This window comes from Pezoporus wallicus, unplaced genomic scaffold (assembly GCF_028554395.1).
Source record: "Pezoporus wallicus isolate ANWC-B61680 ecotype Strahan unplaced genomic scaffold, APGP_CSIRO_Pwel_v1 contig_4309, whole genome shotgun sequence".
In the NCBI taxonomy this organism is placed as follows: Eukaryota; Metazoa; Chordata; class Aves; order Psittaciformes; family Psittacidae; genus Pezoporus; species Pezoporus wallicus.
Window position 1 is genome coordinate 2,260,318 of NW_026638191.1, and position 135,643 is coordinate 2,395,960.

The 135,643-nt window shown below is 36.8% G+C and overlaps 1 protein-coding gene across 4 annotated transcripts; it reads left to right on the forward strand.

Annotated features, from left to right (window-relative positions):
- Window positions 1-49,780: 49,780 nt before the first annotated feature.
- GABRG2 (gamma-aminobutyric acid type A receptor subunit gamma2) lies at window positions 49,781-116,009 on the forward strand. 4 transcript variants are annotated; one of them, XM_057409870.1, is made up of 10 exons: window positions 49,781-49,912; window positions 73,162-73,310; window positions 74,904-74,971; window positions 75,934-76,154; window positions 78,726-78,808; window positions 79,507-79,644; window positions 108,402-108,554; window positions 110,546-110,751; window positions 112,440-112,463; window positions 114,020-116,009. In XM_057409870.1, exons 1-10 carry the CDS (start codon window positions 49,806-49,808, stop codon window positions 114,293-114,295), a joined length of 1,425 nt encoding a protein of 474 aa, XP_057265853.1. In that variant the 5' UTR covers window positions 49,781-49,805; the 3' UTR covers window positions 114,296-116,009. The 4 variants fall into 4 exon arrangements, with proteins under 4 accessions (XP_057265853.1, XP_057265854.1, XP_057265855.1 ...); XM_057409871.1 differs by lacking the exon at window positions 112,440-112,463; XM_057409872.1 differs by lacking the exon at window positions 112,440-112,463 and having other exon boundaries at window positions 110,546-110,639; window positions 114,020-114,211.
- The last annotated feature ends 19,634 nt before the right edge of the window (window positions 116,010-135,643 follow it).

The window sequence follows — 135,643 nt, forward strand, 5'->3', positions numbered from 1 at the left end:
GTATTAAATTCTTTACCTGTTTGAAAGTCGTTTTTGTTCTGACAGAAATCTCCCCAAACAGTTACAATATGCTACTTCATTTCAGAGAGAATCTTTGCAAGACTTAAGACTGCAGGTCTAGGTTTTTCCCATGGTAAGGTTTATCTCGTACATACTGTGTATTCTTATGCTTTCATTAAACTAAACAAACTTTTCATAGCAAGCAAAGCTGCACATTACTAGGTGCATAATGATGACCTGCTAAATTACAGAATTGCTTGGCAGGTAACTATATAATGTCTTGCCCTCTGGAGAACTGAATGAGCAGAGGCAAGTTGCAATGCAGTTATTTAGACTGTACATGTCTGTGAAACCCTCCCTGATTTTTATGCTAACTCTTTACTGTAGGCACAAAATACCACCTGAAGCACAGAAAAACAAAATAAGCAAATATCCAAGAGAGGGAGTGATGACAATTGATTAACTGTGGTCTTTTTGTTAACACAAAGTACTTTAACTGAATATTGGGCACAGTTACCTTATCAAACTGATGTGTCACTCTGCAGTCACTGACCTAAACCAGATTAATCTGATTTCTCTCACATTTTCAGCACATATATATGGACGTCTATTGATTTAGTATAGAAATAATAACTTAGCATTTATTCCTTATGTTGATCATGGGTTCAAGTATTTTTTTGATATTCATGACCAGGGTTACTGCAAAATACACTAAATAAATTGCATTTTCTCTGTAATATGACAGCCTTTTTGTCTAACTGGAACTGGCTGACACAGGGTCTAGAGGAAAGATGAAATACATCACCATTATGATATGAAAAGAAGTTGTCTTTCTGACAGATTTGCAAACATATCAACTCATTTTCAACTTCCTTGGATGTCTGATTGCAAACATGTCATTCAGCATTCCATTTGGCTTGTCTTTTTTTCTCTCTATTATAATATACAAATAAATCAACATCCAATAAACTAAACAAAAGCAGTTTTTATTCTCCTTGTACACAAGCTTTTTCTAAACTGTTTTCACTCCTGCTTACCTTTTGCATGTTAAACTTGAGTGCACTCATTTTGAAAAGAAATCGTTACTTTGGCTTACAAGAAAACACAATATGCAAAAACTTCTGGTCTAAATAATTTGAGTTGAATTATTTCAACAGACTTAGTGAAAATAAAAAAACCTGCTCAGACTAATGTAATAGTTGGTGAGAAAAAACCTTCCAGCATATTGCACAGCAAAAAGACAAGAAATTGGGAAGTTAGCAATGCATTAAAGTGACTATTTTTGTAGACATAGTCTGATTTATAGTTCAATTTCACTCTAGAAAATCCTCTTTCACACCAATACAAGCTGAATGCAAAGTTATTGTAAAAGACTATCAAATCAAAATTGATAGTGCTTTATGTTTACTTGTGCCTGGAATACGATTACAGAAAATACCAGACAAGAACGAACCAAAGCATGTTTCTCCTCTGCAGTCAACTTCTGAGTAGTGTAACTCACTTAAAATATTTTTCCTATAGAAAATAACTGGAGTTTTAGCTCTCATTCCTCACTGAAAGATTTACACAAGACAGATGCTCAGGTAATGCAGTCAGTGAGGCTAAAGAAGTCATTACACACATAGGTAAGGATTTTCAAAACAAAATTAGTTTGGAAAGATTATCTTGAATTTGTTGACATCATTAATAAAATATGATTTGGAATAAGCCTATTATTAACGTAATAGATAATGGGTGCAATTTGCACTGCAATATTAAAAAAAATAAATATTTTTCCCTCTTCAGTCTTGATTTCATTTAAGACAGTGAGATCTGCACAGGAAATGGCTTTAATTCTTTCCGGTATTACATAGGTCAAAGGAATAAAGAGTATCTAGATGCCTGTCCTGCAAACAACTGAGGTGAAAGTCATTAGAAAGGAATTGGAATTCCAAGAATTGAATTTCCAGGTTGGAAACCTGTTATGAGGCTCACTGACATCATCAGAAGGAACCTGCCTGCAAGTTCAAGAGCAGCTGGCTTGCTGGAACACGGAAGGCTGCTGGTAAAACCTGTAGCACAGCAAAGCACTGGCCTATGAAGGACAGAGGGCCAGGGGGCTTCTACTCCCCCAGCCCTTGTGTGGCTCCAAACTACCTTCTCCTGCTTTTTCCCAGTTATTCCAAACACTTCTGAATACTTCATTTGAATTTCCCATGCTTATTTAAAACAAAATTGGTGTAAAATACTAGGCAATTTGGTATAGCTGAAACAGAATGGAATAAAATAAAATAAAAGGATCAAAAGAAGAATCTTTGGAGAAAAGATTAACTGCTCTAGTAAGAAATGTTTCAGGGAAAGGCTGGTGTGGAAGAACTCATGGAAAGTTGGGGGAGGTAATATGAGAATCTGCTCACATATAACTTTTTTTTTAAGCTTTGGTGAATGTGAGTTTCTTTGTACCCATATACACTTGCACATGAGGGTCTTTTCACAGATTGGAGCTCAGATTTTGTGAAGAATGGGTTTAGCAAAAGAAACCATTCATGATGATACATCCCTCACTGATATTAGTCAGAGGTATCAGTAGTAGGCTCTCACAGTACATTTACAGCTCAGTTAAAAACCGAGTAGAACTTAAACTAGGGTAATAAGTGGTGTAGCAGTGTCAGTGCAGTGATAACATACTTTTTTAAATTCTTACAGCTTCCCTCAGCTAAAACTGGAGAGAGCCGAAAACCCAGGGATCATTTTAAAAACACTATTTCCTTCCCAAAACAACAATTTTAGGATGCCTAGCTATGAGCTTTTTCTGAATTTCTCCTCTTTCCAAAATTTGTTCTATCAAATTTTAAGGAACACAATCTTATCAGGCAAGTTGCATCGCAGGTCTGGTCATAACACTTTGAAAATCTATCCTTTGCTCCATTGGAAAAGGGGATACTGATGAAGGAAAGGAGATGTTTCAATCCAATTCATAAGTAACCTATCATCATCTGTTCTGCTCAAGCCTAAACAGTGTCACCATGTCCTTTTTATTGTGAACTTGCCACTTAGGGCAACCAGACAGATCATTGATCTCTTCATCAAGCATCTGTGTCAGGTTTGATTAATTGCTTATGTTTCTTTCCGGGAGTGAGGTTATGCCTGAACTAGAGCAAGGGATGAGATGAAGCTGTGAGACTGCTCCCAAACCCACAAGTGGGCAGACCCTTAGCGAGTCCCCAGCACCATGCTTCAGCACACTGGCTCATGTACCTCATTTGGAACACGAGCAACTACAAAAGCACTCAGCTCAATGTCAACTCAATGACAAAAATGTTAAGCTCTGAGAATCTTCATAAATCTCAAAAGAAAGTACAACTGAGGCAGAACTTCCCCTATCTCATTAATCACTCACTGAATTAAAACTAGAAAAGTCAAAAAACTTCCACCAAAACAAGGTTTTCAGAAAAATAATTCAGACAGCAAGCATGGAATTTCGTAGTTGCTGCTTCTGGTTTTAAAAAAGCTCTAGCTAATATACACAGGAACGTTCAGCAAGACTTTTGTCCAACAAAAGTAATTATTAGCCCTTTGGATGACCTGCAAAAACAACTAATTCTAAGTATTCTAAGTACCAATAGGGAAAATCCTCAGTCTTCCTTTTCTAGAACAGAACGACCTCCGCCTCCTAGGGCTATGCTATTAGATATTCTTTCTGGTTTGTTTTTTTTCTTCCTGTTTTTACATGGTTTTGCTTTATTTTAGGCAGTTGATTTTTTTCTGGGGAAAGAATTGCTTTTTTTTTCCCACTTTTACACAGCTGCAAGTTATGAAATTATCAGTGATAAGTAAATAAAAATTAATGCAGTGCTTCAGTCTGCACTTCACTAAGGCTTCTGTGCCTATGAGCCAACACTGTACCCACTGAACATTACATGACTCAAAAGGTTCACAAAACAATGGCAGGCTCAGAAACAGAAGAATAAGAGGTCTGAGGCCAAGTGGGTGGGAGCCACAGTAACAAAAAGGAAGAAACACTGATCAATATATGAAGCCTGCAGGGCTATCATATACATACACAGGAAAAAAATGAAGAAAAATTAATAACAGTAATACATCTATCAGCTTGGCCAGTATAAGCATCAGCATAAATGTATCTGTTAACCTGTTTTACTATTTGGATCTCAAAGAAATATTAGATATTATTTCAGTACTTCCGTCTTTGGAGAGGTGGGATAATCACAATTCAGAAAAACTAATTCAGTGGATTTGGAAAAGTTTGAGATACAATCAAGGCTCTCTTATGATCTTCCCCTGTCCAAAAGCCCCCAGATATGTAATTGATCCTCATAGTTCCACAAGTTTAATGTGTAATTTTTCTACCTGTAATCTGAAGTAGAATACATTAGACAGAGATGAGCAATCAGTGACCCTTTTCAAACTGCTGTTATTCTGTGCTGAAACTGGGCCTGCTCCCTGCAATCTCAGTGCAGAAGAAATACCATTGACTTGACAAGCTTTCTCAACCTTAGCTCCTGAATTGATATAGCTGAACTCTGATTTTTCAATGAAAGGAGCTTTTTGGATCCATGATTCACTATCAGCTGTATTCAGGATGGAGGGACCTTATTGTATTTAATTTCCAGCTTGCACAAGCACAGGAGCTTGCAAAGGTCATGCCAAACTTCACAATTACTACCCCTATGCTCTCCTCTGATGAGGAGGGGAAGAGAGTTTACACATGACGGGGACAGATGAACTAGAAAACAGTGGGAAACACTGAGAAGTTTAAGGAACTGTGAAAAAGCAGTACAGCACATCTTATAATTTGCACAAATATACTTAAGGCCAACTTACCTAACATCTTGATGCGTAACTTTTAAACTTGCCAACTATCTCCTTTGCAAAGAAATTGCTGAATTAAAAACAACCTTTCCAAACACCAGAAAGAGAAAACTCTCATTGGTTTCCTGATTTTAGCTGTTAGCAGTGTTGTCCATCCTGTCCCCCCATTACGAAAGGGTGATTTGTGGGTATTAAAGAAGAAAGGAAAAAAAAAAATTGACAAATATATTTTCTAATGGTTAATAAGTTACTTTGAATAGGTGACACTGTTAAATTTAACTCCCTCTCAGAAGCAGAGAAAAATCCTTTAAGATATCAGTGGATTTTGCTAGTTTTACCATTCTCCAAACAGATGTGGCCTCTCCCAGAATAGATCTTTTTAGCATTCAGATTTTATCTTGTGATACTAGACACGGAGCAGAAAGCAGATCACTGTTTTTTAATCCTAGTTCATCCTGCCATATCCCTTAAACAGCTGTATACTAGAGAAGAGATCCACCACTTCAGCATGGCAATTCTAAGAAATTCAACAGCTTATAAAAAAAACCAACAAAACCCACCAGCAGAATGCTTTTTCAGTTTTAATCATTTTGAAGAAATGCAGCTACTTCATCTTTTGGCAATTTGACATTACAAAAAGAGCAAAGCAACCAAGATCCTAAACCACGTTGGTTTGGTTTCTAATATTTAAGGTATTATTTAAATAATTTAGATCCTTTAGGAAAAAAATACCCACTTGGTACAGAATTGAGGTGGACTTTCCCCTAGTCTCCCCATTTCAGAGACTTTTTTCTACTAGAAAATTCAAAAAGTGGAGAAAATTGTGATTCTACTGAAGTTAGCTACAAATTATCATTGACTGTGAGAGGATTTCATGCTTTAAAGATGATTATATGTATACATGTGTAATGTTATTCCTCAATTTCCTGTATCGCTGTAGGAATAGGAAGGAAGTATAAACAGGTAGATACTCCACATCTTAGATGGCCCTTCTTCAAAGATTCTTGTATCTTTGAATTTTTAGCTTTGAAGTGCTTGGATTCAAGGGAGCAAGTGATTATTCTCTGGGAGACTTTAACCATCTTAAGATTTTTTCAGAAGTGTTCTACTTATAGCAGTAAACTAATTATATGCAATTAGAACACAGCAAAAGACTTGGGGAAAAAAAGAAGCTGCCAGAGATCCACAAAATCATGATAGAAAGAAAACATAACTATTTTTAAATAGACTCCCATCTTTCAGTCTTGATTTTTTAAACCCTGCATTGTATAGAATTATTGGCGATTTTAACTTTGTCAAATGAATATATACATATATACATGACTATTTTAAATGAATTACCTTACAACTTTGTTTTTCATGAATATTCTTGCAAATAGCCTATTAGGAGAAAAACTGCAGAAGCTGCAATGCCAATAGGAATGTCACAGATTATTAGTAAAAATGTGGTCCCGAACACTGTCATGTATATGAATATTTATTAAAATAAATTATCATATTTTCCCCATTCAAAGAGAATCACATCTTTATATAAGGATTTAGGGTTAGATCAGATTAGAAAATAAGTAGAGCTTTAGTGACTTCAGCATGTTTACATCATTTTTTAGAAAGCCACTATTCCTTTCTTTCTTTTAAAAGAAATTCTACTACTGTTTTATCTGAGCCCAATTGAGGTATTAGAAATGGGATACATACTGTGTGAGACCCATACAACCTAGCTAAGTTGCCACTACTAAAATCCTAAAAATCACAGAAGTGCGTTAATCCACAAGCCAAATTCCAACCATTCACTGAAGCCCCAAAGCCTCCTGTTTGCTGTGCAATCACATATACTGCCTGCCTCCCTCAAAAAAAGTATTTTAACACTCACATAGAGGAAAAAACCCTCAAAAATCCCATTTGTGTAGTTTCACAGATTTCAGGAAGCTAAACTCATTTATCCACTCAAGTCTCTACTCCACCGCTGCGTATCAAATAATGACAGAATTGGCACAAGCCATGAAAAAATGGCATGGTAGTGTTTGCTAGTTAGGCTGAACATAGCTGTTTTCAACTGGACTTTAAAGTTCCTATAACATTTATAATTATAGAAACATAACTTTTCTATTGCCATTAAGGAAGAACCTTGGGAAACAAAACAAAGATCCTGCTGTCAGCAGAGAAGGTCTCTTGCTCTTCACTCCTTAATGCAAAGGCTGGTATTGAAAAATGAAAACAGTAGCCCGGGGGCTGGGAACATCATCTGTCTTCATTAACCACCATCTCCAGTGTTATGGACTCAGAGATAGCCTGAGGGGAAATAAAATGCCACAGAAAAATCTCTTCCAAATAAATCACATTTTTAAAGAAACAAGTCAAGCACTCAAACAAATGGCAGCCAGCTGCTGGTGTTAAAAAAAGAAATCCAGCCTTTACTTTATGTGTGTTCTTCCCAAAGCTTTTCAACTTGTAATGGGAAATTATTGCCATCACAAGGAAAAAGCAACCAGCAGTAACAACCCTATTTGGCGCTATCATACATTATATCGCAAATCAGAGTTTCTGTGGACAGGCATACAGCTTACTGTTCTCATCCTGGACTAGCCAAAAAATTGCAGGCATAATCATATCTGTGCATGATGAAAGGATTTTAGTACTGTACAGGTCAGTGGCCGCTTTCTGTTGATCTGTGCTCCCAGAGAATTTAAATGATGATATTTGGTTAATAATTTCTCTTATAAATAACTCCTCTTAAAATTCCTTCATATTTCAAATATAGGAAAGTTAATGAATGGATCCTTCTAGATGATTTCACAAAGTACACTGGAACCACCGTAACCTTCAAGTTTGACTTAATATGAAATGTGAGAGGGTCTTACTGAGGTATTTTTGTCTCAAGCACATAACTTCTTTACCAACACTGATTTTTCTTCAGACTCTTCAGGTACTGATTTCCAATCAGAAGAAAAAGATCAGAAGCTGTTAGATATGGAGAATCACCTTGCCTTCCCAAATTAGGTTGTTCAGAGGTTAACCATCTCCCCTGTTAAAATACTGACCCTGATTTGAATCCTGTGTTTATGCAGTTACATTTTCCACATATTATAGGTCCTATGGGTCAGTCCCCCAAGTATTCATTTTTTATATATATATATATATACACACACTTACACTTAATGTTTCTAACATGAATATTTCAGTGCACCTTTTATTTTTCAGAAGTGACTAAAAGCTTTTCTAACTCCTTATAATCTTCTCATTAAAACAAAAAATAAAACCAATTGAGCTTTTTAGTGTATTAAAAAGAAAAAAACCCTCAAAATTGTAATAAAGTGTGTTAAAGAAGATTTAATAGAAGAATAAATACTGAAAATTTCAGGAGGCACTTTGTTGTGCATCTGTTTCCATGAGAAAATAACTTAAAACCATTGTTTGTCTTAGAATGTATTCTTTTTTTCCATTTTGTTTGGTGAAAACCTTTTCTACGTGATATAAACCTTGGTACAGTGACTATATTTTTGCCAGCTCAATATTAGCTATCTATCCCCATTTAGCTGCCAAATCAAACGCCAAACACTTCTGCCTACTCATGACATGAGCATCTCTGTAGGATTCCTTCACATCAGTTCACCCAGCTTCCAGCTTCAAGGGACTTTGCTGTTCTCTGACTTGGAAGTCACAGTAAAGACCAGAAAGGTCTCCGAGGTGGAGCTGCCCCATTTAGAGAGAGGTGTTGGCATGTTGCTCATGATTCTTAGAACATGTTCTTCGCTGGCATCCACCAGAAACATGATCTGTCTCTAATAACAAATGGCTGTTGCTGCATGGACTGAGAAAAGCGTGAGCTGTGCTGGGGGGAAAAGAAATGACTAATCCTTATTTTGTGGGTTTTAGCTGATGTGACAGTCACCTCCGTATGACTGTGTTTCAGTGCTCTGCACAGACACACCACCCGCTCCCACACCCAGCCTGTGGCTGTGGAGGTGGTTGCCTACTAGCTTAAACACTTCTTGTTACGGAATTGTCCCTCAACATTTTCAAGTCTTCAAAACAACTCCACTGCACTGCAGTTGGGCTAGTAACTATCAGCACCTTCAGACATTTAGTAAAGACACGCCAGCCTTGCTGTACTGCTAATTTGTCAGTTCAAAGTATGTGAAACACCAAAACCCAGCAGTTTGTTTTGCTGATGCAATCTTGAATTTAATTTTTAAAATAATACTGGCTAACCTCCCTTAATGAAATGGAAGCAGGCTCTCTGACGAAAATAGAGAATTTGGCAGGAAGATGGAGGTTTTACTTTTGCCAAAGAACAGATGAGCTTCTATATCACTAGTTCTTTTGGATCATATTCCCCAAACCCCCCAGGTTAAACCAGGAATCTTACAGATTAGATTAGAATACCTATAGAAGTAGGTATTTCTATAGTTTGCCAAAGACTTTTCTGAGACATGCTTCTTCTGTATGTATGCCTACATCTTTTGTAGCCTGTTGTTTCTAAAACCAAGGAAGCTGGTCTCAGAAGGGGTAAATTAATATCATTTGAACATAGCTTGAACAAACACAAGTTTCTGTTAAATCTGTTCTGTTCTGTTAAATGTATGAGCTGCTAACTGGCATCAGCATCAGAAACAAGTTTGCCCTGGCCCATGGAACTGCACAGAGCTGTTGGGAATGCCCAAGAATAGGGTAGAGACACAAGTGATATTCACTTACTTGAAAATGCCAGCATTTCATATCTTAATCTAAGGTTCAGCCATACTTCATTTAAAACCTTGCTTTGCAATTTATAGCTTTTCTTCCTACTTTGATATTTAAAAAATTATATTTCTTCTTAACATCTAAACAAACAGAATTTCGTATGGATTAGCCCCAGGCTTTATACGCGGCACTGAGGAGCCTACATCTTGTGTTACCTAGGCTCTGCTTGTTCTTCAATCACAAATTCCTGCTGCATTTATGAAAACCTGGCAGCATCATGATTTCTGTTCACAGCCAAGTTGTAGGATGGGTGCAGGACTGGCTTTATGCCAGCCAACTCCCCGGTGCTCCTTTGAGCTCTCAAGGCTTAGAAAAAAAAGCCCACAGTGTGCCACAAACAATACAGCAGACATGCAACCTGTCTTTAGAGGGTTATAATTTCCCTAGAAGATACTGACAGAACTTGCTTTAACCAAGAAATCCACTGACTGAGCAAGCTAAAAAAGACATTTAAAACACACGATGGATGGGTGTATGCAAAAAGACACGCCTTGTACGCATTATGTCTCACTCCAAGTTCTCTGTTTCCAGGAGTTTTATTCAGTACTCTGATAAAACTTGTTTTGAAGCCTACACGCCTTTTTGGTCATTACAGGTTGCTCACTGTAATGGATCAAGTCTAGGGACTCCCACTCAGACCTCTGCCCAAACTGAGGCTTAACACACGTTACCACTAAACCATGGAAGTCTTGTAAAATTTGACATTGATAGAACTTTGTGCTGTGGGATGAAATGCATGCCTGGAAATGTGACGACAGAGCACCTAATGAAAGCACACCAGAAACATTTAGAGAATAAATCAGCTCCTAAAAACTAAGGCAAACCAGAGCGATGATGTGCTACTTGCTAGACCACCACACACTTTCTGGTTTTAGCCTGTCTAAACAAGTTGAAGCAAAGGGTAGTGTGTGAATAGATAAACAGAAAACTTAGTGTATGGACAGGCCTCAGTAGATCAAGTGAAAATTGAGAATTCAGTGCAAAATACTTTTATGCCCATTCCCTGTGCTTTAAACTAGATTGCTTTTTACACTGTGGACAAAGACCAACAGTAAACCAAAGTCTGACAGGCTGACTTAAGCAACAAGTTCATCAGCTCTCCAGGATGCTGTCGCTTCTCTTTTCTGACACTACCTCCTATGGACAGAAACAGCTGACAGAGATGTAAAAAGTTTGTCCTGTACTTATTACATGTAGACACTTTGGGTGAAGCAGGAATCCTTTGAAGGGAAGTGGGGTGGGTGAGAGGAAGAGTTATCAGCAGAAGTGACAGAAGTAGAACAAAAATGACACAAAATAAAAGTGGAAATCTGATAGCAACAGGAATACATGGTAAACTGCAGACCTGGAGTCTTTAAAAGGTTCACTGCTTTTGTCAAGCTAATGACACAACCATTTTAAATAAAACTGTTTCTGTAGATATGAAACTTGCAATTTCATTAATCAACTTACACTTTTTGGAGATAATTTCATCTTTGTTCATATGTCTAAAACAGAGTGTATTGACTGCCCTTTGTAAGCCAAACCCACCTCATCTTATTCTTGCAGACATTTCAACTGAATTAAATGTGGAAGAAGTTGGGTAGAAACAAAGCTGCACAAAAGACTCTTTGGCAAAAGAGTTTTGTTCAAAATCCTTGGAGTCAAAGTTTGTAGCTTTATTTCTACCATACTGAAAACTAAAACAACAGCCAGCCTGATTTGGGCCTCTATTTATAAAATGATACAACAGTGACATTTAGACCTTAAATGTTGTTTACTGTCATCCACAAAGTGATTATACAGCAAATACCTTGTCTTGTGGGAATTGGAAGATTTTGCTTGTCTCAGCTGCCTTCCAATTGAATTCTGTTCTTTGTAGAACAGAAAAGCCTAAAGCCAGGTTTTCTGCAATCAGGATGCTAGGTGAGGAAAGACACGATTACCTACAAGGTACACTGGAGAGCATATTTTATTTACAGAATGTTAACGTGGTTGGAACAGTCATCAACAGCCACATGCTCGTGATTCTGCAGTTCTTAATGCAAAGTCTGGAGTGACATTTGTGAAATTAAAAGTTTCCCTTGAGCCATGCAGCAAGGTTCTAAGAATCAGTTGTACAAATGCTTTGAAAATGTGGAGAAATAACTGATGTGTGGTGAAGAGGAAGGCGACAAAATGAGAACAAACGATCAGGTCAGAAGGCCAGACTAGGGAAACATTCTTTGCTTAAATGGAGATGAAAGAGCACAAAAGAAACTGTCCTAATAAGGGGTAATTTTTTTTTAATATAACTTCTTGCTGCTCAGTAGAAGACATATTCTTGTAGCATGAACTAGCAACTGATAAGTACATGGAAATTAGGCATCTATGAACGTTCATGATTAGTAGGTCCTACTCGATAAGATTAGTTTTGAAATGAAAGTCAGTCATCTACTGCATTCTAGAATTGGTTGAAGTGACCCAATTCACTACTAGAACTGGACAAGTTAATTGTAGTAAATATTAGTTTAATTCATTCTTTTAAATTAATTTCATAGATGAATTAGTTGAACTTACATCTAAGCTTTACAAATTTGCTCATTTAAATTATTAGCAAATAGTTTATGTACCATAATTACACTGAATAAAAGGTAAATGTTTAAGTTCATCATCTAGACACCTTAGACATATTAACTGTGTAAACAGAATGACACAAATGTACTCTAATGCTGTTGGAAGTGGCCTTCTCCTAAAATGACTAGAAAGGAAGCTTATGTTCCTTTCTAACCGAGATGATTAAACAAATGAATTCTGCTTTAAGTCACTCCCTCCATGAATGAAGACAGAAAAAATGAGAGCCTTTCTCTTTGTGAGATCTAGCAAGTTATGAGGCCTAAAACTTTGTATGAATACACATTAAGGAAATGCATACAAGTTGTACCACACCCCTGTTCATTGCTAGAAAGATTATACCTCATTACTACCCTTTACTGCATTTCTGAGTCAGATCGTGAAGAACGAATCACCACTTCTCAAAGACCCAGAGCAACGGCTGCTGAAAAGCCACGTGCTGTTGGAATTGTGCAATCTGCCTACATTGAGTTTAGTCCTTCCTTCACCTTGTCCTCTGAATCATTTCTTTGCACATTAGACCATTACAGAGCCAACCAGATCCTCAATACACTGCTGTAGCTCACTAAATTCTCTGGATTTCAAAGACAAGTGAAAATAGAATCGGGCCTACTGCGCCTTAGCTGAAAATCACCAGCTGTCTTCAAACTCTGATGTTAGCAACATATGCCATTTTTATTTATCACAGCCACCGTTCTGGAATGCACAAGAACCAAACATATGTACACATTTTGGCCAGGGGGATAAAAACAGCCATGGAAAAAGTTAGCGAACAGATTTCTCTTGCGTTAAATCTGCTTCTTACCTTGCACAGCTCTCACTATGTAAATTAGACAGTGATTATCTAAATAATTATATACATCACAGGATTTCAAAAGGGGAGGAGAATCTCAATATAAGGCCATACACACTTCTTTTGACAGCCTTCAGCACAGAGCTATCAGGTATGAGCAGCTTTCTGCTGATGTCCATCTGCTAAAATAGCCCCTCAGAGATTATCACAGCTGGATGTGAAACAGCAGTCCCCAGGGAGCTCTTATTTACACCTATGATTGAAGTGCCCAGCAGTAACACTGCTATAGAAAACTGCTTTTGCCATAACTGCCACCTCTTTGCCAAGTTCAGTTGCATCGATGCAAACAACCCCTAAAACTTAACATACTCCTTTTCTACAAAATATTCAAGTCTTCAGTAACAGCTCATAGAAATCACTTAATGATAATGCATTAGATTAAAACAAATAGTCATTGTAACAAGCTGTGATTATTTCAAATTTGTTTCAAGGTGACTTTGCTCTATATTAGAAAGAAAACAAAGAAACAAAATAAAAGCCTAACAGTCTCTCCCTATCAACCTGCTACAGGCTGCTGTACCCCACCAGCCCATTCTTTTACTGGCAACAGCTCGAACTAAAACATGTTCATCTGTTTGTTGAGAGCATACTGTCAGCTTAGATTAAGATTCTGTTTTGTCATCCTTACCCAGACCAGTGAGTAGAGGCATGCGTTCAGCTGAAGAGGTGAATAAGGACTGGGACCTACAGGACTGGAATGTATAAGACTTTATTATAAGCCAAATATTGAATTCAGCCCAGCCATTTTTTCACTGTGTAAATGCTTACTGCATACAGATTTGACTTTCCCAAAAGAGTAGCTTTGCACTTAAGTTACTGCATACTAATGTAGTCAGAAAGAGGATGCATTTGTGATCAGCTTAGTATGTCACTACGAAACTGAGAAACCCACTCAAAGAAAAACTACACCAGCTTTTGCTCACCTGAAGAGCATTTGAACACTTTTTTCCAGGTATCCAAGTATGGATTTCACTCTAAAATAATTTGCAGAAAAATATCTGGATTTTTCTCTGAAATATTCCAAAGTTCTTTCAAATAAGTAGGTACCAAAGCTTTTCAGTTATGTGATGAGATCATTCAAAATCAGAAACACGGATTAACAAATGCAGGGAAATTTCCCTGTATCTCCCCTTCCCAATTTTTTTTTTTTTCCCCTTTTTTCTCTTTTTCTGTTAGCTCCATTAGGAGGAGCTCTTGCAGTATTTGGCCTAGATGTGACTGGTTTAACTAGTAACATTCAAACTAATCACACAGCTTTAAAAGTCAGAGTGAATACATTTCAAGAAGTGCGACTTCAACCATACAGCTTTCAGTAATATTGGCCACAGACAATAGTTTGACCACTAAAAAGAAAAAACCCACTATGACAAATAGTACTGCTAGTGATTTTGCATTTCAGGGCACATGCACAACTTCAGACATTCCCACAACCTGAAGAATGCCTTAAAGAAGTATCATATGCTGTGAACACAGAAAAATGCTAAATCATGAAATATAGGCAGGGTCACTCATATGCCATATCCTTATAGACTTCATCCAGCTCTTGCCAAAGAAATCACAGGAACATAAGTGCAAAGGCTAATACCTGCACACACTAACCATAGCACGTGGAGTCACTATGCAATGGATATAGTGACGAGAAAACATTCAGTACCACAACAGATAGTTTCAGTACTACTGACTTCAATAGACTTGAATTATTAATGGGTACTGTTTCCCAGCATATCTTCTACTTATTTGACTGACCAAAACCTGACACTTCATGAAGAAGGAAACCCCTCCCTCTCCCCAGCAAAAAAATATTCACCTGCTAAGTACTTACTGCAAGTTGCTTCAGACGCACAACTGTGTGTAAATCAAAAGACAAAAGCTGGAAGCCCAAGTTCCTTTTAACAGTCAACTGAGAGATATGTAGTAGTCAAAGCACATACTTTGGTGCTAAAAAACAGACTTTAAATACCTAAGGAAGGAAGCATGAACATCCTTTTGAGTCCAAACTACAAAATTTCTAGATGCAGCAAGAGTTACTTAAAGATAAATTTGATTCAATGTTTTTAAAATATTTTTCATAAATATTTCAGCCTTGGCAGTGGTTATGTTCAGTGACATACTTTTTTCCATAGTGATTCTTTTTATATAAACTCCACTTGATAGCCACGCACCATTAGCTTTTCAGTAAAACAACATTTACTATAGTGTTTGGAGAAAAATAGGACACAACATCTCATGAATCTGTCCAGTCTGATGAAAATGCCTAAGAAGGTGATATTTCAGCTAGTGCTTGAGTTTTCAAAGTTTCTTATTTGAAGAAGCTTACATTTTAGGTTTGTCAGAATAAGGATCAATAGTAAGGAAGAAGAGTGTGAAAAAACATTTTTTAGCACTTGAAGCTGTTATGTAAATTTAACTTCCTGAGGGTTTTTTCTTACTTTTTCTTTTTTTAAAAAACCTGATACTGCATCCAAGTCTGTAAAAAATTCTCAAGGCAATAGATAGTCTAGTTTCAGTCTCAGGATCAGGGTTCTCCTTTCACGTCATGAATACTGAAACACAAACCTGATTAGCAGAATGTAAAATAAGTGGAGAAAACTGCAGATGAAATTCAATTTAGCAGTTCAGTACCCTTGATGCGTGTGCTTTTCATAAGTAATATCTGATTCACCTGCACAACCTAGCTTTTTTTTTTTTTAATTTTAATTGTAGAGGAAAAGTTGCAAAGGTATAATTTCATAAAGAAAGAACTGAAAGGTTATGAATTGACAAATACCTAACAGGTTACACAGTCTAGGTGTATTCTTCCTAGAAATTACTGGTTTACACATTGTGCAATACCATCTTGGAACACAGAAATCCTTCTTGGAGTGCAATACAGCAAGGTCTACCGTCTGTTTTTCTTGCCAACAGCCCTTGCACAACACATCAAATGATGCCTCACACTGTTCCTGGGAAATATCTACAGGCCAAGATGGAGAAGTGAAAATTAGATCAAGTATCTGCTAGCACTTTTCACCCTCTTCAGCTCCTGCCATTTGCTGTATTTTACTAAACTGCAGAGATTTCACAGATTTCATTGATTTAATCAAAAAAGGAATGTGATGGAGGGCAAAATTCATAGAATCATGTCAACACCTTTTCCTGATCTCCGATTATGGTTTTTGTTTTTTTCCTGATCAATGTATGTAAATTAGTTGTGGATTTTTTTTTAAATATACATACTTTTTAAAAAGACATTTTCAACACATTTCTTCCTCTTCTACAGACTGAAGAGGAAGTGCCATTTACTGCGAGGAAATTCTAGAAAACAAAGTTTGCAACACTGCAAATTTCAATTTCAAAGGCAAGAATGATCATATTTTGTCTTACAAATACCTGTAAACAGTTCTGCAGAAAACATAGAAAATGTTTTGAAAACCATAAAACTAAATCCTTCTTAAAAAGTGTCAGTTATTTGCTATCAAGGACAAATAACTTCTAGCCCTTCTACTTAATTCATTTACTCTTATTGATTCATAGCAAATTTCTATTAAAATTTTAGCATAAGTTTTTGTTGTCTAGTATATAAAAATAACAACAACATATTCACTTTCAGATTTCCCATTCATTTTAAAAACTCCAAATGCATTGGCTAGACATAAATTACACATGTAATTCAATAATCTGAACATTTCTTGCATGACAAGTTATGAAGAATGGGAATTGCCTAGGTACTATTTTTCTCGACTCAGTACTATTCCTTTGAAAACCCAGGGTTAATTTATGCTTGATAATATTTTTCACCATTTTTGTTAATTAAATAACTGTTCCACAAAGGAAAGTTTAATGAGAGATTGTATCTTGTGAAGCAAGTTAAAAGAATAGCCCAGTCAGTTCTGTAATCAAGGCTCTTCTCTAATTAGATTTATATATATAGCATATGTAGGGCCACTGTCAAACATCAAGTACTATGGAAGTAAAAAGTCCAGTCATAGGATCATTAGAATAATTATTATATTTAGATTTATCAAAACACCTCCAAAATGAAGAGGACAGTGATACACTGATGCTTCTTGATAATTCAAAACTTTTGACAGAGAATGATGAAGTGTAATAGAACCTCCAAAGAGGCTTAGAAGAAAACAGTTTAGCAACTTACTGGAAGCAAAGGTGAAGACAGTTACAGATGATCTTTTAAAACTTAATTCAGAATAAGTTCACATAACAGTGCTTCATATTTCATAGGTTCTGAATCAGAGATGCTTGAAGACAAGCTAAGAGTGGGATAACATTACCCCACAAGTTCATCTGTAGTCACGTCAATTTAGGAAACAACCTCTGTACTCTTGTTCAGCATTTTGTGAAGTAAATCAAGGATATTTAGCCGCAACATTTTTCTTTACAGTATTTTTCATATTTTAGACTTGATTTGGTAAAATTTAGAAACGAACATTTGACAGATAAATCTGTCTCCCAGTGTGAAAGAATTTGAAAAATCATGGAAATATGAAAATGTGAGTTTAGACAGAGTTGTGAGATTCCCAAAACAGTCTGCCAGAAAAAGTAATTGTGCAAATAAGATCATACCCATATCCAACAAAATACCAGCAAGGTGGCAGGGGAAAGAAAGGTGTATGTTTTGTATTCAAATCATGGTATTTATTGCTGCAGGATTCTCCCCAAGGACAACGATAGAGTATAATTGAGCATCTGTTTGTCCAAACATGTAGATTAGAGGTTGACATCATGGCATAAATTGTGAAGACTGATCTCTTGGCTTTCACTGACAGATTATGAAAAAGGTGACTGTGAAGTGAACATTGAGACAAGTAGCTTGTGTTCAGTGAATCAGGGAAGTAAAAGCAGATCAAGAAAGGGACAAGATAACGAAAGCAATTTGTGAGGCAAATGACTTTACAGTGATGTTCTGGATAACTTAAGTGCTTTAGGCCAAACAAAAAATAGATTACAGCAACCAGGTAACAGAGTAAGAGAGTGAAGAGCGTTACTGATTGTGTAGATAAGAAAAGCCCGTCTTACAGATCTTTGCTCACAATAACCTACATATGAAGGCCTTGATACAAGTCTGAACAAAGAAGTGATGCACAGGAGCCAAACGAAAGAGCTGTAGTCTTTGAGAAAGGAGAGAACAAAAGGGAAAACAGGTATGTTTGCTTAAATCAGAGACAAAGTCATCTGTGAGGACAAGTCAGAAAAACATGTCATGATTTTACATTGCGCAAGTGGAATCATGTCACACTGTCATTCTAAAGGTGGGCTGAAACATTTGTACTTGCAAATAAGAACCTCCAGAAATATGGCGTGAAGCTAGAAAAACAAAATAGCAGAAGTCTTAGGAAATAGAAAAAGGGCGCTAAGTAAGTGAGTGACAGTAGATTAAAAGTCAAGAGAAGATAACAGTGACAAATAGCACGATAAAATCTTATTACAAGGAAACACAGAAGTAAATAAACAAAATGCTTTGCTCTGTCACATTCCTATACTACTCTACTAGCATGTTTACTTATTCTGACTGTAAGAGAAGTAGCTTCCTATCAACTGGCTTAATTTTTTCATGCTCTTTTTAATTATTACTGAATAATATTAATTCCCAACCAGATCATCTAATTTCTGCAAAAATCTATTTAAAGGCTTTGAATTACTTTTGTGATAGCAAACATGTTATGCTTTATAGCTAAGAGCAATGAAAAATATATTGTAAGTACCTGTATGTACATTGGCAGTATCAGAATTTATTCTAGCGATGTATGTATGAGCTACTTACATCTATGCAAGGTAAGCAGGCTTGCTCATGAAAACTTCAAATTTATTATTTCAAAATATTTCATTAATCCTAAAAATTCACAAGAAATATCTGCCTGATTATTCCATCAAGTGTTTAAGTGCAAGAGAAGAGATGTTGCCCAAGAGACTTTTAATTGCAAATGAAACAGTAAGGGCTTAAAGTGGTAGGCCAGGCTCCCAAGAATAAAACCAAATCTCTTCACCCAAATGGATATTCACAGAGGTTATTAACATATACTCATATAAACCTTTCCAAAACACTGTTAGTGCTGCAGGCCCAAAATATCCCAGATAAAATTTCCTTCATTAATTTAGCAGACGATTCCAGCAGGCCAAAATCACATTAGTGGAAAGAGATGATGAGTGAAATTAAATGAGAACTGAAGAACTTTGTGTCATGAATGTCCTTTGAACATTTGATCCGTTGAACAATATTTTGTTAAAATAAAAGAGAAACCAGTAACGCTCCAAGAACAGTTGATAAATGATTGAATCTCATTATACCAAAAACCTGGAAAGGCTTAGATATAAATATCTAAGACTATACAAAAACACAGAATCTCTTAGAAGTCCCATTTGTTATAATCTTAGAGCTGAACTCTCCCTTGAAAATAAATGTAGACTTCTTCAGACATTGAGATTTTTCTGTAAATGCAATGTTAACTTTCCTAACACCTAGATGTACTCCTTTATAAATCTAAAAGAGATAAATGGGATCGGATTGGATCCAGCTGATAAGTTGCTTTTTCAGTGGCCACTCTGATCCCTAAGTACAACTGATAGATCAGTATGTGACCCTGGCGGCAACATGTGAAGTTTTAGAAAGTGTAATTCATTGATGCTGGCTAGCTTGTACACACACTACATTTAAAACAGCATAATAGAAAATGGGCTGGTCTCTTATAGAAATCTTACTTCAGAGTACAGTAACGACCATATGCATACAGAGAAAGAAAATACAACATAAAGAACAATTGCAGGCACAAATTAAAGGAAAATAGGCACAGCTTTACACATTTTGAAGACGATCATGATCAAAACATATATGGGATCAAAGTACCTAACATTTATTTTTTTCCAAGCCTTCATATAGGGACATAATTTACAAGTTTCAGAAAAATAATATCTATTAATTAAAAGGTAGATTTTATAAGTTTTCTATTCCCCCCCCCCCCCAAATCAATAGCCAATTTAATATGTGACTTGGCAAGCCACTGGAATCCAGAATTTCCTTCACATTGAATATACTTAATTATTGTAACATGGCTGGGTAATGCTGGTGTTGTACAGCCTTATAACAATTTTAAAGATGTAAAGACTCTTTTTCATGAGGCCACAGAAAAACCTGGTAAGATGGATACTATCATGACCACTTTTCAAATGACTAAAGGTGAAGTAGTTCATTGTTTTATTAAAGCTAAGCAATGAGTTTAAATTGAAGCTAAACCTGACCTCAGTAACCTGAATCCCACACCTCCACTGCCAACCACCCTTCCAAGAAATACGTAACAGTAATGGAGTGCAGCATTTCTTGTAGTGCTGTTTCATACATTTGATTACAATCACATAAATTTCTTTCAAGCATCCTACTTAAGAGTTTGTGCAATGAAAACGTTAGACCTTTAAACGTACCTTGGTGAGATACCTACTCTCAATTAAGTTATACTTAAAAGTGACTGCAAAAATAGGAATGGGAACAGGAAGGGTGTTGATTTAAATAAAGTTTCATCCATGGTGTTTGTATCGAGAGTGACAGCAAAATTACTAAGCAACATCAACATTCATTCATTTGGACAGCTTCAGGGTAGTCAGTATAACAGAATCAGTGCTTGTGCTAGACGCTAGACAGTTTGTATACAGACATTGGAGTTCAAGTGATTCCTAAAGCAACAGCAGACCTGGGGTTTTTTTCTGTAATTATTTTTTATTTTAAGTAGAGGAAAATGGATTTGTGCTACAATACATTTTAGTCTGGAAAGGCTGATAAAACTACAAGTCACTGTTCTCTGGTCATAATATATTTCAAACAAACCACGGTAAATGAATCACAAAACTCAGAAGTAAAAATTCCCTCCACCCCCCCCCCCCCCCTTTTTTTTGTGTTCTGTTTTTTTTTTTTGTTAAATTGTACAGCTGAATCTTTGAAGCAATACAGACACCCTAGCATAGCCACATGATAAGCTGTTTGGTCACTGCATCATTTTTACTCGCTCTTTTTAAATTCTCTCAAAGAGTGTAAATTACTTTACTGGTCACAACAAGGAATGCTTTAACTATTACTGTAACTTAAACAAAGAGTGAGGCTTTTTAGTAGGTCTAAATAGTGCCACTTCCTTGCTATGGAGAACAGGAGTACTCTCATTTGGCCGGTATTTCACAAGAACCAGGAACACTGTGTGTCCTGATATTCTCTGCCTCTATATCATATCTAAGGAGCAAAAGAGAAAACTAAATTGATTAGAGACATTTGAAAGAGAGTAGGAAATTTTTCATGGCTCTTCAGTACATGAAGCACAGTTGTGTTAGCTTTCATATCTGATTAAGTTTCACCATAAAAACATATAAAACAAACCAAGGTAACAAGCACAGATTTAACACTGAAAATATGTAATGAAGTTATTTGATTTTTCACATGTGAGAATGTACTTATGGCTTCTATTTAATGAGGGGGTTTTTCCCCTTTAAAAACTTCAAAATAATTTTACCATAATTTAACATTGATCATACACTTTTACTATTCAAAATAGCCAGTATTAACTACTTTCTGCAGACTATGTAAATTTAAAAAAAAAAACAACAACTTTTTCCACAAATCATAGAGAGACAAAGCACTCATGAGACCAGTTTTAAGAGCTGCAGTCAAACCTCTCCTATACCATAGAACTGACTGGTTTAAACCACCTATATTAGGCTTTTCAAGTAATACCTGACCCAAAATGTCCATATGTCTTTCGAACATGTGTACTTTTTAACATGCAAATCTACTGCTCTTTGATAATGACTGTTTTTTTGTGCTCAACTGTCAGGCTGCTGTTCACATAAGTAGCCCTGGGTAGCCTCGAGTCCATAGAAATAGTGTTAACAGTGCTAGGTTCTCAGAATAGTTTGAAAAGCTACCAATACCATACTTCACAAACACCAAAGGAACGTTAATTCTGCTGACAGTTTTGTGAGAGATATGCTGCTACTGAGCCTTCTTTAATTAAGATTTCACAGTAAACTAGGTGATTATCTTTAGAAAAAAAAATAAAGACACATTTTTAAGAAGCAAGTGAAGATTAAAACATCACATCCTAAATAAGCCAATCAAGCTCAGAACTATTAGCTGCACTCTGTATGATGGGAGAGAACAGACCTGTATGCTACCTAAAGATTAACAAAATGTAAGTACTATATATCAACAAAAAACTTTGTACTGTAGGCTACTGTAGTTTTTCCATTAGGCTGCCACCAACAAATATCATAGAATGTCTACTGAAATTTGAACACTTGCCTCCTTTTAAGAGCCTCTAGACAAGTTCCCCAAAGTCCCACATTGCATTCATAGCACCTACCTCTCTCCTCTTAGCAGCACAACCCTGTTGTTCCTTTGCTAACCAGTTTGTTCTGGTACCAGTCTTACATGAACTCTGGTAGTTTACCAAAGCGTCTACACCTGAACATACTCTGCTTTTCACTGAGGATACCATCAACCAGCTGCAGATACGATCTCCTGATTAGAGACTGCTACTTAGAAGACAGACTCTGCATTTCCACAAGTATTTCTACAAACCATAACTCTACAGAAATTAGTTGCATTGCAAATGACAGGAGGCTGGATTTCAAAGGTGTTTTGGAATCTGAACATAGATATATATTTAGTTCACTTTCCAAAGTGCTTCCTGCCACCTGCTGCATTGTCAACCAAGTCATCAGCAAAATCAAGGACTGATGTGTAGCCAAATGCAAAAAACTAATACTAATGAAAGATCCTTTTCAAGAGCCTAGGAAAAAAAAAATCTTATATTTATTTCATACTGGCCTTATAATTCAATGAGAATGAGCTGATACTCTATGACCTGAGCAAATAAAATTCAAGAGACAATGAAAGTAAAGCAGCAGTTACTTTTAATGAATTCTATTCCTCTTCTTCATGTTGAATCTGAACATGCCTATCCCCTCTAGTGATTAAAAAGAATTTCAGTTGTTCAAATTCAGGACAGTCTTAAGTGTAGAAAAAAGAACTCTGCTGATTTCACCAGTTTCCTTTGCTTTTAGCACTTCAGCATTTGTCTCACAGTAACTTTTCAGGGTAAAAAGCACATGAAGAAAGGTCATATTACCATTGCCAAACTCAAAATCTCTTGTCTCTCTTTTAAGAGAGAATAAGATGAGATGTCTGCTATTAACTTTGTCAGCATCAGCAGATTTATGGCAAATGATTGTAAACTTTCAGAGCTAATCTAACAAGTTAAGCTTTGCATAGTTGATAGAACATAAGCAGCAATCTGAGGACAGAGTTTGTTCTGGTATTAACTGAATACCACCACTGATGTTTCTTTACTGTTTACACATTAGCACCAAATAAATCAATAAATAGCAACTGTAAATAGACTAAAACCTATGTACTTCTGAAGTGAATTAACAAACGGCTTCTTGGGAAATGTGATAAGGGCAAATCCTGATATAACTAAGAACAAATATTCCAACTTGCTTTGGCATAGAATCATTCATAAATTTTATTTCAGCAGGTGAGGGCAAATCAAAAGTGGAGGGCTTGAAAATTTATTCTCAGCACAACTGATCCAGTGTTGTGCCTCCTCATTTGTGGTATTTCTATTACAAGCCTTTCAATGAACTTAGGTGCAGAAGAGAGACCACTCTGAGAAGAAATCAATGCCCAACGTATCTGTGTCCAGAATAAGGTTTCTCTCTTCCATGTTGTCCTGGGTTCAGCAGTAGCAGTCATTTTTCTCCTTCTTAGTAGCTGGTGCGGTGCAGTGCAGTGCTGTGTTTTGACTTTCGGCCTGGGAACAGAGCTGATAACACCGATGTTTTAGTCTGACCAAGGACTTTGTGAGCCTCATGCTCTGCCAGGGTGGAGGGGAAGCCGTGAGGGAGCAGAGAAAGGACACCTGACCCAAACTGACCAAAGAGGTATTCCATACCACAGCACGTCATGCCCATGATGTACCCAGAAGGGCTAGGGACTGGGGGGTTGGACGAGGTATCGGTCGGTGCTTGGTCGGATGGGGTGGAGTGAATTATCGGTTGGCTGGTGCTGAGGTGTTGCATTCTCTTCCCCTGTTATTTCCCTTATCGTTATTATTGGAGGTAGCAGCAGTGATTTGTGTTATACCTTAGTTACTAAACTGTTCTTATCTCAACCCGTGGGAGTTGCATTCTTTTCGAGTCTCTTCTCTGTCCCTGCGGGAGTAGGGGGAGGGCAAGAAGGGGAGGAATGAGTAAACGAGCCACCTGACTGGTTTTAAACCATGACACATGTGACTAGTACAGAAATAATAGGTAAACAACGTATTTGCCCTCTGCTGTTCATGACTAGATCTGACCATGAATTGTAATTGAAGACTTCAAAAAAATAAATTTTCAAGACAAAATATGTTTTACTGCAATACTTGATCATTTACCCCTCCTTGAATTTCTTTATTAATAAGCATTATCTCTTGAATCAAATCCTTAACCATACAAACACATTTCTCAAATGCTTCTCAGCCTTATTATACTTTTTCAACCTTTGGATCATTTCCTTGATAAGTAGCAGATAAAAGTATTTTTCTTCCCAAGTCTTTTGATTAAGTTCAGTGAATAACTTTACCCAAAGTATCCTTGAGGAGCACTTAGACAAGTTATCTTATAAATATTCAATATTCAGTTACACATACTTGTAACTTTCAGTCTATGTATTAAAAGATTTATCTGGAAGAGATAAGAAAAATTCCAAAGCACAAGCAGTCACTGGACAAAAGCAATTCATCAGGAAGTGACCTTTAATATCTAGTGATAATCCCCTCCAAAGGAAGCTAAACTTCAATTTAAAAGTTAAAGAAAAATGGAAATGGATTAAAACTCAAAGAATTGCCTCATTGCATGCATGGCTTTAATCTACCAAGAACAAGTTTTGCCAAAAGAATGAATGAATCAGGCAGACACAGAAATCAAAATAATCTTTTGGATGTCTATTATTTAATAGTGTGAAATGCTCTCTTCTCAAGGTCACCTAACTGTTGTATATCATTGCTGAAGGAGAACACTAATTAAAATCACTGATGATGAATACTGCATCTTTAGATGTTATTAAACGAAACTAAATGCTTGTTAGATTTTCCAGAAGTCAATCAGAGCTTTAAATTAAATATCACACTGAATACCCCAAACTTGCACACAGTGCTTTACTAAGACAAGTACCAGAATAAAAATTCAACAGAATTGTAGCTTAATACATCATTCGGAGCAGAAATTTTTCACTCATTTTTCTCTCTTAACCTGGATAACTCTATTGCAATTTTTTTCCTTTTATATGATCAATTCCTCAGCATTATCAGTGTTTCCCATTAATCACATATCTAATGTATGGTATGTCCCTGTTACCCTTGGGCACAATGCTGACATGTGGGTGTGATATGGAACACCATACAGTTTCCAGTTATGCCCCTGCCCTTAGGAAAATAAATCTTAGAGCCAGAATATTTTTTTCCTCTTATCTCATTTTATTAGAGTCAAGGTTGCAGGATTCTTCTAGTTATTCGTATTTTTTTGCTAAGATATGAGACATTCAATGGAGTCATTTAATTCAACTATTCCACTTTTCATTCAGTACGATATTGTGATAGATGCAAGATTGAATTTTCTAGTGCATAAGCAGGTTTATTGCACTTACTGCCATATATGCAAGCCCAACAACACTACTAGGGAATGACAACTATGCTGAACTAAGCAACATGCTCTAACACAAAACCACCAGACACAAATCACCAGACACAAATACTACAAAGATTTAGAGGATGCGTCTGCTGCCACTAGTAAAATGTAGCATCTTTCTCTCATGCTAAGAGTGTTTTACTCCAGTTTTGCTGTTTAGACTTCAGCAGTTAGGTTATTAGTTTATGCCTTGAGGATCCTGGTTTCAATTACCTTCTCTGCCATTGATATCCTGGTGACTGAATGTAAAACATTGGCCCCAAATATGCAGTATTAGCCTGTTGTCTAGCTGCTATTGATTTCACCATATGAGCAGACTATTAGATGTTAGTGCCATTGTGAATATCAAGCTAAGCTTAAAAATATCCTGGTTTTCCTGTGACAGACAGTACATCCCATTTGCACCTAAAATTTATGACAGTATTGAAACCCCAGAGAATGTTGCAGGTAGCTACTTTTTCCCAGTTTTTTATTTTTCCTATGTTACATTATGTTAGTACCTGGGGGCTAGAGTAAAACCCTAATCTCAAATCCAAGGCAGTGAAAGAGCATAACAAAAGACAGATTCTGCCTTAAAAGGAAGATATCATGCCCTGAAATGTTTTTACTAAGCTTTAAGAGCTTTAAGTGCCTCAAGTTCTTAGATTTCCTAAGTAACTTCCACTACATCACTTTGTTCATTGAGGTTATTATGCAGTGAAATAAAATAGGGTCTATTTCTAATTTCCTTTCCTCCCCAGCCCTGAATGTTGACTGGCTCTCAATCACTCAGGCTCACCTTCATTAATGTGCCTTATCTCTTTGCTATTCATTCTCCCTTATTATATTGTTAGTTGTTATTTTTGTTTGTTTTATCCTGATTGTATAATTTTAGTCTTTTACTTTCTTCCTCCTCTCCTTCAATTTAATGAGTAAAAGAAATACCATTTACCTAGTGATATCAAAGAACAGTTAAGAGAAATTACCAACAATTTAAAGAACAGAGTAATTAATTATATAACTCTACATTTGCCTTCTTTATACATCACCTCCCAAGTTCAAGCAAGACTAAATGAGTGCAGTACAGCTAGGCAAGTATTCAGGCAAGAAGGATACCACTGAGAGACAGAACAGCTGTATAGGATATGATGAACTTACACTTTCTGTGGGCTGCACTTGTTTCAGAGCATTGTGAAAACCATTTCTTTTTCTGTTTCAAAACCCCTAGTTAAAGAAAATCTCAGCTAGAAAACCTCTGTAATCTTCATTATTGTAGAGTGGGATTTTTAAGAAACTCACTCTGAAGCAATCAAAGTTAATGACTTTTGCCAGTTCCTTCCACACCTGTGCTCAGTTCTTAGAAGTTTATCCCTAGTTCAGCGCTTCCATTTGCAGCTATATAAAATTTCCAAACTGCCACCTTTTATTACACCACTGTATTGGACCTCTCATGTCCTTGCCGATTAGAAGTGCTGGGCCCACACTTCTTAGAAATAATATTTTCAAGAACAAGAGTTGAGAAAGTAAAAAAAGAAAAAAGGGGGGAAGCTAGAGGTAGGCAAAAATAAGGTAAATTATCAAATAGGGTTTCTTGATTCCTCCCAGCCTTCACATAGTCACCTGAAGCAGTGTTAGGGATACTGTAACTGTCCTTGCACAGAAGCATGTTTACCCTGTTGAACTGCAAACTTCTCATGTTGCCAATGTCTGCTAAATGATACGCTACTGAATTTGCACCAGCTGGCCCCAGCTCAACTCTTTTCCTCAGCTAGAAGTCTCCTAATGACTCATAAATGGAAAACCATTATACATTCAACATATCCTCTCTTGCCATCTACCACAAGTTCAAAGTGCCCCCGTGACCTCCTGCTCAGGGACAGGGCAAAGCAACAAGGATATGTAAAATCTCTTCATTCGCTCACTCACTGCATAGGAAGAAAGACGGTAATACAGAAAGACCTCAAATTGTTCATAAATAGAAATTTGATAGAAACAAATGAGTGCAATCTTCGATAAATTATTTCAGCCCTAAGATAAGTCACTGACCATCTGGCACTTGGCAACATGATAATTCATTAAACTACTTTGGTAAAGCTGTGGATTGAAATATTGCATTCTCTCTTTCACTTTTAGCTGACACATAAAACTCAAAGTCTTACAAATTCCGTCAAAACAAATGTAATAATGCCATCTATCCTCTTCAACTACTTATATTCATTTTTTTAATGGTACTTCTCAGAAATCCATAGTGACATGTTTTAGGTGGGCTAGTAGCTCAGAATAACTTTTACATACCTTCTGATTTCATAAAGCATTTGAAATAGAAGCCTGTAGGAGGGAAAACCCTTTGCTGATACATTATTTGCAGGTCATGCTGTATATGCCCCTGTATAATTGCAAGATGACAATGTTAACAGCGCTAAAATTAGGGATAACATTTAGAAAAAATCTGCATAAGAGATTTAGCAGTTTAAGCTTTCCAGAATATCATGTGCTTGGCAGTTGATACCAAGAATACAGCAGATAATTTTAAACACAATCTAAAATTGAATTTGAGCTACAAAAAGAACAAAGTCATATATTGCTGTAGACATTTGAACAATAATACTATGTTCCCAGCCAACAGAATGGAATTTTAATATGTATAAATTTCTTTAATTTTTTAAAGAACTGATGAGTTTAGATACTGACTAGTCAGTTCTGAAGACATAGACTTAATAAAGCACTTAGAATTGATAGAAATTTTCTTTGATGAGTATAACAGCACCTGTCATTTTGGAAATTCCTTCCATCATTTTTAGAGTTTTCCAAAAGCTTGTGTTGAAATACATTATTAAAAATAAAACAAAACTGTCTTTAAGGAAAAAGTAAGAAAGGTTGAGTATGCAACAGAAAAACAAAGTTAGTGCAACTGAAATACTACAAGTGACGGAAACATTTAAGAAGCAGGAAAAGAAGGAAGCAAAACTCCAAGCCAATTTTCTCACACCTGGCATAGATGCACCAAGTACAGAACTTCTGTTATTATGTCTTGATTTGTATTCTTCATGGAAAACAGCAAATTACGTGCTTGTTGTGAAGAACAGCTCATTTAATCATCAAGATTACTTCTAAGTGTCCCTTAATAATGCCACCAAACTGATAGAGGAAATGGTGATTTGATTATAAGTGGCAAATCTGCATACGGTAACTCCTGTCATGATGTCATAGTTTCATTAAGAGGATCCAGCTTGATTTTGAGTTAGACATAGAGCCACTGTGAGAACGCAAACGGTTGACTAAGATTTCTCTAGCACTTAGAAGCCTAATCTTATTTAAATCCCCGCTAGTTAATTTATCTGTATTACAGTAACACTCACACACAAGAACAGAACTGGCACATGTAGTTCATGTGTTCATCAAGAACTGGTCATTTCTTCAGAGATGTTACAATATACTTAACACAAACAAACAAAACAAAAAGGGCTTTTTAACTGTGTTTTACCATCAGAGAAATGAGATGCACAAGGTCTATGGCAGAAGAGGTAGCACCCAAGTTACCAGGTATCTACTTTCATATTATCTCCTTCATCTGTTAGTCTTGGATCAAGCCTAGATATAGAACATCTTTGTTCCTATTTATATAATAAAATGGTATTTACCAGATACTTTCACAGAAAGCAGGCAAATCAATTTCTGTTAATTATTCTAGTTTTACTATATTCAGGACGTAGATTAGAAACAGAGATTGACGGCAATGCCGCAGATCTGTTCTTCCTCAATTTAGTAATTGTTTAAATGAATAAACAATGATCAATAACACCACACAGGGGAAATGGCGAGGGAAAACCTTACTCTGTGTCACCCCACAAAACATACTGTTTAGAATGCTTTTGAAAGTGCAGTAGGTTAAGAACTCCTTACGCAGAAGAAGGACTTGAACTTAGGTGTTACACGATGCTGGATAAATCATAGGTTTAAGCATCCTTGTTTTTTTTCCCTGAAGACAGAGGAAGGGCCTTCCCTATGCTTTTGGTAGGTTGTGAATCTGTTGCTTTTGCACTTTCGAGTGTTAAATCATTGGAAAAAAAAAAAAAAAAAGGAAAAATTCTGGGGAAACATTTGGTTTATATGAAGATTTTATTTGAACATTTTTTGTTGTTGTTTGTTTGTTTGTTTTTGTTAGAGACCTGAAGTGAAACCATCACTTATTTCTACAGTTTTAGTTGTAAAACCTGTATACCAAGGAATTCTCCATTCATTGCTGAAAAAAGTGAACAAGTTTAAAAGACTATAAGCATAGTATGAAAGCAGAATAGATGAACAGGAAAAAAGCTCTGTGAATTGTTTAATACATGAGTGCTTTATATCAACTCACATGTTCCTTTGCATTCATCGTGAAAGTGTCATGTTAATATTGATTTAAAGGTAGCTCATAAAATATTCTGATGCCAAACCAATAGTTTGGTTTTTTTTCTTGAAGCATATGACTTATGTCAGCCTAATCATCAACTAATACATACAGAGCTATGCATATTTACTGTCATTGTGTTTACAAACTCTTTAACTCATGATAAATATATTTACAGATGTATGATTTACCTTGAGCCACTGCAAGCCTACAGGAAAAGAAAAAAACAAAGTTATTGCTGACTCTAGCAGGTACTTGATGTGCACGCATACAGCAAAAGGTCTGAAAAGCTTTCAGAACACAGGAACAGAAAATACTCAGAACAGAACACCTTCATGGCATGCTTTTCCTCTAGTTTTATTTCCCCAGTTTTACTGTCATGTCTGCTCAATCAAGCTGAATAAACTCAAATAAAATTGTAGAAAAGAGTGTATGGTTCCTAATGCATAAGGCAATTTATAAAGGATCACTGGATACTATTTTTGTATCATGATAGGACTAGACTATTACAATTATGCTCTTCTCAATAAGCAAGACACAACTACAGTAGCCGACACAATTTACACAGTTACTTTGTGGATGAAAACTGAGCATGTAAAGGCGTCTTTCCATTCAGATCCACTTCTGGGTTCACCAATATAATGTCAGATTACACCTTGTCTTGAGGCTCGTTTAGCATATTGCTACAAGAGCTTCTCTCCCTCTGATAGAAGTAACATGCGTTGCCAGTTCAGCAGAGCCTGAATGAAGTTTCTGGGACCATTTCTATCAAAACCAGTTATATTTAAAAGATAGTGTTAGTTACAGGTGGTCCAATGGCAATAAGAAAATTATTGATTGACTCTTGACTTGAGTTTTTCCTTTCTACCACTAACCTAAATAAGAATTATTTTGCAACAAAATAAAATTGTTTTTCTTGAAAATGAGTCATTCACATAATTGTAGCCTTCTTGGAGGTGAGCATCTGTATGTAAAAGAATAGCTGAGTATATACATGTCTATTATTTTATATTTCTCCTTCTATTGTTATGAAATTATATCAAGAATAAAATTTAATAAAATTAAATATAACACAAAAAATAATAAATCAGGTCAGATATAAATATACATTTAAGCCCTATACAATTTGATTATGGACAGATTAATTTATAGGTTCATCTGGAATTTTATTAAATTTGATCTCTTGTTTTGTATCCATGCTTTTGGAATTGATAGAAGCATTTTTCAGGTAAGCTAGGACAAGTTAATAATCACATGGAAAACCAACATTACTTCCTTTAATCTACTCAGAGACATCACTGATAAAGAAGAGGTATTTCAATGCTAAAGAGTACAGTGTTGTCCAAGAAAGTGAGGGTGAGTACAGAAAGAAAACTTTCCAAAAAGCTGCAGAGAGAAAAAAACCCCACCTTTGATGAAGTCTAGGCAATAAATTGAGGACTTAAAAAAGTTCATTTCCTGAGGTCTTTCTTCCTAATATGCCTCTGATGCAACATAACTGCCAGCCAAATTAATGGGTTTGCTTGATTTTATCAGGGTGGGTGCTTTTTCTCACATTCTGTAAGAATATTCACACCAAGATTTAGGAACATATTTAAGCATTTATTGCAGGAATATAATTCAGTAAGGCTAGAAAAGTTGTTGAATGCATGTGAAAGTACAGCCTTTAAACTGAATTTAGAAGCAGTACTCTGTCAGTGAGCAGGCAAGTTGGCCAACAACATGTCTACAAGGAAGAATGTGAAAATGAAGAACCTAGGCCCACTGTATGAGAGGATCTGGTTTGAGACTATCTTAAAAACCTAAATGTAACCAAGTCATGGGAACTGATGAAATCCATCCGCGGGTCCTGAAGGAGGTGGAGAATAAAGTTGCTAAGCCACTGGCCATCATATCTGAAAAATCACGGCAGTCAGGTGAAGTTCCTGATGACTGGAAAAAGGGAAATATAACCCCCATTTTCAAGAAGGGGAAAATGGATGACCCGGGGAATGACAGACCAGTCAGTCTCACCTCTGTGCCTGGCAAAATCTTGGAGCAGATTCTCCTGGAAGGCATGCTAAGGCACATGAAAATCAACAAGGTGCTTGGTGACAGCCAGCATGGCTTCACTAAGGGGAAATCCTGCCTCACCAATTTGGTGGCCTTCTATGATGGGGTACAGAACTGATGGACAGGGTAGAGCAGTTGATGTCATCTACCTGGACTTGTGCAAAGCATTCGACACTGTCCCACACGACATCCTTGTCTCTAAATTGGAGACATCAATTTGATGGATGGACCACTCGGTGGATAAAGAACTGGCTGGATGGCCGCACACAAAGAGTTGTGGTTAGTGGCTCAATGTCCGGCTGGAGACCAGTAACGAGTGGTGTCCCTCAGGGGTCGGTGTTGGGACCGGTCTTGGTCAACATCTTCGTCACTGACATGGACAGAGGTATTGAGTGCACCCTCAGCGAGTTTGCCGATGACACCAAGCTGTGTGGTTCGGTTGATGCACTGGAGGGAAGGAATGCCATCCAGAGGGACCTGGACACACTTGTGAGGTGGGCTGATGCCAACCTCATGAGGTTTAACCATGCCAAGTGCAAGGTCCTACACCTGGGTCGGAGCAATCCTAGGCACAGCTACAGGTTGGGCAGAGAAGAGATTCAGAGCAGCCCTGTGGAGAAGGACTTGGGGGTGTTGGTTGATGAGAAAGTGAACGTGAGCCGGCTTCAATGTGAGCTCGCAGTCCAGAAAGCCAACCGTATCCTGGGCTGCATCAAAAGGAACGTGACCAGCAGGTCGAAGAAGGTGATCCTGCCCCTCTGCTCTGCTCTTGTGAGACCTCACCTGGAGCATTGTGTGCAGTTCTGGTGTCCTCAACATAAAAAGGACATGGAACTGTTGGAACAAGTCCAGAGAAGGGCCACGAAGATGATCAGGGGACTGGAGCATCTCCTGTATGAAGACAGGCTGAGGAAGTTGGGGCTGTTCAGCCTGGAGAAGAGAAGGCTGCGTGGAGACCTCATAGCAGCCTCCCAGTATCTGAAGGGGGCCTATAGGGATGCTGGGGAGGGACTGTTCATTAGGGACTGTAACAACAGGACAACGGGTAACAGGTTAAAACTTAAACAGGGGAAGTTTAGCTTGGATATAAGGAAGAAATTCTTCACTGTTAGGGTGGTGAGGCACTGGAATGGGTTGCCCAGGGAAGTTGTGAATGCTCCATCCCTGGTGGTGTTCAAGGCCAGGTTGGACAGAGCCTTGGGTGCCATGGTTTAGTGGGAGGTGTTCCTGCCCAGGGCAAGGGAGTTGGAACTGGATGATCTTAAGGTCCTTTCCAACCCTAACTATTCTATGATTCTAAAATTAAGGAGGCTGTGAAAGACGTCTAAAAACTGCCTGGAAATCTAAGCAAGCCTGCCATTGCTGTTTTAGAGCTTTTGAACACTAGAAATTTAGCTGAAGTGAGGATCTGACTGCAGTCTGATCTTCTGATCTGAGTATAGCAAAGCTTTGTTTTATAATGTAATTTATTTTAGTTCTAATGTATCTGTTAAATGAACCAATGAGCTATACTTCATCTAGATAAACCCCTTTGTCTATGTTTTGCCTGAATCATGCTCTCATCGATGTTTGCCTATGCTTGCAAATAAATATTGCTGGCATAAATGGAAGCAAATCCAGAGAAAATTATTTCTGTTTTTTTTTTTTCCTGGTGTAGACAAAGCTGTTAAAAGTAGAGGCAGGCAGCGAAATTTGCAGGCAGCTGAATTTGTTAATGATGAGCTTCATTCACAGCACTCTTTAAAATCATGTTATCTTAAGAAATGATGTAATTTAATCATCCATTATCTATTTTAAAATACTTCTTTGAAAGTATACAATAAGAACATGATATTAAACATAATTACAAACACAAAATATAAAATGACATAAATAAATCATTTCTGCATTCATTCTCATTGCAGAGATGAACATGACCCACCACAGTTGCTCACAGAAGAGCTTTAATTCCCATGACATTTTGACTATCATATTGTAAATGACTAATTCTTTGAACGGCAAAGACATCAAAAGGTAAAGGAAAATGGCTATTTATAATGTAGAGGAGCATTACTTCGTTCAAAGCCCTGAATATTATGAAACTATCTGATTTTCCATATGAAACAGGCACAGCCATAAAGAGGTTTATGGCTATATTCTGAACAGCTGCTGAGGTCTTATCTAACGGGAAAGATGTATTGTAGCCAAACTAAATGGCCCAGTGAAATGTGCTTAATACTTGTATTAAAAATTGCTTTAGACAAGAGTACAGTGGTAGGATGTCTCGAATAAGTAAGAAAAGTTTCTCAGCTAATAAATCAGTGAAGAACGTCTGACTTCAATACTAAATTTTATCATCTAAAGATGTTTTGGGCTTTAATGGAGTCACTAAAATGCTCAGTCTTTGGTAGATAAATGCATATTTTAGAAATTCTTTTTCATTTCACCCTTTCTTTATCTTCTGTTTTTATTTATACCTTCAGTGCATGTGTCCAGACTCAGAAAAAGATTCAGGCCCTAAAAGGAACTTTTCATTTCAGGTGTAGGCACCTACATTTTGATGTACCACTTGTGACAGCAGTCATTCAGCTTCTGTGTGACTTTGACGTGGCCCAGATACTGCCAGCAAGAGATTCGTGATGTCGCTGATTCTGCTTTTACCCCCAGTTCCTATTTTGACCAAGCTGATCAGATCCATACCCAGTCTTCCTAAACATCATCAGAAGTAGTACACTTTATGTCCTGCTCCCAGTCTCATCCCAGCTAATCAGGTTGGTAAATGTTTTTGGAGTGTATGTAATGAAGAGTGTTTTGACAAATTTCAGATATGTCAGATTTCTCCTTTAAACCAGGCAGGTTTGCATTTTTAATTAAAAAAAAACTAGCATTAAAACAGTCATTTCATTAATTTCTGTTATAGATTCAAGGCCATCTTCTGTCTAAATAAATCCAAACCTCCACTGCATGCCTCCAAAGGTATGTTAGTTACCTCCTAACCAGTTGCCTAAAAGCTAAATACAGAGTATTTCAATGTTTTGGATTGCAACTTTATCAGGCATAGTATAATGATTAACCACTATCCCAGACCATTTACAGAATCACTGCGTCTCTGGTACTACTCCTTACGTTTTAAACATGACCTATATTATTTAATCTTATATATACAAATGTGTTTTATTATGATGCCAGTGATGATTTAACAATCATCTGAGGATCTGTCCAATTTCTAATCTACATGACACACAAAAAAACTTTTGTCTAGTCCCAGTTCTATGTTGAATAACCTTTCACTGCCCAGAATATATAAGCGGGTTTGTTTTTTTACTTTTCACACAAAAAAAAATAGGAAGGGCTGCCTGAATTCAACTGGCAGTTTCTTGGCAGTGTTACAAAATTTTGGATAGTAACTGAGCTCCGAAGTAAAGAGTGAGATACTGGAGAAATCAGGAATGAAGTGTGGTAGACAGCTTCAAGCCAGAAACTGGAGACACTCCCTCCTTTGGAGACACATTGTGGCAGTGTCTTTGATGGATATTACTGTGAATTTAATTTGCAAATGAATTGCGCAGATCTCATCATGTAAAATAATATTTTCTTCCAAATCAATGCAAAGGTCTTAAAAGCCATAAAAATCAGATTGCAATTCCAATTTAACTAATTAACCAGTTTCATGTTGAAATTGGTACTACTTACCAGTTTGCTTTTCATTTTTCATATCATAGAATTATAGAATCATTGACTGATTTGGGTTGCAAGGCACCTTATACATTCAAGGCAGAGAAAATAACTCCCATTTATTAAGGCTATCTATTTACTTCATTAGTGTAGACAAGCTTGGGAAAGAGACTATCAACAGAACATTTCTACTATTAAAAAGGTTGCTATTTACCTTTTTAGTTCCCCTCCTACTACTTTATGTAATATAATATCTAAAAATGCTAACTTAGGCCATCTGTTCTTATTCCTATTTTCAGCACACTTGTTTTTTTCTGTTTCACTCTCCTAGTTTAAGTCATTTTAGCAGTACTGGAGCTCATTCTGTGACATTTTGCTACAGGGAAAATCCATGTTTATTTCCATAGAATTTAATAGACCCAATCAAACAATGAATATGCAAATTCTGGAAATAGCAAGACTTTTGAAGAAGAGAGTTGTGAAAAAAACCAAACTGTCAACTTATAAATACGGAACTGAAATGTTAGAGAGCAGCTGTAATGAATGTTACGATGCAGAACAAGTATTATAATTAGCCTCTAGACACCACAAAGGAATATACGAGAGACTGCCCAGATCAACAAATAGAATAAAGAAAATATTATTTAATTACACTAAAAAATAGATGAGGACAGAACTAAAACTCTGTGAAGTTTTATAGATTAATAGTTTATTCACTGCCAAAAGGAGAGCAGAAGTGATGAGAAATATTTGCATATATGGATGGCATTTCAAGTAAGAAAAGGGAGAATATTCTATTTCAACATTTTGCTTTCTATGTTGGTGAGAAGGACAAGTGGCAAAAAAGCTGGCCTAAGCTTGGCTGGCATTACCTTTGGGATCTCGATGCCAAGAATTCCCTAGCTGCTTACGCAAATTTCTGTATTTTGAAGCACTGTACAAGAAGCAGGGCTGGGAACGTGATCTGACAGAACACATCTGAAAATTCAGTTAAACCATCCTTAAAAAAAATGAAGGAAGCAAGTAAGGAAACACGTTGTTATGTATAAATTACTCTGGATCCTTGTGCAGTTGTTAGTCTGTTTCAAAGAACCTAATTTATTTGCTTTCCCAGGAATTCCTTTTGCAGATGCTTCAAAGAGATTTTTCCTTTTTCCTTCTACAGGATTGTGATTGCAATGTCCATTAGGGAGGATTATTCTGAGAAACAGTCTCCCCATCTGTTGTCTCTTTTAAACAGTATTAAATAATATTTTTCCTTCCTCCAAAACCTGTCCACGTATTCCATTACCACTGCGCAGCACCAGCTTGGAATGAACACCTTAGGAAATGCAACTGAGTGGAGCAGTCTCAAGCAATGTTTCCTTACCTGAAAGTAAGAACTTACTTCCAGATAGAAAATTACACTCATAAAACAAAAGTGCATCTATTAATGCATATAACTTGCAGCTTAAATCCTTTCATATCTCAACAATGCACGCTGCCTGTAAGAAATGACACTTTTTATTCTCTTCTATGGTAAAGCCTTGGTGGAGCAGCCCCAGGGTACAGCAATGCTCCTTTGCTCCCTGCAGGGAGAAATTGTCCAAGAAGTGCTGGTGCAGCTGCGTGTTTCCCTGCATGGATGCTTCACAGCCGAACTCCAGGCAGTAGACTGACCTTATCTATTTCAAGAGAGGAAGAAATTTCACATGTAAAAAACTATTTGAGAGCCAGTAGGATAATCAGCTTTGAAACAATCTAAAATTTCTTATTTATATTTCCCCATATCTCCAGTGAGGTCCATGGAATTTCAGGTTTGAATCTAAACTTATGACCTTTGTCACACCTCTCCGTGTTTTTCCTAGTATCTGTTTCACGGACTCTGATGAGTAATACATAAATAAGTAAATGTTTTGCTGATGGTTATGCAAACACGTTACCTCAGAGGCATAAGAAGATGCTTCTGTTATTCCTCATTATTGCTCTGAAATTATACAAATCTTAGTTAAGTAGCATCTCTGAAAAAAATCCCAACTATTTAATTTCCTTCTGAATTCCAGTTTAAATAAAGGTGCAGGTACCTGCTGCTAAACATCCAGATAGAAAAGCAGCAGGTTAGCCTTTAGGCCTGGATTCACTCTGACATCACTGTTGTTGACTCCATTTAACAAAGATTAAAGTGTACAGTCCATTAGTCTCTTGGCTTGTTCTTTGGGAAAAGTATGAAAAAATAAATCAAATGTTGCTGAATGAAAAAGATCAAAAGTTTCAGTAAAATATATCTCAGTCCACGGCTATTTAGACTTCCTGTAAAGGAAGATGAGTGTGCAACATTTATCCAGTAATTAAAAAGTACTTGAAAGCCTCCTCCTAATGATTTCTTGTAGTATCGATTCACTGGTGGGTCCACTACTGTGTCAGAGGTACACTTCATTTGCAGGTGGATATACTCTTTGGATTCTCCTGTATTAATTTTTCCCTGATTCTATGCATCTAACAGTGACAGTAGGGGGGGTTTCAAACTGAATCTTTCTCGTAGTAGTTGGTTTAGTTCAATAGACATTAATACTCATTTCAGTCCAAACCTCTAGAATAGCAGCACACACATCTCAAAGCCTTCAGATTTCAGACTAGGCAGTGCTGCCTAATCATGACTTTCACATGATCATTTTTAATAATAGCACCACTGTTTAATAAATACCATGGCTAATAATAATCTGTACCCTAACCTGAGTAGATAGTATAGTGTTTTGTATGCTTACATTTATTTGAGCTTACATAACTTTTTCAGTTATTTTTGCTTTAGAATGCAGCTCAATTTACTGAAGTTCTAATGGGATTGTGTTGAAACATGAACTCATTAGTTGTAACAGCCCTTGTGATAATAAAGCCTTTACTGTGAAAGAACTGTTACACTAAACTAGTTCCCTTTGAAAATAAAGGAAGTATATGGATTTTTTTCCCCTTGACAAGGTACACAAAGTAACTAGCATACAAAGTAGACATAAATACATTCAAAATATAAAATATACCATTGGAAAGCTGTCAGTGACAGTGTTTTACAGTTTATTTTTTTTGAATTTAAAATAAATATTAGTTTTAGTTTTTCTCAGTCTGCTTCAGCTATCAGTTTTACATTTTACATCCTGTTGTTATTAAAATTCTGTACTAAAGGAGACTGGATGCACCTCCACCAAGTCTGTGGATGACACTGAATTGGGGCACGCTGGCAATGTGCTTGAAGGCAGGGCTGCCATTCAGAGAGGCTTCCAGAGGCTGAAGGAATAGGCCAAGAGGAACACCACAAAATTCAGCAGGAACAGCTACAAAGTACTATCAATGGGATGGACTAATGCACCACCAAGGCAAGGGCTGGGGACTGACCAGCATGGAAGCAGGAAGCAATGGCAGTAGTGTGTCCTGGCAGTGCTGAAGGCAAACAGTAAAGAGGTCATCAGTCATCTTTGCCTGGCCCTCATCAGACCACATCTGGAGTTCTGCATCTTTTGGGGGGCCCCAGTACAAGAAAGTTATTGATAAATTTGAGTGAATCCCCAGAGAGCCATGAAAGAGGCTGCAGCTCTTCAGGACCCCCAGGGGAGGGGGCTCAGAAGGCAGTGCCAGGGAAAAGGGCTTAAGAACTAATTCACAGTAAGGATTAGAACAAACTGCCCAGAAAGGCTGTGAAATCTCTATCCATGAAGCTTTTCCAGACCTGGACAGGCAAAGTCAGGTTTAAATTCAGTCCCTGCTGTCACTGGTTTTGAGTAGGACGCTAGATGAGACCTCATTCAGTCCCTTCCTGCCTGTACATCCCAGCACTAAAGCCTCTAGTTTCAGCCTGATGACAAGTTACATTTTTCTGTGACAAGTTTTTAGAGAGATTTCATGTTCTCAAGCCCAGTTCTGAGAGCTTTATAGCGCTGAAAAGAGTCAAATACTAAATTCCTACAATCTCTGTACTTGCTGTCACTGTATGGCCTCAGAACAGCTCCTGAAGCCTCATTTCACCTGAGAAAATAGTGTGGTAGCCAGTTAAGGACAAGGATGTGAGTACAAGCCTTCACAGCATGGGAAATGTTTGGATTTTCCAGCATACACGTGAGTTACTAAGTGGTGTATATGGATGATACAGAATTACATCACTTCATTTTCCTATGATGAGTCACTGTTTAAAACATATTAGTAAGATTATATTTTTGGGCATTAGGATTCTTGAAAACTTAAAACCACAGAGAATCACTGAAAGAGAAATCTGTTAACATAAGTAAAAGCTAGGATCTAGCCTGCAGCTGAGATCATCATACAATCAACATCGCTGTGGAGAAGGGATGATTCAGCTCTGATTTTTTAATTACGGTCCATATCATTCATAGGTGCAAAAGAGGATACTACAAAGGAATGATGCTACTACTTAATGTTTACAAAACACACAAAGAAAGCCAGCAGACAAACAAACAGGAAAGAGGAATAAAAGCCTTAGAGGTCTCTCAGTCACAGCAATTTGAAGAGATTTTCAATGCAGACTTGCATGTCAGAAAACAGAACCTGATGGAAAGAAGTGAGAATAGGTTATAAACTCTCTCTAACATCCTTGGAAATTACTTTTTCCCCATATATTTTCTTTTGATTGGTAAACAATACTACTGATTTCCTTTTAGCTTTTCTGCATTTGCTTTCTAACTCTTCATTTCTCATTACCATTAGCATGTGTGGGTTTCATATTCTTTTTCACACCTAAATCATGAAAAATGCATGCCTTTCTTTTTGTGGCATCAGATGTTTTCCCTGCCCTTTAACCTACTAACGGAAGTAATTTCTACCAGTTCTTACAGACAAAAAAGATATGCAGGAGACCACCTTTTTACTTTTGTGTTTAAAAGCTTAACTGAACAAGTCTGTTTACTCAGGCCATTATTTAATTTATACATCGCACTACTCTATCAGTCACAGGAAGCAACGCTGAAGGGACCTCAGAGATACAGCTGACCTCAGCAAACTGTTCCAGCTTGCGCATATGTTCCAGTATGGTTCCTACCATAAGAATTTTTTTCTGTTATTCAAAGGTAATTAATCTAAAAAGCTGTGATGAATCTCTGTCGTTCTCCAAAACAGAAATACCAGCTATTCCCTTCCTCAGTCCACCAGTATATATTTGAAAACTGGCATAATTCCTCTCAGGCTACAATTCATTTATTCTTTTTTGACTTTTTCTTTGAAAACACTTTCCAAGACTCTTGCCCATTCTTTTCAAACATTCTGAAATTCACCTTACTTTTTTTCAGATGCACTTCTATTTTTTTAATGCCTAATCCTATCTCCTCCCATGCCCAACCCCCTCCTGCCTCTGGCTTGACATCCTGAATTTAGTAAGGTTATTATTAATACTATCATCCAGGTCATTAATTAATATATTTAGTAATAAAAAGTCCAGAATAAGCACCTGATGAATCCTAGTACCCACCTCAGTACCTACTCCCATTTTAAAAACAAACTACTGAAAACAACTGAGAACTGATCTATAGAATTAGACATTTATCCCTATTTGCTCATGAGAATATCATACACAATATCAAAAGCCCAGAGGCAAAATGTGTGCTCCTTGCCTGCTAGCTTACATGGACTGTTATCAGGTATCATTTCTAATGTGTATTTGCATCCACTGTATGGAACGTGATCCTTCAAAATGCTGGAAGTTTGTTTACAGAGATCAAAAGAATGTACCCTGAACAGAAAACATGGTCATACTGTGAGACATCTTTATATAACAGCAAAAACATGAACAAAAAATAAGCCAACCTTGTAACTCAAATGTAGACATGAAAAACAGATGTTGAATATAGTATTGATAACTGTACTGTTGTGTACCCTTACTCTTGCATAATTAATATAACACTTTAGCACAGGTTTTTTCTGATTTTTCTTCTTTCTTCAAAGGAGAGAACAGAGCGCTTCCTTTCTGCAGGCAAAAACATTCTTTACGTCCTACTACTTCCATTAATGTTTTGGAGGGGAGTATCAAAACCCATTTGTAATGATATACAGAATGGATATAACATTCTCCTGGCAACGCTGCCTGTAAGACTTTCACTGCATAGGCTGCTGTGGTGGGTTGACCCTGGCTGAACACCAGCTGCTCCATCACCCCCTCCTCAGCTGGGCAGGGGAGAGAAGATGTAACAAAAGGCTAATGGGTTGAGATAAGTACAGGGAGAGATCAATCACCAGTTACTGTCATGGGCAAAACAGTAAGTCATGCCAGCAAACCTGTGCCCAAATGTGTTCTTATGCAAATGGTAGGAAGCTTTTCCTCACATTTACTTGGGGAGGAGATCTTGCCTTGCTGATGGAAACAGACTTTGAATATTGCAGTCATAGGAAATAATGATACATCAAAATAGATCTTAAGATTCTGTAAACTGTCTAAAGGAAATACCAAATCTGGCATAGAAATACAGAGCTTTTTACTCTGTGTTAGTGAACAGTAAGTAAAATGTCAAACCTACATGGCATGTCAAATCAGATTTTCTATACGAAAGGGATAACAATTACAGTAAAAGTGAATGAGGCTGGGTCTGACACAAAATGCTCTAAATGTAATGCAGACGTTGGAGACCAGTGAGTCTTAAAATACTCACTGATGAACAAACTCAGTATTTGTATTGCTGAATCTCACCTTTTCACTTTTAGATCTCACTTTTCTGGTATGACAGAAGATCAGAAACAGCAAAAATAGCTTTACTGAAAAATAGTGACTGCAATTGTGAAAATTGACATTGTGAGGTTGAACTGGTTTTTGTCAAGTAGTGCCCTTTTCGTGAGCTAATGTTAAAAAAAAAAAGAAAAAAGAAAAACAAAAAACTCCTTGTGCAAATTAAGGCCTGGACTTAGATAACCATGATGTTACAGATGCTACTAAACATACTCTTAATTCTCACCAAAGTTAGTGAGACTTGAGCTTAGGCTTTATTCTTAGCATTTCAAGCTGCTTCCTGTGGCCTCTTCTCAGGAATTTGTAGACTTGAATCTTAAGAGAAATAAATATAATTGTGGGAAAAGTGATAAAATACTTCTTTCTAAAAGAAGTATTCACTCTTAAGATAGCTGAGGTAATTTTCTTTTGTGGAAACCAAGTATCTGGTGTTACATTACAGATTGAGGTAAATTGATAAATGAATGAACCACATTCTTACCTGCTAATAAAGGCAATATTGTAGATGTCTGCAATTTAAATGAACAGATTTAGCATCCTCAAGAATGCTTTTTATTGTTGTTTGCAAGAGTAAGTACAAAAACTTTTAATTTTCCAAAAGCATTAAAAATATCATTTTTATAAAGAAAATTAAAACACTGAATTGAACAACTAAAGAAAAAAATGCAGAATTCTATTCCTCACTTTATAACTCACTTATACCTTAATATAAAACAGAGTGATAGCGACTGCTTTTAATATAATGGCACACTCTCCATTAGCAGCATGAAACAACTGAGCATTGAGAGCTCTCTGTTATACATACAGTGCTTTGGAACATAAAAAAAAAAAATCATTTGCAGAACACATTAATCCTGCTCTTTGTGAATATACACAGATGAAAATGTTATTTGCAAGCATACTGGTCCATCAAATGTGCTGTTTTTTAGATAATTTCAAAAATACCAGTTTGGTTTCATTCCAGTACACATATATTCAAGTACCAGAACACAGTTATTGAAAAGTACTCCCTCATAATTATTTCCTCAGTATTCTAATGTGTTTCTCCTTTTGGTATTCAGCGCTGCTTCCATACACATCATATTTCTTCCTCTCCCATTGCTAAATAGAGAATACATAGAGTTACAAGTTTACTCGTGCCATGCAAGTACTGAAAGATAACTTCCAAAAGAAAGATGCAAGTAGGCTGAAAGACCACTGATTATAATCATACTTGAAACAATAGTACTAAAGTCATCCCACTTAAAGTACATGTGAGTCAGGTTCCTCATTCCCCCATGTAAAGATTCTGGCATCTCAGGAGTGATAGCAGCACTGCTGCCTGCTCTCCTTCACTCTTTACTCTCAGTAGTGAGAGGAGGACAATTCAAGTCTTCTGCTTTCCCCTTCAGTTTATGGGTGCCTACAGGAGGCAGTGACTGCCTTCCTGAGATGGGTTTCAAAAACCACTGGCCTTAAACTTAGAGATTTAGCACAAAGTATGGGGAGGAAGCTAGAGTTTTTGAACTAAACTTTTCATGTAGTACAAACACACATGAGGAGAAACCTTGCTAGACACTATTATGAATATATATCGATATATGGCTCCTGAAAATCATGATTTATGAAAGTCTTGTGGAGCACAGACTTCTCTTGGGCACTGATAAAAGTGTTCAGAAAACAACCATTATTGTGTTCCTCAGAAAGTATCTTAATGTAGCGTTTTTTTCACATAAGAATTTAGCCTAATGGAACTGGGTCCTCTGGGTTATGTTGTAGGGCAAGAAAGCTTTCTCAGGTCAATGCCAGGGAGATGGGGAATGCAGTTTGCTGAAAGAGTTTTATGACAAGAGAATCTTAGGCGTTTATAGCACAAAACAGCATTTGTTAAGTCTGTTGCTGGCAGGAACTTGTAAATCTAAGTACAGTGAGAGAGCTCTTAGCCAAAAACTTGTTTTCTGTACCATTTTAGCACAAGATCAAAGCACATAAACAAACACAGTATTTCGGGTTTGTGTTTTGGTTGTATTACAGCTACCAGTATATTTTTTCTTTTAAGTTAAATACTCAGAAAGTGATTGCCTGGAATAGAAACCTGATGAAACAGTTTGAATAAAAATATTTCTGACAAATATTCTCTTTGCATAATCCCCTGAAATATCACTCCATACATATTTTAGGAATTAATTCAAACTTTTTTATTGCTAAAGACTAAAATAATTCTTTAAAAAATAATTTCCTAAGCAGCACAAGACTGTGGCTTTTTAAAAAATGTAGTAGGTTGATTCCTCTAAGAAGTTGGCTTCAGCTTGATGGCTTTCTTGAAAGAATTATTATTTTTGCCTTTTCAGCCTTATTTTTCTTTTATTCTTGCAGCTCAAGTCAATTGCCTCAATTGTAATAAACAGCACTGAAATAATACTTCAATGGTATTTTTTTCAGTTAAATAATAAAATGTATCCGGAATCCTACTTTGCCATATTCTATACAAAGTTATGCAATTTGCCTGGCATCTTCATCCAGTATTTCACAGGGAAAAGTAGCAGTGAGATTCAATATTAAGAAGTGACTATTTTTAGTTATATAACAAAAAAATAATTAGATTTAAGTTACATCTGCCAAAATAAACAGGTCTGTATTTGGATACGTGATGCACCGTAGTTTTGAGTTCATCGACTTAGTACTGATAGGAATGTATAAATTCATGCAGTTGTAATAATGTGGTTAGACTTGATTAAAAATAACCTCTTTGAAAGGCCCAGATATCATGTCCATGAAGAAGTCGATAATCATCTTTAAACTATGACCTTAGTCTAGCACTAAGGAATGTACTTTCTATTTGGTTCACCACCATACCAATCCTTCACAAAATGTTTGCATTTTATGCACATGAATTAAAAGAGAACCAGAGATCTAGGTCTTCTAAATGAGAGGTCCATCCACAGACCCCTGAGCTGGCAGTAAGTACTCAGACCTGACAGCTCCTGCTCTAGTACAAAATTTTCTTTATAAGTGAGATAATAAAATAATAGGAAAATACACACATGCTCCCATACACAACCACAAACATATATGTACATCAATAAATGTACAAAACCATGAGCTAGATTTCTTCTTTTGATTGCATGAAATCCTAGAATTCCATCTAAGAAACATACTGGATGCTCTTTTCCTCAGGAATTCAGTATTGAGGTATTTCACCAAGGCTAGAATATGCTGAGAGAATTTTGGAGGAAACCAAAATGTTACCAATGTTAGTACTATAAAATCTGTATTTATATATAGCTTTAAATGAACTATTTTTTAAGGTCTGTGGATTAATGCAGTTCTAAAGTGTTTTTTTTATAACTAGGATATTTCATTACTGGATAAAAATAATTTGAAACTTCTAATGTATTTTCAAAGCATCAAAAAATTACTTGATATGTAACGAACAGCCTCCTAAAACATCAGTAGACAATTTAGCTACATAAATCTTTCCTTCTTGTATCTTTAAGAAACCATCCCTAACATGACCCATAAAACCTAGTTACCTCTTACCCAAATTTAATGCCACTTGAGAGAGAGTGAAATTGGCATTTTAGTTTTGGTTGGATTTTTGGTTTGTTTTATTTTGTTTAGGGTTTTTTGTCTAAAGCAACACAAGGAATTACAAGCTGAAACAGAAGAACTTCCAGATATGAACTTGTGATAAAAGAAAAACAAAGCATTCTTTTCTGTGGGTAAGTTGAATGTATGTGACATTGTCAGTCCTTTTTTTTTGCTTGTTTTACTTTACCTTTTATAATACTTCTATTTTCACATTTGCTTTTTTCAAACATATCTTTTTTTCCTCTTTGTTAAAGTATGATGCAATATCTGATCTGAAGGAAAAATAATTTTAGAGTAAGGAACAGCCATGTTTTCTTTGGGCTTAAAGATAACACCTAGGGAAATCAGTGGAAGCTGAGAGCCTCCTTGTAAATTGCACAAGCTGTCAACCAAAGTATATTAAGATACCCTCGTGAATATTATTCTGGTTTGGTATAGATTGCAAGTTTTTGGAACAATTACCTCTTTGTTTAATTATTATTCATAGCTCATTTTTTCCATAAAAAACTTTAAGTCATTTGTTGTGAAGATAGCACTTTTTTTCTCAGGGGCAAATTACTATCTGGAATTGGTTTATCACACTAAACGTGCCAGGAAAACATTTCACACTAGGCAGTGTCCTCATGTAAACTTGGTCCTTTGTGACAATTTATTATGATGGAATTTTAAGACATAGCTGTCTGATCTGAGCTTCAAAGACAACATGTGTTTAAATAGACAACAGCCTACTGAATTTCTGTTTTCTGTAGCACTTCTATCTGCTACAGATAAACTTTTTTTTTCTCCCAGCAAAGGTTATCATCATGACCAGAAATGAAAATACTGAAATACATTAAGCATAGAACCTGGTTTTGATTTCTCTTCCTTCAGGGCAAGGTTACAAAGACCTGCAAGGACAGTTTTGCATTTGAAATTACTTACAGCCAACACTGTTATTGCTTGATTATTGGTGGATACATTTAAAGTATTTTGGTCAAGTGCTCTGATACCCAAATGATGTTACCTCTTATGTTTACTGTCTAGGAGCACTAAAAAACCTGCCTTGGCCATTCTGTGGTCCACTGACTGCAATCAGAGTCTGAACACCCTAATTCCCTCTACTTAAGTCAGTGCCTAAATGTCAGTTGTACACATGTGAAAATAAAATTAAGGTAGATGGATCTGACATGAAAAAAATGATCATAAAATGGTGATTCAAGTTTTAATATGCAGAACAGTTTACACAATCTTCAGTTTATGCTTGTCCATCAAAACCTACCGATATATTCAGAATGTGAATAGGTGGCACAGCTAATAAAATACCTACAGAAACAACAGTATCAATGACCCATGTCTCTGTACATCTTAATGAACTCTAAGAAAGATTGGCACTACAGTATCTAACTCCTTTTGACATACCCTTTAAGTGACGGAAACGTAGAAAAAACCTCTTTAGATTTGACACCAGCAAGCTTTTCTTCTATTGCAGCCCCCTTCCCTCTCAACAAGGGTAACGAGCTGAACCTCTCAAGACAAAGTGTATAACAACTTTGTAGGAAGTCCAGCAACTATTCTCAGACAAGAAGGATGTGAAACATTTTGCTATGGGACAAATTTCAGGAAATAAAGTGCAGTGTAAAGCTGCTAAAATACAGCAGACATAGTTGCTAATACATAGTTAATACAATAACTATTTGAACAGTTCAAATTCTTAGCTATCAACAATCTTGATTCCTTTGTCAAAATATAGGCAGCATTTTTAACATTCAAGGAATTTTTTGATAACTGATATGAGAGATTACAGCAACAACACCACAAAAGTTTCATGTTACGAGCTAATGAAGTGAACCATGAGCAAACGTTGATGTTTGAATATGCATGCACACAGATACATATACTGAGAGAGATAGAGGGAGAGCATGTGGAGTATTTTACACCTTTTCATCTCTGGAGTGGCTGTACTGAAAGACAAGTTAGTGAAGTGACTTAATTAAGATTAGGACCCTTGACTGGAAATATTAAGAACCAGGTTCATAACTTGTCATTTGTTTGGAAACACTGATAAAAATACAGTGACATCATTAGACATGGACCCAAATAATCACAGAACTGTCTGTCTAGGGGGCAAGACGTATTTCATTCAACTGATAATATTGATCTATTGCTTATTGCTGTACTAAAATATATTGGTTTTGGAAATGGAAAAAAAAAAAAGCAGCTTGATGGCTGAGGGCTGGATCTAATTTTTTGATTATTTGGGAACTCAGCTACTGCCACTATCTATTTTTGATTGATAAAGTTCAGACTGGTTTGGGTATTGGCAGGTTTGAGCAGGATCTGTGTGTCAAATTTCGTTTAGACTACATCCAGTCCAGAGGTAAATTTTGATGCTTTTATTCTATTTAGGACCATTTCAGTTTCTCTCCATTTAAGTGCTCTTTAGAAAACTTATTTTTTATTTCTCTCTTGAGTTTTAGAAAGATGGGCTTTAAACTGAACAATGTTGGGTCACATCTCCGAGATCCTGATGGTTATGTTGGAACATCAGTCTTCTGCTTTATAAAACAGCATTGGGGAGGCTTGATGCTCTCTATATCTGCTTTGGTTTTTGGCAGAAAAAAAAATTGTGAGATAAAAAAAAAATAGTTGTATCCCCTACAGCTATTTTAGACTGAGGTGCTCTTACATTGTGAAATCATGGAATTACCTGAATTTTTTACTTCACTAGTAGCTGCTAAACTGCATTTTTGGACAATGGAACTTGGGATTCTGGTTCCAGAATTTGGCAACATCCAGCTCTTATAGTCATTTAGTGTTTCCCCTTTGGCCAGGAAGCATTTCCTGTGTCTCTGTAGCCTGGTTTTATTAGGGGGAGGGGAGATAAGAGCCTTGCATATTCCCCCTAATCCTATCACACGCTAAATCGCCTCATTCATATTGACTCCACCAATGCTGCTTTCACCATTTCCTGAGTTACTTAGCAACAACCATCCCTCCCTTTTCCACTCCCCCATCCATCCTTTCATTTCCCCCCCCCACCTTTGCAATCACGATTTCCAGGCTGTTTAGAAAAATGAGGATGCTCAGCAGCATAGGGCAAGCTTTTCCTTCCAACTTCCCTTTTTATGCCTGCCAAATCCTTCTCGCCTCCAAAATGAAAATCCAGGCTGCCTGCATATGTGTAATCAAAGGTTAAAAAGCACCCCGGCTGACACCACGCATGTGTTAATCTGTGCTGCAGCAGAGTGCATCATTTCCACTTTGACCTCAGAGTTAATCTGCATTCAGGCAGAAGCTCCATTGCTTTATTCTTTCTTTTTTTTTCCTCTCATTTACTCTTTCTATTGCTTGATCGGATTTCATTGCATGTGTTTGAGTGGTTCTGTAAATGTCTGCATGTGTATGTGTTTCTTCTTTTCCTTGACTGCTTTTATTCTGTGAGTGTCCGTGATTTTGCTGTTTGGTCGTTGTGGGCTGTTTTTTTTTTTCCCCTTTTTTTCCCAATTATATTATTCCTCTAGACTTGGAAGCTGCTGCCTGCTGCCTGAGCTGACGTTTTCTGATTATATCTGCAAAGGGCTTCTGCAGATCTAATTTCTGTCTCCCTGCATATTAATTCCCGCAGCTGGGCGCAATGTATCATCCCACTGACGGGACCTGGTAGGGAGGGGGGCAGAACCACTACCAAAAAAAAAAAATAAAGAAGGGGACGGATCCATCTGCAACCGAGAGGAAAGGGGAAAAAAACTTGGTTGGGGGGGGGGGGGGGGGGGGGGGGGGGAGGGAGAGAAAAAGAGATGATTCCTTCAAATCCAACAAGCCCGGGAGGAACTGCATTCTTGAATCCTGCATTTTCGCTCAAAATGATGGTGTGGGCACTTCTGTTCCTCTCTCTCATCCAGTGGTAAGATGTGCTTTCTGATTCTGTTGGGAGGGGTGGGGGGGAGAGGGAGGGCTGGGGGGTGAAGAATCTGTTTGCAAATTTGCAGAGCTGTGTGAGAATGCCGGAGCTTTGGATCGTGGCATTACATTCGTCTATCTCCTAGCAGCTGAGATCTTACAATGTTTTATTTCTCTTACAATTGTTGTCGCTCTGAAATGCACAGGGAGGGTAAGCGGCGGGAGTGCATGTATGATGGTGGTACATGCCGGGTTTCTCATAGAATTTGATGCCATGTTACTGAAGCCTTTTATCGCTGATTTACTGTTTGATACCGTGCATGGAGTTATAATACAGCTGTGTTCTGAGGGTAGAATGTCCGTGCATTTTTGCTTGTTTGCACCTAAGCAGCCACATCATGGCTGTGCCCGGCTGCGGGCTCCGAGGCATCACTCACTCCCTCCGGAAGGAGCCAGTGCAGGGATCCAGGGCCAAGGACAGAGATGCGGTTCCCTGCACAAGCCGCCAAGGCAGGCAGAAGGGCTGCCTGTATTTCCCCTTTACAGAAGTGTTTTTAATGCTGGTGGAACAAGCAATGGGATATAATAGTGTTCACTGATTGAATGAGACAAACGTTTACCACAGCATTCACCCCCCCACTGACACATGTACTGGTTGAAGACAACTTGTGCATGCTGCATATGTGTATGTATACAGAGATGTAAAGAAGTAAAAATCTTAACAGCAAAGGAAGAAGGAGTTTATATGTGGATGAGTAGAAAGTGGAGGGGGAAGTGAGTGCTGCTGCAGTGCCAAGCACTACGCTGAACCATAACTGCAAAAATCTGTGGACTGTGCATTTAGCAGGTTAGATGAGAAAGTAGCACTGCATCACAAAGTACCTGGCCTTTCATGTGCCATATCCTCGCAGCTGTGTAAACCATGTTGCCATTGATACACCAGCAAAGTTAGTGCCCACTCTCTTCTACACTATTAATGCTGTACTGACATAGACTCACTCCTCATTCAAATTTACCTTTTCCCTTCTCCCCTCCTTTTATCTGGACACTACCATACTAGAAAGTGGGTTCTTTCTGTTTGCTTTTTTGTTTGTTTGTTTAAGAAATATCAGACTTTGTAGCTGCAGTGGTAGGATTTTGTTTCTAAGCAAAATAAATAGGCCAAAATTATTGGCCAGGGAAATTAAAAGTTGCTGGGTTTTAGAATAACTTTCTTCATGCAAAAAGAACTTTGTGAAGAATTCCTGTGAAAAGAAACTTAAAATGGTTGAAAATGGAGTAGAAAGTGAAATAAAACTTGGTGAGACTACCCTGATTGATACTTTTGAGGGATGCTTTGTTACTGGGAGTAAGACAGGTGCAAGGTGTCTCTGATCCTTACAGAATTGTTTATGATTACCATGTGAATACAGCAATGAAAAATGAGCTTTGACAGGATCTCATGAACAGAGTCTCAGATTATTTTGACATAAAGCTTCCACTAAAATAATCCCAGATATTTATGTTAACACACTTCCTTCTTTTCACTCATCTTTCAGAATAACATAGCCTGAGAGGAATTTTGCCAAAACTATTTCATAAGCTTTAAAAGAAACTTCATAATGCAAATTAAAGTTTCATCTCAGCAAAATGTTCTGTTTTCTGGTCAAAGCCATCTGATAGCCAAGATGGTTTCCTCTGACAGCTTCCTGACCTCATAATTTTAAAGAATAAATAACAGATAAAGAAACAAATTTAACAAGTTACAAGTAAAAGGGAAAATTATCCTTAGTGCTTTAAAAAAATATTTTAAATAATTCAACATGATTTTAAATCTAATAGTCGGGACACTTTTCTCCTACTTTTACAGAAGAAACCTTACTATTAGTCTTGGAAACTCATGGACCCAAACAGAGTTACAGAACTGAGCTTAGATACTATTTATTTATAGCCTGGATGAAAGATTTTCTTTGCTAAAAACACATCTAACACTTCATAAGGAGGGGAACAGCTTTTGTATTATCTTGGACACAGAAATTCTGAAAAGCCAATGCAACTGAACATTAACACATATACTCTATGTTATGCAGCTAAATAAACGTGGTGACATCAATCAGAAAACACATGAAAGTTAAAGTATTTGCAGAATCTGATCAAAGTAATGGAGTGCATAAAAGCGGATTACCAATATTGTAACTAATATTAATTAATAAGAAACCACTATTAATAAAATAACTATGTAGAAAAATTGTTATGCAATTGTTGATATTTAAAAGATTGAAGAAAGAAAGAGAAGTTAAGACATCATTCAGACAGTAATGGAATTAGCTAAAATTCTGGCATTGACTTCAGCAAACTACGATCTGAATGAGTTCAGAACAAATGTCATATTACAGATCTGCAGTCTTTTACCTTCACAATATTTTTATGAAGTAGTTTTAATCACATGCACAGAATGCACCCTTACAATTCTGCACACTAAAGTTTTAGGAAGTGCCTTTTTCCAGTTTGTTTCTTGACATTCATAACCGTGCTGCAAACTTATTGCATAAAGTTCCCCCATCATCTTATCAGTAAGACTAGCGCAGTAGCATTGCAGCCCCTCATATTGGCTGAAGGTGCGGGTCAGTGAAAATGAGTCAAACCAAACTCCAAATTTCTAAAAACTGTGCAATCTTGGGATTGAGAAACACATTTGAAAGGTAAATAAAATAGGTGGATATTCGTACACTTCCATATGGGGTTTAATTGGAAGTAATTATTTGATTACACTTATCTCACATAACAGGTAATTAACATGTTCCATGTAATAGAGCTCACTTGTCAGCAAAGTTTCAAATAGATTTAGTTACATTCTGCACATTATTTACATACAGATTTTATTAGTTAGTTTTGCACAGTCCTCAGCTTTAAAGAACTGTCAGTAAAAATCCCAGGAACACATCACAAAGTCATGTCCAGACGTGAAATGCTGGACACTAGCTACTTTTCTTTTTTTGCTTGTTAGTGCCCAAGTAGTGCCATGGCAACGTTTCTATGTTGCAACTAGATACCTAAACCTGAAAACTCTCAAGAGTTTCATTTCAGCACTGAAATAGTTTGGTTTATATGTGAATATATGTATTTTTAGTAGTAAATTACCAAACTTGAGAGTAAATAAACTTGTTTTGCTCTTGTAAAGCACTTAGCAGTGTCAGTTGGGTTTTTGCACTGTATGGTAAGTGATGCAATAACAATGATTAAAAGGGGCATGATAAGTGATATACTAACAAAGATTAAAAGGGGCATGAATATCCCTAAGCTGAACAGTCATTTAGAATTACTGTAAAGCTAGCTAACATCAGTTTGCTATCAATCCTGCAACTGTAGTTATTCCTACACTAGCTTCCAATACTTTCATACAGTGTCTAGCACTAATATTAAGTCAGAGGTCACTTGGAGCATTACTGGAAGAAGATGTTGCTCAGCAAGAGACCATTTCTCAGCTAAGATGGAATGGTCCTTTGTAGAGAAGTGTCATGACAGAAGATGTGAATCTAGGTGCTGTTAAATTATGACTTTAACCTTGCCTATGATACTATGAAATCAAATATTTAGTGCTGACTGGCCTATATACCACAGTGTTTGTTTCAGCAGAGCTGAGGCTGTATGGATATACAGCCTGGATGAAGCTGTAAGAAGCTGCACTCAACTTGAACATTTCAGGGGTAGCAAGGAGGGTGAGACTGCCTTTTAATTTTTCATAGCCATGCTGTATTCCTGACTGCTATCAGCTGCAACGGTGGGATAGGAACTTGGAATAAATAGCATTGTAATAAAAAGACTACCAAACCCACGGATCTTAAGTAGATTTGAACAATTCAATAAAATTCTCCCTATCTCATTATTAATAACTTGATAGTGTAGGAAAGATTATAGACACTGTTTTCTTACTTGCAATTACATAATGATTTGGAAATGCAGTTTAAGCCCTTTAACTAGCATCTGCTTTGGTAACTAAACCACCTAGCCCTAATACATACCAAAATTCAGGTATTCCAAAATACTCTAACGAATGCACAAAGTGACGTTGGAAAGTTTTTCAGAAAGTTTGAATCTTTTAAAATCCAAGAAGTGAAACTTGCTAATAAAGAAACTTCTATAATCTAACTACACTAAAAACAGTTTAGGAAATTAATATACTATCCTAATGTAATATTTCCCACGTGATTCATATTATATGTGCTATTCACAGCCATACAAATCACGCTTATGGGTCTTGACCGTAAACTGTTCATGACTAGGGCTGATCTAGCAAAATATCCTGTTGATTTGGATTTGGATTATGGTCACATTGTTTCCTCTTTATGCTACATTTGCTCTATTGGCACACGTTGAGAAACTCAGTAATAGTTTCACAAAATTTGTAAAGGTAAGAACGCTCTGACAGGATTGAACAGATGAAGGCAAAAGCAAATACCTGGTCAAAGGAAACTTATTCCAAGTTTTAGACCCAGTACAATTAAATTCTCATATACTTAAGTAATGGCCAGCACTTTCTGCAACAAAAAACTGATCTGTAAATTGAAAGCATGAATTATTAAAGGATTAGATAAAGCATTAGACACAGATGAGCAATAACTTGCACATGCTTATAGAAAGTTGGGTTTCTTTTCCTCTCATTCTGCCACTGATGCCTGCTTAGACTCTATCTGTACTGATAGCACAGTGCCTTGTAGAGATACGTTCAAGTAAGTTCCACAGCAGAGGCAGTTTTGAGGGCAGTACCTCTCTCTGATAGGCACTGTCCTGCACTGTGGTAACGCACCAGCTCATTTGAAGCTCACTCAGTACCCTGCAGCCTTTCCCTTGTTATGTTCAGCCACTCCAGCAATAAAGATTCAATATATACCTAGACACAAAGATTCTATTAGGGTGGTCATCTGATTATTTCTTTTTATATTCAACAGAATAGCTAGAGTGTACTGTGGTTCTCCACTGGTACAGTCTGAACTGCTGCTTTACAAACTATTTTACTGCAGCCCCACTCAGTCTTATACAGAAAAAGATAGAGACTATCTGAGAGTGGCAGTAAAGAATACAATGCTAGCTGGGGGTTTGTTTAATATGAATTTGGGCATAGAAAATACCTATGTTAAAAAATAATTGACATAGGGATGTCAGAACTGAAGTGGGTTTTTTAAATGTTCATGCTTCACAGCTTATCAAGTGTTGCTCTTTTCTGATGAACACACAATGCAATACAAATTCCTTTTAACAGTAACTGTAAGATTTGATTGCCATTTTCCCAGTTATGTCTACTAAGAAATCAACACCCTATCCTACACCTAATGTGGAAAATCTCTGCGGTTTTAGAAATCTTCTCACTTTAGGCCTAGTTTTATCCTCTCAGTAATGCCTGACCCACTGCACTCAGTCTGTTGCTGAGGGAAAGCCAGGACCTATACAGTATAAATTCTTACAGGTAGCTATGCATCTATGAATTAGAACTAGGAAATAACCCAAAGTCAAATTATAACTCAGTAAGAAACTTCAAGAGGTGTTTCATACACTGCATGCTGCCTGTTCTTGCAGAAAGCTCTCAGCCTACATTCCAGCTAACTGATTTACAATACCTCTGAACACGTTTTTATCTTCATTCCTTCTCTTTTATTCTGCATAGAAGATCAGCTTAAACTTTACACTCCACTTCATCCCACAGACTACAACGCAAATTGATCTTCAGTGGCACATGGGTCTTGTCCTGGCCCTCTGGACATAAATGAATTTCTCCATTCAAGAACAGAGCATATATTCTGTGAATGGAAGTTCTGAACATGAACTAGGGAGACTTTGTACCACTAAGAGAAAGCAACATGTTTATTTATCTCATTTTAGAAAAGATATGACAACTGAAGGTAAAAATAGATGTCCAGGTAACTTCACTGGAAGTGGAAGTACTCTTCTGGGCTCAAAGGTGAGGCTCTTAGAACAAGATACATTCATTTGATGATGAAGAAAAAGACTGCGAATATATCAGGAAAGGACCACAAACTGGTGAAAAAAAGAAAAAAAAAAAAGAGGCCATCACCGTAGTCAGATAACTATAATTATTACTATGTAAGGAAAAGTCTATTTCATAGAATGAAAACAAACACGTTGAGCACTAATGAAATTAGAGACTACAACTGCCTCTAGTGGATATACCTAAAGCAGAAAAAAAATCTTGAAGTGTTCTTTTAGTTTAAATATGAGAAGGAAAGAGCAGAAAGTGTCTATTTTAGATGCACTGATTTTTTAACCAGCAGGGTCCAAATTCACCTAGTGCATACACCTATAGAGGTGTTTTTTTGCTTCAGACATTTTATTTAGGTGAGCTCCTGGCTCAGAAGAACTCAAGTTCAGCATGTTGAAGCTTTGCTGTTGTTCGAGTTGGGTCCAATTTTTTATTTGTGATGTCCATAAGTAACCTGTTCGCTTGATTCTTCCAATTACGAAGAAATTGAGCTTTGCACTAAGCCAGAAGGTGGAGAAAACTGCATTTAGTTTTATCTTTGGAAAAAAAAATTAATATCACTTGCTTTTAAACTTGTCATATGAAGTGGTTGGAAAATCATTTATATCAGTATGTGTAACCATCTCCTTCAATGTGAGAAATTCACAAAAAACTTGAAAAAATATCTTTTTTCTTTTTTCATCCATATGAAAAAAAGATTAGGAAGTGGGACATAGTGGATATATATTTTCACAAGTCCCAGCACCTGCAAAATGACTGAGAGAAACTGAGGTAAAACCAGGGAGAAGGTGGTAGGTTGAAGAAATCTGTTGAGAGAACACAGAGTATAACATCTAGTAGGATTCTGGGGTATTTGTATAGTTCAGACAGGAAGTTAATATGCGAGTCTTGTGAGACTGAATACTGGGTATTCAGTCTGACACACAGTGATATCCTCTTATTTATATAACCGAGTAATATTTTTAACACAACTACTGTCAAAAAGAAAAAGAAAAAATAAGGAGTCAATGCTGCTGAAAACCATCAGCGACTGCATAAGTAAAAGAGAATTGTAGCAAACACCTTCTCATGTGAATGACTACCTCAGCTGCATCATGTTTTTTCATGTGATGTCCTAAGCAGCACAGAAAAAGTTGACTACAGCAGCACTACTTGTTTTCTCTTACATAAAGAGGGTAGAGCACCCAATGAAATCATCATTGGCTGCCTGAAAACTTACAAAAATGGTTTCCTTTCTAATCAGTGAGGTAATACAGAGCCCAATAAATCATTTGGATTCAAAAAGAAGAAAAATACTTCAAAGTCCATTAAACTCAGAGGTAACACTTCCTTACAGGAAATCTCTAACTGCATGTTTCTGGAACTGAAGAGATTTTACAAGGGAAGCATCATTGTATTCCTACCCAGATCTTTTGCTCTTATCTTCTGCTACTGGCACCTGCCAGATTCAAAATACAATATATAGCTGATGTGACCCAGAGCAATCATCAGATTAAGATTACTGCAAAGTCGTAGCAGATAATAGAACTTCAGTAATTTATACAAAAATCTCACTGGAAGAAATTAATATCTTTAAAGAAGAAAATCACTAATGTGTAACTCAGATTTTCTTATCTACAGGATTGGTTCTATTTTTTTAGATTTAGTGGAAGGACATTTTCACACATGCTCGGTAAAGTACAACACAATGCGTAGGCCTAGCTGTGAAATCTGGCCATTGTATATGAGACTAAATATTACTCTTAACAAGAAAGAACTTTCATCTGTTCTCAGACAGCCAGCAAAACATTAAAGAAATAACATTTTTATAAAATCTAAGGAAACATATATATATTATTACCAGAAATAAAACATGAACACACAAAAATAAACAATTTAAACAAAATGAAGGATAATAATGGGCATTTCAAAAGAATGAAATGAGAAGATACCTGCTTTTTATGCTTGCATTAGCTCTTTCTAAATGATGCAGGTAATCATGTTTGGAATTACATTCTTTACTGAATGCCATCTTGTATGTTGGTGACAACCCTTGAGATAAAAGGTTAGCTTTTTTCTGAGCTATTTGTTATCTTAAGCTTATGAACATTCCATGTTCTACAGAAAAATACCTATCGTTCTATACAGTGATAAGAAATGCATCTTAAAGGGGATCTTATGCATACTCAAAATAACATTCTGACAAAATTCACTGAAAAACAGTGGGTGATATGGTAAAATGACTGTTTTCTTTCAATACTGACTCAATGTTATGTTGTGTAACACAAATAGCATGTTCTGGTCAAATGAAGCTTTTGTTAATCTGTAGTAAGATATCTTCAGAGCTAAATAGAAATCTGCCTGCTGCAACAGATTGAGGATTATCTAGTGAATTCCACTTTCATCTAATTCCCTTAGATTATTTTTCAAGAGAGATAAAAAGAGATAGCAAGAGAAAGAATGAGAAAGAGAACAATTCAGAACAATTAATAAGATAATACTAGAAAGCCTTACTAAACTAATCAATCAATAATCAATGTATTATTCATTATATTATTATTATTCTTATTCAATATATTATTATTAAGTGATAATGCACTTCTAGGACCTACTGATCCATGCAAAGTTTTGACAAAGCTGGAGAAAGAATGCCATCAAAACAGAATGAATTACACTCAGAATGGTCAGATAAAGTGATCAGTCATCTCCTGGCCATTTCACATACACACTATGAAAGGGTAGTATAGGATGTACTCTGCTTTCCCTCTCCAAAAACTGATGAAGACACAAAAGACATCACACTGTGGATTCACACTAAGAAGGCTTCAATCAGGTGTACAGCACATTCTGATGCAGGCAGGGGAGAACAGTTCATCAAAGAGTCTGCAAACATCTTTCCCCTTCTGATCTCCTGAACAACATCTTTAGTTTCTTTTTTTATAGACCTAAAAGCCATTCTTCCAAAATTTAGGCATTCAAGTTGCCTCTGTGTGCAGAAAAGTAATCACTTGATCAAAAAACATTCAATAATCTAATTCTATGTGTAGATCATTAGCTCATACTTATTTGTGGTCATGGCCAGTTGTGAAACCATTGCTCAGACAGATGCCACACCAAAGGCAAACAGCACACAAATGTCAGTGAATGAAGATTGCCACCAAATATTTGACATATAATTAAAACTACAGTCAGCTTGTACAGTCACCTTATACAGATTAATAGCTCTGTTAGCTTTTATAGAGTTACTTAATACAGAGAGTAAGGACTTTAGCTATGAGTTCAGAAAAGCTGTACAATCCCTGTGAGAAGGAGGCAGAACCGAAGGAGATGTGGAAGTGAATTGTGAAGGCTGGAATCATGCAGCATTTTTAATGCAGTGACAAGTAGCCTGCTATTACTTAGAATAGAAAACCAGGGATTCAAAAAGATGAGTTATGATCAAATTAACAAAGATGACAAATGCAAGGCAACATTTTAGATGAAGTGATGATAGTGTATATGTTTTGGAAGTTGAAAGCCAGGGACATGCCACATTGAAATAAGAACACAGGTGAGAAAGCTGGTAGTAGCTGTTAGTTATGTAGCAAAAGGACAGAAGCAGTGACAATAACTTCCTTACTACTGACTGGTCTTGCTGCAAAATGGCTTGGAAAAGCAGCTGAGACTTGTGATCCATGTAATGATACCCACACTGCCAAGTATTGTCTCAGTAGCTGAACTTGAAGACCTCAAAGACACCTGGCTTCTATATACATAACTGAAATGATGCACATTGCTCGTGCAGCCTGTGAGGGCTATGAACCCAAGTATGTTTTAGTATTACAATTTTGTTTTGTAACATAGTAAAGAAATCACTATTTTCGTGGAAGGCAAAGGTTTGGAAGAGGGGAAGGTTAATGTGACACTTGGTAAAATACTTGGAAAACCTTAGAATATAATCACAAATATTGCTGGGTTTTTGCTGATTTGAGTTTAATTATCAAAGACTACACTGTATGGAACAAACATATTGGATATTTGTAAGCTCTTTGGGACAAGGGCAATCAACATTACATTAATAATGGCTTTTTTTTTCATTTTATTTTCCTAGTTTCTAAAGGAAATGCTAGAAAACTGTTTTAAAGACTTAAAGCATGCTTTAAGCTGCTTTAAAGACTTAAAGCATGCACTTAAAATGACTTAAAACCTTAATAAAGCTCTAATGCAGCACATGACATTAAAGTCACAGCAAATCTTTAGGGCTAAATTCTTAACTTCCATGCCCAGTGTAACTAATGAGCCTCTTGATACCATTTTAAGAGGCAATGACGAACAACATGAAAATATTTTTCTCTGTCACTGGTTATTGTGGTACTGATCTGCAACTCTGCATCCTTGACATCAAAGGCTGTAAAACTGAGACACCTCTAGTTCACAGAGGTGAGGACAGTGTTTCTTTCCTCTCACTACAGGCCACCGCTGCCTCTAGAGAGAGTTCATTTCTCAGAAGTTATCAATTCCAAATTATTTGCTATTAACACCCAACCACTTTTACACCCACTTAATACACTTTAACCCCTCAATAGCCAATCACTTTTACCCTGGGTATACTTCTTAATATGGATTATTTCTATAATGAGTTCCAGAATTTACTATTCAGTCACTGAGGGAATAGATGTGTGAAAACAAACCCTATATAAATTTAATTTTAAAAGCAAATAGGAATAATTTTAGCCTTACAGATTTCAAAAAGTGGGTTTTATTATAAGCTTTGAAATAAAATTAATCTTTGGCCAGAAACCAAGAATTTTAGCTCACACGGTAACTTTGGAAAAGTTCTGAGTATGTGAAGGCTTTTGCAGAGTATTGGAAGATAAAATTGTTTCCAGCTTTAATTTTATGATATGCTAAGGGAGGGGGAAAAAAAGAGAAAGAGGAAACATATTATATCTGTAAAATCATTTCTTCTGTTATGGCCCCCAAAGTACTACCTCTTAATATCTCCATAGTAGATAAGGAGCAGAGGTGATTAAATTTAATGCAATATATATCCAGATTAAAAAATGAGAAATGTTTATCATCTGTACTTGTTACCTGCATACACAATGTTCAGACCTCCTCAATACAACAGTAATGAAAGGATTTAATGCAAAAAAGCAGAAGCTTAATAGTCAAATAATGTCCAGTCATAAATAGTACATATTTTAAATAGGGCTTCTCAGTTTATCTGCAAGAATTCCAAACAGCACGTATTTGTTTAACAGAGACATCATGTCTACATCTTGGGAAACAGGCTGAGGCAGCTAAACTGGGGTTCAATTCTGCAAGGTTTGAAGAATTCAAGCTGTCCTCCAGGAAAGCACTTTCACTTGTGTTTAAATGTTTACCAACACCAGGATCAGAATACTGAGCAGCTGGCAGGATGAAAAGCATAATCCTGGAAAATCTGACAGATATAAGCCAAAAATGCCAACACTTCCAGCAAGTGTATTCCAGCTATGTCGTCCCATCTAAATGATTTCACTGGTAATGTCTCCTGAAATACTATGGGGCTTGGAATAGCATCTGTTCTTTAACAAATTTAGAGGTATGTTTACCAAATCCCTAAGGGGTTCAGGAGGATAAAGCGCAAGCAGAAGTTTTGCTTCAGTGGTTTACAGTGGAATTTCTTCACATCAATACCCTGCCAGTTATTCTGCTTAAGTTTGTAGTTCATAAAAAGCTGCTGGAGCCACAGCAAGAGAAACTGAAGATGGATTTATCCATGTGTGAGATATGTTATGATAGGTAAAACATCTTCTTCCTTCCTTAGCTTCCGATCATGCTCCATTAGTTTTAGGGGTTTGTACTTTTCCCAGGTTTTCAGGTCTCCATCTTCACCTGATGGTTCTATCCAGCATCTGTTCAAGTCATGAAAAGACTCTTCCTGTTTTTAAGAAGTTCTGATTACACAATTTGGATAAGATCCTCAAAGGACCAACAAAATCTCCGGAGCATCACGTTGTCTTCTCTGTACCTACAGAAAACGGGGTCTGAAACCACCTGCATTTTTCCAATTCATGTATTCTTAGCTACCATGGTGCTTTGTGCAGCTGCCCTAAATAACTTACAGATCTTGCCTGAGTGCTCACCATCAGTACAATCTCCATAAGTGACACCACATGTAGCTGGTGCTTATATCTCTTAAATAGAGCTCCCACAGCTGGGAATGGACTAATTCAAGATGACCCACTAACATCAGGTGGTAACAGCTGCTTCTCACGGCTTGGCCTTGCATCGATTCACATTTAAAGCTTATTGCTGTCATGCCATGGTGGATGCTCCATAGAGCTCTGAGAAAGGACCAAGGAAACCTGCTGGGGATCTGGCCTGAATATCTGGACATTTTGGTTTACATCTGAAACGCTCTCTGCAGCACATTTAATTTGATTTTGCCACAGCAGAGAGCTGCAGTGAAGATGAGGAGAAAAAGAAAATCCTCTTATATAATCTTTTGAGCTGAAGGAAATAGTTTCACCTCTGTATGTCTTCTGTACTTTGTCTCATCCTCTGTAGTATCTTCTGCACTCTGTATTATTCCATTGCTAAGCATATTTTGAATCTCTAGTTATATGAGTCTACATCTCCTAGACCATAATGGGGTTTCTCCCCTTCAGGGATTCCAGAAATAAATTGGTAATAGGTGTACCTTATAAAGATGATTCCCAATGCAGTTTTTCAAAATAATGTTTTTGGAATAAGTTTATGACTACATCTACTGCTATTTCTGACCCTTGTAGCCAGTTTCACACATTAATCAAACCTACTCTTAGTTTCTGCTTCTACTTAGTTACTGTTCTGACTCTTGCCCTCTTTTTGAGTTATAAGACATCCATCTTTCTCCATCCCTGAATACCATCTACTTGTAAAATACATTTCTAGTAGCTTTCTCTTTAGAACTTTCTTTCCTTTTAAAAAAACTAAACTTCTTTGATCAGAATCAGAACAACGACAACTTACAAAATAAAATTCTACTATATTGATGAGAGAAAAAGTCAAAAAAGGTATGCCAAAATATTTCTGGAGGAAAAATGAAGTCTGGAAGATATGTGTTTGTATATGTGTGAAATGGAAATTGCTCCTATTTTCCTGGTGTTTTGACTAGCCTTAATAGTCACATTTAAATACAAGGGATGGAAAGATAGGCTTTGCAGTGATCATTATGCCTAGCCCACTCAAATGTCAAAAATTTCAGTACTAGGTAAATTTGCACGTTATGTGCTTTATATTTTATTTATGGGAGACTGGTTGAAATACCAAAAAGAGAGAAATAAGACAGTAAGTGAACCCATATGCAGTTTCTTCTCATTAAAATAAAGTTGCAGAATCACCACATTATTTATTAGTTAAAAACCATTAAAACAATTCACTGTATTTTAGAAAAACATTTTGAAGTTCTTTCATAAGAAGTTGAATATACTTCACAGTGAGATTTTCTTTCTATGGAATAGATATCAAAAGAACGTGTTTACAGCTTGTTCTGCACCCCGTTTTTCTTTTTGAAAGTGCATTCCAACACGATTGTCATAGTGGGGTATAAACAGGAAATGAAGATGTGGCAGCTTTTCATCGATATTTACCTTGGAAGGCACGCTTGTGAAGTGCAGCATACAGCCCCACAGCACAGCATTGCCATTGCTAGCGACAGGCCATAACCTCCGCGCTGAGTTTGCAAGGCTCTGAACTTTTCCTGACCCAGCCACAGCTTTGGTTTCCTTGGCTTAGCTGCCACAGCAATTTCTCTAATTGAGCAGGCTCTATGGCTAATTTATTTGACTTTTTGTATGGTACATTCATAGCTTTTTATAGAGAATAGTAGCAAGCACTGACTCTATGAAGAGTAAATTATGACATAATTATGTAGTGCAAAGAAATACAAGCCTACTTTGACAGCAGAGCTCTTGAGAAGTGAACACAGGATGAAGCACAGAGGGATAGAGGCATGGGGTGACACTGCCATTGAATAACTGTGTCTGGGTATGTATTACAGCAGAGGCGCTGACAGTCCTTACCCAGAAGCTAGGATTTTTCTGTGCCCCACAAAATTAAGGAGACCCTGCCATGAAGCCATCCCTATAGTAACAACCACCAAGAAAAGTCCATCAGAATTCCACAACAAAATCAACATAGGCTATTTTATCAAAATAAATTCCGTAGGCAAAATTCCAGCACACTTGTTGACAATTTTCCTGCTCAGCTGACACAGAGACATTAGCTTGCCACTTATATTCTTACTGTAATACATATCTACCCTGTTATCAGAACTAAATTCCACATCCACCCCTGCACAGTCTGTTTTGTGAGCATGAGTGCAAACAGCGTCTTGCATGATATAAGTCAGTTTAAGTGGGAACACATGGGTTACTATTGGTTACCATGCATTAAAACTGAAGTTAAATCAGAAGCATTGTTTTTAAAAAAAAACCAACAACAAAACCCCCTGTTTAATTTCACCATTTGCTTACATTCATTTTGTGAATGAATTACCTTCATGATGAGTTAATTAAAGATATGTGTATTGAGCAACTATTTTCTATTCATTCAGCTCTTTCTTCAAGACACATTCCTGTCTAATAAGCATTTTAGGAATGATACTTCCATGATCTGCAAGAAGCAAGAATTAAGATACACTCAGAATAAACCCAGATTGGTTTTATATTTATTTTTGTTTGGTTCCCTAATCTTTTGGGGTTTATCTGTGTCCCACTTGATTTACCAAAGATATGGGCTATAACATTGTCGATAAGTGTGAGGGAAATGTGATTCCCAGCACTGCAGTGTCATTTCCTAAGGCATGGTCAGTGACTCTTCCTCTGTAATGAGAGGGTTTACCACCATACCTAGTCTTCACCAAACACAGATAATCCAGCATATTTATGTGTTTATTTATATTGTAAAAATGGTTTACACTTACGTGAAGAGATAACTTAGCGCATCATAGCAAGTAGGACACTGGTCCTTTAACTGGGGTAAGCATTTAAGGTTGCTTACTCCCAGCCCAACACTGGGAACACTACATTATAGTGCTTTGCTGTGTACAGAAGAGGAGAATGAAAACATTTCAAGACAGATTTAATTCTAATGAGGATTTATAGTCAGCTTAACTTAAACTTTGAAAGCTCACATCTGAGACAAAAAAACAGTATTCTAAGTCTCAAAAAAATGCTCTGGAGGGTTACTCAGTAAGCAAAACTGGAGACATTTCTAGCGCTTCACGTGTTTGTTTTTAAGCACTGACAGATAGTTATGAGAAGATAGCTACATCATGAATGACTGATTCCAGAAGTGATTTCCTTCTAAGTGAAATTACCTTGCTGGCAAAATATAGAAAAATGTTGTACAAGTATCCTGAAAAGGCATGAATATGAGTACCTCATAGGGTACTGCAGAACAAGAATCTTTATTCTTCCATTTTTCAAATCTAATTGAGAAATAGGATTGGGGTTTTTGAGCTAATGTTGTTTAAATAGATGGCTGGAGGGCATCTACATTTTCCTACTCTTACTCACTGAGAACAGAATTAAGCTTTTTACTTCTTGTTAACTTATAGTGAGATTTTAGAGCAATCTTTTCTGAAAGCAATGCACCTTGTTGGGGAAGAGAAATTACGTATGATAGTAACAGATGGCAATTACATACAATAAAACACAGCCAGAAAAAAATGAAGAGAGGTCACATTAAAAAAAGACCTAGTCATATCCCATTTCCGCAATGGTCATTAACTCCTTCTCTTGAGATCTCCCAGCTCTAGCAGAAATCTGCAGGAGCTGAGTTACAGCAGCAGGAAAAAATCATGCCCCATGTGCCTTAAATTTCATATGCAGAGGTGCACAAAACAGTTTTAAATGAAACAAAAAAAAAGAGGAGAGAAGGGATGGGAGGGTAATAAAATGGAAAGGAAGGTAAATAAAAAAATAAACCTTCTGAGGTCCACATAATTCCAACATTACACCTTTTAAAATTAGATATAGCTAGACAATTTCAAATAAAGTAGATCAACTTGAGCTAACCCTGTAATACAGAAGAATATCTGAAACTCTTCCCCCTGTTTCTATTTCTTTCTAATTCTTTCCTTCACCTGCCACAAACATGAGTAGCCCTAGGAGAAAGTAGATGTGTGAGGTGCTTATATTAGCTCTAGCAAACAAAATGTAAGAAAACATCCTTATACAAAATTCCAGCTCCAAAAAAAATTGCAATAATAATCTTAAATTATGGAGGATTATCTGAATTATCTGGTCACATCTTAGACTCCTTCAGAGTTCTCATAGAATTATTTTGAAAGGGAAAATAATGCTCGTGCTTACTCTGGGGAGGCCTGGCAGAGACTATATCACACTGCCACCAACCCGCGAAGGGGCCCCCATGGTGGAAGCAGTCTCGAATCCAATCAGTTGTCCAATCAGTTGTGCAATGCAAAAATTACACCACAATTATTCAGTACAGTGACCTAGAAAAAGCAGCAAATACTACAAACCAGAGGGTTTAGTGGCAGCCCTCAATAAATGCACTTCAAAGGGCTTTTTCTAAAAAACCCCACACAACCTTACAGGAAGGGAACAAAACTTAAACCAAGTTAAATTTTTCATTTTTAACCTTTCTAGGTAAATACTTGCTGTAGCCACATTCACAAAAGCAGATATTTTAACTATAACTTCAAAGGGCTAAAATTCATGATGAGATAAGGTGCAGTAACTAATGTAAGCGTATGCCTTAGGGAAGACATTAAATGACTAAAATAAACCAGCCAGCTATAATTAACAGTTTTATAGCAACTAATACAAAAACATCATTGCTATGCAGTATTTTAGAGGTCTAGGGAAGAAGTTTAAGAATCGGACTGCTTCCCTCAAAATGGCTGATAAGCCCCAGTGAGGATACTGTGAGTTGCTGAATGACTAGAAGGCAGCTTGTAAAATCCACAGCATGATACTTAGGTGCTGCATTGCCAGGTATCATCTCATTCAGTGGAAAGCACTGCAAATGTTCACAGGAATCCAGCTGGCCTTTAAATATCAATGTAGACATAGTTTTCAGAAATGACTGCTTGATTGCAGGCAATCTAGGGACTTCATGTACTGTAAAGATGATGGAAAAGTCATCTGTGTACTCATCTGTGCTACTCTAGTGATTTCTGGGTCTTGGATACCCATTTTGAGACTTGTGTGCTCAGTTCCTACTTCACCTTAGTGTTTCAGCTGTAGAGATTTATTTTTGAGAACTGTAGTATTATTTTAAGAGTTATTTTCTCGTACACTTCAGTGCCTCTGTGACTTAGGAATGACAGAAAAACTCAGCTTTGTTTTGATTTTAAGCAGTGATCATTTTGTGACAAGATTTTAAGTACGGTACACTATTTGAATAGTTCATGGAACAATAGCTGCAGCAGCAGCAGTTGCATAGGAAATTAACATATCTTCCATAGGCAACCTACCTAAAATCCAATCTACCCAAACCATTAAGTAGAGGTAACTACTATTTTATTGCCCCTTGTGAACTTCCTCAGCCTCCCTCACTAGGTGACTATTGCAAGTGGCCAAAACGCAGCTAATACTTCCTGGTTGTCAAGCCTGAAACAAGCTTTTCTGAGAACACTGTGAATCCAGTACCTGAGGCTTTTCTGCAACAAAGCTCCATCCAGGTACCAGAATTGCAATCTCAATAGCACAAGAGCTCCAGGTGGAGGGAGAAGGATAAGAAGACACTTGCTCTGTGCCCAAATCTCTCTCGGCATAATCTCCGTTACCTTTTACAGAGCTTCTCATAAGTGACTGATCCCCTCTTTTCCCCCCGAAGTATTGTGATGGACATTTAGTAGTAAAGGAGAAAATAGGTACCATTTTTTCTGGTAAAGATAGAAGCATGGTCCTGGGCACAACTTCAGGATTTAAAGAATGAGAATGGACAGAATAGAAACATGAACAGAGGAAAAGAATACAGTGTTCAGCTTTGTGAAAACATTTCTACTTCAACTGAGATAGCTTTACTTAAAATATGATTGGCAGTCAACAAGAGAGAATATAGACACAGCTAGATTTCCACCGACTCTGTAATCTCCTACAAATACGCTATTCTCTACATACTCATATGCCATATCTGCATACAGCATCACTGTATCCGTAGTGGGAACTTGGAATATGTTCTTCTCTCACAGTGACCAGATTATTGCAATGAATTATGTATGACCTATATATTAAGGTAATTTTTTATGCACATCAGAGACTTAGTTTGATTATTCATTAATTTAAACAGTGCTGTCAGGTAAAATAGCAAGCCTTGCTTCAGTCCTTCACTGAGACATGGAAAACACTGGTGCTGTAAGTTGAAGACTCCCTCTGTGTGTGAGTAGTTTGTTAAATCTGTGCTGTAGGCTCTGTAGCTTCTTTAGCCTATTGGGCATAAAAGATGAAATTGGTCAGATTTTTTTTTTTGACAAATAATCTTAAATTTTCAATTAGTGGTAAACTAATTAGTTGTTGGCTGTACAGTACTGCTGCAGGCCTTTTCTTTAGGCACTTTGTGCCTACTCTGATTCTGCTTGTAAAAAGCAGTGCAATAGCAAGCAGATTCCAGCAGGGATAATTGACTCTTTTGTGAAGTTTCTTCACAGAACATATAGAAATAGTTAAAATTGATCTACTATATTTAGAAAAGTTAAAGGGCAAAGCCACAGCAGGTACAAATTAGCATGTTTTATTGAAAGTCACAGGAATTACAGGGATTTTGGCCAGCTAAATATATGACCTCACATGTAAATGTTGAAAGACTGAGCAGTGATGGCAGGTTTTTGCATCAGAGAATACCATTTCCCTTCTACTACCTCTAATAAACTGTGAAAAAATATATTCCTGTGAATTAGGAAACACTTACCTTGCTTCAAAGGGATATACTTTGTGAGTTATTGCTCACTAATGAAATAAGATGGGCCCAATCTGTCCCTTAGTTTAAACTGAAAAATTATTGCTGCTGTCTGTAATTTTAAATAATGTGTAGTGTACCTTTACCAACTTATGGTAGTGTCTTTCCAAGAAAACCTATGTATGATTCTTCTGGATGCTACATTAGAGTGTCTCTCATATAGAGTTGTCATGGAACAGCAGAGATGATCAGAAGTTATAATGCTGACTTTATGTCTGCAATTAACTGAAACACAGTTGAAGTGGATAATCCACCCTTTAATGTAAGACAGCTAAACACCATTAATGTCATTATTTGTTAAATTTTACTAAGCTCAAGATTACTTTTACATAGGTATCAAACTTACTTCCATGGGAATAAAAGCAAAAAGAAATCCTAACAAATATATTAAAAAGTGGAATGGATTCCCAACCTGTAATCTGCACTTTCATGGGTTTGGTCTGCTAATAGGATAGTGTATCAACACATCAGCGAAACCTTTATCTAATCAGCTGTGCTATGTTTTCTGGACAAGGGTCAGAAAGGAAGATGGGAAAAAAAGTATTTCCCTAATGCATAAGTGATTTCTCAGCAGAGATATCCTCTGGGACTGACTGAGGAGTATATATATTACACTATTTCACAGCATTTCCAGTATAGAAACAAAGTCTTCAGAGCCAAGGATAAAAGAGGCTATGCTAACTAAATAGGGCATCATTTCCTTAGTTCTTTATCCCTTGATTGGAGAAACCAGTTCTACATGTAGCAGGCACCTCTGCCCTCAGAGGTTACACTTGCTCCATGAATGATTAAATGTTGCTTACATGTTATTGCAAAGAACTTTCAGATGCACTAGCAAAGCACTGGATAATCTAGTCCTTAACATTTATGTTGTGTACTTAAGTGACACCTCCCCAGTGAGCACTCACAAGGACTGTATAAACATTACAAATCAAGTAATAACTTCTTTAATGCAGAATTAGTATGTGTATTTTATAGTGAGAAAGATAAGAAACATGAGTTAAAACCACAGTAAAAACCTCAATGGCAGAATGAGGTTGTTATGCAACTGTAGGCTGAGTTACCAGTTCATAGATATTTGCACAATTTTATTTAAAAAAAAAATTAAAATGACTCACTTTTGTGCTGTTACCCTCACAAATATTCCTTTCTGATCTAAATTAATAAATGTTTATTAGCATGTAGTGATTTCTGCCCTCTAGCTGCTTTATGAAGATGCATTTCTAGTAATGACATATACAAAGAACCCCCCCCAAATGTTAGGCACATGCATGGTTATATATATATGTAAGTAATTACAAGCACAGCCACCTCACAGGCTTAGCTGGCAAACTGAGTAGGGGTTGGACCAGATGACCTCCAAAAGCACCTTCTAACTTTAATTACTCTACAACTTGAAGTTTCAAGTGGGGGTTCTGACCCTCCTAAGCCCTCTCTTTTCCAAACAGGGAAACTGGATTTATGTAGAGCAGTCTTGCACACATCTTGTGATAGCATTAAATGTCAGAAGTGGAAATATCTCAAACTATCAGTGTCTGAAACATTAACTTTCAAAAAATTATGCTGCAATCTGCAAATAGGTTGTATACTTATATTGCTAGATCTCAAAACTTCTCGCAGTCCTAATAAAAACAGATTTCAATACGTATTTGAGTATAATCCAGGCTTTATCAAATTTGCTCTGGACATTAAAAGCACTTGCAAAATTTAGGCCATATAATCAGAAGAACTGATCTGAAAGCCTCAAGGAGATGAAAAGGGCTTTGTCATTGTAATTTTCATTAGTATTAATGGCATTGCACAGCTAAAGCCCTGCTCATCTGGATAGGGAAGTGCTTCTGATTGTTCGGGCTGGTACCCAGTTTTACACAGACATTTAGACAATTGGATACCCACGCTAACTTATGATCCACTTGGAATTCAGATAAAAGCTGGAATTCAGAGGCCTTTTTCCCTCATCACTTTGGCTATGTTTCCTCTCCTCTCTCTCACACTGATCTCATAAAGCATTTGCTGGGTTTTGAGATTTGGAGTGCAAAAATGGCTTGAAATGGCAGATGAGCAGACAAATAGCTATTTCTTTCCTACAAATAATTACCAAGAGAAAAAGGAAGTTTTAGTGACTGCGGGCTGCTGTTCTATAAGGTTGTTCTAGATTTGAGACAAGTCCTAGACAAACATGCTTTTTCAACTTTTAACCTTGCACTGTCTATTACACCAGGCACTACTAAGTAGCTGTCTGGCTTTTGAAGCTTTCTCATCACATTAATATTCAGGAACACATTGCCTTTGTCAAACAATGTATTTGATTTACTTGTTCGTTCCCATTCAGAAAAATTATTCTTTTTAGAGAATAGATGTTTAATTGGTCATAAAATAGGAGTATGGCTTTTTATACATTAAGTTAGATTTTTTCATTCCTTTTACATAGACTGAAAACATAATCTAGAGCTTTCTGTTCACAAAGACTTTATTTGGGAGGATTTCCTTTCCTTCAGGAGGGAGAACCTTGCTTCAGTTATGTTCCTTTGAATTACAATTAGAACTTCGAACTCCAGACAGCTGGATAAACAAATTTCCCTACCAATTTAATTATCCTGGCCTGCTTGTAGTACCAGCAGAATACTACAAAGCACACTGCCAATTAAAACTCCGCTTTTGATTGCCAGTAAAGCACTACAGTTTCAGGCCTGTGTAGCCAGAGGGAGGAGGTTGGGTTGCCTATTCTTGATCTGGGAAGCTGAAGCTCCCAGCTGCACATTGCTGGCACGGGTAGGTGAGGTGGTGCCTGGAGGCTGCAGGCCCCCAGCACTCAGTATATGTAATGAAAGCACAGATAGCCTAGCTTCACTAGCAGCTTCCCAGCTTAACTCCATGCAATACAATGCAAGACTGGCGCTCTCACTCATACTATACATTCCTAGTTGCTACAACCATATGTGCAGTCTCAGGCTGCTTCAAATTTCACTGTACTTTGAAGCACCTCCTGGGAAACAGAATCCTATACAGAGAGGCACAGACATGCGGCTCTTTCCTGTTAGGCTTTCCCTATGTGCCCACAGGGAAGAAAGATTCTAAATCCTCTTCCTGTATTTGTGCAGTTGGCTTACAGTTCCCAAATGCCCACCAAAAGCCTTCAGGCCATCTGCTGTAGGTAGCTATAAGCAGGATGCAGCACTGCAGGGAGAGGTGGGAAAGACCTCAGCTGAGCAGAGATCCATGTGAACAGAATGGCTCTATGAGACTCTGGGACCAGTTATCCCTTTACTATTGCGCCCATGACCACCGTCAGCTGTGTCTGCTTTCAATCTTGCGTGGCAAGCACGAGCTCCAGCCCCCATGAGAATCAACTTCTCTGTGTTCTCTCTCAATTTCATATAGATTCTGGCTGAAACAGGAAAATACCTACGTTTTCTGCTTTTGACCCAAACTCCACCCAGCAGCTTAAGACATTTGTAGTATCATTAATACTTTTCATATCCAACAGTGTTCAAACTTTGCCACAGAAGCAGGTCAGGAAAGAAGGGCACTGGCATATTATGCAAAAAACTCACAGTTGCCTAGCACCATTCAGCTGATTACCACTGACATTCTGAAATGAGAATATCTAATGATGTCATATTCCAAAGTAGTTTCTATTCTCTCCTCTAGAACTGAAGCACAGATTTTAAGAAACAAAAATGTCCATTAAGGCTAGTCTACGTATTTCTGATTCTTAACTTGCTCCTTTTATTGTGCTAAACAGGTTGAATTACACTAGAACTGCTGTCACACTGCTCAGTAGCAGAAAAGAAAACCCCGGTAGACAGTGAAAATGGATACCATTGGCAAAAATTTGTGCTGAACTTTCCAAATGCACAATAAACTCAAGTTCATCAGAGTGAAGAAAAGCTGTGTGACAGTTTGTTGCAATGAATCTAATTATTGGTCTTGTCAGTAATGTGTTGCATCAAATTGTTCTCTCAAAGAGAAATAATGCAACAGCACTGTGTACATACTATGTCATATTTTGCTGGAGAGTTGCATAAGCAAAGTGACAATTAGATTTGTTTCATAACAACTCCCACCTGAGTCAGTGAGAGAAAAATAGGCATACAAAAGGTGATAAACACTGATGTTCCTTCAAACAGACACAATATGATCCGAACTGTACTAAAAGGACATGTTGCTAAAGTGAACTGTAACCGCAGCTGTTACGTGACATCTTTACTGTGACTCTGTCTCCTTTTATAACGCAGGCAATGCTTCAGTGCTTTATGCGGTCCTATTAAAACCTGATAAGTGTGTATTGTCTCCAAAGAGAGTCGCGTGCAAATTAATCCTTTTCAAGGCTTCCTATTTCTTCATTTTTATTTCTTTAACAGTTCCACCCAAAAGGGAGATGATGATTATGAAGATTACACTTCAAATAAGACTTGGGTTTTGACTCCCAAAGTCCATGAGAGTGATGTCACTCTTATTTTAAATGGCTTGCTGGAAGGATATGACAACAAGTTGAGGCCTGACATAGGAGGTATGTTTGGTTTCTTTTTAGACCACTTTTAAATAATCAGTGATGAGAAAGAAATTTCATGCTGTGTTATGCTACACAGGAAGCAGAATCCATTCACAGTAGTTATGAAAACAAATTACAGTGTGATAAGACATCAGTGGCATGAAAAATAGCCATGATTTCAGAGGCTCATGTAAATTAATATTGCTAAATCTATTCTGAGACCATCTAATAAGACTGTTGTGATTTGCTGAATCAGGCTGCTTGTAACAATGCACCTTCATAGATGTTCAGAATTTAACTTCTGGGGAAAGAAAAAGCAAGTCTTTATCTTCTTTGTATATCTAATGAGGCTGCTAGAAAATCATAAATAATGTATGGAAAGGAAGGCCGAAATGAGCCTGATCCTTGCATGCTGTGATGGACACAGATATAGCCCCTAAAAGCAGCAGATCTGTACTGTTCGATGCTGCATGAGACCTTACTTGCACAGCAGGGCAAGAAGTGACTATGGAATGAGGCACAGAGGAATAGGTTCACAGAAGAAAACTGCTGTCCAAGTAAGGCCAACCTCCCCAGATTTCCATCACAGTCAATATAAGTTCATAGCCCAAGCTTAGGCTCTTAGCAGAGGTCCTATTTGACAGAATCACCTTTTGCAGGAATCTTCCTCTCCACTGATTACTGAGGGAGCTCAAAGTAATAAATCTCCCTGAGTTGCTGCAAGTCAGCTTGAGAAGGCCCCATGTGTGCACAGAACAGGCAGAAAATACCTCTGCAGAAAAGGATACAGAAGTAATCAGATTATACAGAAAAGCAACGAGAATTCATGGATGAGGCAGGCAGAGGAAAGCAAGGGAAGCAGAGAGCAACAAGGTCAATGAAGGAAGCAGTTTCTAACAAATTTATAGAGGCTTATTAACTACGGCATTTTTCACAGTGAGGGATAACATAAATATTTAAACTCCAATGTACGCATATAGTGTAAATTAGCAGAGGAACTTGTCTTATTCTCCCTATCCAAGATTTTAGAGAATAGAAAGGAATTCAGCATTCACAAAAGAATCTGGGAAAAAAAGCAATGCTGTTTATGTCAAGGTGTAGAAGAATAATATCAAAATAAACTAATCTAACAACAGTTCTTTCTTCCTGTTTCAGAGCCTTGAGTGTTATTTTTTGCTTTGGGCTCATGAAATTGTTCTTACCTACAGCTATCTCTGAAGGCACCAGCAGTTATGTTGTATGTAGCATTATAATGTAAAACGAGTGATGCATGAGATGCTAAGGAAAACAAGTTTTGTCTGCGGTGTTTCTGTAACCTGACACAAAATACACATACTCTCAGTCAGATACAATGCACTCAAAAATTACAACTGGTTTCACCATTTGTTCTTAAATAAATGAATTTGTTCAGATAGAATAAACCATTTAAGAATTTGCCTCAAAGTGTTTCTAACTAATTTCAAACTGGAGACATCACTGTACATTTAAATGCACATTTAAATGTGAGGCAACATAAAAGAGTAGTACTATAGCAAATTTCTGCTTGTGTTTGACTTTCATGTAGTTTATTTTGACCTTCACTCATGTTACTGATTCTTGTTTCTCTTACAGTTAAACCGACAGTAATTCACACTGACATGTACGTCAATAGCATTGGGCCAGTGAATGCTATCAATATGGTAGGTAAATGATTGCCAGTTTTCCTACAATGCTCACTTTGTTACAAAGCCTCCATCATTTTTGACATTACAAAGCTTCCATTAGTTTTAACATTGTGCTATACCTATATTTTAAAAATCTCATTATTATTATGGATGTGAGGACTATATGAGATATGAATTTCTACAAAACAAGGAAACTAAGCTCTATGCTGAAAAAAATGTAATAAATACAGTTTTAACATATCCTCACACTTTTATGTGACAGCTTAACTCCTGTAAAACTGAGCTTCCAGACTGCTACAAAATAAGGAAAACCATTTACCAGTGATATTAGCCCTCCTGAAATAAAAAGAAAAAAGCACCAACAGATAAAAAGAAAAGCCTAGATCCTCTTCTCTCCTCTTTCCAAAGTTCCAACAAAAAATGCAATTATATCTTCGTACAGGTGAGGGAAAGTGGTCTAGCCTTAGCACAATGCCTGCTTCATTCTCGTTGGGTTTATGTGTAGAAATAAACCTTAGATTGCTGTTTTCCATTCTACAACGACATTTGCAGCTCTGGCTACCCAGTGGTGCCAGGGAATGTGAGGCTTGACCACTTCTGATATTAACTGGGGGCACAGGCAATGAAGGCAGCAAAGTAAGCTCAATTTTTTCTTTTCCTAGATCCAAGGGAATAAATAATTGTCCTCTGACCCGATCAGGTATGAGTTGAGGTGGGGGGACACAGAATCAGAAAGGTGCATATACTACCCAATTACATCTTAGTTCCACCTATCATTGGAAAAATAACAGAATGACTTGATTTCAAATAATAATCTTTGGCAAACCATGCCCTCAAAAATTGACCAAGAAAATATTACTAGTTCTAGTATCATCTTAGTTCATACTTTTTTCATATGAAATTAAGGAATGCATATCAGGAGTTATGTGAAATGCTGAGAGCTATGTTTTCATCAGTATTTCTGGTTAACACAACAGGAATATACAATTGATATATTTTTCGCCCAAACGTGGTATGACAGACGTCTGAAGTTCAACAGCACTATAAAAGTGCTCAGATTAAACAGCAACATGGTTGGGAAGATCTGGATACCAGACACATTTTTCCGAAATTCCAAGAAAGCTGATGCTCATTGGATAACAACTCCTAATAGGATGCTCAGGATCTGGAATGATGGCAGAGTGCTGTACACATTGAGGTATTTATACCTGACTTTAATTTCAGTTTCTCTAGGGAAAGTCAAAGAGAAAGGTCGTTTGAATTTGGGTCATTTAACATTAACCCTGGTTTTTTTTTCATATTTACTTATACATACAATCCTGAAAAAGGGAAATATTTAGAAGACATTATTGGCATGCAATTTATTTTATATTGGTAAAGAGTTTTATTTCTTCCTATAGTTTGTACTGTCTTACTCCACAATAGTCACACTCCTATACTAAAATGAATATAAGCATTGTTATAGTAATTCATCTTCCTTTTCAGGTATTTTTAGTGTTTGACACTGGATTGATCCATATTGCCTTTTATCTTTTTACTGGGCTAAACCGATGAATTCAAAATATCCTTGACTTCAGTAAATAGTTTAAAAGGAGGTATTATATACATCAAAAGCTTCTTATTCTGAATTAATTACAATTTAGCTACATGAAGCTCCACCCTGCAAAAGCATTTAATTCCTCAATTATCTTATGAATAAGGACTATCATTTCAGCATTGGTCATTTAAGGTTTCATCCAAAACCAACATATATGCCCTGTCCCACTAAAATCTTCATGAATCTGAACTAGATATGCTCATGCGTGGATTCCTCAGTCACGTGTACAGCTTTCCTTTTGAGACAGATTGCCTTTACAATCTATCTTTTCAATCATGAAGTTATGCATATGCCTACATTTAAGTGTAACATATGCAATATACAACAACTTAAATATCATATTCCCAATGACCAGAAGATACTTCCTAAATGTGAAAATTCTAAGTGAGTTTTTTTACTTTTTCTGACATGTAATACAGTATTTAGAACTATGTAAAATGTAGGTAAGAACAGCATTTGTTCAAGAGAATTGATAATTCTAAATCACAGTACAGCATTGAAGCTGTGAGACATGAGGCCATCTGACTTCCAGACTGCATTTTTTCCACTGTTTTTTCCACTTCTGCTGTATTGGGTGCCAAGAATTAAGTTTTGAAGAAAAGCATATCCATCATAATTTTAATGAATAGATCTGAAGCTTTGGTTAAGACAACCTTTTATTGCTGCAACTGTCTGAATTACAAAAACGAGTTTTACTTCATAGTTATTTTAGATTCATTACACATTGCATCTCCAGAAGAGATAAGAGAACCATTGGAGTTGAAAACCAGTGCAAATCAAAGTCAGTCTGATAAAGAAGATCCTATGTCTGCTTTTGAAATGTTAAATTTGGACTTAGCTACACTACTGTTTCTTTGAATTTCATTACCTTTCTCTTCAACCCCCTCAGTTTCTCTCATTAGAAAAAGATATACCTGGCAGAAACAGTTATCTGTTATTAATGTATACTTAGTTCTAGTGAGTCGGGGCAAGCACCAGTAAGGATTCAACCTGGATTAATCCAGAAGTCAGATTTGATAGCATCAGCAGAGATCTAGGATTCTGTCCTGGATAGAAAAGGGCTCCAGAAGAGCTGGTTGATTTTTTTCAATCACTTCCCCCCAAGCTCAAGAACTGTCCATCCTGACCAGAAGGAAATGAAGCAAAGTTAGCAAATGTTAAAATAAAATGTAGAGGTGGAAGCAGGGACAGGGTGACCCAGGAAGAAAACAGAGATGCTGACCAAGCACTGAGGGACAGGGTCAGAGAAGCCGAAGTTCATCTGGAGTCACATCTGACCTGGGGATCCTGGCGGACATTTGCCCTAAGCCAACTAAATTGGGTTTTTTTTTTTCTCCTTTCCCTTTTTTCCTCTCTCATCCCATCTCTTCCATCCTTTCCAAAGTGCAAGTACCATGCAGCTCACGGCAGGGCTGGAGCTATGTATAGTCTAGCAACAATTAAGGGAGTGAATGAAAAATGATAGAGTTTTTAGCTGGCCCATGAAGGGATACTATCTCATCTAATTTTGGATTTCTAAAAGTACATATCTCTACTTGATCACCTACACCACCTGAGTTATCATGGAGGGGCTCTTGATATTCAGTGGAGAGAAATACCTTCCAGTATATTCTTCTTCTGATTTAAATATCTTATTTTGGAATGAAATTAAGTACATCCTCAGAACACCTTTCCACCAGCTATCAGTGTAGTCTAGATGGCTGTCTTGGATGCAGATGTCTAAATTTAGACTCTCATCCATCATTTCTAAAATAGAATTTTTATCATGTAAGATACATTTCCCTGGTGCATTATGGCATGTTGTGACACAGAGATTTGTCACTGCTCATGAGATGACCTGTATATTTACTTATGGATTTGCTAGTCATGAGTAATGCTGCTATTTGAGATGCATAGGAATAGAACTTTAGTACCTTATTCTAATACACAGTTCAGAAAGTAGATGATTAGGGCCTATGTAACAAAAATCAAACACTGCTTATCAGTAACCATGATGTCTTCCTGTGCTCGGAATATCCAAATTAATATATAACTATCAATGGTTTATTTTTGCTTTAAATATATATGTGTGTATATATATATTGTTTTGCATCTTTCTTTGCTTGCCACAATGTAGCTTTCAGAACAATGTTCGCAAGAGCATTCTGTATATCCTGATCTCTTTCTCCTCAGGCTGACAATTGATGCTGAGTGTCAGCTACAGTTACACAACTTCCCAATGGATGCCCATTCCTGCCCCTTGGAATTTTCAAGCTGTAAGTAACATGCTTAGAAATATCCCTTTTTTTACCCACTGTGAACAACTTACTATCGATTTATATTATTTATATTTACATACTAGGAGTCAGTGAGAATTATGTTCTTAACTAGACATAGACCAATGGTTTTCAGTTTTATTTTGACCTTATTTTCAAGTGTATGTATCATATATGTTCACAAATACAACTGAGGAATGCTATATAGAAAATTATATAATTTCTGGAACTCGCGATTCATTTATGATAATAACTCAGCATAACAGTAGACATATTTACAATCAGAATCGAAGTCTCATGACCTGTTGCTTTCTCTCTCCATATGAGTGTTTTACTATTGCAGTAGTTTGAGTCAAAAGTTTGACATTTTGCAAACAGGTCAAGGTATGAATTCCTGGTCCAGCTGCAGACTTTTTTGGCCATAATTGAAGGATGGGCAAAATTGCATCCTACTGGGTCCACGAAAGTAGAAAAAAAAATTATCTCAAGTGCTATTTTGATTTATATATAAATAAAATAAAATGTAACATTAAAAGACACTACTAAGTAACGTGAGAAAAACATATCTATAATTTACTTGCAATAAGCTTCTCTAGTTTTTTCCAGAACTGGAAAATAGTGTTTTTACTCCCTAAAGTGTACCATAACCCTAGCAATGACTATAAACCAAAGCATTCTGTATTTTCCATTGCAATAAGATGGCTACCCAAGGGAAGAGATCATTTACCAATGGAAGCGCAGCTCTGTGGAGGTGGGGGACACCAGATCCTGGAGGCTTTACCAGTTCTCCTTTACAGGATTAAGAAATACAACTGAGGTGGTGAAGACTACTTCAGGTAAGACAACTGATCTGCTTACGTGTAGGTTAATTTTGGATTTCATTAACAGAAAGAAAAAAGAGATTTAGAAGTTTGGAAGTTAACATTGGCACTTCACTGAACAATTACAGGCTTTTTTATACCTATGGAACCATCCGGGCTTTACTATTTCTGAAGAACAGTACACAGGAAGAAAAATAAGTTGTTTACTGTCCATTCTTGTCCCCCAAGTAATACCTAAAACTGTCAGGAGAAAGCTACTACTGCAAGGGGTGTGTAGGCAAGGGAACTTCCTATGCTGTTTCAGTGTAGAAAACAGCACAGCTGAGCCACTAAATGAGAACGTGATACTGATTTGAATATTTTACAACCCCCTTCCAGCTTCTAGTTGCAGAAAGTAGGTCTGCACAGAAATAAAATACAAAGTCCCAACCTCTTTACTACAGCAGCTCCAAGTTTATTTTGTTCCTCAAAACAGGGCACATTCAACTCTCATTAAAGAGAACAGCCTTACAAATCACTCTCAGATGATTTTCCTGCATATTTCTGTCTCCTTGGAAACAAGTAATGAGATCTAAAATGATAAATAAGCAAGCACTCAACATTTAATAAAAATAGTGATTTTTAACACTACTAACTAAGCAGGAAAATTCATACTTCTAGACATATATATTGTTTTATTTCTCAGTGGAAAGAAAATCAGTGAATATGAGAAAGGATGCAAAGAGGAAATACTAATATTGTATGTGCTTGATATACCTTGTCTTTGGTTTCTCCCTTTCAAAAAGATCAGTGAAATGAAAGCAGTTTTCTTTTCTGGTTGCTTTTGATTTTTACTTTATTTTCCTTTCCTGGTGTATATATTGATTTAACTTCAGACATCTGTGTTAATTCAGACTTAACAAATATCTTAAGAAATATAAAGAAATATTCCCATCCATTTTATTTCCAAAAGGTCAGCATTGTATTCAAAAGGAAACTGAGATATACTACAGTGGAGAGAAACCCGTTGTCTATTACACCAGAGTGCAAACAAACAGGTTGAGAATGAATTCAAGTTCCAGCTCCTGAATCACCAGACATTAAGCACAAATGACATGTCTAGTCTTATGAGCAGGGAAAAAATGGAATGAAGCCTCACAGCTGTAGCCACATTGGCCTTATGGCATCTTCTGCCATTTTAGCTGAGGAAGATATTTAGTCAGCTGCTCAAAAAAGCATTTGACCTTTCTCATTTTCTCAGAAAAAAAAACAAAACTAAAGGTGCAAAAGCAAAGAGAGCAGTGTGTGTGCGAGCTGTAGCTGCTAATAACCATCGTTACACATGGCATGGTGGAATTGCTCTCAAAGCAGAAATATAAACAGCAATACATCTCACCTCAGGCTCCCCCTGAATAGGCAAAGCACAAAAGGCAGCAGTGTACCCTGGTGTGGCCAAAGGTCTCAATGTGCTCAGGATGAAAACTAACTTTATTTCAGCCTTAAGTCAAGTTTCTTTTATTTGCTCTTTTTCTTTTCTTTTCTGCTTGAGCCATTCTCTAATAAACTTTTTATCTTTTTTGGGGGGGCCTGGAGGTAGAAAGCAATAAAATCTTATACTACAAGCTACTACTGATTCAGCACAGCTTGCACTGGTGAACCAAAAGCACAGACTGGGAAATAAACAGTAAAACACAGAAAGTAAAAGGATACTTTCCCATGCAAAGAAAACCTTTTCTTTTTTCAGCCATTCAAGCTCATAGTGCTCACCTGGAGTACTACCATTATGTTGCATCATTAGTTTTTAATCTGATGACACACACCAACCCTTTTAATTTGCCTTAAGAAAAAGTAACTAGCAACTAGCATGCACTTTAAAGCAGCAAAGAGTCACTCCAGCCATCACTAGATTCCTAAGAAGAAATGCTTGTGAAAGCTACTCGGGTTGCTGAGCTACTTTCGAAGACTTGCTGAGTATACAACCTTGGGGAAACATCTTGTGTATACATTTATTTTGCTGCAGTTATCTTATGTTTGATTCCCCTTGCTCCTTTTGTTTTTATGACCATACATATGCAGAAAATTGGATTTCATTTTGATTTAGGTGCAGTATCTAAATAATTAGAAAGTGGGGAAAAAACAACCACAACAAAATAGGGATTGTCACAAATCTGGTCTGTCTACTACAGATATTTTGCTAAAGCTGGCAGAGCCTAAAGAGTGTTTATCATTCTAATTAAGTGCCTTATTAGCATGCTGGGAACTGCATTAAGTCCACTATTCCTCAGCCAGACCCATACTCTACCTATTACTGCTCTCTTACATGCACACATTTTCAACAGTTTCTCAAAAGAAAAGAAAAAAAATCCAAGCTTACAAATTCATTAGCAACTGATGTGCAGGCTGAGTACACAAGTTAAATGTTTGAATGCCTGTATTGCTAAAGTAAGTCTTCAGACTTTACGCAACTAATTGCAGTGCTGTGTATAATAGGATTTAGGTACCAATTAATGACTAAATGCCAATGAGCCAAGGTACAGTGGAGGAGGCAATGGGAAGATTCACAAGATCTTGGAAAGAGGACTATACTTCCAAAACTCTTCCCCAAAAGTAAATTTAGATGACAACAGAAAACAGAGAAACCTAAACACAAGAAGGGGGAACTAGAGAATATGAGATTGAACAGCTACAGACAGAAAGAGTTTGGGAACAGTGTTAAGGCATTTGAAACTGGACTTAACTTTTCATATATTCATTTACTCCACTTCAAAACAAATTCTTGTTTTCAGCTTCATGCCCTCCAGTGACTAACAGATACTAGGCTTTGAGAACTATGCTTACTTCGTGATTGGAAGAGAAGAGAATCAGGAAGGATGGCTGAGACTTAGTTATTACAATCTGTTACCTTTTTTCCTGTCATGCCATAGCATGAGAATATTAAAGTACATTTGAGATCTGGGCTGAGTTATGGGCAGAGAACGACAAGGACTGTTTGCGTATAAGCTTCATGAGATTTGAGGAACTTGCTGAAGCAACTACATTTATCTGCTGCTCTTCCCTTGCATGCACTGCAGAAACAAGATTAACTGAAAGGGACAGATGTGGGAATTCTATCCCTTATAATTTAGAAAATCCCAATAACAACAGAAAAAAGCAACTGGACTATTATAAACCATGCTGTCCGTTTCTTATCTGAAGTGAATCATCCTGAATTTTCAGCTTTCAAATTCAAATTCATTCCAAACTCAACATTCAAATGTGACTCTCATTTTCTTCAAAAGTCACAGACCAAGCACTAAGAGATTACTAAACTAATGAGGCCCACAGCTGGTTAACAGTGGGGTCTGAAAAGAGTTAACTCTCAAACTTCTGCCCTATGAATGTTTCATTTCATTAAGATGACTAAATAGTCTGTATATTTAATAAGATATTACACATACATATTTGGTTTTTTTTTCACTACAAACTACTATATAAACAGCAGTGGTTTAGTTCAGATTATTTGCAATAAAGTACATATTAAGACATAATATAATCTGAGTTATATAAACTGCTACAGTTGACCACGTACACCTGTAAACTGAGATAGGTTTAAGATTATTGTATTATTAAGTATGTCTCTAATCTCTGCTCTGCTCAAACAGTCCATATCGGTCATTTATTAAGAAGCTACCAATTCTCTTGTGTGACCTTTCTGCTCTTAGTAAAAGGTCCCATCCACTGAATGATAGTGAGGTTCTCAAATAAAAGAGGGATGAACTAATGGCATATTCTAGAGATTTTTTTGCCAACTCCTAAAATTTGGATGGATGCTGCTATGAGTAGTGCTTATAAAAAAATTATCAAGATTTACAAAATCCCACTAGATTAGTACTTAATGCCTATCTGGAACATGTGGCACTTTCGGAAAAGGAAAATATGAAAATTCCAAAATTTTTGATTAGTTACTTCAAATAAAGAGGAAAAGACTGTAGGAAGGAATAAGGAAGAGCACAAATACAAACAGATCAGCAGTTGTGTAAAAAATTCTGGGGACTGTAGTAGTCCATAAGTACACATGGACAGAGAATGTGATACTAATGTTGCAAAAAACCCCAAACAAACCCAAACCCACCTTTTCTGGGATGCATTAATCAGTGTTGTGTGTAAACGGGGGAGGAAAACCCACTGTCCTATTCTGAAAAACTAATGTCAAATGGTTTATTAAAAAAGTTCACTTTTAAGGCCAGCATTTTAAGAAAGACAGAGGAGTGCAGGAAAGTATAATAAGTAAAGGGTTTAGAAAACATGCCCTATGCAAACATCTGGAAGCATGGAACCAGTCTGGAAGAAAATATAATTGGCGATTATTAAAGAATTAAAACAAACACCCTGGGTTTAAACCATACCAATAATCAGCACTGCCACATAATATTTAGGGAGACTGCAGAAACCTTGAAGTCAGATTTCTTATTAAATCATACCTCAGACCAGGAGAAAAGGACTACCTTAGATCTTGATGTCCATCAAGATGTTCCCATGAATTTCACAAAATTATTGCACAGACTGCATTTCTACTCACTATTCCACTGTTTTTGCATGTACAAAATACTGTACTATGCAAACCATTTTGTGAACATGTAATTATTCAGGACAGATGGAGCTTCTGGTATTCCCAGTTCATTTTTTTAACTGGGTAGTTCCATTTTTAGCCATGACATTGCCTATTTCTTATTCACACAGCCTGTCCTGAATTTTTAATTAGATACAAAGGCACTATAAAACTAATCAATAAATAACTATTCAACAAGCTACACAGGATCCATGCAACTGGTGAGCCAATATCTGTAAATTCCTTTTTATATTCTTCCTGTTCTGTGTTTTACAGAGTTAATCGGAACTGTGCAGCAGAGAGTGTATTGCTCATAACTGATAAACAGTGTCAAATTGGCAATTAAATATTTATCTTCCTATGCATCTATTAAATCACATAAATAGATTCAGGTCTGGTTTCTGGTTTATCAGGAAAATGTGGTCAAGGCTATTATTTTGTGGAGGAGGATGTATTTGCAGACTTCTACGTGTTAATGCTGTACTGTAATGAACTGAACTGTTGGAAGGCGTGCAGTCCCCAGAGGTTCCATGATGCTCAGAAGTCTTCTCCCTATGCTTCTTTATTAAGTCTCAGCATGATGCAACAGGTGCACACTATATTAGAAGATCTGTGGTGGGAAATAGGCCTGACAGTAAAAAATGGTCATAGGCAGATTGCCACTATGACTAGAAATCCCTGACACCCTCATACACAGCTCCAGGTGGTGGCATGAGCTGATTACAGCCTATGGCATTGTTAGGGAGTTCCCCCTGGGAATCGAAAACTTTCCCTGTCCGAAGATTTTAATCTAGTGAATAGGTACAAGGCACTACTAGTACCAGCAATTTTGCTTTTGGCAAAATTTAAACATACTCTGTATCCACTTTGAAGAGGAGCAAATGATGACATAAGCTTTAAGTCAGAAAGCCCAGCCTAGTATTAAATTGTTCTGTGTATTACTGTTGTCTTCACAGTTTACGAGAGAACTTATCCCAATATTCCTGTTTTTTTGAAAAGCTATATTAAATTTTACCTTAAACAAACTTGCTAAAAGAATACTGTCTCTGTAGGATTCTGAAACATTTAAGCAGTAGGCAGGCACAACGGACTGAAAGGCCTATTTTTACATTTGCTGTTTCAAAGGAAATTCTCAGCTCTCAGCAAATACCTTAAGATAACCCTAAAATATCCGAGCAGCTATACCTTAAAATATTACTCTCAACATAAACATTCTTGTCACCTGGCCAGAAAGAGAGCACTAGGGAGTAATTTTGCTTATAAATTATTCTTTCACCCCCTTTTAAACTCTCCCTTATTTTAACTCACATAAGCCACAGTTTAACATTACTGTATCCAACACATCATTATTTGAAAGAAAATACAGGAGGGCTTAGTTATTTAATTTTCATATACCACCATTATGAAGGCTCACAATTCTGTGAGCAATAGAAGGATTTTTGTTATGGTTGTAGTTTGTAATAGTTTGATATTGCTGTCAGGGAATACAACCAGGCTAAGGTAACTACTCATGCATATTTTTTTGAAGGATAATTAATAAAACATATTTATGGAATATGAATAACAATATTTTATCAACCCAGATATGAATATCTGCTCAATCATTCATCAAAGCATAACAATTAATGTAAGTTTGCTAAAATTGTAACGGTTGAAAAGTTTGTTCACTGAAAATTAGTCTATATTTCAGGATTATGTCTTCAAAGAGTAAAGTTGTAGTACAATTGCATCCCTCCCACACCTGTTGTATACTCTACACTTTCTCATCCAAGTTGGTTAATTGTGTGGCAAATGCATCTTTATAGATGAATTCACACGACTGCATAAATGAACTAATTCAGTAAGCAGGCTTTTTGGTTCCTCCCCATCATGCAGACATCCAAGATCGACAAAAGTATGTTCCAGAACTGCAAAAAACATTTATCCTTATATAATCCCTGTGAGGCAGACAAGATGACAGGGACAAGCTGAAAGCTTCCTGAGAAACCAGACAATGAGTCGCAGACAAGAGGGACAGAGGCCTCTCCTGAAATGACTGAGCAGGACTTCAGGCAACTGCATTCAGGGCTCTTCTGTACTGGCTGCTTCAGCCCTTGGCAGCATCCCAAAAGACCTGAGAAAACCTGCACAGCTGCCTTCCCGATTCCTTTATTCACCCAAATGACTCCTTTCGACACCTATCTAGAGTTGTTTTTGAAATCTCTGTGGGCCCATTCCTGTGACAGCACAGTAATAGGAAAATTCATGCCACCTTAACAGTAGAGGCCAAGGAGCAGAGAATTTAACACAAATGACATATCCAACAAGAAAGCCCATGGATCCAAATAATAAATGTAATTAATAGCTCGTTTTGACTCGCTTTTCTGTCCCATGCTCAGTTATAAGCAATAAAAAGGATCCTTCCAGTTTATGTGGCAAATGTAGTTGCACTTCCATAATGTTAGGTGCTGTAAGACTCCTTGTAAAGAGCTTAATGTAAGCAGTGAAAACTGCCAAGCCATGGCAGTAGTGACAAAGCTTGACTGAGGACTGAGGGGCCATCACAGCTCTGGAGTTAATGCAAAATACATCCAGAGAACAAAAAGCTCCTCAACTTCACTATCTCTTTTACAGTCATGGGCTAGATCGGTATGGTTTAATAGGCAGGGGATAAAACCCCAATATTCCTGTGAAATTATTATGTTTAAAATTCTTTGAGATTGAAAGCATCTAACTTTTCTGTTCAGGTTTGTATCTGCATAGCTTCAGGTTTAGGTGTTCAAATTCACCTGCCTCTAACTAAACACATAAAGAGTTGAAAGACCCCTTGAATATTATATTTTATCTTTTGAGAGAGGTTAAAGGCTTGCTTAAAATTCCAGTGACAGTAATTCAGCCCTTTTTTACTCTCAGTCTTTCTTAGACTCAATGTCAACTGAGTCAGCCCACCAAAGTGAAATCATGACTGGCCCTGAAGAAGAGGGTTGCTGGGGCCTGAAACCTCTCTCAATCCACCCTCTCAAGAGTCTTCCCAATTCAACAGACGCTCTTGAGGGTCAAATTTATTTTCCTGAGTTTGTCTTTCTGTAGCTTTGCCATATCTGAAAGCTTGCTATAAGTTTAAACTGAGCTTTAGAAAGGTCAGGTAAAGATAAAAAGGATTAATGTCAACTAACCAAAGAATAAGGGATAATGTGGAATCTTACAAGCATTTGCACTGAACCTAATGCAGGGTAATTGCAAAAGCATATACATGAAAGGCTTGGTTTTGTAGTAAATATGGTTTTGTGGATATAAGACAACAGTGGCTTTAAGAAATAACATTTATTAAATTCATATCAATAAAATAATTAGGTCTTTTAGATAATTTATTTAAGAATAAAGAAAAAACATCATTTTAAAATGTTTTTAATTTTAGGATGAAAATCAGCAGATTAACAGAGTGATTCTATCTCTTAAGACTTTTCCTGTAAATAACTGTGGCGCCTCTAATGCTCCTAAGAATATATTTTCATGAGTACTGATGACTCTTTGAGACACAAAGCATATTAACATCCCCACTCCCTTTCTTAATTCCTGTTTGGTAATGAAATAATGATTCTCCATCTACTCACTGATTTTCACAGAAACTGTCACAATACCACAAAAGAAAACTCACTGTAATTTCACTCTTTGCCACTGGAGCTAGACCGATTTACAATGAACTGTGGCAAGATCTTTGATTCAAAGGATTAGACACAATGGCTTAAAGAATAATGCATATTCACAATAATTTTAGCATTAAAAAAGCTTTGAATAGCATTATTTTAAAGATTTTTCTTCATAGTGATTAAGTATGTTTAAAGTCTCAATTTAAAGAAATACATGATTTATTGTGCCGTTTAAATAATTTAACATTAAGCAATCCTGTGACAAATTGGAGGGTTCCTGAGCACTTCAGCCTTTCAGGTGCAGAGTCACAAGGTAATCTGTGCAACCTGTTCATTGATCAGCACAGCAGAGCACAGCACAACATTTCTCACTGTTTTATTTCTAGAACCTTTTTGTGTTAAAACCCCACATTTGTAGTGCAATGATTTTCAGCTAATTTCTTTCAGAGTTTTTTCCCCTTGGTCTTATATTACTCATCATCTTCTTGCTCTTTCAGTGGAGAAAAATAAGTTTATTGAGGATGTTGGAAGCTGACAGCTTAATGATCAGGATCTGTATAGTGCAGGGGTAGTTCCTTTGAAATAAATTTCTATTTCCCTGGGACACATATATATCCTAAATAATAAACATATGCCTCTAAGGCTGTTTCTACACAGTTAAATCCCCTCAGTTTGCAAATGCAGTTTCTGGCTTCTCAATCTCATGTCATTACATAGCATTTTCGGTAGCCTACTTAGATAAGATGCTGGTTTGTTGGGGGACGTTGTCACTGTATTTGAATAGATGTAATTGAAAGGCTGAGTGGAAGCAAGTCATACATGCCTGCATGAGTATCTGAGTCAGGCAGCATTGGTGGCAGCTAATAATACCCATATCCAGCCAAATATCCCATGAAAAATGCAAATGCAACCAATTTAACATCACTAAGTTTAAAGAGATCTTACCAATAAGCTTTGATTTTTGATTTTTTTTGTATCAAATAAAACAGGAGAAACAAAAAGTAAATAGACTACGGTGTTAAATGAAAACATCTACAGTATGTAAAAATTTCTAAAAGTCTCCACAACACCTTGTAACTACAAAAAGTTCTACTTACATTTTTAAATGCGCTATCTACAATTCCATAAAACCATCCTATAATGTTGAGAACTCATTCTCACAGAGGAATGCAGCGGCGCAATGTTAAGCATGGGAGTAATGTGCAAATATTTGTCATTATTGTTTAATGTTTCACAAACATCAACTCCCTCATTTTTATTGTTATAATAAATTCCTAATTGTAAATAGCATGTGTTTTAACATCACTTTTTTCATCAAGGCATAATCGTCCTCATTTTCATGTATAAGCTATAAATATGCCACTTACCTCAGAAAGTGATAGAGTCTATTAAGTGAGCTCTTTGTTACTCTCAAGAAGACTGCATAATTAAGGTTAAGGAGCTGCAGGATAAAATTTATGTAATAATACTTCCTTGCATCATGCCCTACATAAGGGAATTTACCAACATGCCACCGCACCCTTCCTGTGTGTCAGTGCCACTGATTAGGAATGATCATGAAACTAGTCAACAAATTGCCATTTGTTCTTTCTTGCGTATAGTTCTATGAATTAAAAAAACAGTCAAAACACTATTGCAAATAATGTGCTCTTGCTGACTGTACTCAACTGCTTTTCTTTTAATCTTGAGAATAAGAGTTTGAAGAGGAAGTAGAGTCATATTATGTAGGTAACACAGTTCATACAAGTTGCTTCTGTTCTCTGAGTCCGTAGGTTAAGCCCCCGCCAAAAAAACTCTCTTCATTTACCACCTTCCAAAAATCCTAAATGAGTTCATACCCTGTCCATTCAAATTACTAATAGCAACAACTATTTTACCTTACTTAACATCCGTTCTCTAGTTATGCAAAACACAAAATATACAGTCAATAAAGAATTAATAGTGACTTCTTAGAAGGTTTTCTGCTCTTTCTCAGTAACATTTATTTAAAAACAAGCTAAAACAAGTTGGAATACTTCCAACCACCGTTGTAGTTCACCAAAAATTCTTTTCTTACATCATTGTACCAAACTACTGGCCTGGAACAGAGCTATTAGATTGATCCAGCTGCAAAATCAAAGTGAAACAGCAATGCCTTGGAATTGCATAGCTTCACTTTGGTTGTACAAGTGCAGTACCAATAACCAGGGCAGTTCATGACAGCATGCTGTCACTTCAGCTATGTTTGCTCTACTGCTAAGGATGTGAGCTATGAAATAAGAGTTCTTGAATAACTGTCAACATTTCTAGTCATCCTGTAATAATATTATTGAATATGAAGAAAAGAAATTACTTTTTTTTTTTTTTTAAATAGTAATTGTCAAAAAAATGTATAACTAGGTTTAGATGAGTTGGGAAGGAAAAAGTCTCTACCTCTTATCTCTTTCTGTCTGGCTCACCTCATTCCTACTGCCACATCCTTTAAAGTTTATAATGGATTTTTGTTTCCTGGTGTGATAAGAGATTTTTCTCTAGGGGAAAAAAAAAAAAAAAAAAAAATAATTTCTGTGAGCAGAGGGGCTTATTTCTTACAGTTTTGCATCTCATGGCTGCACGGCAGAATTCCTTACTGCCTAATGAACATGTACATGCCAACTGAAGCTTTTTCAGCAGCTGAAGCATTCGTTGCAGGTGTTCTCCAAGACATTTCTCTGGAGTCTAACAGGAACCAAATTCATGGCTTAACCTCTCTTGGGAGGAAAAGCGTAAGGGGTGGCTGATGTTGTGGAAAACAATAGGGGACCATTACACAAGTCCCTCAGATCCCTCTACCTGTCTTTTTGAAACTTCGCAGCTTCTGTCTTAATAGTTATAACTGATCCATATAATCAGAATTACAAGCAAGGAGGACCTAGAATAATAAACCCTTTCTCTTAGAGGAAGAGGATAAAAAGCAATATGCTTCTCTAAATTTTAACAAAAGCTTTACCAGTACCAGTTTTGTGGTTTACAAAGAAAAAAAAAAAAAAAGCTATTCAGTATCGGTTTCATTTTTAATTACATTTCACATGTCATTGTAATTCCAACCTCTGGATAGGACTCAAGCTCTATGAGCCAAAATATCACAATAAGAATATTGAGAATTAAACTGAAATGAGGAAACAACTGAAATAATCTGAGATGTGCACAGCCCAATATATTTAGGTCCAAAAATGCCAATTATTATATGCACAGTTCAGATAACAGTTTGGATTTGTTGTGTGGAATTAGAGAGTAATTTTCTATCGTAGACTGAACTTTTGCATGAAGATTCTCTATCAGACTTGAGAACAAATATTTTACATATAAATGTTCTTGAAATAATATACTACTCCTGCACCTCTGAAAATGAAAAAAATCAGCCCAAGCTAGTCCTTCATATACAGAGCCAAAAAGACTAGGCTACTTAAATGAAGGAGCTTTATTCCACCCGTACTAGTTAAAATCAAAGATAAACATATGATAATTGTTACTATGCCTGCCTGAATGCTGTACCACAGGTACCACCCCCATGCACAAATCTTAAAATACAATATAAAAACATATTTAAAGGAAAAAGAAACCTTTCAGAAAAAGACAATGAAGAATATAATTTTTTTCTATGGCAAAACTCTAATTATAATTCCCTTGCTCTGGATATACAAACTTTTTTTTTCTTCCAGATATAATTTCCATGATAGTGGAATTTTAATCCAAGATCAGGGTAGCTTGCTCATAGTAACACAACTAAACAACAAATAGATTGGTTCCCCTTAAGAGATGCTTGAAAGAGCTTTGTTTACACCTGTGTTCATATTTTCAAACACTCACTTTGCTTAAAAAGGTTTTCCTCATAGTTGTTAGGATCAATAAAAGGGAGGAAAGTAAATCAGTAAAACATGTATTTTTCAAAACCTACCATCAGTCATCTTCTTTTGAACTTATTCTACTTCTAGAAATGATAAAACGTTTAAAATTCATCTAGCTGGGAACTGTTGGGATGCAATTTGAGAACACTGCTGTCATTTCCACAGTGAAAACTAAAAGTCATGACAAAAAGCAAACCTCCAACTTCTCCTTTTCACTCCACTGAAGTATTTTAAATTCTTACTTGGCTTTGGCTACCCCTTCTCTTCCACCTGCACTATTTGCATATGAATGGCAAAGCACTTGCTGGAAAATGGGGCTAGCAGACCTGGACCAGGCAGGAGGCCTGCTCCTGGGCACCACGCAGTGCTGCATTTCATGATGGGAATGTTGGTTTCTTGAAGGAAATGCAGTGGCATTTCCATATCCACAGCCTTTCCTGAAAACTATGAGCCCCTTCAAAGCAAGCATTGTTTTGCTGGATGTGAGAAGTTATTGCATGCAGTTTTATTGCTTTGCCTCTTAGGTTTTGAGTATCCTTGTCTCTTATGGCATCTGACCTTACATCATAACTAACTTTGTCTCATAGGGAATCTCTATAACAAGCTGCTCCTGCAAGATAAGGATGATCATTGCATCATTTCTGCATCCAACCTGTCATCTCAAACCTTAAGTTTTTTATGGTAGCAACCTTCATGAATATATACAAAAGGCATCTTAACCTTTTTCTGGTGCCTAACACCAGTTGCAGCCTTATCTCTCCACGAAGTTACAAACACAGCACCTGAACTTCTAAAAACCAATGTAGGAGACATCACAAAGATCTAACTTCCAATGACTTCACCTTACATTACCAATGTGGAGGGTACACCCCACAGTTCTGCAGGACTCCAAATGCATCCTTCTCTGTATGCCACACAGTATTTTAGATGCAGAATTGCCAGTTCACTTCTAAAAGCTTTGCAGGACATAACTTTTTCAAACACTAAAAGAAGAAAGCCTTAAAAAGACCTAGCCCATGGGATTCACAGTGTAATAACCTCACTTTTAAAGAAAGATTAAGAGGTTGCACTTCCTGGCCTGAAAACATACAATGTGATGATATTCACACTGCAACATGGAATGGAGACTCTCAGGGGAACCTGTTTTGCAGTAGTTGTGAATGTTATCCTGAATATGTCTATTTCAGAAATAGTTCTTCAAAGGTCTCCTCTTGAAAAGGTCAAACCATTTAAATACCTTGTAGGATTTGGACTAGGGCGATTACATACATCTAGAAGCTTTACCTTTATTCCTGCGAAGCTGGTAACAGAAACTTCAAGATGGTATCTGTCGCCTTCAAAGAATTTTCTTACCTCCTAAGCTTGATCTGTTTGACTTCAAATGGCAATACTGGTTACAAATTATTCATGAATCATAGCTGTCTCTGAGACATGATCTTCAAACTAAGCATCCTCTTCATCTCTATTCTTCCCTTCAGGCCTGTTGCATGCAGGCCTGTGGCCTGTCTTGCTCTTGGCAATAAGTATAGTTTTAGAACATCATCTCATTTTTTGCCATTTTTCATAGTTTTCTCTTTCACTACCTCTGATACCGTATTTTCTTTTACCTCTGTATTTACTATTGTAACCATAACCTACTTCCTTCTGCTTCAGTGCCTTTTATTTCTTCTTGTTCTATGATTTTAAAAATAATTTCCCACCTCTTCTAATAGCTAAAGAGAATCTGAGTTTGACAGCTTCTTTTTCTTTACTCCAACTTTACTTTATACCCAATGTCAATAATATCCTCCTAGAAAGCTCAAGAGACTAAAAATACACTCAAAAACGTTTGCCACCTCCTTTCTTAGCATATAAATAACTGTTCTATTAAAGCTAGTTTTTTTCCTTTTCATTTCCTCTCCAATCACACCTTAGACTATTTTGCAACACCTACTTTTACCAGCGGATGTTTCTGCTGTTACGTTAGCTGTGATTGTGAACAAGATTAATTTGCACATCGCTGGAATTTTGCACCTGGTTTCTGCAAGACAAAATCCTTATGAAACCAGAAACGATTTGGAATCTGCACACAGAGCAGGCATTTACCTCAGGCAGACTGATAGCAGGAGGATGGATATAGTGGCTACCTCTCAAACATTATTCCTACAATAGCCTTTTCCAGAGGAATGTCTCAAATTGGAAAACAAATCCATTTCTGATATTTTTCTTTAAAATTGACTTAAGCAGTTATAAAAACCCCAGAAATATGATTCAGATATTTTACTTTCAAAAGTCATATGTGTGAACTCTGGAGCACTCTTCTGCTAATCTGGCAATATCTTACAGCAATATAATGGATTTATCTACTTAAGAATATGGAACAAAATGTTTCTAAAATTCTTCCACATTTCTCATTAGAAAAATAGTTTTTGGAGGTAAGTGGCTTGCTTAGATGTTATAAAGAATGGTTCTAATACCTTTTAGACATTTACGAAGTGTTGACAATAAAAGTTATTCTCAAATAAGTGAGCCTAAATACAGATCAGATTCTTCTAATGAAAATCACTCTGAGCTTTTGTGTGTAGGAGTTATGTTATTTTAAAAGCTTTTTAAAAGTCGCATATGCAATATATGTGACTTTGCATCATGTATATTACATAAATAAATGATCCTTTATTAAGCTCTAAATCCTAGTAGTGACTATCTTGAAGCAGATACATACCTTCCTGAAACACATACATGTACATGAAAGATGTAACGGGAGTACTCTGCTGCAATATAGGTATTTGCATGGAGACAAGTACAGCTCATGTGGGAGAGAATGTACTTGTGCAAGACAGCATGTACTGCTCAGAAAGAGGGTAGGCAACAGATATATGCTCACTGTGACAGAAAAGTCTGTTCTTCCCAAGCCTTGAATAGACCATGCAAAATAAAGAAAAGTTGGCTTATGAGCAATGCAGACCTCTGTAACAGCTAAGCACAGCATATTTTTCAGGATTCCTACATTTCAGATTAGAAAACTGATTAATTTTGCGTCCCATTCATTCTCTCATTGCCCTTCCAACCACTCTGAACTGGGGTTACTCTACTATGATACACATACACAGGAAGAGCAACTCTTCCTGGTGCAACAACTTACATGTTTATCTTACAATGCAGATGAATACTAAGATAAGCACTGGAATTCCTGCACAAGTACTGGTAAATCTTAAACATGAAGTTAGCATTAGAACTCATTTAAGCAAGGTGTGTGTTAACATACTTTCTTCCTGACTGTGTATCTGGGTAAACAACAGGTTTCTGAAGAACTTAGTATGTCAACAAGTAGAGTGGAAAGCTGACTGGGAGTATTCCCTGCAGAATTCTTCAAGCTTTTCAACACTGAAAGCCTTTATGATAAAACCATGAATTTTTAAGCAACAGAATTATCTTTTGCCATGTAATTTCATTTTAAGTCAATATCCAACAGAGGCAAATAACGGAAGTTTAAAATGTACTTGTGTACTGCTGCCAGCTGTATCTGGCATTGATAAAAGGAACTGAAAATTGTGGACGGTCTCTCTCAATGGCATAATCACTACCTGGTTCATGCACTTACATTTTAATTAACTACAAAATTAATGATTTGTTTACCTTCAACTACATCGGGGTATCCTGTCAGAATCAGGAGTATCAGGAAATTCAAAATTACCATAATCACTCAAGAACCCATCTAATCTAGTGCTGAGCCAGATCCTGAATATAGACAGATTTTTCACTGGGAGGTGCAGGGATTCAATCCTAGATGGCAATGAAATAATGCACCTCTCATGTATGCACTGCCTTTAATATTTTTGTATTTTGTAAGCCCCAATGCATGAGATTTTTATTCTTTCCCAAAATTCTGCTTTGTGAATTTTCATATCATCTTTAGGTGTCACTTTGTTTCCATATATATGTTTTGCATAAAAAAAATTTCAAAGCATACAGCCTGTTTGGTTCTCTTCTGGCAACCCAAGAACATGACAAGACATGAGTGTGACAAAACTGGGTTATGTTTGTTTCTTGTTTTTTAAGGAAAAAAAAAAAAGTTTGAAAAAATGCAGAAAATGTCAAGCCAATCTTTATAGCACTGATTATGGGCTCTGATTTTAAATAGGAATATTAGTGAGTTTATTTTATTTTGCTTATTTGTATGCCCATATCTACCTTGGTAATTTTTAATATCACCAGAAACAGAATAATAATACATAAACACTTTCAAGTTTCCTTTTGGGTGAGAAGACACAGAACAATTCCTACATAAGCATAAATGTAAGTCACAGTATTACATAATTAAAATATTATTTTTCTTTTCATGCACTTCCATTAAATGTTTCACATAAGTTTAGAGCAAAATCTGCCAGATGTTGTTGAAACACAGTGTGCACATGTTCCAGAGAACCTCCATAGGAGGAAAGATGGGTTTAGAGAAGAAATAATTGTCCTACAGCTGTTGAGTGAGAGAGCTGGGCCTAGACCCTATCTTGCTTGCTGCTTCAAGTGTCCTAATCAATAATCTACACTCCTTTGAGATATTTTTGGGCTATATTGTTTTCCAATAAGACATTTTACTTTGTATCTTTGTTAGGTTCTTGTGCTCAAAGTAATCTTTTATTACTACTCTTCCCTTGCTCTCTGAAGCCCATAGCATTTGGCTTCTGAACTAAACTCTGAAGAAAGTTGAGTTTGATGTGTATTACTTTTGCTTCTTGATGTTTTGCCTTCCAGGATCTCATACCCGGGTGAATTTCAGTCTTTTCTTGGTTACTTAGATTGCTTTCCTGGGGGTTTAAAACTAACTATTCACTGATGAAATCTTATAAAATATTAAAAAGAAGCCAAAAATAAATTGAATTGAAGTTCTAAAAAAACCCAACCAACCAAGTGCTGGAAGTCAAGCAATCAGGCATGCTGTAATCCTCCCAGCATCCCTCAGGCTCTTTGTTTATGGTACTGTCTTTCCAGTAATCTCCCTGTGCATTTAGTGGAAGCGAGATGCTGGTTCAAGTGGTACTTGTATAAATATTTCTTCTGCTGGGGGGGGGTTCAGGCAGAATGCATCTGTGAAATCTGTAGCTCCCCTGCAGAACACTGTCTCCATGCAGTCATGCTTTCTCTCCTCTGGAGAAGAAGTAGAAGAAAACATACAGTTTTATTGCAGCCTCAGGTTATGTAATGCTGTCTCCTGGCTCTGAAAATAACTGGAAACATCAAGATCAAAGATTAAATGTACTGTATCCTCAAATTCCTTTTCTCTCGGGATGGAAGGCTTTCAAAGGAATTTCAGAATGACCTTTGCCATGCAAGACAATTTATAGAGATGTAAAAGCAAATCCTAGAAATGGTGTTTTATAAACTGCGTTAGCTCTGTCCAGTCATTTCAGCAAACAGGACATGCACAAAGCTCATTAAACAGTACTGATTTCAAGCGAGTTTTCTAACATGTCTGTAACACTATTGCTATTTAGGCCAAAAGTATTACTTTCTTTTCTTCTGTTACGTCATTCTCTCATTAGGCCTGTATCTAACTCTCAGCCACTTCTGAAATTTTATAAAGCCTGCAGAAGAGTACATAGAAGGCACGAAGGTTTCCTGTTCAGCCAGTATGGGAGCAGTTCTGCCCACAGACTCAGCCACTGACCACAAACAGAGCCTGGTGTCTTATATCAGATTTATGACACCATAAAGAGAATTGGCCCTCCTAAGATCTGACTCCCTTTGCGAGTTGCCTGTTCCTTTTGGATTGACCATTTGCCTTCTACTTTTTTATTTCAGGTACTTCATGTCAGCAGCTTTTAACCTAGGCCACCTTTAGCTTAATTCCCATTTTTGCATCTCACATTTATGTCGTTACCCCTGGAGATGCCCACACTCACTTTTCACACAAAGCTTTTGCAGTTATCTAGGAAGTCCCAATATGTAAGCCCATGATATAGTGCAAATGTTGTGCTTTACCACCTCTGTAAAACAAAACCAGCCACCATTTGGTGCTTTTTAATGATGCAAACTGCTGAAAATTTCAACATGCTAAAATTTACATAGGTTTGATAATTCTAATTTCATGCCATTTCATCATCCTTATAGCGTGTTTGATCTAAAGTACCATCACTTCATGCTGTGAAGTATGGAAACCACTTCTTTCCTATTCTCCCTATATGTAAAAGCAGACAGGGTTGGGTGTTGCTAGGAAGTGATTGTACCATCTGGATACTTTGAAATGAATGAAATATCATAAAACATGCTTCTTATTTGCTCACATTGGTGATTTCACCATATCTCAAAACCTTCATTATTATGAATTATTATGATAATAGATCAAATATCCATAATTAATCAAGTCATTGCTTTAAACATGCATGCACCTCTTAGCCAGAGGTGCATAAATATTTTGAAGCAGACAGCTTTTTCAGATAACAACCAGACATCCAAAAGGGCCAAGGACAAAGGATACCCAACTGTTTCAGGCACAAGAAGATTTCTAACAGAGCAGCATCACAACTGGTTGTGTTATCACAAAATTGTGGGTCTTTGCTCCCTCACGTTACTTGGGATTTTGGTCATTCTCACATTTTCCAATTTTCTACCACAGTAAATCAATCAGGTTATTTAGAAACCTCACTATTCCTAATGATTCCTAATGATTCAGAGGTGAGATGCTGAGCTTTCATCCCGGGCTGATGCTTCCTAAGCAGGAGGGGAAGGTAGTGGGAAAGGGAGCAGAAGGTTGTATAATTTGCAGATTATTTACACAGTGGAGCATAATGGTTCACTCACAGCAGTTGCAACCTATTACATCATGCTGCTGCCACATCTGAACACTAATCCTGCACAGTAAAAATCCTGTGTTTGCTAATGCCAGTGTAGTAGCTTAGCTGCCATCAAAAACAAACAAAAAATACCAGTTGTTTGTAATTATGTCCAAAAATATGAAAAAATGACATCACATGCAAATATACAGGGTCAGTAACGTTCATCTTCCCTTTGACCTTCATTGCTAGAACCTCAGAAACAAGCACACCTAAATTTACCTTCAATCCCTTCCTACATTTTCACATACTGATATTTTTCAGCAACAAGAAGTTCTTAGGGTGAATCTTGTCTCTGTGAATTCAAAGGGAAGGTGGGAACAACAGTAAAAGATTTTAATTACTGTCTAGTGACATTACATTCTTTCCTCTATAATTAGACACTAATGAGAAACGGAACACATTCTGTCAAATGAACTGAGAAAACAGCATTTCAAGTGGAATGAGTGGCCAAGGACCAAACAAAATTTAGAACTGTGGGGCAGAAAGTCATGTCATATATAAGGAAATTTCATTTGCTTGGATGGCTGTAATGATTCATCTCATTTTGCAGGAGTTTCATCAGCTGGGTTGTCATTACACACAAACATAAACTAATTCCAGTTCTCTCCTCCCTGCTCCCGCAGGAAATCAAGGTGTTTGATATCAAGCACATTCACATAGAGACATACACGTTATTCTTTAAAAACAGGAAAAGAAAACAAAAAGAGAAAATCTGCTCCCACCCTCTGCCCCCACCCTTCTGTGCAATGTAGTCAGGATTCATCCTTTGGAATGTAAATTGAAATCCAGGCTTGCAGCTATCTGAATCCCAGAGATAATCTTGTATAAATGGACTACAGTGCAAGCTCTGTCAAAGTCTTAATATTGTTTTGCCTCATTACATAATCAAGCTCTAATCACTGCTTAGGAATGGGTATTTAGCACTGGGATGAAATCACAGTGCAGTTGCTACACTGTACCATCCATGACCATGAATCAACCCATTCTTTATGCAATGCCCAGGCAGAATGAGTGCCAAACATCAGGTAGAGAATGGCACCGCTTCAATCCTTCAAGTCTGTTACAAGCAAACATCTACAATGCAATGACAGATTTTCCTTCTTTCTTTGCCCTAAAGGCCAAACATTCACTGTATTTTATTCACATCATGACTTCCCTATGATGCAATAGTGGTATTTTGCTGTTGAAACTCAGAGGGAAAGAGATTGTTGAGCATTTCTGAAAAGGAAGAAACTTCATTATTTCTTGAAACTGTCTGGCCCTTCTGCAGTCTAAAAATGAGCCAGTGGAAGAAAAGAAAACTGTGAAGGACAGAAACAATGAAAAAAGTATTTGGCAAAGGAGATAATGAGAAGGTTTCATGGTCAGATATCTAGGGTACAGCTCTTTCTGATTTTGCATTTCACCAGACTTCTCATTTCTGGCTGTGGACACCAATAAATCTCACAAATATCAGCTTATGTTCTGCACTGTGATCAAGTTTCCACTGTATCTTTATGAAAATTCACTCATGCTCAGTCATCAAATACTTCTGCAAAAATTATTTGCCTGTGATATATGTAAAAAACATGGACTGGAAGAGCTCAGATCAACTCTTCATGCAATAAATGACCAATTTTAGAAGTACTGTTTACTTAGTACTAAACTAGGCAACACTTAAGGACTTGCTGATCTGTTGTAAGAAGAAAAAAAAAATAAAAAATAGGTCACTTCAGGTTTTATACAAGAAAATAATTTGAATAGGTTGAACCTGAATCCTCACAGAAAACTGTGTGTTTACAACAAATATTGTGTTTTCCTCATACCACTGTAACGGTGCAAGACATCACACTGAACTGCATTCTGAGGCCGACTCAGTACGCTCACCAAGACAAGTAAATTGCAAATACAGACCCTGTCAAGGCAAGAAGAGAGATGGGGACAAAAGTGAAAGGAAGATGTATCAGGACAAAGACACTAATAAACTATTTCTTAAACTAAGATTTTTCATCCTAGATTAGAGCTGCAGTGTACAATGTAGACCATAGGCTGACACAGCCCGAACGTGAGACAGAAAGGTCTAACTCTGCTCTCCCATTCTCCCCGCATTCCTGCCTTTCCTGCAGGCAGTAATCCAGCTGCTGCTGAGCAGTTCTGGTACCATCACCTGTTTTGACATGAATGAGAAAAGGCTTTGCCCCTGTTCCCTTTTTGTTTTAATTTTATTTTTCCACTTGTAGAAGGTTTTGAGTCACCCTACTGCCCTCCAGTATGCCAGAAGTGGAAGAAGGGCACACAGTCTGAAGAAAACTGGTTGTTTTGCAGGGAATGTCCCACAGGTTTACCAAGTCACTATTCATTATTACAGAAAATATGTATGCAAATGGCATTAAGCATGACTTATTTTTTTAAAGAAGGATGCATTTAAGATTTTTTTGGTCCTATTTCCTATTTTTATAGTCAACACTGATCCAGTAGGTTGCCATTTTAAGAGTTAGGGAGAAAGACAAGTACTGGATTCAGTAACATTTGGGTACTTCGCTGCAGCTCGGAACTGTAAGGCACTGAACTAATATACAGCAAGATGCAGTAATGCCAGATCTAGGAAAATAACAGAGAACACGAGAAATCTGAATATTGCCCACTTCAACAATAAACCCTTTGGGTCTGGAGTCATCTTGGTTTATGTGTGGGTACACCGTGAAACAAACTGGTCAATGATTAGAGCCTTTCAGTTCACTTAAAATATTTTAGACATTTAAATTTTTTTTTCCCCCCAAATTCATTTGGTGTAGGTTTTTTATTTTTGTTATCATTATTATTAATACAATTAATTCAGAGTGAGTTTTCTTAGAGTGCTGAGAACAGTAAGCTTACAACAGAGTTCCTACCTTAAAGGAGGTATTTATAGGAATCACATGTTTTAATGATATTGCCATGTACCATGACTGAAAAGAGGAGAATTTTCCATTAAACTATTTACCTGTTTATTCTTGAAAAAAACAAACCCCCAAAACCCTGGACAACAGTGATAGTGGGGATCTCTGCCTAAATGAGACTGCTTGCCATGTTAACAGTACAAAAGAGAGAACAAGGATGTTATCTATTAGTTATTTATGAGGAAAAGAAGATAAATTCTGCTGCCACAGTTGTTCGTCATTAACAATTTATGCAGTTTATACTCATTACTTGTAGCACAAAAGGTAATACTTTGGTAATATTTGTATCATACAAGAGTTGGGTTAGTTCTTACAAGTGCTCCTCTATTAACAGAGCCATACAAGTCAGTGATGCCATTTCAGTGTTTGTCTAAACACTCAATAGGGAGAATAATTAGAATTTTAAGATTAGGTTTTCCCCTGGCAGACTTGCAATCGTTTCTCATGTCTATTCTGAAGTGACAGTGCCCTCCTGTGGCACCATTTTCTTACGTTTGCTTTTTTCCTACGTATACTCCATCCAGAAAGAGGAACTGCATAGGGTTTCCCATAGATAAACAAGTCATTTATTTATGCACTTGTTTATATGAGTAAATTTTGAGAGTAGGTTCCATTTCTATTTCATGTGGTTCTCTAAACATTTCTTTTAAATGTTCTTGCTCTTTTCTGTATGGTTTCTGCCTAAAATTAGGAAAGAAAAACCTATTGGAAATCTGGAGAGCTGGTGCATGTCTGGGTCTATGTGAACCTCTATTGGCCGCACTAACAAAATTGTGACTATTAGGTACCACACAAACAGTGACTTGCTCTAATCCTAGTTGTTTGTCATTTGATCAGTCACTGAAGAACAAAAGATGATCATTTTAGGAGAGTTTGGCTCATACATTTGTCTTTTTCTTCAATTTTCTCAGCAGTTTCACAAATCCATTTAAGTAGAGGAAAATGTCCAGTTTTAAAAAGATGTAATAAGATATTTGGCAGCATTTTTCTGCCAGTTATTGATTCATCAATATCCTCCTATATAACTTATTTTCTCCACCAATTTTTACATTTTAGGCATCAAAAGGACTAGATTATAAACATGAGAGTTAATAAAACACATTTTTCATCCTACGAAACACTGACAAAAATATTTAAGGTAACCAAATACTGAAGGAAAATCCTTTTCAGACCCTGGGATAGAACACATCCAGTTCCTAGGGGAGGAGCTCCACAATGCATCTCCCTGACACCATGGAGACAGCAGGAGGTGAGGATTTTTTGTGCTGCGTACTTTCAGCACACAAAGAAATTCTAGAGATTTTAGGTAGCAGAGTGTATAATGAAACAAGTAACTTTTAAGAAGTACAGAACTCTCTGTGCCACCCATCTGTTCTTGCTGTGCCGCCCTTCAGAGTGGTGTGTAGCTTTGTACAGAACAGAGACAGCACTGGGCTAGTCAGAATAAAGTCTACTTTTAAACTCTCAAAAAAATTCTCATGTGTATGGACACGTGTCTATGCACACATTGGTAATTTTCCAAGACTTTTAACTTAGCAATGCAAGATTTTCACACAAATGGCCACATGTAAAAAGACCAGCCCTTCAATACTCCACATATTCAACAGAAATTAAGCAATTTTATCCGCTCCCAAACTCTCTATGAGAATGAACTGAAATGACACATAGACACATACATAAAACTTGACCAGGTGGCCAACACATAATTTTTGAAGCTCTTCTGCAGTTCTTTTAATACCTTAAATCCAGCAGTAAATCTAGCAATTTTTAAGAAAACCTGCAAACAGTATCTTATAATAGTAAACGTGAGACAATCTTAGCTGTAAGAGTTGCTACCTGAACTCTAATTAAGACACCAATTTCCTGTGATGTTACAAAGCTGTTCTTTCTTCAAGCATTTGTACTAGCTTCCAAATCACTTTGGAGTACAAATTAGAGGCTTGTTTCCCCAGTACCTTACACTTTGCACAGTCACTTAAACATGCATAAAGAGAGTACTAATGGGTATAATTTCCCATTCACTTCGAACAGGTATAAATGATTCCACAACCAGGAAGCAATGAAGGATCACACCCACTGTGCTGATTAAATCAGTTTAGTGTTCATTCCCTCTGGCTATGCTTCCTGGCACAACTAATTCCTTCTATTGAACTTTTGGGATTTAGGCCAGGGCATATGCACAGATGGTTCCTCAAGTCAGAAATTCACTTTCCCTACTGTCTAACAGAGCCTGAATCCTGGTATTCAAACTACTGTATCATAAAGTGTATGGTAGGAGGAGCTCCCCAAAACTTTCACTGACTGCCTTGAGTCTGTGTAAATTAGGATGTCACAGGACTGTTAAAAATAAAACTTTCTGAAAGATCTTACTAGGCTCATGATGACTGGATACTGATGGTATGCATCTTCTTTTCAAAATAACTCCTACTTCAGAAGTGATTTAAGTCCTATGCACTTCCTCTGTGTGCAACAGGGATTACTGACACCAAGAGCAATATTCAGCTTCCCATTCAGAGTAGCAGAATGAAACTCAAGTCATAACCCTGCCCTGCATCTCATGATCTTCCAAACATAAGTGTCAGGAATATGAATTTAGTAGAAAGCATGATGACTGTTTATAAATGTGGATAAACATGACCTGGACAACATTTTCCTGGGGGTCTGCATTCCATTTTAAATAGATGTCATTGAAGAAGCTGATTAACAGGTTATTGCACCTTCAGATGAAAACAACTATGTCTCGGCTATAGAAACACAGATGAATACAGAGAAATAGGAGAATTATGTATATTCGTAAACAGAGAGAGATGAGATCTAAATATATTTAGGATGAGCTATTATACTCCTCCATGTAATAAGAGGTTTTTTCCCCAGGGAAATTTTTTATTTCTTTAAAAGTTGAAAATTATCTAAGTATTATTTTTTAGACATATGTAATAGCTATATACATCTTGGAGAGGACAGCAAGACTGTAATGTCTCTGGTGAAAGGCTAAGTAATCCAAAAATCTTCTAATTAGGATGCCAAATATTAAGTATTTAAGTATGTTGTCTTACAAGGATACTGCCAGGTTGTATTATCATTCATTTCTAGAAAAATCCAGAAGTATATTAGCCCTCCAAACAGCAATCTAGCAGTCTGAGAAGCTTTCTTGCTGTAGTAGACAATAAAGGATATAAACAAGAGTCAGAGCTCTGGGAAAGAGGATGAAGTAATAATGAAAAGATTATCAATTTGCCAAGTGAGGGCTAATGAATGACACTGTGCTGAGGATAAAGTCTGGCCATTTTTTACTGAAATAATGCCTCAGTTTGACAGCTCCATACAGACATCACACCAGGAGTGAAAACTCACCTGAGGCACAGAGATGGTCTGAATATAACAGAGAGTACTTAAGCTGATCTCACCTGAAGAGCAAAGAATTCCATTAATAGAGTCAGAAAAACAACTGTGGTTGAAACCAGGGCTGGGGCAAGACTCCATCATGAAAGATGTGATTAAAGTGAAATACTGTTAAGTCCATGCTCACCAGAGGAGTTAATGCACTTTACATTTAGGATGTACATGTTCTGACAACTGATACTAGGTCCTAAATGGCACATCTTTGGTCTTATGTTAATTTGTATACTCAGAGTACCTTTCTTATTCAAAATCTCAGAAGGCCTGCTGTTTTATCATTCCAACATCACTTACATAAACTAGGTAATACCAGCAAGATGCTTCTCTGGAGCATGCCACCACTTAGTCCCGTTTTCCTTAGTGCTTTATTTACAGCTGTTCATACTACTTGAAGCTAGAAGAGACATTCAGTACATAGCAGAACTATTGGCTTGCTTTATCTTGACATTTCCTAAATTGTATTTGTTACTATCACTCTTACCTTGAAATAAATCATCATTCCCAAAATCCCAACCAAGAAAGGTAAGAAATAGACAAAACACCTCTCTGAGGTATTAACATTATTCCTTTCCTTAGTAAGAGTCTCTGAAATAGTGGGATTTACTCCAAAACGCAGCAGTGTCTGCAGCACCAGCAGGACTTTGGATTAGAAAGCAACATGTATTAAAGGAATTTATGCATCCTTCAATGATTCTTCAGAGTGGATAATTCTACACTGTCTGGCAAGTTAGAGTTGAAACTGAAATTTCTGTTTCCTTTGATTTACCTGCTCCATTAGTAGGAACCTTAAAGCCTGTATAACATTTATGCGGTTTCTTATTTCTTTAAGCTTTCAGTAAAATGTTTCCAGTTTTACAAGGCATGAGAAATAAGGTCTGCCAGAATAATTCTGCAGATTTTGTCTATGAATATCAGGAGCTGATACAGTGTTTCCTATGGATATCATCCTGGAGTGTTCTGGATTTTTTACATATATCTATTAGGGAAAAAAGTGTTTGCATAAAGGAAGGTGCAATAATGTTCGTGAGGGTTGAACAAAATCTAGAACAATTACATCGACTTACCTTCTGCAGCAGGTTAGCCGAGATATGCTATTTTGAAATGTAATTGGTTAAGAAGTCCAGTATTTAAAAGAAAAAAAATACAAAGCAGAAGGAATTGTGTTCAACTCGATATAAAACACTCCTACCTGGAGCATCTCCAGTTTGTGTAGCAAATGTTCTGTGACAGAACACTGCTGTTGCTCTATGGAAATGGATTGGTACATCTTTGAGATGACAGAGAATTAAAAGTAATGCCTCATTGCTGCTGAATGAACTGAGGCCTTTACAAGTTACTTAACGGTTTAAAAGTTCTACATTACATTTTGAAGAAAAACCCATTCATTTTAAAATTAAGCAGAAAATATTGTAAAAATGATTGTAATAGCTTACTGTATAAAATCCACTCCTTGCATTAAGGGAAAAATCAAAATATTCTCCACAGAGACCAGATGACAACCACCAAGAGACAAACACAATAAAACTATGTGGAAACAGCCTATCAAATGGAAGGATTGAGGCTGCTCACCCAAAATATACATATATAGGGATATTCCTATGTTATCCACGCCACTCTCTGGCTTGGCTTGCACACACTATTATTGAAGAAAGGTCATGCATGAAGTCTTTACAGCATGCCTTGGTCTAGGTCATCTGGACTCATCTGCTTGCTTTCTCAGCACAGGTGCTGAGTTTTGGATTTGAACCCAATACCTGTAACAAAGTGCTGGTTGTGTACTAGATTCTAACATTTTCCTTTCTTCCTGAATTAAAGATTCTACAAATCAATAGGGCTAGTATTAACCAAAAAGCTGGACAAAAAGACCTGTCCAAGAGCAGGACAAAAATGTGGATAAAACTAGTTGCCTAGGATCTGATATAGTACTTCAACATTGAAGTAGTATGATTAACATTGAGCATGAAAACAGCCTTCCCCTTTAAACTGTTTGAATGGAAATAATACAGATGTAGCTTAAAGTAATACCTACCTTTGTATAGCAGGAGAAAACCCTGATAGCATATACGATAGTAATAGCATATACGAAGACAAATCGATAAAAATTCCCAAAATTGACAAAATGAGAACTTCTCAGGAAGTTAACAGATGATCCAGAGGGATGAAGAATGAGTCATATAATTTTATATGAGCCATATAATTTTATGGCTTCAGTTTTACAGTGTTCCTGATCAGTGGTATGGTTTTTGGTTTGTTTTTTTGGGGGGGGATGGTGTGTTTGTATCATTCAGGACATACACATATAATGCAAACTTACATGTGAATTAACAGGATAAACAGACTGTAGTTACTTGAATTGGTTGCTCACATTCAGCCATATCTCATAAACCACACATATATAATTTGGTTTTAAGTCTTTGATTTAACTATAAGATATTGTAATTAAAGTAAAACCAGTTAATCCTTGGTATGTGGACATTCACATTGAAAAAAAAAAACCAACCCAAAACCCCCAAAGAAGCACCAGTTGGAAAATTATCTCTGAAGTTTCTTCTGTGACCAGGATCAAAGGAATTATTCTGGGAGAAATTAAAATTTTAATTATGCCTGAAAACAGAGAACTCACTTGTAACTAAAGGTACTGATCTAAGCAGAATACACATTTGTCACAGAGTCTCTTTGATAATGCTGGAAAACTATCTTACTCTCAATTTGCAAATCCTATTCTGTTGCAGTTTGAGACTTCTCTGGATTGCCTTTCACTGAATTGCAATGAAGTCTTTTGTAGTCTGGGATTCTGTAGTTCTTTGCAATTAAGATTTCCCAGGAGTGCTGTAATCTGAGGATGAGAACTAGGTTCTTTTAGTTTAATAAAAATACATCTAAACCTGAAGCTTTGCTGTACTCCTGAATCCAGATGGAATTTACTTAATAGCTTGAAAGGGAAAAACAACTGGAAAAAGAATCATAAAACTACTGAATGGGAATTACGTGTTATGCACAGAGTAACATATAGCGTGGCTTTTGGGGGGCACTTAGGAGGTGTGGGCTCAAACCCTTTTAGAGGAAATAATACAACAGAAGATCTCAGGCAAATAAAAAAATTAATTATTGACACTGCCTAGCCCTGAAGAATAGTTGCCAACATGAATAATTTAGAAAGTACATCTGAAAGCATGCATTATTTGAGAGCAGAGCTGAGGGCATGCTAAGAGGGACAGCATGGTGACTGGAGGTTTGCTGGACCACCACCACTCAGTTGTTGTAAGAGGACTGCACCAGGCATTTGCAAGCTATGAGGAATGACGCAGGTAGAAGGAAGCCTGCTGTGCTGTGCAAGGCAGGTTACCCTTGAAATCTTGAAGTTATTTAAACCTGCCAGACTATTCTCTTTAATAGTGTAAAAATCCACCAGTTCTTGAGCTATACCAGTGTTGAAGAGGTATGTATTTGCTGTGAATATATGTGGTGAATCAGTTTAATATATATACCCCGACACAGAACAGGAAAACCCTAGCTAATACAGAAATCCTGTGATGGGTTTTTAATATATTATTCTACTTCAGTATCCTTTTATTTTACAGGAGACTACGTAGTCATGTCTGTTTACTTTAACCTGAGCAGGAGAATGGGTTATTTCACTATACAGACCTACATTCCCTGCACGCTTATTGTTGTGTTATCCTGGGTCTCTTTCTGGATTAACAAGGATGCAGTTCCAGCCAGAACATCACTAGGTGAGCTATTTTTTCTTCCAGATTTTATGCAAGTGTTTTGACATTTAACTGACACCTCTGCAGATCACCAGTTTGCAAATGTAAGAGGCAAGACAAATTCACATGAGCTCTCCTCATTTATAAGGATGCAGTAATTTCCAAGGAATAACACACCCTAAACTGTATTTGCATCTCTTCCTTTTTACTCTGTCAGATCTTGAGTACTGTAGATTGCTTACAACCAAAACTTTTGCACGTTTTCTGATGACAGTAATATTTTTTGTAAACATCAAAAGAATGGGGAACATTGCTGTATACTAAAGCAGGGATGTGTTAGGTTTATTTGCTCTACTTCCACATCATGGTGACTAGCAATACAAACAAAGTACATATCAAGAAGCAATCAAAATTTCTGGCTATGTGCTATAGTGGTAAAAAGGGAAGAATGTACTAGCCTGACTTCTGCTTTAGAGACCAGCAATCAAATTTAGCCTCCAGGCAACAAAATCAACTGAATTTGGTGGCATCTAAAATCCTATCCATGAAAACGTGACATGCAATTAATCAGAATTAGCAATTTCTACACATTTAACAACTGTTCCACAAATAAAATAAGAGACCAAATTAACCTTGCTGGAGCTGCAAGGATTAGCAAAATAGAAACTTTCAACAAGACAAAGTTAAACACATTTTCTACTTCTCCATTAAAACCATGCAAGTGAGAATCATTTTGGTATTTCCTTCTGCATTTTCATTTCTTCACAGAACTACAGCATAGAGCACTGGAAAGCAAAGTAAGGGACAGCATTTTCATTCCAGATCTCCCATGAAAGAAACAGAGGAATAGAGGACCACTGGCTCCCATGACTGAAAGTTTTAAGTGTTTTATTGCCTTTTTCATTTCCTCTCTAAAATGAGGTTATAACACCTGCTTTAAAGAAGTATAGAATCAATAAGGCATTCAGCTGTTATTTAAATTTTACTTCAATATACAAAACAGTTTCTCTCCCTCTGTTGAGAATTAGTCTATTTGTACCACTGAGAAGGTGAAATCAGTGGTATGAAATTTACCATATAAATGTGATGGATTTTAACTGTTCTGATGCATTTTTAATGTTCCTCACATTGTAGTACAGGCAGCAATGTTCTGAAAGGAGACGGCAGGGTGAAGTATGTCACAGTACTTCACAGTTATAGAGTACAGTCACTTATGAAGACCAGAAGTGACGGTGGTCTGGCACAGAGAGAAATCTGACCTCACAGTTTCATATTTATAAGGAGCCCTGAGAGTTTCTCTCTTCCAGCTTTATATGCGAGAAATCACTTAAGTAGCAGATAATCTGTGTGGGGCTAGCATGCCTGCACAACTAGAACTCATTTAAGCAAGAGAAAGAAAACAGGTTTATTCCCTTATGGAGCACACATACGAATCTAGACACATTTTGTCCTGCAGTTCCTGATGGATTACATGCTTTAAGAATTTTAATTTCTACCACCTAAAATGGCTGCAAGTTTCTCTCTTATTGGCAGTCTGCAACTAAAAACTTATCCCAACACCACAAAGGTGAGGTTGGTCTTGAGTTTACTTTAAAGAATGGAGTAAAGAGATTTTTATTCTCCACTATGATTTTCTCACTCTGACACAAGGTCTTTTCTCTACACCCTGTTTCAGTGTTTGACCACACACAGCCTAAAAATAAATGTCTCAAAAGTGAAGGCCTCCTAGAAGTAAACTACAAAACTAAACAACTAAATTAAATTCCTTAGACTCAGAATCAGTCTAACCAAGCTATTCTGCACAACAACACTTGCAGAGGCCATGCAAAAATGTTTCATACCCCGTGTTCATCCTTGAAGCTCTCACTGAATCCACATTCACTGCTGTGATGTGCTGTTTAATATCTTTGCTATATGTTTGAACTCCAGGCATACTTCAAAACCTCTCAGAGAGAACTAACAATATCAGTTTGCAATTGAAGTAATATTTCTGTTGTTTTCTGTCTATCTACCAGGTATTACAACTGTCCTGACAATGACCACCCTAAGTACAATTGCTCGTAAATCTCTTCCCAAAGTCTCCTATGTGACAGCAATGGATCTTTTTGTGTCAGTCTGCTTTATTTTTGTTTTCTCTGCACTGGTGGAATATGGAACTTTGCACTACTTTGTCAGCAACAGAAAGCCAAGCAAGGATAAAGACAAAAAGAAGAAAAACCCAGTATGTATCTTTTTAGCAGCAAGGTCTAAAATTCAATTACATTTTCTAAGAAAGCATTTAAATCCCTCTTCATGCTTGTACTTTCTTTTCAGACACTGCTAATATATACTCTTCCTTTGTATTAATAGGAATGTAAACATTCACCTCGAGAATGAAAAGCTCATACATTACAGTTGTCTGGATGCCAGAAAAACTAATTTCTTAGAATAAGGATCCTTTTAACCAAAGTGTTCTGCAAATCACACCTATCACCAAAACCATTATTTATGTCATAGATAGAGCTCTTGCTGTGACCTTTATGGAAGAACTGTCACTTTCTCTGTCTTAGCAATGTTCTCTGGCATTAACTTATGCATGTATTATTGATATGACTGTTTTTCTTACTATCAAGACTACAGTTAAACATTTATATTCAAACTACAGTGTACTTTTTCTAATTTCCCCTTAAGCATCTGTTTACTTTTCATTGTTTTCGTATCTTCTTTTCTTATATTTCTTATCCCCTTTATCTACTTTTCTCCCTTAGAGAGTGATTCAGCTAGCAGTTAACAATGTTACTTATGGACGTGTGCTACACACTAATAAATAAGTGTATTCAATTGTCACAATAACTAAATCCTGGAAGCACCTTCAGTAGGTGTTTAAGGTTTTGCCCAGGTAGGGAAAAAGTTCATTGCTTATTTTGTCCAGGACAGATTTCTTCTTTTCTTTTGCACCTGAACTAAAAGGTCTGTTGTATAGAATCTCTGAAGTGAAAATAATCAGTGTAAAATCCTAGAGAGAAAAGTAGCCTAGCCGTCTACAAAACAACCCAAATATGCCCATGAAAAATGTGAAGAACAAGTGGTTTACATTAATAGAGAGCATTGTCAGATGCATTTTGGGCATCTAGTCACTCAGATTTGCTGTCCTAAAATCTTCAAAGACTTTTGAAGATATTCTTTTTTTTTTTTTAGTTTTAACATACAGCACAAGAATTCTTACCTAATTTTAGGTATGCTAAAGTTCGATTTCATCATAGGCCTCTCTTCTGGTCAAAAGAAAGAAGCACTGCTGGCAGGTGATGCATCTTGGCCTGTCTTAGGCTGCAATAAAAGGCTGGCTGTGTGCATGTGTGTTTTTTACAGTGCAGTAAAGGAGCCGAGATTAACTACCTCAAACTTAGTTGTCTCACTTAAAGATGTCCATAAAAGGGCAGATGATTTGTTCCTTACATTACTTATCTGTGAGCACTTGGGGACAAACAGAACTATAGATGATTGCCTGGTTCCAAATCACAGACTCTAAAAAACTTAGAGTGTTCAGGATGCAGGCTGCAGGTAAAAAGAATTTTTTCTACTAACAGTGTTTCTGTAAACTGTGAATGGTCTCCTTCAAAACAGGTCAACATAAAAGGCTGGAATCCCCTAGGAATATTAAAAGATCTAAATTGAGTTTGATATCTTATGTCTTTGGCCCAGATTTAGTTATAAGACAGTGAAGAGTCAAAAATGTGGGGGGGTTATATTACAGATACTTGTTTAAATTGCTATTATCCCAACTTTTCTATAAATTTAGTTCTTTTTGACTTACTATGTTTTAGAAACATATTTTTAATTTACATTATTTTTGTCTCTTTCTTTTTTTCTTTCCTTTCTTTAATTTAAAACAAAACCCTCTGATTCTCTTTTCTGTCTACAAAATGAAAGCTTCTTCGGATGTTTTCCTTCAAGGTATAATGCTTTTTGGAATGGAAATTCACTGCATGCGACTGCTGAATTTAACTATCAGAGCTTATATGAGAGTGGTGTTTTGTTGGGTGGGTTTTTTTAATGAGACATCTAAGCATTCTACTTCAAGTAACTTCCTAATTCAGTAGAATGGTTACATATTTCTAGACAATTTGTAGAGTTGATTCAGCAGCCCAAATAATGATTCACTATGGTTCTGAACTAAAGTAAGTTCAAGAGTGACCAACATTATTGCATCCCATGAATTGAGTTTAACGTCAAAACGTTCCTGCTCCACTTTCTCAAGTTGCCATAGGATTCAATAGCAGCAGCTACACCAGAAACCTGCAATGCACCCTTTTACAACTCAACACTGACCCCCACCTTTTTAACCTCTGTGATTTCACTCCAAATTATAAAACTAAATGTGCTCTGATGTTCACCTGAAGAAAATTTAATGTCATCATCAATTATTCAAATGCTGTTATGCAAAGAAGTCAGAGTTTTGAAAGGGTTTAAATTGCATATATATTTTTAATGCCATCACTGGATCAATAGACTCTTAGCACATTAGGAAATGTATCTAGCTACAGTCCACATCTAAATATTCTCTTCATTCAGAAATGTAGAGATTCCTTGGGGAAAAAGAAAACAGAAAAAAAACAAAAAAAACAACAAAACCAAACAAAACCAACCAACCAAACAAAAAAAAAAACAAAAAAAAAACCCAAAAAACCATCAAATATGCATAGCTATGGAATGGAATTGTTGTTATTTTACCCTACTAACTATCAGTAGGAAATTTCAGTGCCTGTCATCCTAGTGTTCACCAAGTGCTCAAATGTGTTTTAAATGCTTCATTTGCTCAATTTGTTCCGAATAGATATGTGTATATCTATATATGTATAGATATTTATGTGCAGCTACTACATAAAATCTGGAACATGCTGAACCTTCTAGTTGGTGAACATTAGTAGATGCTGAACTGCATATATTCAAACAACTGGAGAGTCTTACAGAGATTGTCCTAGCTTGTTTATTCAAAAGACCCAGCTTTTCCTTTTTTTTTCCTCTGTGTATATATATATATATATACACACATATATTTGCTCCTGTCTCAACATGAACCAGCCCTAATTTAAAATCCTGCATTTCCATTGATTATTCCATTTCTATATGCAATGCACAAATTGCCTTCAGATATCAAGCAGCTATATGAAATACAAACCATAAGAAATTAAAAAATACTATCAATTAATTACATTCCTGAATGTTTCCTTTAACCTCTGATGTTTCCTTGTTTGTCTTTCAAGCCAGTTGTCCACAGCTGTTAACTTTATATTGATTTGTGCTGCTTCCCCGTAAAGTATATGATGCAACTGGTTTTAGTGAGTTTAAGGTAATACTGCCATTAGAAGTCCTCAGCAATCTCCCATGTACTCCATGCAGAACCATCATTCACACGTTGACTATAAGTCTCCATCTATCTGTTGGTCTGGTGATAATAACAACGTCTCTCCCTCCTGCCATCTTTGTCTTTTTTTGCTACTCCACCTTAGGCACCTACAATTGACATCCGGCCTCGATCAGCTACTATTCAAATGAACAATGCTACACATCTCCAAGAAAGGGATGAAGAATACGGGTATGAGTGTCTTGATGGCAAGGACTGTGCCAGTTTTTTTTGCTGCTTTGAGGATTGTCGAACAGGAGCATGGAGGCATGGAAGAATACATATCCGCATTGCCAAAATGGACTCCTATGCCCGCATCTTCTTCCCAACTGCCTTCTGCTTGTTTAACCTGGTGTATTGGGTATCATATCTTTACCTTTAAAAGCAGAAGGAAATCAGTGATATGAGCCTTACTCACTGAATTTCTTAGAGAGATGGCTTCCTAAATCCACTTGAAGTATTTATGATGCGCTTTATAGTGGTCTGAATTCTTTAGTGCCATAACCCCGTAAATATCAATCACATCATTTGTCCAAAAACTGCCACCAGGTTATTGTGAATTAAATGTCCATTCAACATGTCAAAAGAATTTGAAATAAAAATAATATAAACAGGTAATACACCGCTATACCTGCTGGAATAGAGAGAAACAGAGCAGGCAGGGTAAGGGGAACATGGCAACATCACTTGGTACTCATATTTCAGACAGAAGTCTGAGAGAAAAGAATTTCCAGGCAACATGCTGTACAGCTTAACACTGGCTATGAGATTATGCTATAGCTTGATTCTCTATGGGCTTTTCTTTTTGGAAGAGTCATCTCTCACTCTGAGTGGGTATTAAGCTAGGAAAGTAAACTTCTACTCCCACCAAGATAAAAATAAACCCTTCCATTTGCCATCCCTTTAAGAGCACATGTACAATGCTGTAAATATTTCAATACCTTGTAGTACATAAATTCTAGTGCATGCATCTTTTGGGGGCCAAAATAAATGAAATAAAGGTACCATAAAGTTTTGTCTTTTATTTTGTGTCTCTGGATGTGCTATTGTAATTGAAATGTGGACAATTTTTTTTTTCCTTGAAAAATTATCCCCTTCCCTCATGCATGGAAGATCCAAGCAGACAGCACTTTCATGTAAGACATTAGAGAAGCCTTAAGGATTCAAATAAATAACATGTAGACAAACCTGTATGGCCAATATAATAGCTCATAAAATGTACTGTATGTGTCTGCTGCAGCTGTAGCCTTCATTTTCCATTGATAATGTTGCTATATTTCAACTGAATTTCCAGTAATTATACATTGCAATATCAGCTTCTGAATTTAATCCATGTGCTTCTATTGTTCTTTTCCCATGTTGAGCTCTACTTTTTTTCCTTACATAAATATTTGTGGGTTTGTTTTTTTGAAATTCTCTAATCCCGTCCAGGAAATAGCTTTTATTCTACACATTACTTTTACATGAAAGCTGCAAGTTCATTTTGAAACATTAGATTTTGTATTATATATACACATACAGTTCTCTGCCCATTCATGTCCTTCATCAGCAATAGTTGTTGTCAGTGCTGCTTTTCACTCAGTGAGTACCTTTACTAAAACAAACCTTTACCATGGCTAGCACACAGTTTAGAGACAGCCTTGAAAACAAAAAGAACAGAGAGTGTCTTGGCTACTAAATCACATGTATGCAGTTTATGTGTATTTAAAACCTCCAACCCATGAGGGCGACTCTTGAAAACCATTTATCCACTGGTTTTCAGAACCTGTATGATGCTCAATTATGCAACCTTAAGCACATGTAAATATGACTGACCTTTTTTTAGTTGTCAAAGATGTAAAGTGTCACCTCCAGGAAAGTGGGCTTGCAGGTTGAACAGGGAGATATATAACTTACCATTACAGTATTATTAATAGCTGAAATGGAGGAAAAGGAAAGTTTTCCAATGTTATGTTTGTATAGTTTTGGAAATAAAAATGTATAAAAAAGGAATAACTCTTGATCATCAATTGCTCCTTGTCCAATGCATTTGAAAACATTTTAATAAAGGAATTGCACACACCTGTGGACTTTTTCAATAAAACTGCTGCACTCAATCCCAGTTTTCTCGTGATCGGTTTGTTAAATGCATGCCTCAAGGATTAGACTGCTTGATTAGTTGGGTTCATCAGATGCCTAAATATAAGTGATTATAATCCTCATAACCCTCTGCATGGTCTCATTTTAATGGTTCACACAACTTTCAAAGATGGAGACTAAATCTCTAAAACCATTTTGAAGATTATCTTATTTTTAAAAATAACAAAAAAAAAAACAAAACAACAAACCAAACCCAAACCTTTTCTTACCATATATCATACACCAAGTAATGGAAATCAATACTAGTTAGTCATTACCCAACATCTCCACTCATGCCACACTTATTTTGGTGATCTGTTATTTCCTCCTGTGGAAAATGGATGAGATTCAAAAGGACAGCTGATGGAGAAACACATAATTCCCAGGGAGACAGTGACACCTTAGTACAACCTAGTGCTGACCAAAAAGCACAGTGTTCCTCTGAATAGAGATTATATGAGCTATTCAGCAGAGAATTAAAAGATGACCTTTGTATTGTAAAGCCAGACTGCCACCACAGCAAACAAAACAGCAAGCAAAACAGCAAGCAAAACAGCATTTGGATATGATGAGAGATATTATTTAGAAGAAAACTACTCAGAAACCTATCTATACAGACATATTCACATGTAAAATGTTATATTAATGTACACATAATACATATTAACTCTCTCAGTTGCATTCTAGGCAATGAACTCACTCGATATAATAGACTTGCTAAAATGTTTTCAAGCTCCTCACACTGCAGATAGTTATTACTGCTCTGGGACATGTCCGAGGATGTTCAGTTGGTCATTAAGGGTTTTATTAAGTATACACTAGTGGCACAATTCACCTAATCACAGAATGGTTGGGGTTGGAAAGGATCTTTGCAAGTCATCTAGTCCAATGCCCCTGCCTAAGCAGGTTGCACAAGCCCACATCCAGGTGGATCATGAAGACCAGAGAAAAAGAGTCCATAATCTCTGGAGGAAGTGATGTTTGAATATCAAGCAACCTCCTTGGACCCCTCTACCTTCTAGAGCAGTGACTCATGGGATTTGTCCAAGTAGGTCCTTAAAGAGGCCAAAGTTAGCTCCCCTGAAGCTTACAATTCTCCTGGTTGTAATCTTACTTATTGCCCTGCTTCCTCCATGCAGGATCCTGAACTCCACCATCTCACAGTCACTTCAGCCAAGGCTGCCCCCCAACCCTCATATCCCCAATCAGGTTTCTTTCCCCAGTTTATCCCAGGTTGGGTTTTTATGTTAGTACAAGGTCCAGCAACACACCTCATGTTCTCATACCAAAAGAAAACACCCCCAAAGGCATTCATAAATCTTTACACAGTTATAATATTTACAACCCCTTGTTTGTAAATAAAGAGCTAGCATCCAGAAAAATAATGTGACTTTACAGCAGTTTTATTTTCAATGTTAGGCAAACACAGAAAGACTATATTTTAACTAGACAGTATTGAATAAATTAAGCCTTTGCACAATACAAAATGCTGAAGTTCCTAAGGGTGCAGTTCCCAGCACAGCTTATATGTACACACACACAGAGGAAAAAAAAAAAAAAAGAAAAGAAAAAAAGGGGAAAAAAAGGCAAGTCGATTTTTTTAGTTCACTCATTTCTACCTAATTTTCCCCACAGTTGCATAAATCTATCTAATCTGAATGGACTACACAAATATATTATGTGTATTAGTCTCAATGACACAGGCACAGCAGCACATATTGGCAAACACAAAAAGAAGTCCAAATATTTGGACTTCCTTCTGCCTGCGCCCCCAAAGCCCTTCAGTTAAATATGAATAATGTGTGAAATCAGAAAACCTGTGAAGAAAACTTTTTTAACTGCACAGATTTTAGTAGATAGCATTACTTTTTATGGAACCAAAAAGAAGAATTGGGAAAATAGTTTTAGATTATCTGCCTTACCCCAAAATCTGGGTATTAAATAGCTAGGTCTAAGATAAGGATTTAGAGAAAGTAAAGATCGTTCATGGGCTTCTGCAGTTGGAAGAACAAAGCCCATTATTTTAAGCTAAGGGATCCAAGACAGAATCCAATAATAAGTATGACCACAAGAAATAAAAATATGAAGGACCCACCTAAATGAAGCTTAATTATAGCCCAGGGGAAAAATTGACATTTTAGTGTTGCCCTTCAAACAAAATTTCAGTTCCTCTGCAAAAAGAATTTAATTAAATCTTATGAAAAGCTTCACAGATATATCAGTTTCGTATACCTGTGAGAGACCTACTATTCCATTTATAAAAATTAAAAGCCAATGCACTTTCCCTCCTTATTTAGAAGGGTCCTGCAGATGAAAAGATTACCTTTACACATTACTGCGCTTTTCTTTTTAAAGTCAAGATTTACAATGAAAAACATATCTGTTGAATATGTAAAAGAAGGTTCATGACCTTTAAAAGATCTTGAATAACAGATAAACTAAAGGCTTTGCTTACAGGTCAGCAAACCATTTGAATAACTCATTCAACAATGCTGAATTAGTTCAGAAAAACATATTAAACAAGGTTCTCTTTCTTGTAGGGAAAAAAAAGGCACAATATGATAAGGTTTTCTCATTTGGATTCACATTAAATTCATACTGATTATCAGAATGAAAAAAGGGAAAATAAGAAACGAGAAGATTAATATAGATTTAATTCAACCAGCATGAAAAACATTAGAAATATCAATCTTCCCACCAGACACATGTTTTTTGATACTGGCATATTGAAATCTATATCTGATGAGGTTTAATCAGCCATCATTCTCTTCAGAATTTTCAGGTATATGCTATAAGCCTAACTACAGGTTCAGTCACTTTGCTGTGAGAAGCTCGATGTTAACTTATACCCACAGGAAGGAAAAAAACACCTCCAAACCAAGACTTCTCATTTCATTCCTAAAATGAGACACAAGCACATAGAGACATCTATCCAACTAATATATTTACAAGATGCTTAGAAAAATAGTAGATGAGGCTATTAAGTGCTTGAAAGTCAGACAGACCTGCTTGAGAAGATTTGGCACAAAAGGGGACTTTGCTGTTAAAGAAACACTTCGTTAAAGAGCCATTGTTATTAAAGAAAAAAGCCCAAACAAAACCATAAAATTTACCATGTCTTAAAGTCTGCATGTTTCTATTGACAAAACAATGCATATTCACAGATTCTCACAATTCTTTTCAGGGCTTCCCTTAAGACTAGAAGTGAAAGACTAGATCAACAATTTCAGCAACTCTGTATCACAGTTCTATTTAGATTTCACAGGTTTTTCTGCTTCTCATTTTTGTTTTACTTATATGCATGCTCTTTGATTTACTGCCACAATGAGATTTCTGGTAGAAAAAGGCATTTTCCTTTTGCCAGCTCCTTTGTTCTCACTGAACATTTACCCAAATTTGATAGCTTTCCTACTGATCTAGCAGCTCTGCATTAAAATACAAAGAATATCAACTACACCTCTACTTCTTGTTAGAATAATTTATTTATTTAAATTTACGGTAGAAACATCCTAAATTAGGTTTCTATTACCAACTTGATTGAGTAACAGGGAGTGTGACTGTCTATGCATTCTGCTCCCCTCTAGGACCCATAGAGCAGTTGGTCAAACAGGTCCAATCCTCCACAACAGGTGGTTTCCCTGAGAGCATATTACATGGGGAAGAATTAGCTCACATCACAAATCTATCCAAAATCTGTACAGTAGAAAGCAAAACTGTGTCAAAGAAACCAGCTCGCAAACTCTTAACACACATGGAAATATTAGTTTCAAACTGCTCTGCATGATCTGCCACAGTTGATCAGAACCATCTCGGTTTGAAGAGTTACCTTGTTCTAGTACATTAGTCTTTGTTTCAATAAAATAACATTTTTAGGCATTGGAAGCCTTTTCTGTCCTTTGGAGCATTCACTTTAAAGCAAAGGTAGGGCAGTTCCTCCTTCCAGCTGTTGTTGACCTCATACCCTGTCCCTTGCATGCAAAGAAACAAACCTAATTCCCAAATACATCTAGAAGTAGGACTGAATAGAAAACTCAAAAAAAATCATGAGATTCTTTTAACCAAAATCATAGTTTTCTTGCAAAATCCTCTCAGGGGCCTTCTCACTTGCCCATAAAAGGAATTTAGATCATGGAAAATTCTCATTCAGAGTGCTGCAACTTGTGTGAGCAGCTGTGTGTTCCACTAGCATATTCTGCCAATTGCCTTACTGTGATTTACTGCTCAAGTGCTACTGGTGCCTTCACTCCCATGTTTGCTGGTCCAGTGTTCCTAAACCAATGCAGTGAGAAATTCTGGCAACACGTAAAAGCCTAATGTGGGAAACGTACTATGATTAGAATGGTACAGCATTAATGATAAACAGGAGAATTTATTAATAACTCTGTTATCGCCTAGTAATAGTTACTCATAAACTGACACAGGTTTCTACACTTAAGAACCTTAAGTTTTTGTTAATTACACTACACCTCTCTTGTTTAGCTTCTTGCTGCTCCTTTTAGTCATAGCACCTGTCAGGGCCAAAAATTGCCAAAGTGTAAATGGTAGCATACATCTCCTCTGAAATAGCGTATTTTAGAGCTATTGCAAACAAAAATCCAGGATGCTTGCCCATTAACATTGAAGTGGTTAGTTCTGCTCAAGATCTCTGAAATTTGAGAATCATTTGATCCACTTTTTTTTTGTGTGATTTTGTCTTTTACAGTGAATTTAAGGATAAACACTGACCTTTCTGAGAAGTCTTAAAATTCATCTCAAACCTTAAGACACAAGGATAAAATTTCCTAGGGGAAGAGCTGGATACAAGCTCATCATGTGAACACATAATTTAGTCTTCAGAGTTTATTTTTCCTACCTACAAAGAGGAACTAATAATAATGTTGAGTGGTAAATACGTACACATGGGCTTTGATAATGTAAGCAGGTTGAAGTTCATATCCCAGGCACATTTGAGACAATTGCAAACATTCTTCTGAGGATTTTGCCAGCTAAATGCTAAGTATTCTGTAGTGCTCCTCCTACTTTCCCTCCCACTCTTCCCGGCACTCAGGCACAGGAGCTACCCTCAGTACACCTGAATTCATATGCGGTGCAGAGGAAGAGTACAATGTGAGAAAATACTCCCTATCAAAATGTCCTTATTTTACCCTGTCTTCTAAGGGAAAAACAATGCCTAGAACTGGAAAGTAGTATTATCAAATTATTGGCAGCTTAGTTCCTGTTCCTTATTTTTCTTATTAAAAATCTCAGAAATTTAAAAAACTATTAATTTCGAGAACTAATCTTGGTCAACTAAGACCACTCAGAACCAATCCTGTGAGACATACACTAGATCCTTAACAGTACTCAGTCATTTAGAGTACTAGTACAATTAAATAATTTTACCCTGCCTGAATAATTTGCCACAGTTGCAATAAATGGATTGACATTCTGATGTTGCTTAGAAAATGTGTTCAATGAACATTTTGAAACAGAAAGGGAAAATATGAGTTTATGAGTTTTAGCAACAAAAATCAGATTAACTTTTAAAGCTCTGTTTAATTTGTAGGTAGCAGGCAAAATACTAATCAAAACGCTAATCAAAATCATTCATGCTATCGTAGAACAGAATGCATTTTATTCTGAATAGCAACAGCCAGTTTCATAAGGATGCTCAGCAATTATCATCAGTTACAAGAAAAAATATGCTTTTCAAAGAGTTAAAATACAAAAGAAACCCTTTGCTTAATAAGAATTAGGAAATTAAAGCAAAACCGTATCCTAGAAATATGGAACCCATAAACGTAAAACCTCACTAGTTACGTCTTTAAGAGTTAACACACTTTAAAAGTGTTTACATTCCTCTTTCCCCATAATTTGAAATATATTACAGTTCAAAAATCAGAACCATTCAAGACTTATATCACAGGTATCTATGAATACATCCCCACATAAAGCTAAGTTAGCATCTGTACCTAGCTCTGTAGATCTATATTTTAATCTGGTTTTATCTTGTTCAGAAAGAGACATCAATCCTCTCTCTAAAACTTTCCTTAGACATACACATATATATTTAAATTAATCTTATTTTCTTCCTGTTCTTTAGTATGTTTAGATGATCAGAACTTAAGGACAGAAGTTAGAACACTAAAAAAGCCCCATGTAACTTGGAGAGTTATCACTTATTCATCAATGTTAACTTCAGAATTCCTATTTTCACATTTTCTCCAGAGCTTTCATAGAGAAAACACTGACATTTCATCAGCATATGTTGGAAAACCAGGGGAAATTGGCCTTTAAACTGATAAGGATGCAGTCATTTCCTCCTACATGTCCATTTTTGCCATTAGCCTAAGATCCCACATGCCCATTTATATGAGCTTAGAGGTACCGAAGAAATTTCTACTGAGATCTACCACACCAGCACACAACTATTGTAACATGCGTTAGCAAAAATGATCCCCAAAACTACAGAACCGCTGCTGGTTGTGGCTTAATGCATTCTTTCAGGTATTTTGCTGACTGCACCCAAACTGGCAGAGATGTATAGATGGCAACAGAGATACACAGATTAGCATAACAGAAGCAGTGCAGGAGACAGTTACAAGGGTCTTTACATGTTCTCAGACTGCTGGACAGGTATAAACAGAACAAAATTATCACTTCAGTGATGCATTCTCTCTTTGCCATATTTCCTTATGTAAACCCAAATATCAAGGTGCTTAAAAAGGCAACAATATTCATTACTGTGTGTCTCACTCACACCATTAAAGTGTTCGTTCTACCACTTAATGTTAAAAATACTATTTGGTTATACCACCTTTTCCAGTAAGCTGCATTTTTATCATAATACATATTTTGCAGTAAAAACTGTTCTGTTTTATGAGATTCATAAATATTACTCAAATATTCTTTGTGAAATATCATGCTACCTGGAATATCCTGAGAGTAGGTGAAGCATTGCTTTGCATTTTCCAGCCATCTAGCAAACTGCCTACTCCCATTAAAGAGGGAAAAACTATGAATGCCACCGCCAGACAGCAGTAGCCCTAATCATCTCAAGTGATTTGGTTTGGGGTTTTTTTGCAGGTTGGGGATGACTTACATGATACACTGCATTATCCTTTCTCTTTTTAATCCAAAAAGCACCTTTACCTCATCTTTACAAAACCTATAGCCCACGTCCAGCTACATCCATTCAGTTTACTATTACACTGATAAAACTAACAATCTTAATTTTGGGCTGCTAGCAGGTCAGTATGTTCTCATGTCAGAACAATGCACTCGCAGGCAGTGAAAACCCCAGGGGTTAGTCTCTATGACCCCATAATGATTCCCTAATCATTGACTAATACCGTTACATAAAATTAACAGTTTTCTGTTTCAAGAAACGATAAACCCATAATTCTCCTCTAAGCAACCACACTCACCTAATAACACAAACTGTACCTTGAATTTCACAGGCAACTTTTTAAGAAATTCCTTTAGCTACCATAGAAACCAAGGATGCACACTCTACGTCTGATCTGGACATTGTTATTTCACATAACCCGAGTTTGCTCACTTTAAAAGTTAAATGCATATTTGTAGGCAATAATAAACAGAAAAATGATTTCTAATAGCTATTTTGAAGGAGAAATAAAAGATTAAATGGCTGTAAACTGACTGGACAGTGTGAGGATAACTCACGCTTCTGAAGGAGAATTTTTCTGAAGGAGAATTAAAAGATTCTTTTTCTGAAGGAGAATTTAGAGATTAAATGATTGTAAACTCACTGGACAGTGTGACAATAACTCAGTTCCTGTACCTTCTAAACCAAAATGACAAAAGAACTGGGGAGACAGAGCACCTGCAGCAAGTCTGGATACCTGCACAGAGCTTTCCATGATCTGCAAGCAAAAAGCAGGTAAACTGCATCACGCTGGTAGGAAGCAATTCTACTGATGGTTCAACTCTTCAGAAAAGTGGTAAATGCAATGGCCACATTTATTCAAGACTCTTTCTTCTTCTCCCCATCCCCCCCTCATTCTTTTACTTGATTATTTTCCAGTTGGGTCTATTTTAGAGAAAGGATGAAATGAAAAGTCAGCTTGAGATACAGCTCTCCTCCCCTAAATATAAATGTGTGATTAGAAACCAACTTGCAGTTTCCTAAGTTGGAAAAAGTGCGTTTTGTTTGCCAAACCATCACAAATTGGTGGTCACTTTTTCTGCTGCTAAAATCTTCACTTAATTTATCCTGTAAATCTACAAAACTGAATACTATCAGTGCTCATATATCTTCCCAATGCACAAAAATGAGACTAAAATAAAACAAGGCACGTTACTTTTAGCTGAAAAAGTACCTGTTTTCATGATGAGTAAACACAGAAGTTAGATGAGATACAAAGCCAAAGAACCTAAATATGAGCATCAAAGTAAACTGCCTTTATGTCCGATAACATGAATAAGAAATAAGAGTTTCCAGTAGGAGTGTTTTAAAACATAGATATGCATTTCAAATTCTACTGAAGCTGCCCTTGAAATATCCACTGCTGTCTGTGTGGCATCAGAGATGAATATTCATTTGTGCTTATAGTTCAGGGTTAGCAACACAGTGAAATATAAACATATCCCCATCCTTTTCACATCACTGAAATTTGCTTAGTGCTTGTACTATGCAAATTTCACATCGCTCATAGACACATCCCTTGGTACATTACTTTGAAAAGTGCTGCAGGTTTTCCTTCTTCAGTATCAGTTCAGGTGAGTGTATGGAGATATACACTGAGTATGCTCTTAGTATGACATTCCAAAGGCAACAAGTACACATATAGTTGCATCCCCGGAGTTACTGTATAACAATTTATCAGGCCTAAATTTCAGATTATAGCAAATTTAATGGTTCCAGTGCAAAAGATGGCACTTTTTAGCTTATGACAATAGGCAGAGGAATGTTATCATTAGAGAAGAGGAAAGACACAGGCAATGTGAACGACACCCATACAAAGTTTATATCAAAAGATGTAAATTGCACTAGAATACTTTGAGACCCAATCTATGCCTTAATCACAAATCTGTCCTTTCTATGCCATAAAATGAAAAATCTCTCCACCTGTCTGTCAGCCAGTGACAGCATTATAAGAGGATTAAAGATGAAAGGTTTTACAGAGATTTTTAAACTGCAGATCTTATAGATCCTTTGCTTTCTCTCTTATGAAGATTTTAGATTTGTTCTTGCTTTGTATTTCAGTTTCCTAATCTAAAATGAAAGTCACTGAGTTTGAAATGTATGTTTTGTTCTTTATGCACCAAAAACACAGCAAAGAAAGCTGTCACTGAAGAACCAGCTGTGAAAAACAACAAAGTGCTTAGAGCAAAAAGAAGGTGTGATGAGGAGTCTTGCATAAGAAACAGAAATAATTAAAAAGAGCAAAAAGAGTATGCAACCAAGCAAGCAAGCAAAGCAGCCTATTACACAAACATGGAAGTCTATAGTTTAAATAAATACATGTGAAAATCTTGTTATCCCTCACAGATGAGCAGTCAATATTTTCTGCAAATGCTCCTCAATAAATTAATGTTTTTTAACAGATTCTGCAGCTTTTGTAGTTTTTCCTGGGACTACTCAGTAGAGAATGACACAGTTCGAGTTCTAAAATTATTCACATTGATACCAATTAGGCAGTGCAAGTTTATTTCCCTTTTCTTACTATCTTAAAGTCATACAGGGCTCTAATAAAGATTGTGGGAGGGGGAACAGGGGTAGTCAAAACTTTACTGTGGATAAAAGCATGTTTGGACACTTAATGGCTAAATGTGTACAACTGGAGAGGAAGTACCTTAAAGGTAATGTGATATAGAGCCTTGTACCTTAACTAACACACTGAAAAACCACGAGGTATTCCCACCTATGTTAGACCATAGGTCAGAATGGAATCACATTAAGTCTCACTAATAGGCGAAAACAGATCAGGCCATATCAAATGTTCACCAGCCCAAATCCCTGATCTGTTTTCTACTCAAAATCACCTTGAAGTCTGGAAGATGTAGTAGAACATTAGCAGCTACCTACTATGGCCACACAGTATAAAAGGTGAGCTCTGCCAAACTAACATTTTCTCTTTGTCTACAGTTATTTCAATTGTTGAGTTTCCAAGCTGTAGGTCTTGTTATTTGTTTCTCCACTTTACAGTATGGGTGCTAAAACACACTAGGGGTATTGAGAGATGGCAAACCCATCTGTTTTGATTCTTCTGGATGGCTCTATTTTTTTTAACATACCATAGCTGCTGGCTGATACTGAATGGACCATTTCCTCCTGTTTCTTCCACTGGGATTTGGAAAAGCTTTTGCACTATGGTATTCAGTTGTTTCTGGTGATAAGCTTTTACAGCTAGGAGGAAACCAGATACTACCCACCACTGTCTCAAGTATTGTTCCCTTTTACAGAAATATGAAGCATCATTTTGACAGTAACAGTTTGAAAGACCCCAAGATCACACGACAGTTCTGTTTTACATTGTATTGTAATTTGACAGTGCTAAAATACAGAGTGGTCTGACTCTACATGTCTTTCTGCTCCAAGGTCCCTGGCTGAACAGTATTGTAAATCATAATCCTACACACAGAGCACTCTGTAACAGCCTAAGATATCCTAAGTTTGTCACGGGCTAAGTTGAATCAAACATATCTGAAAAATTCTTAGCATAGACAGCAATCTGATCTATTTTTAGGAATATAGACTTTGCTCACGTTTTTCTAGCTCTTCAGTTTAGAGGATTAGTGGATTGCTCTTTTTCTGCTTCTCCTTTTTGAGCCTCCAACAGTGGTAGCCATTAAGAATCTAGACTTCTCAGTTATTGAAATACACAAGTCCCCAAGGAAAAATATTACTTTAAAAATAATTAACAGATTTTTTTGGATTAAAATGGGTTATACTTTTATTACACAGGATTAATGATACAACTAAGCAGCATCAGATAACACTTTAAATGTAAATTAGAAAGACAACATGCTTAATTATTGTGTTAATTTTCAACATGCAATACCAACAAGAAATTGTTGGGTGTTCTAGCAGAAAACTCACACTAAAATACCCACATTGCTTATTTGGCTATCAGGAAGTATTCTGCTCTCTAAATTTCTTAACTGACCTAAAATTCTGTATGTATTGCACATCAATTGCTCTTAAGTAAGTTAATTCAGTAAACTCATGACTGCTTATTTTTTTCAAGGTTCTCCAATTTTGATGTAGGCAACGTTATATGAAAATGGCAACTAAAGAAAGGAGAAAAATTAGTAAATGTCTTTCCTTAAATACATATTATTAAATAAATTGTGGTGACATTATGAATGGAACAGCCATACACAAACATTGTGAGCATTCGTTTAATTGACTTACCCCTTTTCTGTCTCAAAACCATCTACGTTTTATTAATTCATTACAAGTTGTGAATTTCAACCTATGGAGAACTCTCAAAATATGTATTAGACTGTTCAAGTATTCAGCCCTTGCACTGTGATCATCAAACTCAGATTGATTCTGTTCTGATTGTGTGAGCTGACCTTTGTAAACTATTCCTACTTGGCAAAATCATGTTTTGATTATACAAATCTTAGTACCGTATAAAAAAATTGTGTTTAATCAGCATTCACACAAACTAAATCACAGATGAAATAGGGGATTACGAAGACGCAGGCTGTGAGGAGCAAATATGGTGGATACAGTAGTCTAGTTAAAATTCAAAATATTTAGGAAACATTTTTCACTACTACCTATTAACTGCAATCATGAATCTGTTTTCTTTATCTGAAAAGGGAAGTGCACACCATATAGACCTATTATTTCACTACTCTGAGATGAGTGCCTCTTTCAGGATAGTAGCTAAAATGCCAGAGAAAGGAAGACAGTTGATATTCTACATCCTTCTCTACCCTACAAAGAAATGAATACTTTTGTTAGAAACTTCTGAAATACAAAAAGTTATCAAAGGAACAGCATATCCCAAGACAGAAATGCAATACTGTCCTGGGTTCAGCAGTAGCAGTCATTTTTTCTCCTTCTTAGTAGCTGGTGCAGAGCTGTGGTTTTGACTTTCAGCCTGGGAACCGCGCTGATAACACCGATGTTTTTAGTTGCTGCTCAGATGTTTACTCTGACCAAGGACTTTGTGAGCCTCATGCTCTGCCAGGGAGGAAACAACGACAGGACACCTGACCCAAACTGACCAAAGAGGTATTCCATACCACAGCATGTCATGCCCAGGATGTAAACTGGGATTTACCCGGAAGGGCGAGTACACTGCTGGGTAGGGTGAGGGGGTCGGTGTGTGGTGAGGTGTTGTATTCTCTTCCCTTGTTATTTCCTTTATCATTACTATTATTGGTGGTAGCAGTAGTGATTTGTGTTATATCTTAGTTACTGGACTGTTCTTATCTCAGCCCATGGGAGTTATATTCTTTTTGACTCTCTTCCCCATCCCTCCGGGAATGGGGGTAGGGAAAGAAGGGGGGGAGTGAGAGAGAGACTGTGTGGCTGATTTCTGGCTGACTGGGTTTAAACCACAACAAATACTTATTAAATTCAGAGATTCATTATCCATCCCCAAATGATAATTCAGTTATTAACTTTCCAACTCTTTTTATTGTAATGGCTCTTTGGAAAAGAACAAGAGGTATGGCTGTAGAACTCGAAGTAGTCTTGAAACAAAACCTGCTTGTTTTCAACATTTATTTTTTAAAAGAATAATAATAAAAGAAACCCATTTCTTAAAAGCCAACAGGGAGCCTTTTATAACTACTGTAACAAAATAGTTTGTCCAAATACCAAAAATGAATTCTTTTCTAATGATTATTCAGGTTGAAAATATGCGAATTGTATTCATAGCCAAATGCAACAGGTAGACAAGTGTTGCTTCTATGATCTGTAGTTATTTACAATAGGTTCTTTTACACAATATGTAAACTTAGACCTCTACTATGTCTGAGTATCAAATATTTTATAGACATATTTTTATCTGTCTCAAAGTACTAATGGAAATGAACAAATTTAAAATTTCATTTCAATTGTTTTCAGAACAAAAGTTTATAATGTTTCATTTGAAATATTTTTTATATTTTCTACATATCTTTAGTTTCCTTAAGCCAGAACAACAGGACACCATAATTTTTTTTCCCCTTCTTGAAGAAATTGTTATTCCAAATTTATTCATGAATTAACTTATGAAAACCAACTGATCTCACTGACAGGCTCACTGTAGTCCATTTTGCTCTTAAAATCTGCTAATCTTGAATTAAGTGGAAAAAACCCCACACAAATATTAGGGATTGATTTAGAGTAGAGAAGTGTAAGACAGATTTACTGAGAATTCGTAATTCAAAGCCTCACGGTATTGACTTACACCAAGATCATAAGGTTATTCAAGGATTTCTCTCATCAGTAGCAAAAAAGCTTATCCTGGGAAACTCTCCCCTCTGGCCCTGTCTATGCCTGTGTCTGAAAGTAGTCTTCTTCCCACTGCACAGACTTTTCAGCTATTATGAGGTAACTGCTGAACCATCACACAATAAAAAGGCACCGATTTAGGCTACGTTAAATGTGGTGGCCAACAATGGCAATTCTTACATAAGAGTAGTGGTCCCCTCAGCACACTGGAGATGGGAATCTCAACAGGTAAGTAAAAATGCAGCGCAAGACGAAAACGTCTTACAGCTCACAGAAGATGAGCCATCACCTCTCATAAGACTGAGCTCCCTCTAGAAACAAGCAGGCTATGATGGATTATGAGTTTTACCAAAACTTATGATTTAGAAACTTGTTCTCATTTCTGTTGATGTCAGAGGAAAATCTTCTCAAAATTTCCAGAAGAAAAATGGTCAGATTGGTCAGCTGTGTCCCCATACACCCAATCCCATGAAAGTGCATTGAGAGTCTACCATAGGTTTTTCAAAGCCTTATTGCTGAAAACTTAATCAATTATACTTTTGTCAGAAGCCTCAGTGAACCAGCACTATGATTATATAAAAAAATGAATTATATTATCCTGTTATGTAAATACAACTGAACACAAATCTACTATGCCTTTCTTCTCCATTTATCAAGCCAAAAAATATACTCAAAAAGATTTAATCACATTCTCTCCTTAATTCCTACTGCAGTGTTTTGCTGATGCAAAATATGCCTATGTAGTACCTCTGCCAGACCAAGGTTGCCTCATGCAATGTGAATATTTCAAACTTGAAGGCTACGTTTCACTAGAAAATAGAATAATCCAGGTCTAGCTGAACTGCAGTCTCACTCTTACACTTCTGAAAGATAATGGAGATACCTGTAAGTGGTGCTGCAGGCAAGTTGGCTGTATTCAAATTTGCAGAGAATAAATCAGCACTATAGTTAGAAAAAGTAGGACTCAAGCACAAGACATTTAATTAACCTTTCATTCCAAAGGACTGATACTCCATGTGAGAGTTCATGTAAGTTGATCCTATAGAAATTGGCACTGCTACCATCTGCTCTGCAGATGAGCAGCAAATTTCACTGTCCTCACCTTTTGGGAGCAAAAAGTTCAGATACATATAGAAAAGTGCGTTTCAGAAAGCTTTACACTCTGGCTGTAGTCCAGGAGAATGGCCCTTTGTAATTAACTGTGTACAAATCCATTAGAGAGGGACTGAAAATCACAACTTACTGGTCTGCCCATGACCTAGAAAGAGCAGGAGAGTATTGACAGGTCTGCTAGTGCCTTGCCTGGAACTCGCACTACAGAGTGGACCATAGTCAGGAAGACAAGTCCCTGCAGTGTGTTTTGGAGATGAAATTCTTTTGGCAGATGAAAGCCCAAGACAACTATCTCAAGTAGCCAATTTTGTCTTGATTTTTCATAGCTTCTGAGCCCCACAGCTTCTACTGCCTTCAGATTTGAAATTCAGGTCACTAAAAGCTATCAGAGGTAGTTTTGGGCCAAGTAACAGTTAGATATTAAAAACTACTACTGATGCACGATAGAAGGGACCTGCTGGAGAAATTATCACTAATAAGCACTGCCAAAAAAAAAAAAAAATCTAGAAGATTTCTGGAAAGTTGACTAAAATATTTTTATAATGGCGTGGATACAAATGAAAAACTAATGTATTAAAAGAACGGGGGTGAGGGGAGGAGAAGCAATAGGAATATTTAAAGAAAAGCTTTTAAATCCCGGAAGACTGGGTTTGAATCATGTCGCCTTAACCGATTAAGTGCAGTGCCATTACACATAAGCATGAACACAATAAAGATTATGCATTGCTGACAAGAGAAGGACTTTTAGGTCTAAATGGAAGCTCAGCAAAATATAATGGACTAATAAAGACACAGTTCTGTCTACTTTTCTGCAGTCAGAACTACAGCAACGAAGCAAGTCAGTTTTCTGATTTGCAGTAAGTTCCCTTCTTATCCACCTTCCCAGAAGTAGCACAAGCAAATGAAACAGATTTAAAAATGAGTCCTATGGTGCATATATTTTTAAATATGTAACTTTGAGGGGGAAGGCACAGTTAGATGTCTCCCTCATTGCACTGCTATTGCCTGAGCATTTTTGACGCAAGCACCACTTCTACTTTCACAGGCAAAAAAAAAACATGGCATGACTCAAAAATTATACTAAATTGAACTCCTTGACCAAAACTCTGACGATCCTACTAAAGCTACCTTGTCAAAATGTGTAGTTTGTTGCCCTTCAACCTCTTCTCACAATTTTCATTTCCCACATATGCCTGCTCTGTTTTTAAAGTCTCCTATGAAAATAACAAATGAGCTACCAGCTTCTCTACTCCAAGCCTTCATCCTTTATTACTTTCCTGACACATGAGAGGATTTTATTCTCTTGAAGGTGACAAACTCTACAGGACAGTGTAATTCGCAGAAGGTACTTTTAAAGAGATTCATTAAAAACAGAAATAAATAGAAAAACTGGCAGCTGTGTAGGACAAATGGTTCACAGAAAATACCAATTCTGAAGCCCTTAAAGAGAAAGCATTCATAAAGCAGTAACTGAATTCTAGAAAGAGGTGTCCATTCTCAAACTTTTATCTTTGACTTTACCCATTAGACTTCCATTCTCTTCCATGTTTGTGAGGTTCCAGTTCCTCTGTACGCCTAAATCTATTTTTCAAACCGCTTGTCAGGGATTTAGTTCCTTTGATGTGCCTGGCTTGTTTTCAGTCTAGACAACTCCACAGAACGGCATTTTCCCAAGCTGTTATCCTTTATTATTGTTAAAGATAACATTTTGCTTGCCCACTCACACATCTTCCCACACAGCACCAAGATGACCATGGCTGGCACAGGATATGGATAGACAGATGTAGCTGCCAATTTCAGACAAGTTATGTTCACACCAAAAATCACTGATGGGCAAACAGACGTAACAGGAAGAAAGCCAAGCATCCTTACTCCCACTGCCTCATAAATATCACTATCCACTTGGGAGAAAGATGGTCTTTGGGAATAATAATTATCTCCTTTCCAACCTCCTACATCCTACTACAATACAGAACCTGTTCAGCAGCATGCATTTGAAAACTTTGTGTGTTTGAACAAATATGTGTTCTCAGAACTCTTTCTATAAAGGTATCCTTTGGTATTAGATCACTTCTGCTGACAGATACCAAACCTCTGTTCAAGTTTATTAGAAACATGCCTCCTCGTGCCTCCTTTAAGACACAGAAAAAGCACTGCATTGTTTTGATGAAGAATGAAGCAAAAGTAGGAAAATGCCCCAATGTGTTTCTCCTCACTTGGGCTGACGAGAACAATGACAACAAAATCAACATTGGAGTCATGACACAGTAAAAAAGCACAAGGGAAGAAGGGATACCTTTAAGTACCCCAGAGCAGACTCAGCTATACCTAGGTACATACTTCCAAGAAATTTCTATCTAATTTGTTCTTAAAGATTGGAGATGGAGATGATGGAGAATCCAAAGTATTTCTATGCTTCATTTTGTCTGGTCTTAAAAAAATATACCTAGTCAAATCTGAAACTCCACTTCCATATTTTAAGCTCGTAACACCTCGTGGCTTTGGAGAATTTCATCTTAATCTTGAGGTTAAAAAAAAAAATTAAAAATAAAAAAATCCTTATTTTTTTCATTTAGTCACTCCCAGTTGTAGGGGCCCTGTTTTTAGGGTTTTGGTTTTCCTGAGATCTCAGATCTCTCCTACACCTCTGCACTTGCTTTGTGTCTTCCCTGAAGGACAGTAGCTAAACATGGATCTTGTCCTCTGACTGAGAGACTGACAGCTAGCTATAATACAGGCTGCCTGGACACAGAAAAGACAAACTCTTTCTTGATTTCCTAATCACAGGTCAAATTCCAAGTCAGTTGCAGAGTTTCAAGCATGAGGACAGAGATAAAAGGCTACTTTCCTAACTACCAGGAGCAAACGAGTGGCTTCTGCTTGTCTTCTTTCTTACCAAAGAAAAAGGCATAATCACTAACAGTGGTTTGGCTGGCTCCCTCAACTCCCTCCTGGCAGATTATTTCCTATAGCTGTGCCTAGTACCTAACAATGGCAGAAAAAAGTTGTTACCACCACACCAGCATAACGTGGGCTTTAGAATTCTATTGCAAATTTTCACTTGATGTCTCATAGAACCCTATGGTTCTACAGGATGGTTAGAGTTGGAAGGGACCTTAAAGATCACCTAGTTCCAAACCCCTGCCTCGTATGTTTGCTGGTTTCCCACTGAACATAGTTAGCCAACATTTAGCTTGTAATTTCTTAATACTTAAGAGCAGTTATGAACTCTAAAGATGATCAGTTACTTTTGTCCCTTTTCATTCTCAAGCTGCCTGTAACTTCTTTTATCAATTGAAATGTTCAATCATATCCCTTAGCAAACAATTCCGAGTTCATGAATCTCATCTGGAGCAGTTATCACAAGTTCAAAATATGTATGAGGTGTTAATAAACTAAGCAATGCAATGTCATTTTTTAAATTTCTGATTAGGTGATCCATATAAATAACCAATACTGCTTAAAGTGAGAGTGTTCTCTTTGCTGCAAATTACATTTCAATTGCAAATGCATTTCTGTGGACTTTTGGCTTTAAATCTAATGAGTGTATATTAAGTAAGTTTTTTAGGTTGAACATTAAAGTTAACAGAAAAAGAAACCAAAAAACCACAAACAATAGACAAGCTTTGAAAATATGAGAAAGTTTTTCTGGTTTTGTTTCTTTCAACGTAAGTTCCTAGTTTTCCTTATTCAGAAACACAAAATGGTTCAAATCCAGTGTTTTGTCTCTCAATGCTTAGTTTGCTTAGTGGGAGGGCCAGATGGCTCACTCCCAGGTACGACCATGCCCTGAATCCCCTTGTAGGAGCTGCAGTTCCATGTTAGAGCAAAGTTCCAGGCATCCTCTCTTAACAAAATAAAAGAGAAACAGGGAATATTGTGGCAAACTCCCAGTTCCTAATACCTGCTCAGGTAATACTGCCTGCAGGACTGACTCATCTCTGCCACTGTTGACTGTTGTGAGGTAGATAAAAGTAACTCAAAAGAGTAGTTATTTTGTCTCTGGAAAATGCCATATGTCAGGCAAGTTTCAGGGAAAAATGCTGCTAAATTACAGAAGTTGAGTCAGGACATCAGTTTTCAGTAGCAAAGCGTAAGTATTTCTGGCACGTAGCAGCTAATATTAGTTTAAAATCTGGTGCACCTAAACCAGTTTTTGGTTACAAGGAAGCATATCAACATATTTGGGAAGTCAAACCAAACTGAGCGCCCAGTTGCCTGCCACACTGTAAACTCCCTTCCCATTACAGGCGAGATTAAGATTGCCTAAACAGACTTCCTTGCTAGGAATCTCCCGTTTAAATGTGAACAGTGCTAATGAAATGCTGAGTTTAGCAGTGCAGAGCACCATTAGATAGCTTGTATTTATAAAAAGCCAAGTCACAATTGGAATAAATGTCTTTTCAATGTACTGTTTCCCATCTTGCACCTTTAATCCTCTCTTAGTGCAACATTATTGCACATCTTCCTTCCCATTCCCTGCTCTGTTATCTTCAACCCAATGACAAAGATGAGCTTTTTAGACTTTTCTCTCTGAATTTTTGTTAATGCTCCATAACGGGAAAATATATCTCTGTACTCTCTTCTAGCAACTGGTATCACAGACTTCAGAAGCTTCCTACCCTGGATATTTCAAAATCGGAGAAAATATCTTTTCTTTGAAAGGAACTATATGAAAATATTAATAAGAACATCTGCCTTTTTTACAAACCAGGCTTAATCAGATACAATACAGAACAGCAGTAGTATTCAGCTAAATGACTAATAAAAAAAACCAACATTAACAAAGCAAAACAAAAAGAAGAGCTTCCTGTTCCTGGAAAGGTACTAACTATTGCACTAGTGTAGTTTTTCCAGTCGGGAATTATTTTTTTTTAATTGAGATAGAAACATCAGTACAGTCCCTAGATAGAAATGCATTATTAAAACATATAATATTATTGATTCTCTTTCTTTCTACTGTTATTCATAGCTGCTGTTTCTTATGGTTTTACTGTAGTGGCACAATCAGAAATGATTAACTTTTATCTGTTTTCTTGCCTATAGGTGCTCATGGATCCATCTCAGCTTGCTCTATCTCAGCTTGCAGAAGTGGCA

What these genes read in the sequence shown, in the direction of transcription:
- GABRG2 (XM_057409870.1), top strand. Translation starts at nt 49,806, where the DNA reads ATGATTCCTTCAAATCCAACAAGCCCGGGAGGAACTGCATTCTTGAAT. An exon ending in AGAGTGCTGTACACATTGAG is followed by an intron (nt 76,155 to 78,725) that starts GTATTTATACCT and finishes CTTTCTCCTCAG; the next exon opens with GCTGACAATTGATGCTGAGT. An exon ending in GGTGGTGAAGACTACTTCAG is followed by an intron (nt 79,645 to 108,401) that starts GTAAGACAACTG and finishes TTTATTTTACAG; the next exon opens with GAGACTACGTAGTCATGTCT.